Here is a 139,504-nt window from a genome sequence, read left to right on the forward strand (position 1 = left end):
GGGGCGTGCAGGAGGCAGCCGATCAATGACTCTCTCATTATTGATGTTTCTCTCTCTCTCTCCCTCTTCCTTCCTCTCTCTGAAATCAATAAAAACATATTTTAAAAAAGAAAAATAGAAACAGGGTTTGTGGCTGAGAGGAGGGAGCAGGAGGGGTGTCTCGGATGAAGAAGACTCTGAGTGATGGCTTCACACAGGATTGATGTGAGGAGTCCAGGGAGCAGGGAGCAGGGAGCAGGGCCCAGGGAGGCGGCGGGTGGGAGGGGCTGGCAGGGCCCTGAGTGGCTGGGTGGCTGAGGAGTCACCCCCAGGTGCCACAACACAGTTTGATGGTGCAATCCTTCCGGCTCCTTCTCACCCAACCTGATTCCATGTTCCTCCAGCCGAGCCCCTTATCAGCTCTTATCGCAGCACACGCAATAACGTGTGATTACCGGGCAGTTATTACCCACACTCAGACCAAGTGACTCATGACCCAGAAACACTCGAGGCCCAGTTCTCGCTGCCAGGAATTTCTCACTGCCCGGAAGGGAAGTCAGGAATGTCCCGCTCAGGCACGAGAGGCAGGGTCCAGGCATGTTTGCTGACCCTCTCCAGGTCCTGGCCTCTTCTGGGGCTGGGCCCTCTCTGGGGCCCTAACTGCTGCTTACTGTCCCTTCATTGCCTTTAATCCTCCCATCCAAGTCTCCAGAGTCCTCTCCTGGCACCTACAGGCCTCATCAGGAGGTGAGTACAGCACCTCCACACAGCTCCCATCCAGGCCCCAAAGCCCCTCAAATATCACCTTCAATGCCACAGGATTCAGAATAACTAATAACACCAACTACTGCTACTGCTGTCACTGACACGGTCCTCACACTGTGCCAGGCTCTGTGCTTGAGCACAAGCACCTGTAAGTATTCTCACCCCCATGTCGCCGAGGAGGGCAAGATACAGGAAACCTGATTTTCAAAATGCTGAGCCACGAGTATGGCATGGGCACTGACTGCTCAGCCAGGGGGTATAAACGGGCTAGAAACAACCAGCCCCGCAGCACACCCTCCTACCCAGCGAAGGACGAAGCGTGACAGTGTGTGGTGCGGAGAGTTAATTCGGATGTTCAGGGAGTTCCCGTGGAGGGGAGAGGACAAGGCAGCAGGAGAGGGCTGGAGGTGGAGCTGTGCGCAGGACGGGGCGCTCACCTGTGGGCTGATGAGGAGTGTGGCGGTGGCAGACGTTACAAATGAAACAGGGATATATTACAGGAGGCCTCTGGTGACAGACTTATACGCCTCCTGAACTCACTACCTTTTGCACTCTGCAAACTCTCTGATCAATCACCTCTATGTCCACTTGCCCAACCATCCATCCATCCATCCACCCACCTGTCCATGCACCCATCTATCCATAAATCTACCCATCCATCCATCATCCATCCTTCCATCCATCCATCCATCCATCATCCATCCATCCATCCATCCATCATCCATCCTTCCATCCATCAATTTACCTATCCATCCATCTACCCAACCATTGATCCATCCATCTACCCATCCATCCATCATCCATCCATCCATCCATCCATCCATCCATCATCCATCCATCCTTCCATCCATCCAACCATCCATCATCCATCCATCCATCCATCCATCCATCATCCATCCATCCTTCCATCCATCCAACCATCCATCATCCATCCATCCATCCATCCATCCATCCATCATCCATCCATCCTTCCATCCATCCAACCATCCATCATCCATCCATCCATCCATCCATCATCCATCCATCCTTCCATCCATCCAACCATCCATCCAACCATCCATCATCCATCCATCCATCCATCCATCCATCCATCCATCCATCATCCATCCATCCTTCCATCCATCCAACCATCCATCATCCATCCTTCCATCCATCCATCCATCCATCCACCCACCCATTCATGCATCCATCCATCCTTCCATCCTTCCATCCATCCATCATCCGTCCATCCATCATCCATCCATCCTTCCATCCATCCATCCATCTACCCATCCATCCATCCATCATCCGTTTATTCCTTCGGCCATAAAGCCATTTTCCCATAGATCCCCCCCTGCTCCTCTATCCAGTCCCCCACACATGCCTCCCTACAACCACTTCACCAATCCTTTGCTCACCTACTATGCAAAAAAGAAGCAGGGTTCAGACACCAGACTCTTGCATCTCATGCTCCTTTCCTCAGACTGAAAAATAGAGAAAATGCCCCTCCAGCTGCTGACAGGACTTTCTCAGCAGAAAGACTAAAATGCTTGTTTTGGAGGGAAAAAACCCAAAACTTCACAAAGACAGCTGCTGTCGGTCCTACCCTAGGGACAACCTTCTGCCCTGGAACGTGGGCAATGAGTACCTGGAATGGGGGTCGCAGGGGTGGGAAATGACGGGCGGGGGGGCTCTGGGGGTGGGAGACAGGAGGCGAGGGGGCGAGGCCAGCCCCCCCCCCGCGGTCCAGCTCGCCCTCCTTGCAGAGAAAGGGGGGGCGTGCGCCAGGCGGGCGGTGCGCGCTGAGAGGGCCGAGAAAGGAGGTGGCAGCGGCCAGGAGGGTAGGGGAGTGAGAGGCGTGTCCCGGGAGCCCCGCCCCCAGGGAGCCCCGCCCCGGCCCCGCCCCGCCGCCCCGGCGCGCCGGCACCCCCTCCCCGCCGCCACCGGAGCCCGGAGCCGCCGCCGCGATGTGGGCCGCGCTGCCGCTGCTCTGCGCCTGGGCCTGGCTGCTGGGACCCGCGGCCCGCGCCGCCGGCCTGTCCGTGGGCCCCCCAGGTGCGTGGCGGGGGTACTGCGCGGAGGGGGGGGACCGGGGTCCGAAGTCCAGCCTCCGCGCTCTTGGCACCGGGGAGGGGACACCGGGTCGGGAGGAACAGCGGGGCCCAGGGCTCGGAGTCGGCGCCCCGAGGAGTGCCCCGCGTTCTGGGAGGGGGCCCGCATGACCCGAGGAGCGCGGGACAGGTGTCCAGGGCCCCACTGCCCAGCTGGATGCAGAGCCTCGGGTACCAGAGGCGCCCGCAACCCCCCGGTGCCCTCCACCCCGACCTGGGCGCACGGAGCGCGGGGCTTTCCCAGGCTCTTCTGGCAGCTTCTCCTGGACCTGGCACCCGGGGAATCCCGTATGTGCCCTGAGTCAGTCGGTACAATGGGCGGGACTCTCCTGCTTAGAGGAGCAGTGTTTAGCCCCTAAAACCGAGGGTGTTTGTTCCAAGGGCCCGTGGTGCAAGGCTAAGCCCCAGGACTTCCCGTTCGCGCCCCTCTGTCTCCCTACCGCAGCCCCCCCTCAGCCCAGCCCCCACAAGCTCTGAGCTCATAAGACCACCTCCCCCTCATCCTGGGGACAGAAAAACCAGCCTGGAGACAGGACCAAGATCGGGCTAGATGTGGTCTGCTCAGAATCTGGCCTTGCTCTGACCCCCATTTATACAAGAAACACCCCAGTCTTGCAAACCTGGAGAGCACCTGAGCTTCGGGTCAGTCCCAGCCTGAGGAGGACCCAGCTGTCCCCAGGGAGGGTCCTGCCTCACCCTGGTGGTGAGGCCTGCATCAGGGAGGGTGGCAAAGGAAGCCTTCCTACCTCCAGGGCAGGGCTCGGCAAACTTTCTCTGTAAAAGGCCAGGGAGTAAATATTTGGGGCTTTGTGGGCCCTGTGGTCTCTGCGGCGGCTACTTAACTGCCATTGAATCGGAAGAGCAGCCATAGGAGTATGCAAAAGAATGTCCCCATAAGCCACGATTTATGGACACTGACATCTGAATTCAAATGATTTTCAGGTACCGCAAACTGTAATTTCCCCGTCCAACGGTTCAAAAGTGTAAAAACGGCACAAAAACAGGCAGCAGACCAATTTGGTGACTGTGTTGTTCTAGATACTCCTCGCACAGCCCCCCACCCCACGGCTTCCAGGGCCATACTTGTCCCACGAGCCACAGTGTGTTGAAATGGATCTAGTAGGGTTGGCGCCCCACCCCAGGGTCATCTCTGGCTTCTTCCACTAACCAGCCTCCTGTGTGTTGCTTTTGAAACCTCCCAGACAGAGGCAAACGCCAGTCAGTTGTCCCCTGTTCCATCTGCTTCAAACCCTGGTCCTGAGCTTCCCCTGAGACTGGCAGCTGCGGCAGAGTCTGCAGTCCTCGGTGTGGGGGGGACATGCATTTTCCCAAAGGTGTGGGTCTGTGACCCACAAAGAGAGATCTAAATGCTGCACAGCAGAGATCTTCAAACTGGGGGGTGTGGATCCGCAGGGGGGCACAAAGGAATTCCAGGGGATTCTGACACAGGCTGGGAATCAATTTTCAGACTCTTTACTTCCAAAAAAGGACCTGAAGGCGGGGTGGGGGGGTGGGGGGGGTGGACTTCCCTTTCATTTGTCCTAAATCTGAACCCTGGGCTATAAACACATGGAGGGAGCAAACAGGAAGGCTCACGGAGACAGATCCTTCAAGGCCATTGTCAGTTCTTCAAGGAAACTGAAATTAAGGAGGGAGGACCCACGGGTGTCAGCTGACGGGGCCTTAGAAATATGGTTGAGTGATTCGGGCACCATGTGATCCAGGTGTGGTAAGGAGTGCAAGGCACTGAGGAACACTGATCTAAAAATGGCCTTCCTGGTCCTAGGAGCAAATAAACACTAATATTTTTATTGCTTATTGTTATTAATAAGTGAGCAATAAGCTTATTTGAACAGGGTTCCTCGTGCCTTTGACCTATAAAAGAACAAAGACCAGAATTCATGGTGACCCATAAAAAAAAAAAAAAAAAGGTAATATTCACCCATGAATATATAAACCCATGTGAGTTTACTATTTATCGAATTAAGAGATGCATTTCCAATAAATGTTTACTTTCTTTAACAGTTACTTTTCATAATGTATATTTGAAATGTTTTAACCAATCAGGTATTGATAATAATGATGATGATTACTCAATCCGGAATAAATGTGTATAATATTTAGAGACATACGGGTCACAGGGGGTAGAAACAATTCAAGTGTATACTTTTTGTTCTTGTTGCACAAAATAATGTTAGGGGGATCAGGTATAAACATATGCTCCCTTAGGGTAAAATTTTGTGAGGTTTGGGTGGAGGAGATGGGGGTTCAGGAGAAAAAGAAACTATGTAACACGTCCGACTCTTCTAGAAAAGGTGGTTCATGTTACTGATAGTGGGCATTAAATCACGGTACACAGATTCCACTGGATAGCTTGAAAAGAATGATTGATTAAGTCTTATTTCAAAATGTCGATATGTACACTAAGCTGGAACATATCCTTTGCAGCTGTTTCCATTTAAAGTGAATTTTTAGCCTGGCTGGTGTGGCTTAGTGGTTGAGCATCGACTCATGAACCAATAGGTCCCTGGTAATCGGCACATCCCTGGGTTGTGGGCTTGATCCCCAATAGGGCCCCCCCCCTCGATGTTTCTAACTCTATCCCTCTCCCTCTCTCTCTCTAAAAAAATCAATAAAAAGCACATTTTAAAAATGTTTTAAAAAATGAATTTTTAGATAACTTAAAAATGCACAAGGGGGTGGAGATATTAGCAGAGGTCCCCAAACAACTGGCCGGCCTTGTTCTTGTAAATAGAGTTTAATCAGAACACGGCCATGCCCATTTATTTTCCAAATACTAGAGTGGAGTTGAGTGGCTGTGTCGGAGACCATAAGGATTGCAAAGTCTAAGATACTTACTCTGTCCTTTTAACAAAAAATTGCTCACTGTTGGGGTCTATAGATTTTTTAAATTAATTTCTTATTGACATATACTATCGTACAGAAAAGTACACAGGTTATTAAACGTGCATTTCGGTGAATTTCCACAAGCAGCACTCCAGCAGCCCCTTCTGTGTCCCCAAGAGCAGCTGCTCTCCTGGCTTTGACACCAGAGGTCAATGGCACATGGCTTTTTAAAGTCAATTTGAGTACCAGCTTGCTTGCATTCGTTTTTTTGTATTGTGCGTTAGGTGACACCATCCTCAGGGCTTTATGTTTAACCTAGTTTCCTAAAATGCAAAGTGGCTCTTGGGGTGGTGACTCACCGTTGTTACCGCCAGGCGCCAACGCATGATTTTTCTTTTTTTTCTTTTTTGCAGAGACATTTCACTTTAAGTCATGGATGCTGCAGGTCAGTGCCCAACTTCTTCTTTCTGAAGTTTTTCATTCCTCTGAGTTTCCTGTTCTCAAAACAAGCTGTGCCAGATCTGAGACAGTGAAGAGGGGGTTTCCAGCCGTGCTCTCCCAGGTCTTTCCAAATAGCAGGAAAGGGTCAGCTGAGTGACCACCTTCCTGGAGGTCCCCAATAGTGAAGTGGGCAGGCAGCCTTTCAAGCCTTGGGGTTCATTCCATATTTTGTATTCAAATCACATTATGTGCTGGCTGCAAAGTCAATTGGAGAACACTAGTGTGTGTGCTTTTGAAAAACGGTGATTGTTTTTTTGGGGCTGTAAACTTGACCCAGCACCAGCTGTGGTACCCAGGGGTGACCTGCACTTGGCAGGTTTCTTCACCGGAACCTCTGGGGCCGTTGGGGGACGTTCAGGTAGCTTCATGGGCTCCATTCCCGCCACAGGTCCCTGGAGGCAGGGGGTTTGCCTTGTAATTTCCTGATGGGTCTCAACAGCTGAGACCCAGGACAGGGTTGCACCCACTGCCATGGATTTTTGCCTGAGAATCTTTAGCAGCAAAAAAAATAAAAGCTCCATCGGTCATCTTCTTAGAAAAGAAAGCTGTGTCCTTCTGGGAGCCACGTCCAGTTCCTGGGACTTAATGCCACTGTTTTATTTTAGCACCGAAAGACGTACAGCGCAGATCAGTACCAGCACAGGCTACAGACCTTTGCCAGCAACCGGAGGAAGATCAACGCCCACAACGCCAGGAACCACACGTTTAAAAGTACCTTGAGGATGCCTTTGCTGCAGGCTTCTCGCCCTTGGGAGGAGGGGAGCATCTCAGTGCTGGAAGGAAATCAGTTAGTGCCACCCACTCATTAAAGGCCCCGTGAGGGCCCAGAGCAGAGGGGGGAGGCCCAGTGTCTGAAGCTTCATTCGGCTCGCTCAGATCCCACTCTGCGGTTACTCTCCGTGAGATCCAATGGGTTGCAGATTTAGGACCATGCTGGGTAGTGTGACATGTCCAGGAGGCTTTGTTAAAGGTCCCCGCCCGCTCCTGCCATCCGAGGGTGCTGCCCAGATAGATGCTGAGCCCCTGCAGGGCTGTGGGTGCAGGGTCTCCGCAGAGCAACCTCCAGGGACATCTGCCTGCCCTGCAGGTCAGCGTCACTAGAAATCCACGCAACACAGGGTGTCCACCGAGGACACCAAAGGATGGCAGTGTCAGCTAAGTTGGCGATGTGGGTGACAGGCACAAGCTGGAAGGAAGCCTGAATTGGGATCTCATTGCTGTGTGACCTGGGGCAGGGTTAAGGCCTCTGAAATGTAACTCGGCCATAAAGTAAGAGATGAAACTGAATGAAATAGCAGGTGGGGAGGCACCTGGCTGGTGCTGGTACAGAGGTTCCATACCTGGGAGTCCATCAGACTCACCAGTGGGGTCTCTGGAATAGTGGGTGCCCAGGCCCCACCCCAGACCCACTGCACCTGCGTGTCTGGGATGCATGCAGCTCCCCTGGGAATTCTTTCCCACAGCGAGGCTTGACCTTGATGCATTGAACTGACCTGGGGACACTGAATTATGACAATGAAAAATGTAAAGCGGCCAAGATGCCATGGCTGTAAAGGACACAAGTAAACATGGGGTGTCTTTCACTCTTTTCTCTATTTCTTTATTAGTGACTTATTGAGCTCTTTTTTTTTTTTGGTTTTCATTTTCGTTTTTTCTTCTCTTTTCAGTGGGAATAAATCAATTTTCAGACATGACGTTTGCTGAATTTAAACAGAAGTATCTTTGGTCAGAGCCTCAGGTAGGTGTCATTCGTTGTGACCGAACCTGAGTCTCTTCACTCAGACCTTGGGAATAACCTCATGGCCTACTCGGCTTCCAGGCTGATTTGGCTCGGGGCCCAGCCACAGATGGGGTGCCCCAGGTACTTGGGGGGCCAGAGAGGTCAGCTCCCAGCAGCTCCTCAGCCCACGCTCTCCGCCTTAGTGATGCGGACCCTGAAGTTAGGGTTGCCAGATAAATATACAGATACCCAATTGAAATAAAATGTCAGATAAAAAATGGATAATAGCCTCACTGGTGTTGCTCAGTGGTTGAGCATCGGCCCAGGAACCAACAGGTCACTGGTTCAGTTCCCAGCCAGGGCACATGCCCCAGTTCCAGGCTCGATCCCCAGCAGGAGGCAGCTGATCGATGATGTTTCTCACTCATTGATGTTTCTATCTCTATCTCTCTCTCCCTCTCCCTTCTTCTCTCTAAAATCAATAAAAACATATATTTAAAAAAGCTTAATATTTTAGTGTAAGTATATCCTAAACCTTGCATGGGATATACTTATACCACAAAGCTATTCTTGATTTACCTGAAATTCAGATTTAACTGAAGGAACTATGTCTTTACTCACTAAAGACTGGGCTCTCAGAGGGAACATTTAGCATTTGAGCCAATACATGGGGGCCAGGGACATCTGTAATACTTTCAACAATAAAGCAAATTAAAATTAATTAATTTAAAAAATAAATACATGGGGGCCCCATGGTTCCAGCAGCTGCCAATCTTTCTCATTCTCTCTTGGAGATTTCATTTTAATGACACACATTTCTGTGAAAAAGGTTTGGTTTTGTTTTTTCACTGGAAAAAAACTGTATTTGTTGTTGCAGAATTGCTCGGCCACCAAAGGTAACTATCTTCGCGGTACTGGTCCCTACCCATCCTTTGTGGACTGGCGGAAAAAAGGACACTTTGTCTCAGAAGTGAAAAATCAGGTACGTGCCTGCCAACCCCCATCCTGAGCACTAGCACTGCAAGCCCGTGGGGGAACCACTAGCTGGGCGGGCAGGGTCTTATCACCTCTCCAACAGCCCCATGATGCAAGCACCCTCCTTCTGTTCTGCAAATGAAACGGGGCTAGAGGGGGGACACAACTGCCCAGGGCACACAGCCATCGCCAGAAGCAGGTGCCGTGAGTGAGGAGGCCGGGCAGGGGCAGTGACAGGCCAGAGGCAGCCGGGATGGATGGATGGATGGGGCCAGGCAGGTGGAGTCCCCTGTGTGGGCATCTGGGAGACAGGACGGCTGGGCCTTGGAGGAGGTCAGCCCTGAGGCAGGGTTTGGGGGAACTGTTAAGGTTAGGACTATGGGTGAAATGAGATGGGAGGTGGAAAGGTGGGAGAGAAGGTTCTAGAAACAGGACCTTGGTGAGTCCTTCCGCTGAGAAAGGGCGGGAAGAAGAATCAGTATGGGATTCAGAAGCAGGAGAGCAGGAGGGAAGGGCTGGAAGGGGGAGGCCCTTGCGGGACAGAGGGCATTGGTCAATGGGGAACAGCACTGAGGGTGCTTGGGCGCCCGTCCAGCCTCAGCCACCTCCTCTGGGACATGGGGAGAAGGCTGCCGGCCTCACGGAGCTCGTGAGGGTCAGAGTGCACCAAGGCGGGCCGGGAGCCCAGGGCTCTGAGGGGCCGTCTCGTGGGGCCCAGTTATGGAACCCCCTCCCTGCTTTAGGGCAGCTGTGGCAGTTGCTGGACCTTTTCCACCACGGGGGCCCTGGAGTCTGCGATAGCCATCAAAACGGGGAAGATGCTCTCTTTGGTAAGCAGCTGGCCATGGGGGTGGGGTCACCTCCTGCAGAGGCTGCAAGTTGCCCTGAGGCCTGAACAGGAGGCCCGGCCTGGACCTCTAGGGCTTTCTCCAGAAGGCTCTAGGGCTTCAGCTAACGATGCCCAGGCTGCCCAGGTTGTTCACAGAGGAAAGAGCTGGGCATTCAACCCGGCCCCCCAGAGAGAGGGAGAATGTCTGAAGGGAGTGCCCAGCCCCTGCCTCCTGTGGGGACGAGGGCCGGCATGGAGCAGGGGAGCAGGGTCTGTCCCCTTCCTGTGCCATGTGCCATGACGGGACCCATGACCATACGCACGTGCACACCTACAGCCCAGCACCTGGATAAGCAGGGCCACCCACACGCTGTCACCTGCCTGCCTGGCTGCCAGGTGGCACCTCAGCCCCTCCTGACACCTGCCGGCTGCCGGGCTGCGGCTTCAGACACACAGGGAGGGTCCCTGCCCCGGGGGAACTTATCTGTCATCTAGATGGGTCAGCCCAGCCGTCGGCTCACGGGTTTGTGTTTGCTCCTGTAGGCGGAACAGCAGCTGGTAGACTGTGCCCAGGCCTTCAACAACCACGGCTGCCAAGGGTACGTCCCTGACAGGAGGGCCTCTGCCCCTGGCACTCGGCCCAGAAGCGTCTGCGAGCTCCAGCCTGCGGGCCCACCTGTATAGGTGGCCCAGGTGACACCTCTGTGTTTGTTTCTTGCAGGGGCCTCCCCAGCCAGGCCTTTGAGTACATCCACTACAACAAGGGCATCATGGGGGAGGACACCTACCCCTACACGGGCAAGGTAACTCCAGGCACCCTCGCTCCCATCACAGGCCCACCCTGGCCCCAGAACACATCCCTTCCTGCCTCCTGCGGGGGCAGGGCTGCCCCTCCCACCGGAACCTCAGAATTCTCTGCCTCTTCGGGTCCACTCCTCCACCTCTTCTGCCACCTAAGCGGGCAAGCCCAGGGCCTCTTCCACCATCTGTGCCAGCCCACCGCTCCCCCTCACCTCTCCCACACCATATCCACCGCTTTCCCTCCTGCCATCCGTCGGGAGCGTGTCCACGCAGTTAGACTCACTCCTGGGACACTCTCCTGGGCCCGCACCCACTGTGCCCAAGGTGCACCTGCCATCAGCCCAACCCAGCCCAGCCACGGCCCAAGCCTGTGGCTCTGCCTATATCTCCTCAGTGATGAGCAGCACCAGCCTCCCCCAAAACCTGTGGGCCACCAATGGTCTGTTCTGGGGACAGTCTCCCCCCGAGACCCTCACTTCAATCTGCCTTCTGGCCACCGCAGGCCCTCTCATGCCTGCTCCTTCGGTTCCTCCGTGGCCCTGCCACCACTCAGCCTTGGCTTCCTTCATACTCGGTCACTGAGGGCAGCCTCCCCTCGGGCACCATCCACTGGGGCTGCCAGCGTGGCCAGCGTGGCCTCTCAGACCTGGCCAACCACCTGCTGCCTGGCTCAGAGGTCTTCAAAGGCTCCTCAGGGCTACAAGATCAAGTCCAGCCTCTGGCCTGCACTCCGAGGCCTGCCCTACCCCCACCCCCACCAGCCTTCACATTCCCCCTCCCAAACCTCATCTTCCCCACAACCACGCGCTGGTTCCTGCCCTCATCACCCGACCTCCTTTCCCTCCGTGGGACTTTCCTCTGTGCCCTGGACTGAGACTGGCACCTCCCCTCCCCTGCAGGCTCTTCCTGGGCTCCATTTCCCGGTTTCCTTGGGCAGGGTTAGGCCCCTCCCGGGCTCCTGCCTCCGCAGGCCCTGGCTAGTGCAGGACCATCTCCTGCCGCTGGGCTGTGAGCTCCCTGAGAAAACGACACCTCTCACGCAATCTGAAGTGACCCCAGGCCCAGGCACATGTAGCTTTGGTTTTGTAAATGTTATGACTATGTGGGGGAGGCCTGAAGTCTGGGCCTGGAGCTGGGTGGCCCTCACCTGTGCTCCATGCCCTTTGCCACCCTGAACAGGATGGCCACTGCAAGTTCCAGCCCGAGAAGGCCATTGCTTTCGTCAAGGACGTGGCCAACATCACCCTCGTGAGTACCGGCCCCTCCCTCTCCCACGCAGAGGCAGGCAGCCGTTCCCTGCAGCATGTCACTTGGTTAATGGTGACTCAGTCCCCTGAAGGAAGGACCACTGGTGGGACTGGGGAACAGACAGCCACTCTGATCTGGGTCTGCACAGGTCTTCCCGCTCATTTCCTGTTTTCTTGTAAAGAATTAAACAAGGGTGTGAGCATGTGTGATGTCACCGGGTGTGACCTCACTGAGCAGAAGACGCCAGTTAGGAGGAGCTGGGTTACAATGCGGTAACTGTGCCACAGACCTGAATGGCTGAACGCTAAGTTCCAAGGTCTCCTGTAGGACCGGTCCCTCGGTATAGGCAGGGCTGTGCCAGGCAGAGGAGGGCAAGAGGGGTCAATCGTGACTGTCAAGTCTCACAGGCAGGCCTAACCCCAAGTGGGTGGGGAAGTACAGGCTTCCCGTTTCTCCAGGAGAGCTGCAGTAGGCGGGAGCGGCCCTGGTGACCCCGGGGTGTGTGAGGATGTGTGTAAAGGCAAAGAGCGTCTCCAGGGGTGTGGCATGCAGGTGTGATGTGTGTACTCGGGAGCCTGAGGCCGGCTACATGCATGTCCAGAGACGTGTGCAGCTCCTATCTGTGCAGTAGCAGTGGCCACCATTGGATGGAGTCCATGCAGAGCGCTTGCTCAGCAGCAGTGACGAGATGAAGTGCATGGAGCACTTCCAGGTGCCATACCAACCACTTAACACATATAATCTCCTTCAGTCAGACGACATAGCCCTGGGAGATAAGTGTCATGACTACCTTCATCTCAGAGGAAGAAACAGGTTCAGAGTGGTTGGGTCACTTGCCCAAGGTCACAGAGCTCTGCCGGATTTGAGCTGAGATCATATCATCCCAGAACCTGTGTCACATAACAGGGATGTTTGTGCCAGCCCTGAATTTATCTTTAGAAAACAGCCAGTTTCCCTTAGACACACCCACCAAGGCCTGCCTGGCTCGGGGCCACTTATATCCTACCAACCGGCAAATTGAGGCTCGAAGGAATCCCTTTTGTCTGGTTCCCAGGAGAGCCTTGTTAGTGGCCTGCAGGGCCCTGATGAGCCCGCCAGCACTGGCATCCAGGCCTCTCTGGCATGGCCTCGGGAATGTGGGCAGGAATGTGGGCACACGCTCCTGCCAGGCAAGCCTCCTGCCTTCCCTGCCTCCATCTTCCCCGGCCTGTCTGGGCTCATGGCCTTTTCTGACATCAGCTGTTCGCTTTTTGCAGCTGGGTCTTTGCCCAGCCCTCCAGGGAGGCAGGACTGAGGGCAGGCTGGGTGCCCGTTCCCTCAGGCGCCCCTTCCCTTCAGCCGAGCCCTGGTCTCAGCTCACCTAACCTCCACCCTCAAGTCCACTCCCCAAGGTCCGGGGCCAGGGGAATGGCCTCATTGGCTCACCTAAACTGGTGGGTTCCCAGCAGGGACACTTTCAATAAACGCCTGGGACCCACTCAAGACGCCAATGTCACAGTTTGCGCTGCAGCCAGGGCAGCCCCGGGGCCTTTTTAAAACTTCCCCAGGTAGCTTTGGCTGTTGCTCTTACCTGGGCTGTTGCTCTTACCTGGGCCGTGCTGTGCATGGAAGCCTCTGATTTCCCCCCGCCGCCTTCCCAGCTAAAGGGGACGAGTCCTCCCAGGGCACACAGCCTTTCGCTGAGCCTCCTCTCGGTCCCACCAACAGCTAGGTCTTACTTGCTCACGGACTCCTAACCCTGTGTTCCACCATGAAAGCTCCTTAGCCTGGCTTTGGGGGTGGGGGTGGGGGTGGGGGTAGGGGTGGTTCAGGGATGGAGTGGGGGGGGTGTCACCCTTCTCTGGCTCATGAGACCCCAGCGAATGGTTACAAGTGAGTGGGGCGCTATCCCAAAGGGTGCAGAGTTCCCAAGGAACATAGCAGGGAGGAGACGAGAGATGACCCGACAGACCAGGCTAGTCAAGGGAGGGCGGTCATAGGGGGGCTAGGGTTTGGGAGGAGGGACCTGTAAGCCAAAGAGAAAATCCAGAGGGGTTCCTGGCCATTCCGACATAGGAGGGTGGGGGTCCCCATACTACCCCCAACATTTGCTGTGTGGGGCAGCTGCTTTTTGGTCTAAAACCAACAGCCTTCTCTTCCTTCCTCCTGAACATCTGCATTGCTCTGGGCCTGTCCTCGACCTCCGGGCAGAGAGCCACATTTTGAAGGTGGGGTGGGGAGGGGACAGGGGTCACATGTGTCCACCTGTCAGTCTTCCTGTCTGTCCGCAGAACGACGAGAACGCCATGGTGGAAGCGGTGGCCCTGTACAACCCCGTAAGCTTTGCCTTCGAGGTGACCAGCGACTTTATGCTGTACAGGAAGGGCATCTACTCCAGGTGAGACCCTTCCTCCACGCCCGCCCCGTGCCGGCACCGTACTCAGTCCCCACCATCCCCCCGCACCGTGCTGACGCACAGAGCAGGGAGGTCAGGCCAGGCCAGGCGCAGGGACAGAATTTGACCTTTTGTCTCTCTGAGGGAAGATCCAGGCTCAATATTCTAAAGCTGTGAAACGGAAGAGAGAGTAGCTGCTCCGACGGAGCCCTGAGCTAGCAGCTCACAGCAGGCCTCTGCAGACAGAACCTCCCCGAGCTCCTGAGCCCGTCGGACACGCTTCGGCTCCCCCAGCCCCTTCCCGCAGCTGCCCAGCCACCTCCGTCACCCTCTCATTCTCCAGCTGCTCCCAAAGTGCTGGCTTGTCCACCAGGGCTTTGACCTCAGCCCTCTCCCCTCCCCACCGCCACAGCCCGCTGTTTGCTGGGCACTTCCACGTGGGGTCAGACCATGCCGGGCAGCAGACCCACCTGCCGTTTCCCACTAGATGGCCTCGGGTCCTGCGTGTCTCCTCCCCATCTTTGGACACTGCCCGGTTAACGGTGCTCAGAACCGCTGTCACCTCCCCGAGTTGCTGCCCCAGCTCACTATGCCTGTCCTGTAGCTGCCTCCTCGCTGGCCTGTCCCTGTGGCCCGCCGTCCTCCCCTCGGAGCCAAGTCAGCCTTCCCTACTGTCCGCAGCCTTAGCCCGGCTGGTCTGTCTACCTCCAAGCTCATCTTCCACCAAACGGCCCCATCCTGCCCTGGCTGGCGTGCTCAGTGGTTAGAGTCAGCCCGTGCACTTCAGGGTCTCAGGTCTGATTCTGTTCAAGGGCACATACGTGGGTTGCAGGTTCGACCCCCGGCCCAGATTGGGGCATGTGCGGGAGGAACCAATCGATATGTGTGTGTGTCTCTTTCACATCAATGTTTCTCTCTCTTTCCCTCCCTCCCCCTTCCTCTCTCTAAAAATCAATGTAAAAAAACCAACCACCTACCCCATCCTCCCATTCCCCCATGCACCGCTCCGGCTGCACCAAAGTTTTTAGTTCCACGTGTGTCCCCTTCTTGGGGAGCCTCCTGACCCACCCACCCTGTACTCCACGAGTCAGATCCCCTCCTCCGGGCCCCCTCAGCTTCCCACTGTCCCGGCCCTCAGTGCACTGTGTAGAAGTAGCCAAACGAAGGTTCCCCCAGGGCAGGAGCAGGGCTCTGCATGCCGGTGCCTTGTCCCAGGCCCAGCCCATACCAGGAACTCAGTTACATACACAGCAGCTGAATTAACACGTATCCCGGCAGAAGTCTGTCCTCTGAAACCTCTTGAAATTTCTTCATGGAAACTAGTTCACTATTGTCAGTGGAAAACCTGTTATTTGCCTTAAATACAGGTAGTCTTAAAAATAAGTCCCAGGGCAACAAAGCCTTTGCACTTAACAGCTCTCACTGGGAGGGCCCCTCTCTCCTCCCTGGGAGAGACTTCGGCAAGTGTCAGGGTGGGAGCCAGGCTAGTACCTCGATAACCAAGGCTCTTTTGCGTGAGCACAACTAAGAGAACACGTCCCTTGCACCATGAGGGAAGGAGAGCTGATTCACCTTAAAGGCCTCCCTTCTGGAAACACTGCATGAAGCACTCAGAGACACTGGATGTGAACGACTTCACGTTCATCCCTCCCATATTTTCAAACCATTTTTATTTTTGTGTTCCAGTACTTCCTGCCATAAAACTCCAGACAAAGTAAACCACGCCGTACTGGCTGTTGGATACGGAGAAGAAAATGGGAAACCCTACTGGATCGTGAAAAACTCCTGGGGCCCCCAGTGGGGCATGAACGGGTAAGTGGTGCGCAGGACCCTGTGCTGGGCAGAGGCAGGACCGCTCGGGGTCTGGGAGCCCCAGACGGACCACATTTAGCTTCCAAGAATGTGGCTAAGTGGTCAGAGCGGCAGCCCACGTACCAGAGGGTTGCAGGTTTGATTTCTGGTCAAGGGGATGTACCTGGGTTGCAGGTTCCATCCCTGGCCAGAGGCAACCAATCCATGTTTCTCTCTCACAAGAATGTCTCTCTCTCCCTCTCTAGCTCCCCTGCCCCCCCCCCCCCCCCCCCCAGTCTCTCTAAAAAAAAAACAAAACACAAATCAATGGAAAAAATACCCTGGGGCAAGGATTAACCAAAAAAAAAAAAAAAAAAGGGAAAGGAGCTGGTTCAGCTGAGCCCTAGCCCAGGCCAGGGAGTGGGGGGTGGGGTGGGGTGAGAATGTGACCTCCATGCAGAGACGCCTCCAGCAGCCCCCTTCCTTTGCTAGGCCCCAGGCCTCAACAAGTCAGTCAGAACAGGAGTCCGTTTGGCTCCACAGGACCCACGGCCACTGCTACAAAAACAGGCTAATCCACCATCTGGGAGGGTCCATTGGTGGGAAACCAAGGCAGCAAGTCTGTCCCTGATGGTTGAGAGCCCCTCCTTCTGAGGGAAAGGGGCTGAACCCATGTGGCCTGGGCACATATCCTGAGGTGACCCTCTCTGTGTGTGTCCTCCCAGGCTCCATGTCCATCCTTTGGGGGTGGGGAGACACAGTGGTGACTAAATAACTATATGAGGGCCCAGGAAGGGCTCACCAGGGGCCCTCAGGAAATTCCCGGGAGAAATGAGAAATGGATCGAGTTCACAGTCAGCCCTGTGACCTCCTGGAGAGAAACAAGCCCGATGCCACTGCTTTATGAATAATTCAGGGCGCTGACCCCTGGAGTCAGATCTTGGTGAGCAGCCAGACACTGCGGAAAGGTCTGTGGTGAGGAAGCTGCACACCAGGCCTCAGCCCGCTCTCTCCGCCCAGGTACTTCCTCATTGAGCGTGGGAAGAACATGTGTGGGCTGGCCGCCTGCGCCTCCTACCCCATCCCGCTGGTGTGAGCCCCGACGCAGCAGTGACCCGCTGGTGGAGACAAGGAGGGACCCCAGGCAGCCTGGGCCGCTGGCAGGCGGTTTGCTCCAGAGGATGTGGGGGGAGCCACCCAGGGCCCTCGCTCCGGGAGGAGGAATTCCAGCAACAAGCCCACCTCATCTCCTGACCAAACGTGATCACCAGCCATGTGCCTTAGGCCTCGTTTTTAACTGACTCGTACCCACCAAGAATGTTCTTTATTTCCAGAGGGGAGAGCACTCGTGACTCTTTGTGGCCTTGATTGAATAAACATTCTGTGAGCACCTCCCCAGGCCAGGCCAGTGCTGTGTGTGCTGTGTGCTTGGGACTAAAGGCAACCCAGACTGGGCCTGCCCTTGGGGCCCAGGTTTCCCAAGAGGGAGGCATCGTGGAGCTGCCCAGGTGTCTGGCTGGGAGGACAGTGTGGGTGCCAGGTGGGGGACCCAGGGGGGAGAGCATTTTCTGATGGGGTAAGGGGCCTGGGGGTTCACATGTCCTACCTCCCGCCACCTCCCTGCGCCGCTGGGACAATAGCATAGACACTGTGTTGCCCAGCCCACGAGCACCACTACAGCCCACCAGCGAGAACCTCACCTCCACAGTAAACCCTGTCGAGTTTAGTTTATTTCACAAAACCACCAACAGGCCAAAATCCAGTTATTATCTTTCAAATGCTTCTTTCTCTACAGACATGAGTTAACGTGTGCAAATACACCAACTCCCGTGAGTTGGTACATAAATATTTCTCGTACAGAAACTCATTAAACAAATAAGCCACCTTACTCTGAACTTCCTATCACAAAAAAATCCCCTGAGGGTCTCCTGACAACACATCAAATGCAGAAAGGGTGTGAAAGGGAAGGTTTGCCTGATTCCTACCAGCGGTCACTTCATTCAGGAAGTTTTCTGAACTCAAATGAAGTTTAAACTTTTAATGACTGTTTTTCAGCATCCAAAGTGTTGGGAGGGGCAAGCGGACTCCCAATTTCACATGAGTCTCAGCAGGAGGCTGTGTCACTGGGACTGGTTCAGAAGGATCACCAGGCCTCCTGGAAACAGCTGTGCAGAGGGACAGACAGGATCTTTCCAGAGCGCTCTGGCCTGCCAAGTCCAAGGTTCCTGTGCCCGGGGGGAGGGAGAGGTGGTGGTAAGACTGAATCTTCCCTACAGCCCCGGTGGGGCCGAGCCCAGGGACGTGGGAGTCAGTGGCCTCCTTTCGTGGTGGCTGTGCAGTTCACATGGGCTCCTCACCACTGACACTTTCTTACTAGTTTTATTACACATGACTTGTCAGGCACCATCTCGTCACACCCAGTATGTCCGCTCCTCCCACCCCTTTGAGACAGACACTCCATTTTCAGATGAGGAAACTGAAGCACAGAGTGTGATTAAGCAACATACCCAAACCACAGAAATCAGCCAGTGGCAGTTAGGATTCGCTCGAGTTGGCTCTCGGCCCCTCCCCTCTGCTGCCTCCTTTCCAAAGCAATTCAAATATAGGCCCAGGGGTGGCAGCTGACACCATCTGTCCTGTGGTTTCCCTCCCGCCACCATTAAGATGAACTTTTTTTTTTTTTTACAGTTCTTAGTATATATATTTTTGAGTTTTTTAAAGGAAGTGTTCTAACATCAAGTGAGAGAACTGAATCTGGGCTAAAGACAGAAGACGTTCATTATTATGGAGCCACACTTTGACCAGCTTCCCGTGGCCGTGTGAATGGAAGACGAGCTGCTTGTTCCAAGGGGGTAAACGCGATCCTTGGTTGGCTGCGTGTAGTTCAGCAATGTGACCCAAGGTGTGGGGAAGCCAGTGTGCCCAGGAACCCAGGTGAAGGCAGGGACAAGGGACCGCCATGGAGTAAGCAGGCTCATGGCAGGAAAGGCACATAGGGGACTCCCCAAGGGGAAGAGAGAAGATCCGAAGGCTGACCCAAGTCCGGAATCCAAAGGTCCATGGGGACAGGGTCCCACAGAGGGTAGTATGGACTGAAGCCCCTCAGGGCTTAGGGACCTTGGAGGATATCCTGCTCTGAGGAAAAAAGCCGAACACATGATGCCGAGGAGCAGCTTTAGGGTACTGGAGTGCGGGGTGCCATGATGCCCTATGCAGATGCCCCAGGGTGGGCCAGGCCTATAGACTGTAGGGAGACCCTTAAAAGAGCGACACCAGTGGCCACGACGACCACTTACTGTGCACACCTGTCCGGTCTCTCGGTCTGGCTGTAGAAGGACTGGCCCCTCAAATTCTTGGACAGAGGGGTAGTCAAGAATGACGAATGAGACCCCGTGCTTATCAGATACCTGGGAAGTAGCAGTGGAAGAGTGCGTCCCACATTGGTGACACAGATCACATCGGGAACCTCTGAGGTCCCAGACCGGTCCTCCATACTGGCATCTTTGCGTCTCTGCTCTGGGACCAGGAAGGGCAGGATGATTCAGTCCCTGAATAAAGCTTAGAGCCATCACCTATGTCATAAGCATGGTACTCGGGCTGACCGGGGGTGGGGGCAGGGGGTCAGCAATGCCAGTACTATCGCTAGGCCCACAGGGTAGTCTGAGCTCATGCCAGAGAGCACAGGTCAAGGACAGACCAAACATCCCCCTTCTCCTTACACACACACAGCCTCAACAGTGTGTGTGCGCGTGCGTGCCTGTGTCTGTCCTTAATCAGCCCTGGACACAACACCCACGTGCCCCACCCCCACCCAGTAGCAGGAACCATGGCCCCCGCTCTGCTGCCTTCTGTCCCTCTCAAGGCTGAACGCACATCCATCTGTTCTTCTGAAACCACCCCCTTCAGCTCTCTTTCCTTCTTCCTCGTTTTCAATTCCTACTTTTCTAGTATCATTCTCCAGTGTTCTATATGTTGAAATGCAAGCAAGCAACACACATAAAGAAACTTTGTTCTTTCCCCAACCACATTCTCCCCAAAGGGCGCTGCCCAGCCCAGCCCCACAAACCCCACCTGACAGTCGGGCTCATCAGCGCAGGCAGGACAGGTGAACGTTTGTGCCACGGCAGGAGCGGCAACAGTGACCTTCCCCTCAGCCCCAACCCCGGGGAGCGGTCTGGGAGGACCTGCCCTGCGCCGTGAACAGTGCTCGGCCCGGAACGGGTGTGAGGAAGAAGAATCGACACGCTTCTGGGTTATGAGACTTTCTTTCAACAAAGCACACACCCTATTGTTGCTCGTATTCTGGGGCACAGGAGCCGCTGGGATGAAAATAGTGTATTCGCTTTATTGCTGGACCTCACAGTCAAGGGATCCTCACCTCACTGGGGACCCAGGGGACCCAAGGGTCACACCTGCAGACACAGAGGGGCAGGAGTCATGGGGAGAAGGGGGAACTTCACCCCAGCTCAGGCTTGATGGGTGTTTCAGACAGAGCCAAAGCTAGCCCAAGCCATGACCTTCTTGCCATTCAAATCAAATCAAGTCACCTTGTGTCAATAGGAAGTTGGGGAGATACAACTTTCCTCCCCAAAACTGGCCAAGAGAGTTGACCAGCTGGCAGCAGCTGCCCCCGGACTGCTGGAGTTGGGACTTACAAGTCTGGAACCCCTGGGGCAGGCGGGAGGTTGAGGTCAAGAATCTGGACGGATTCCCCATGAGGATGCGGGTTTCTAAGCAACCTGACAGCACCATGTGTGGAAAGGAGAGCAGAGGACCAGGCACTGAAATCCTCAGTCATGGGAAGTGAGGGGTCATGAGGAAAGGTGAGGGGAGGTCTGATGCGTGAGTTTCCAAGGTACTAGGATCAGATTATGCACTTTCCTATGTCATCAGTTTTTACCTGAATAAATCATTTAAATCTTAACAAATCAACTTCTACAAATTTAATTTCTTGTTTTGTCCATAATGATTGGGTAATGTTCCATGATAGGAATGACCCCGTGGCTATTTATTTTTTTATAATCCTTCCCCATCTGGAAAAAATACACAGTTAATAACTACAGGAAAATACCTTTCAATGTGGGCAGTTCTATCCCCAAGAAGTGACCTATATGAGTTACAAGCAGCAAAGAGGCAGAATGAAAGCATGAACTGCTTTTGTGACTGGGCTGGTACCTGAAGGAGCAGGAGTGCCCTCAATCCAGTCCCCAGGAAGGGAAAGAGCCTACGCCCTCTCACCTTCTAGCCTCCCTCTAACGCCACCTACTGGGAGAACTTAACAAGCAGCCAGTCAAGAAAGGAGAAACCAAATTTAGAGCCCCAAGCCCAGCATCTGAAAACCAACAGAGCTGAGACCCAACAGTATCAGAACCAATCAATCCCATCCTCCCCTTGATACTCAGCATCCACACCCCTCACCAGAAACACACGTGACCACGGTACAGTAACAGCCAACACTGCAAGCTTTCCACTTGCAAGATGCCCATGTCCTTCATACCAAGGAAGACACTGGCCCTCTCCACCAGAGGAGGCAGTGAACGAACCAGTCCCTTGCACCCATCACGGTGCCGTGTTAATGACCCCTCTAACTCAAATAGTCCCACCTCAACCTTCCGTAACATAAGAAAATGCACATCGCTGCTGTCCTTGTCCTCACTTCTATAGTTCTCACAAGGCCATAGCTGGTATTTTAAAACTTCTTCCTATTGTTTCCTTTGCTCTCTGCCAGCCTCTCAGCTGCTTTTTTTTTTTTACCAGTCTCAATCCTCAATGGTCTTATCTTTTGTAGTTTTCTGTAGTTTTCTATTTAAGTTTTCCTAAAGGTGTGTAAGTACTCAGCGGTGCCCAGAGACTCCTCTGGGGCCCTGACATGGTCCTCCCTGGCCCCACCTGCTCCTTGAACCAAAGCCAATCACCCAGCCAGTACAGCAGCCCCTCTTGACCTGTGGTTCAGTGGATGAGGAATCCAAATGCTGGCTCACCATCGAGGCCAATGGAACCATCATGTCCCCTGGAGAGAGCATTTCTCCTGGGGAACCAAATCCCCCAAACCAGCAGAACCCAAAGTTGCAGGAATGGGAAGCGAACATTTGGTTTTTGAGGCCACTACTATCCCGACATGAATTCCCAGTCCTGTGTATTCTGAGATCACCAGCACATACCACACCTCCTTAAAGTTAGATCTCGCTCCCAAGTAGCATCACACCGGAGGCTTCAGTATCTCATTCCACCACCCTCAGGCTGACGCAGCCTGTCAGAAGAAACGTCGTACACAATACCATGGGCAGCAAGTAAAGATCTCCGAGTCCACAGATGACATTGGTGAGAGGGTTACAGAGCAGGCAAACCCGTATCTAGACACCTAGAGCACACATCTGTTCCCGTGGGGATAAACTGGTGCACCCTCCATGATGGAAAAGATCCAAAGTAATCGCCCCGTTGCCAGGTGACCGGATGGTAACCCCAGAGGACGCCATCTCACCAGGGGCTGGCAGACACAGCAACCAGTAATGGAGAGTAGCCAGGTGTTCAGGTTACCTACTGTTGCATTACAAATCACACCAAAATTTTGTCACTTGAAACATTAACATTTACTTTGCTCACAAATCTGTGATTTGGGCATCAGGACTTGGGAGGGGGCAGCTCATCTGTTCCATCCAGCATCAGCTGGGAAGGTGGAAGGCAGGGGTTATGGTCATCACAAGGCTCGCTCACTCACATCTGGCAGTGATGAGACCTTAGCTGGGACTGTGGCTAAGACATCTACAAATGCTCTCTACCTGGGATGACACATGGAACCCAGTCCATCATAGATGCCCTGTGGTGAACCCTCAGACACAAGTATCTTCACTCTAGATGTATTCAGAGGCCCATCTATATAACTCTTACCCAGAAATGCTTGCACCAATCTTCCATATTGTATAAAGAGCTGTCAACATTTGGAAAATTTTCTTAACTCAGTGAACCAATATTTTCTAAGTGACCAATGCAGTTATAAAACGATAAATAAGTTTAGCATCCAAAGACTAAAGGATTTCAACATAGAGCAAAAAAAATTCACAGGGTTTCACATTCCCCATTGCAGCTAACCTTTAAGAAACATTAAGAAATGACCAACTGTTTAGCTTTGGTGCAGTCTCAAAGAATATCCCAATTATCTGAAACAACTATTAAAATACCCCTTTTTCTGTGTAAGGCTGCATTTTCTTCAGGTATCTCAGCCAAAACAATGTACTGCAACCAAAACAATGAATGCAGGACAGAGTTGTCTATTATTTGCAAAAACATAGAACAATGCCCTTTCTCTCCTGAATTTCTTTTGGAAAATAATGACAAATATGCTATTTATGGTAGTGTGTATTTCACAAATTTTTTAAATTTCTCACTTTAATTTTTAACATGGTAAATATCAACATATATAACCCACATAAACAAAAGCTTTTTAGAGTCCTTGTTGAGAACTCTTTCTAGGCAGCCTTTTCGGTTCTCCTCAGTAGGTCATCAGAACACTAACACTCAAACATGGTCTGAGAAGCCTCGCAACGCAAAGAGGTCCAGCATGTAAGCCCTGCCTTAGGTGTCATGGTGAGCAGTACAAGCAGCAGCAGGTTGGCTTATCAATCTGGATGGGAACATCCCAACTTGCTCCAGACCACTGCACCCCTAGAAAAATCACCAAAGTGGCAGCAAGCCCATGAATTCTCATGGGTTTATCTCCGATCACCTAGTTCAAAAGTGACCCCACAAAAGCACAACAGAACTGCCCAGCTGAGCCCAGCAAAACCCTAGAATCATGAGAAATAAATCCATTTTAAGTCAACTAAGTGTTAGAGTAACACGAGAGATAACTTTTATACAGTAACATTAAAGTCCCATGTATTTATCATTTTCTCTGAGCTTTACTTCTTTATGCAATTCCCCAACTTTCTATACTATATCCTCTAGTATTATCTTTCCCCAGTTTCGGTTGCTTGTAAATTCTGATCTATTTTTCCAGCTTTGTTTGAAACTTTTTATTTCTTAAACAATGTTTCCTGCGTTTAGAATTTGGGGAATAAAAAAAATTCAGAGGGTTTCTTGAATCTTTAGACTTGACATTGGCAGCAATCTCTATTCTTCCTCTGCCCCTCTCTCTCTGTAACCCTTACCACCTTAGACATGACCAAATCGGTTTATCACATTCTTTGTCCTTTATCACCTTCTTATTTTCCAGCTTTTTGTCTCTGGCCCTCTACACACTTATTTCTTGCTGACCTATCTTCCAGTGTACTTCTTTTCAGCTGCGTCTAGTCTATTAAATCCCTATTTTAGCTATTCTATGTTCCAGTTTTATAACTGCCATTTGGCTCCTTTTTAGTTTTAAGTTATCTGCTGAAATTCTCAACTGTGATACCTCTCTCTGAATATGGTAGGCATCGTTCTTTAAAGTGTCTTATAACTCCAATATGTGAATGACTTTTATTAAAAAAATGACTCAGGGTGTTCGAGGATCATTTGGTATCCTGAGTCTGTTTCTCAGAGACTCTGTTCTTTATTCTTTGTCTCACGTACTTCTTTGTTCTTATGTGAACATTATATTTGCGAATTCTTTGAAGAAATAATGACATCTCACTCACCCATATCCCTAAGGTATAACCTTGTGGGGTCCTAATTCCTTGGCAGGCCCCCGACTTCATGTCCTTTAGCCCAAGTGAGATTGTCAAAAGCACCAGTCAGTCTGTCAGGCGCACAATGACCTTAACACCTGCAAGATAAAGGCAGCACTAAACATGGGCTTCCATCCCTGGGACTGTCTTCCCTCAGATCCTGGCCTATCAAGTCTTCCCCAGCTTCATATGTCTCCAATGTCTTCACGCACATTTCACAATTCTGCACATTTCCTAGAATCCTCAGTGGTAGGTTGGCCTGAATAACCAAGTGTGCCATTACTTTACAATGGTGCCTTTGTGAAGTCCCTCTCATTCCTTTTCTCATGTTTACAATTCTTTTTCTCTTCAATTATTTGAGAGAGGCGTTATATACAATATTCCTGTTATCTAGATTTAGGGTAGACAAACTTTGGGAGTTTGAACTTTTTTAGTCTCTTTTTGTGCCCATCTACATATTTACAAGGAAGTAATATAATTGATCTTGCATTTCTACGCATTCTGTAGTGGGAGTTTTCAAATGACACATTTGCAACTCCTATACTGCTCTGAAACAAGTCTCCAGACCTTTTAAAAAAAAACCACCGTATGTACGTAATCCCTGAAATATGGTATTTTTAATACACTGTAATACTGTTATCTATCCACTTGCTTTTTGCATTGAACAGCATCTGAAAGCAAGCCTAGAGACAAACAAACAAAATAACAAACAACAACCCCACAGTCAAGTGAAGAAAAAGGTGGTATTATTTAAGAGTGAATCTTAACCTAACCCAACTTCACTCCCATAATTCAAACACTATCAAAGAGAAAACAAAGTCTTAAGGAGGGAAGTAGCACAATTGTGTTAAACAATATTGGCAGCAGTAGGAGAACGAATTTGGGGGGGGCAGTAGGAAAATGTAAAGACTAGGAAACTATTAAAAAACACACTCTGATAGACACCGGGGGGGGAGATAGAAAGGAAAATTATTTGAGAATTAATAAGACTCTGAGAATGAACGGATGTCTGTGTGGCTGGAGAATGGGAAGGGTTAGGGGTGACCTAGGCAACCTTGACTCTGCTTGTAATGCGCCCTGCAAAGTGGCGGCTAGTAACAAATGCCTATAAGACCAACGGCAGTTACAGCGCTGCACAAAATCACACTCAGCAAAAGCCAAAAAGAGGAGAGGGAATAGGCAAGAGCAAAGTGTCTCAATTTTGAGGAACTAATTTCAAAACCGTGAAAATATCACAACTGATTAAATAGGACAAAATTTTTTTTAAAATGCCTAACATGTAAACAAGGGACTGGCATGGTAATGATACACACAAATGGATGGGTGTGCCAAAGCTCCACAACTATTTCACATGTGTATATGTTACCCCTAATAATAAACTTAAAGCCTACAACTTCATAAATCTATTTCTCCATACATGTATATATTGAGTGCTACTAAGACCGTACTAAAGCATTACATAAGGTGCCATTTTAGCAACAATGGTTTGGAAACTTAACTTTAAAAAACTGCATATTAGTATAATTATAAAATCAGGGTGAAGCAAAAATAGGTTTACAGCTGTATGTGAAAACAGTTTATTCTTGTATTATTGTTTTGTTTTGTTTTTGTTGTTGTTAGTCCTTACCCAGGGTACTTTTTCCATTGATTTTTTAGAGAAAGAGAGGGAGGGAGAGAGAAACATGGATGTGAGGAAGACGCATCAACTGGTTGCCTCTGACACACACTCCAACCAGGGCGGGGGATTGAACCTGCAACCCAGGTATAAGCCCTTGACCAGGAATCAAACCCATGACTCTTTGGTCCATGGGCTGACGCTCTAACCACTGAGAAAAACTGACCAAGGCTTCTTTTATTATTTATTAATGATTGCATTACTGTCCATACAAACAAGTGTAAACCTACTTTTGCCCCACCCTGTATGGGTTGCAGGCTCGATCCCCAGTAAGGAACATGCAAAAGGCAGCCAGTGGATGCTCTCACATTGATGCATCTTTCTCTCTCCCCGTCTAAAAATCGATTTAAAAAAAAATTACTACTAAATAAAAAATACTAAAAAACACATATTTAATGTCTGGGGATGATAATGCCTTCTTTAGCATCAATGGGGGGCAAATCTTTCATGTTCTCCTTATGTGCTGTATTTAAAGGGGGGAGGGGGTCTTAATAAAGAATTAAAACCCCTGACTTTTAGGCATTGTGAATGTTGATAAACACCCTAACTAAACAATTATTGACAGAAAGTTGTCACAGGTGAAAATTCCCTTAATGCTCAAATTTAATCATAGTTTAGGAAAAATAATCATAGTGTGAACCTCTAACTTCTTAGCCAGAACTTAACAGAACTTGAGAGCAAACTGCCAAAACTGCTGAGATTAGAGGACGGTACTGAAGCCAAACTTCTCATTGCATAAAAGCCAAACAAGAAAATCAAGCCACCACCTCAGAGATCAGTCTAAATACAAGAGGGAATACACAATATACAAAGGTTGTGTAATGCATCCACACAAGCACATTGTTCTTTGAAATTTAAAGAAAAAATTTATTGAAGATCTGAAAAACAATTCCTAAAAGATTGGCTTTTCCAGAAAACTGTAGCTACACAATGCATTGCGTCTATCATGTTAAAACGTGCATTAGACAAAAATACAAAAACCATAAACAAGCCACCACTCTTCAACAATCTGAGCAAAGATAAAATGCCTAAGGAACAATGTGGATGACTTGCAAAGGATAAGCTCTTTACTGTAAGCACCAATAAAAAAAAGAAGTACAAATGGATGAGTGTGATCAGTTATATACACTGAATTGAACCTTTGGCACTAGGAATCAGAGCATTTTGTAATATAGCATTAACACATATTATAAAAGTGCGTAGTGTCAAAGGAGTAGAACCACCAGCATTCAAAAGCAGCTTTGTCAACTAGGCAATAGAACACTCTACAGTATGTCCCTCCGTTGTCCATCAATACACTGGTAGCAACTTTGAAATGAAAAAAAGGGAAAGAAAAAGGAGCTGTAACCCCTTTTATTTTCTGTTTAAAATCAAACAGAAACAAACATCGATTCTGTTATACACTAACATTTTCAAAGTACATCATTTGTACAAGAGAAGGACTAAGAACAGAAACGTGTCACAGATCCAAACGTAAGCTAAGTAAGCGCCTCACACAGCTTTCCGGTGGTACTCGGGGGGAGCCACTTCATAGTCGCTGGCGCTAAACAAAGTCGCAGAATTCTTTGCCAGGTATCTAAAAATAAAATGTCATTCATTACAAATAAAAAAGAAATATACCTCGACAGACAAGCCAAACAAAACATTCTTTATACGAAAATAATCACAACCTTGCAGTAAAATGATGTAATTACAACTCAGATAATAGTGTGATACACCAGATGACAACGCATAAAGGAACGAAGTCCTGAATCACTCCCCGTATTTCAAAACACTGAGAAGAGTTATCTTCAGGATACTGACTTGAGTTGAGACTATTATCTTTTAAGAAAACAGGTGGAGTTACCCTCAAATAACATTTTGGTGTTTTCTTTAGCTCTTTAAAACTATAAAGCTGATTCCCAGGCTCACATTGCAGTTTTAAATATTTTATTATAAAATATGTGGTGTTAGTTTAAGAAAACTCAAATACAGAAATGAGTCAAGAAGAAATGGAAAACTTCAACCTTTCCTCCCAGTACCACACACAAGAAATAACCCATTGCTAAGGATAAACCAGACTTCTCTAGACCTTTTCCAAAGATTAAAAACGTTTCTCTACAAATGAGGGGAATCACACCTACTCTCCATTACAACCTGCTTGGAAATCACTGTGCATTTAAGTGTTTCTACAGGGTAAGTTCCCAGAAGCATAACTGTCCAGTCAGAGTGAACATTTTTTTGTACTTCAATGTCTTTGAATTTCTAATGTCCTACTTATCAGTGCTTTGTTCATCTGTTCCTTACTGCAAACTCTTCTTTGTGTATTAAAGGTACCAGGTCCTTTATCATATATGGAACATCTAGTCCCGTCATTTTTAAGAGCATATTCTTATAACATAGAATTTTAAATATTTGTAGTCAAATTTATCAATCATTTCCTCTATCACTAGGTTTAATTTTTAGAAAGACCATTCTCACTACAAAAGTCATAAAAATATTGCCCTACATTTTCCTTCATTATTTTAATAGTTTACATTTTTGATTCATCTAGAATTTTGATGCATGACAGCAGTGTGGCTCTTTAATTTTGTTTTCTTCCAAAGACTAGTCAGTTGTTCCTATTTCTTGAGTACTCCACCATTCCCCGTATTACTAATGCCACTATGAGTGATATTCCCATACATTTGCACTTAATTTGTTCCATTAACATATCTACTCCTGTACCAATACCATTGTTTTATGCATTGTTTTATATTTAGTATCTATAGTGTCAATCTATCATAAGAGTAATTTTTAGTAGATTATACCAATTCTTGTTTTTAATGTCAAGCAAACCCTCAGACTTACTTTAGGAAATCATGAAGATAATTCAGTAACAAAGCAAGGCTCTTCTCATCCAGAGGTGTATAGGCCAGCATCGCTCCAATTCGAACTATTTAAACAAAATAATTTAATCAAACTTACATCCAAGGTAGCACTATAAGCATATTTTAACTATGTGAGCAAATGCAACCATCACCAATTGCTTTAAAATATGTGATTTTAGAAACTCTTAACTTTTAAAGTTCGATATTTGTCATTTTAAATGGAAGTTCAACTTGAAATGCAATTTTTCAGAATGTTATTTTATGTTACTCCTTGATATCAATAAGGAAAGACAAGAATATTAAGGGCCCAAAGGAAAAAAGTTGAATTGTTTTCTAAATGGCATATTACCGAATAATCTCAGTAGATGTGGCGCTCCATACACATGGGACATGGGTGCGTCAGGGTGGTCTGCGAGGATTTCAGCATACTGCGGTCTCTCAAATTTGTAGAGCAGCTGAGTGCCCAACATTACATTGAAGTATTCCTTTATCCCCGCCACGACTTCATTAACAGCATACTCCCTGATTAATGAGGAAGAGAGAGGGAGAGAGAGGGGAACATCAGTAAGAGAGAAGCATCGACTGGCTGCCTCCTGCACGCCTCCTACTAAGGATCAAGCCTGCAACCTGTGCACGTGCCCTGACTGGCAATCAAACCAGTGACCTCTTGGTTCCTAGGTCGATGCTCAACCACTAAGCCACACTGGCTGGGGAAAAATAATTTACTTCCAAAATAGTCACTGAAAAGAACTGAGATGAGGATTAATCCAACCAACATGAGTATAAGGGATTAAGTTAAAGGTTGAACTGATAATGAGGATGAATCTTTACTGAAGGTTTTTTAAAAAGGGATTTAACAAGAGCAAAAAACCACAACTCTGCAAAAAAAATTAATACTGAGCAAACTACAGCCCTCAGCTAAAAGTGGTTTTTACATTTTACTTTTTTTAAAGGATTTTTTTAAATATATCTTTTTTGATTTCAAAGAGAGGAAGGGAGAGGGAGAGAGAGTTGAAACATCAATGGTCAGAGTGTCGTCATTTATCAGCTGCCTCCTGCATGCCCCTGGCTGGGGATCATGTGCCCTGACCGGGAATCAAACTCTGGATCTCCTGGATCCTAGGTGGACGCTCAACCGCTGAGCCACGCCCAGCAGGCAGTTTTTACATTTTGAAAGGATTGTTTTTTAAATGGCTATATATGTATTTACATACAATAGCTTCAATTTTATCTGAAATGTTACTATATGGCCCTGTAAGAAAAAGTTTGTCAGCTAAACCCGTGTCAAACAATGGTATTCTACTTTGCTAGTGTTTGATAGTATTGTTTTAAGGTAGGTACACATTTCAGATAATTTAAAAATAAGAATATTTAGAAAAAAGGTGTCTTTGAATATACTTCAAACGTGTATATTCCTACTTATTATCCGTGTTTCCTCGCGATTTCTTGTAATTTGCATAATCCTCCAGAATGGAATCCACATTCTTCTTGGCAGGAAGATAGAAGAGCTATAAAAACAAAAACACACTTGAATACTAGTATTCTGTTTTAAAAGAAAAATCACACTGATGAAGCTTTAATGCTTTAATGTAATTTTTCTAAAGCTTTAATGATTAAAAATCACCCAATAGTATTATGAAATAGGAAAAAGCACTGTTCAGCACTTGAAACATGGCTAATGTGGCCAAGGAACTAAAAATTTAATTTTACTTACATGGCCAAACATGGCTAACGACCGCTATATTGAATAGCACAGCTCCAAAGACTGGTGACCTACTGAACACACATAAACCACCACTATCTGTGGAACACGCCACATAACTTTACCTCCACCTTATCAATCATTTACTGTTGTGTGTATTATGTGCCAGACTGTCTGAAGCATGAACAATTTCTTTTCATCCTCATATCAACTCTGAGGTAGGTGTCATTACCCCACTAAATGTGGAAACTAAAATACACCTAACTTGTGCTAACTCAGATTGTAAACGGTAGAGCCAAGGTTTCAATTCTTGCAGTTTAGCCAGACCCAAATCAAGGATCAAATGAAGTCCACATATTGTACATGACCATTCTCTTAAGTCTCATAATACTCAAGCAGGCCCTACTCTTCCCCGCCCTGCCCATGTCATTTGTTTTAAGACAACGGTTCATTTGTCTCAGAGTTTATCATTCTGGAGTACCCTTGTGGTGTTACACAGGCACCTCACAATGCCCCCATTTCCTGCACACGAATAATTAGACCTAGGAACTCGACTGGTTCTTTGGGAGGCCGAGAATACCTTGCAGATGGCATTGTGTGCTTCCTATTACATTCCAGTAGCCGGGACACATGTGAGGATGCCCCCTTTCTGATGATAGTAAAACAGGAAACACACGCTTCTTTGTCTTTACCAATTTTCAGAATGATGATTCCTGCTCTAACAGCTTCCAAAAATGAATTATCCCTTCCTGTTTTTAATCATTTATAAACTCAAGGACTTTTATATCTGTCCTTTGTTTCATTCCTCTCCAAGTTACTCTACCTGATGATAACACTGGTCAATCTCTGAATTAAAACTCATCAGTCATCTCTTTAATATTCTAGTCTATACAACTTTCCCCTTTAAAAGTTTTTTTTCAAACTAGAAAGAACACATACAGATAATAATCAGTGCAGCTTTCAAGTTACCTGTTTCTGGCGGGTAATTAAGTCCCAGTCATCAACCAGCCATGGTTTTAGTTCTTCAGGAATCTTTACTTTAACTTCAACTCTGTTCATGAATGTTTCCTCCTAATTGGAAAACGGGAAAGTATTTTAAAATGTCTTTTCTTGCTAATTGCTAGTTTCAAAGGGCTTTTTTCAACCTTGAGGAACTAGGTATAAATTCTTTAGTTACTCCAACAGGCTGCCTCATTATCATTTCAAAACTGTGACAAGACCATAAAGCTGGCTATGGGAAATGGGAACATCTTATAGAAAATTGATCTATTCAGTGCCTTTTCATGTAAAGGCAAAGATTCTTTAACAAATCTTTAAATGACCACTCTTTTAGTGTTCATTTGTTGTGCTTTTATTAGTGTTTCCATATTTGTTGATACTCAATGACTATGCCAAACACAACTATCTTAAAGTTACGACTTTAAAGTTTTCAATAACTACTCAAAGGTGCCTGATTTTCAGAACATACCACTTTATAAGTATGCCACTGCTTTATAACCTCAGCTTCAGAAATATAAAATGTCAGTTAAAGATAATAACCCTGCTTTCAAAGTTACAATTCATAATTTTGGAAGTTACAATAAATAAGAAATAAGGCTATCAGTAAGAACTCAAAGCTATTACACACACACGGAATAGTTTTCCATGGAATTTTTTATGATTTATTAAGTTACCTTGGGACACACTAAGCCATTGAAAGCGACCTGATAAGTCTATACAGCAAGTTCTCAATGGCATCAATATGTTCTCTGATTTCAAAGCAAAACTACGTATAATAAAACCAATTGGACCACAGGCTAATTGATATAAACAAAAGTTAAGTTCCTACGGCATCTCTACAATGTCTTAACAAAACTACATTATTCAAGGAACTGATGCCCAGTTCAACACCACAGGAACACTTAGTCTTGTCTTGTACATGAACACAGAGCTCATAAACAAATATCTGATGATAAGCTGGGGGGTGGGGAGATATCTAACAAGGACATACCTAGTGTTACAAGTAGAAAAATATATTTGTATGTATGTGTATATATATCCTGTAGCCAAACAAAAGGAATATTTTCATTTCAGTAGCTAACCATGTTAGCAGTGCTTTTGAGACTCAAAGCTCTGAGTATTTATTGTGTTGTAACATGAGTGAGACTAAAAATTCTAACATGCTATTCATAAAGTTAAGGAAAATCTCACGTTTTCAACAGTAGGATCTACTCGAGCTCTTTTCTTGCGAGGAGGCTGAGGTGTCTCACTGGTGCTGCCACCATCTCCATTTCCAGGTGCTATAAAATTTGAAAGTGAGGAAGAGATTTTTAACGTATTAAATGAGAAATTTTTAAGAAAAATAGTGTCTCATAGCACACCCTACCTTTCATTTTTCCATTACATAGGTGTTACTTGAATCTATGTTAAAGAATCCTATTCCTACCAAAAACAACTTTCATGCACAGCTCTAATACAGCCACCTTACATCTCTTTTAAAAAGTTATCTCCAGGGTTAGTCATTAAGAATTAAGAACATGAAAATAATAAATGCTTAGAGGTTTCTCCATGGTGAAAAGAGTATCGCCCTGGCCAACGCTGCACAGGGGTTAGAGCATCGACCCTCGCACCGAAGGGTCTCGGGTTCAATTCCCAGTCAAGGGCTCGTGCAGGAGACAACCAAATCGATATGTCTCTCACGTCGATGTTTCTCTCTCTCCCTTCTGCTGTCTCTCTGAAAAGCAGTGGAAAAAATGTCCTTGGGTGAGGATTAACAAAAACAAAACAAAACACACAAAAAAAATCAGTTAGGTTTGCACTACTATATAACTATCATAATGCTGTGATTCATATTTGAGACCACCGATAAACATAAGCTTACTCTAAACTTTATAACTTAATTTTAAGTCAATTTAAAATTCAGTATTGTAAAGATAAAATATTTTTAACAATTAATATGCTTACTTTTCTGTTTGTTCTTTTTTGTTTTCCTGAAAAGAAAAAAGAAAAATAAATAATTATTGCTAGTAAAACTGCCTGTTTCTAATTCCCTTTTATCAGGGATAAATTCCTAGAGAAATACTGCCTTGAACAATAAAATCAGGCAACAAATAGTTTCCTGATCAGACAGAGGATTTTCATTGATAGCTGGTTAAAATCACATCTCCCTCCACGCTGATGTTTGTCTGTCTCTCTCCCCCTCCTCTACCCTCCCTGCCTTCCACTCTCTTAAAAAAAAAAAAAAGGAAAAAAATCCTCCAGTGACGATTAACAAAAACAAAACAAAACAAAAAAAAGTTACAATATTCCAGTTTCTATTTTCAATAAATCCTGATATAGTATTTGAATTTCACTTAGAAACAGTGGGCAAAATCAAAACAAAAGATAGAGTTTCTTACACTTCAACATTTTTCTGCTGCAGACCAGATGTCTTCTTTCCTGGGGCAGCCCCTCTCATCTTGCCCTCTGCATACTGCTCCCTTCAAAAATAATTGCAATAGTCATCACAAAATGAGTACTCACACAGAATAAATAAATTGTGGCAGCATGATTCCATTTTGAAATTTATATTCCAATTAAGGTCCCAAGCCTATACATATATATTCTGAGACATGGTTTTTAACAAGTTAGATATATTTACAAAAATGAAACAATTCAAGAAGAGTAAAAGACGGAAGATTTGGCTCTGTTTATCTAGCAAAATTAAAATAAACGTAGGCCAGCTGGCCATGGTCCAGCCTTGGAGCATCAACCTAGGATCCAGGAGATCGAGGTTCGATTCCTGGTCAGGGCACATGCCGGGGCTGCGGGCTGGAACCCCAGCCAGGGGGCATGCAGGAGGCAGCCAATCAATGACTCTCATCATTGATGTTTCAACTCTCTCCCCCACTCTCCCTTCCTCTTTGAAATCAATAAAGATATATTTTTTAAAATTTTTACATAAATAAATAAATGTAGTAAAAAATGATTATAATAGATAGTGTCTCACATAACTAAAAACTTCATTTGTGTTTTGGAATTCACAAATCCCAACATTTTATTTGACCTCTTCTGTCATTTCAATTTTGACATACATTTCAGCTTTGAAATTAAAAGAAAACAATTACCCTACAGACCACCCAGTCTTTCTAGGTTCCTTTCCTCAATGTGCTTCCAAAAATGAGGGACAATTATGGGGATGCCTCTTGTCCTTGTTCTGCCCCCTCTCACAACTATACCTTCTACAGAGCCCAGGAGAGAAGATGGCAATGAGTTTGCCAATTACTGAACTTTCAACTAACATTGTTTTCTACCTACCTCTTAGGACAGATTCAAGAAATAACAGGTGTGCTACATGTTTTCCTAGGAAAGGCTTCTCTGATTACTTGAAGTCAAGGTCATAACACAGCAACTGACAAGTGCCAGGAATCATTTTATAGCCAGGCAGCCAACATGATTTCCATTGTTAACCCCATTTAAAAAAAATAATTTACAGGCATTTTTCCTTGTATTCATGTTGCAAGACAAACTTACTGATTGGCTTTTTGAAGTTCTCGCTGTTTCTGCAGATTGGTGTCCACGTATTTGAGCACTCTGCTTTCTGGAACCCATTCATCCCAACTGAAAGAGAGAAAAGTTAAAACATCATTCAAAAATATTTTCATTTTTACTCAGACTGTTGTCCTCTAATTATTTTTAGAGATCCACGAGACAAGACTTTGGATAAACTGGAGCTACAAATTCACTATCAACTAAAATAAAAATCTCTCTTCTATAAAGGAAATAAACTTCATATTCTCAAAAGCAACAGTCCAAATCTAAACTGCCAGAGTCCAAAAGCAAATTATTCAAATCATTTTTCAAAAGTGCGTAAGAGTATGGCATTTAACAGAAGAGTCCCTAAAAAATTATCTTTACAGAATAAATATACCTTAAAGAATTTTAATTTCAAAAAAAGACGCACAGGAGACAATAAACTGACTTTTTGAAAAACTGAAACTAACTGGCTACTTAGCTGTGTGTAACAGCAAAGTTACAGAACTCTGTGCCTTAGTTTCATCACCTGTAAAATGGGAATAATAGTACCAATGCCACAGGACTGTTATAAGCATTATGTGATACACGTAAAACACTTCAGAGTTTGACACAAAAATAAACATAAACACTCAAGGTATGCCAGAAACGTATTAGGAGATATACAACACTCTCCCATCTAGAGGGACTCGGCTAGGACTCTAAGTCATTACACACAACGGCTTATCAGAGAACACCATCTTTAACCTTCACTCACTTGCAAATGGTACACTGTCTTCCAAGCATAACAGAAAAGATGGCTTTCTAAACATCAAAGGTAGGAACCACCCACTCTGTTAAAATATCAACCTGCTAAGGCATTCCAGCAGTTAGATAAAAGCTCCTTCAAAACAGGATTTCAGCCCTGGTCTGTGTGGATCAGTGGTTAAGAGTGCCGTCCCATGCACCAAAGAGTCTCGGGTTCAATTCCCGGTCAGGGCACACAGCCGGGTAGCGGCGGTGATCCCCAGTCTGGGTTGGAGAGTATGCAGGAGGCAACCAATCAGTTTGTTTGTTTCTCATCAATGAGAAAACATATCCTCAAGTGAGGATTAAAAAAGCGAAAAAAAAAACATTACTTCTGGTGTCTGTTTTCCCAAAGGGGAAAACAAAACAAGGTTATTTCTTAGGGAATGCTTAATTTCTCACACAAAGCAACTCTTTCCTCCTGCTGATGGAGCTCCTTTAGTGACACAACTAGATGTATCCTCAAAGTCTTTTATTTAATGATTTCCCACCTCTGACCTCTTATGTAAGATAGTCAAAAGAAGAATAAATAAGAAGCAATCCTCAATATGATTTCCTAGAAAAAACTTTAAAACATGCATTTACCTAGAGGTCAGGAGGGGGTGGTGTACTGAGGGAGCTCCTTCAGGAACAGGAAAAAGGGCTACAATATCCTCACGTGTCTTCAAAGTTTTTTCAGAGCGCCTGGGCCTCACAGCACTTCTGATACAGACAGCACAGTACAAAGTAATCTCAGTAAACTAGGTGCAGAATTTAGCTTAAGCTTTAAGATTTATTTACAAATGGATTACTTAAATGTCTGTGTCAACAAATTGCAATAAGGTTTTTGAAAATTTAGACATCTCTTACCTACTGTACTTTTAAAAACCATATATAAATTTACTGAAGTTTAAGAAAACTCCAATTTGGAGACTGAGCTTTTGTTGTATAATTTTCTAAAAGATATCCTACAAACCATTTTCATAATGAGGATTTTATTTATGTATCTACTTATATTTATTCCAACTCTCTCTCAATTAAAGGGAGAGAGTAATTGACTATGTAATGTCAATTTTTACTTATTACAAAGTTCATTTTAGAAACTACCCCCCCTGACATAGAATGCATCTAAATAAGCACTTTGGGCCCTGGCTGGGTAACTCAGTTGGTTAAGAGGACCATCCTGATATGCCAAGGTTGGGGGTTTGATCCCCAGTCAGGGCACATACAAGAATCAACCAATGAATGCATAGATGAGTCGAAGAACTAACTGATGTTTCTCTTCCCAACCTAAAAATTAAAAAAAAAAAATTTAATGAAAAAAGTACCTTGATCTAAAACCCAAATCAATTCTAGAGTTTCTTTATGCCAGGAGCTGAAAACTCTTACTAAACCACAGGGAAATTAAGTGACATCTTTTGCTCTGAGGACCATCACTACTAGGGCAGTAAAGGCCAAACATTCAGAAATTTTTATGTATAGATTAAGCATAAAAGAATCACAGAATTTTTTAAAGGTAGCTTGGCCCCAGCTGGTGTGGCTCAATGGTTAGGGCATGGGCCCATCTCACCAAAGGGTTGTGGGGTTTGATCACCAGCCCTGCTCAGGCATGTGCAGAAGGCAACCAATCGATGTGCCTCTCTCACATCTATGTTTCTCTCCCTCACCCCCCTGAAAAGCGATGGAAAAAATATCCTCAGGTGAGGATTGTAAAAATTAATTAGCTAGCTAGCTAACTAGATAGAGGTAGCCTGTAAGGAATTCCCAAAGCCACGATTCACTGTACTGCTTACACAGCACTAAATAAAAACCTGACACACATGCTAGGCATTGGAATGACTTCCCCCGCTTGCTAAATGGGTTTATTTAAAGGGTTCCCTAAATACTAAAATGAAAATTTTCAAAATTACATATATTTGTCTACATACCAAATCAATGACAAAACATACACCTCAGTATATTAATATTCCTCAATATATCTACAGAGATATTAATAAAGATCTCTAATATTTAGTGCCATTTCTTCTTTTTCCGAGGGCCAATTATTATTTAATATAAAATTAGTTGGAAACAAAATAAAACAAAATCTATGCAGCCTATCATTTACTGGTGTTAGTGAACTATGATATTACAAAGGAAAAAAATGTTATGTTTATTTTGAAGCAGTGAAATGAGAAACTACAAGAATTTGATATTTTCACAATTTCTTACAAACTGTAAATGCCACTTAAAACCCAGTCTTTAAGTTATACACATATCTACACGTAGTTTTACGCAAAATATCTATTACACATGAAAGAGTTAAGCCCAAAAGCTATGTCCATATCTAACAGTATTGAGTTACTAGTATTACCTACCTATCAAAGTTAGAAATATTTCAATTATCATTAACGGGGGGGGGGGGATCGGTAAGTTGTAAGAATGTGCTCTTACAGGTTTAAATTTCCACCTTTCTACAATTATACTAATGAAAAGTTAAGAGTTTGATTTTTTTTTTTTTATTATTTTGCTAAAAGCATTTGTGAAAATTTTTTCTAACAGATATAACCAGCTGGGTTGGTCACATGGGTAGGGAACTGCATGAAACAAGACCAAAGTCAGGCAGGGTGGAGGGGTCAATGGGGGAAAAAAGGGGACATCTGTAATACTCCCAACAATAAAGATAAATTTTAAAAAAAAGAAAAAAGACCAAAGTCAGTAACCATTTTTGAGAAAACCTCCTTTCACAGCAAAAGTACTAGACAAATCAGATGGCACTGCTCACATGGAGAACCAGGTACCAAAAGCACAGCTCAGGTAACACAAAGCATTAAAAGTTGCTAGAAAATAACTCCGAAACAACTATACTTTCTGGCAAAGCTATCTTTGATGGATAAAACACCATTAATAAAAGTAATTTAAAATCTCTCATAGTAAAAATCACAGGCTGTTCAATTATAAGCACCAAAAGTAAGTTATTAGATGTGGTATTTGTGGACCCCAAGAAGAAATACCCATCACTGAAAAAGAGCTCCACTAGCTGGATATTCTGGAATGTGTCCATTCTGTACATTGTCCACTCCCAGTAACAAATCAATACACCACTACTTAAAAAAATAAAATAAAATACTCTAGTCTGGCAAGGGTGGCTCAGTGGTTGAGCATCAACCTATGAATCAGGAGGTCCCATTCAGGGCACATGCCCCGGTTGCGACCTCAATGGGGGGGGGTGGGACGGACACACGGACACACACACACACACACACGAGTGCAGGAAGCAGCCAATTGATGACTCTCATCATTGATGTTTCTCTCTCTCTCTCTCTCTCTCTCTCTCTCTGCCCCCCCCCCTGAAGTCAATAAAAAAAACATTTAAAAAAAAAACACTCTAAACTCTTCAGGGTAGAAAATTAAGTCCTGCAATTAAATTCCTGTATCAGTATTAAATCATATGGTAAATACTGAAACATATGCCCTAGCCAGTTTGGCTGAGTAGTTAGAGCACTGGCCCAAGGACTGAAGGGTCCTGGGTTCGATTGTGGCCAAGGGCACGTACCTTGGTTGCAGGCTCGATCCTCGGCAGGAGGCAACCAATCAATGTCTCTCACTCTCTTTCTCTGTCCCTCCCTCCCTCTCTCTCTGAAAAGCAATGGAAAAAACATCGTTGGATGAGGATTTAAAAAAACACACCAACAAACAAAAAAACCTGAAACCAATGAAATCACATTCTGTCAGCAATAATTATGTTCCCAAAGCTCAGAACAGTCCGGTGTGGCTCAGTGCTTATGCGTCAACCCATGAACAAGGAGGTCCCAGTTTGATTCCTGGTCAGGGCACATGTCCAGATTTCAGGCTTGATCCCCAGTAGGGGGCACGAAGGAGGCAGCCCAGTGATGTCTCTCTCTCCTCACTGATGTTTCTCTGCCCCGCCTTGCCCCCGGCCTCTGAAATCAATAAAAACATATTTAAAAAGAATTTTTTTAAAGTTCAGAACATAAGTTGGTTAGAACATAAGTTTGGAACACACTTCCACATCAGATAACCTTCATCCTTCCCTTTCTAGGCAGAAAAATCCAACTCGCTTTGAGTATAACGGCTTGATAGAACATACATAGTTACTGAGTTTGTGCTAAGGCAAAAATAAAAAATTAAAAACATCAAGCTGTCCTAAAATGTACCAAAACCGGGAGGTGTTGGGGGAGTGGGGTGGAGGGATTGAGCAAAAAAGAAAGTCAAGGACATGGACAACAGTGTGGTGATCCTGGGAGTGGTGGGAATGGGCATAGAGGGAGTAAATGGTGATGGAAAAATTAAAATAAAATACACCAAAACCAATAAAAGAAAGCAGTTGGTTGACTAATGATTATCAGGCATTAAACTAGAACACAAGAAATACTCCAAAGACTTTAAAATAAAATGGCTGCACGCCCTAATTTCTATTGCATTTCCATCATACTCAAATGAAATGGTTCACCCTTGCTGCAAAATGTATGTTAAAACTGTACAAGAATTAAGAAGCATATGCTTGTGCCAGTCTATGACATAAGTTACTTTGTGGATTATAAATAAAAGACTGCTTTCAAAGATCTAATACTTACTTTTTATTCCAACCACTGTAATGTATAAAGTATTTCACTTGTTTGTCCTTTATGGCCACCTTTACACACTGAAATAAAGAAGAAAAAATTTTACTTAGAAATATTAAAGAAGAGAGACTACCTGGATGATTTTTAAAATATCCAATCTTTCAAAGACACTCTTGAAACTTAAACTCTTTGGTGGTCAAAATGAACCCCCCAAAATGTGACTCTCTAAAAGAACATTATTTAAACTTGTGTAAGTATTAAGAGTCATAAAATTGCCAAATTGTCAGTCAATTCAACAAAGCAAAGCACCATAAGCATAAGGTAATTGGTTCAATTCCCAGTCAGGGCACGTGCCCAAGTTGCAGGTTCCATCCCCAACGGGGCATGCAGGAGGCAACTAATCAATGTTTCTCTCATGGATGTTTCTAACTCTCTCCCTTTCCCTTCCTCTCTCTCTAAAAATCAATAAAAAGAGTCAAGTCCTAATATTTGTCCTAAAAAAGTTAACAGAAAGAAAACACTAGAAATATTTTTTACATTGGGATGCATTATCCCATTCACCTATGGTTAAATGTAAAATCAGTTTTTTATAATCTGAGCACACACCAATGGAAGAAAGGGAGCCCCTCAGGACTCAAACTTTGCCACACAAACCAACAAATGAAAGCTAAATATACTCATTTTTAATGTTAGCCTTTACCTTTAACGTAATTTAATCAGCTCAGAGCTTACTCAGTATACTGCAATTGCATATAAAATTGGCATTGGTAGTGTTTTCTCACAAGTCATTAACTACACAATGCTACTGCTCCCATCAATAATCAATCTTCTGTCTTTCCCCTCAAATATCATTTCCAACTACCGGGTGAATGGGGCAAGACAGCATGCTTTATTTGATACACTAAGCAAGCAGAAGCAAGCAGTAGAACACCCAGTAATAGAAGGTGAGGAATTCCACAAACCTATGGAAAAGGTAACTTGTAAAGTCAGATCTAACCAGCAGTTCCACGTAACTTCCTAAAGGAAAACAGGTTTCATACCTTTGCTTCATAAAGAAGAGGCCCATGGAAGCACAGCACTCGCTCACCTGTAAGAGTAAGAGTAATGGGTTAACTGCAGTTTCCCTTCACATAGAAAATTCACACCTGAGAGCTACCACACGTGAACTATGGTATTTCCTCACAAAATCAGGAAAGTGGGAAAGGCTATGTATGGACTGACACTTCAGATCAAACTTCAACAGTAAGTACCCTACAACAAAAACACCCTAGTATCTGATGTAAATAACAAAAACAGTGTACTGGAATGTCAATCTATTTAAATCATCAAACCATCTGTTACCCACTAAGCAAATAAAACCTACTGTAACTACCTATTGGCAGGTTTTGTTTTGTTTTTCAATGTATATCTGCAAAAACAACTTTAAAGATGTATCCCAAGTTTAAAACCATATGCTCAATCTGTATCTCCACTTCCAACCCTTTTATTAATTAAAAAAAAATAATCTATACATTAAAATTTCAATGTGCATGAGAAACGGCTGGGTGCCTTTTGTTTTTAAAGAGGTTCGTATTCATGACTTCAGTGTGTTCAACGACGTTTTGGGCACAAGGCTGCTTCAGTGAACGAAGAATTACACAATAATTCTAATCTGTGGAACTTACACTCTCTGTTGAACCTACCATTAAGACTTCCAAGACTAAATAATATGTAAGAGACCAAATTAATATCTGGAAGCCAACCTGCTAGCCAGACCAATCAAGCAGGCAATTCTTTGCAGTACTTCAACATTAAACATTACATTTTATTGTAGTAGAAACATTTCTCCACTTGGTTTCAACAGACCCACAAGGCAACAAAAGCAGTCCAATACAGTCAGCTCTTTTACCTCTAAAATTAAATTAAAACAGCCTACCCAGCTCAATTCTGAAGACTATAGAAGTTTCACTGTTTTAAAAAATTACTGCTGCCTTTACTGCATAGGTCCATTCTGAAGAACCACCGCCTGGGGTCGCTAAGCCTATGCAGAGCTTAAAGTGGTCTCGAGACTGGAAAAAGGGAAAGCAGTCAACCAGGGGTAAGCTAAATGGGCCTGAACCCAAAGTAGTCAGAAGTAAAAGGACAGCTAAGCAAATGTACAGAGTTTAGAATGACTTCCAGGCTGCTGGGAGCATTAACCAGAACAGGAAACGGAGGGAGGGGGTTTCAGATCAATCCTGGAATATGTCAGTGGTTACAGCACATCCAAAAAGGAGCCGTCTAGTAAGCAGTTGAGTACACGTCTGGACCTGAGGAGATCTGGGCTAGAGCCATTGTTGAGTACCGTGGGCAAGGAGACCATGGGGATACAGATAAGGTACAGAGTTAATAGCACCAAAGATCAGATCTGTGTCTCTTAATTTCTCTGCAGGCAACTTTAAAGGCACCCTAAAAATGGCCTTACTCCCCCATCCTTTTGGCTATTGCTGCCAAAGACAACTGCACTGAGGCTAAAGGCCTTAGACCTCCATTCTGGGTACATGGCCCTAATATTCTGTCGAAAAAAATATAAGGCTGGCTGAGAGGAGTATGATCCAGGATAACAAATGCCTGATTTTCATGAAGTGGAGAAAAAGTCCGGTAATTGGGGAAAGAACAAACCACTGTATTAGATATGTTTTTTAAAAAACCTTCTCCACTCTTAATCCTTTCTAATATCTAAGAACAAAGGTAACTGCCCAATGCTCTCAAGTTCAAGGTTAGTAAAATTCCAATTCACCATCCTCCCTTACCAGGATTATCACTCAAAGCCAGCTTCAGCCAGTCTCTTAATTCCTGACAAGGCAACAGGCCCTCCCTCTGACAATGGGCTAGATGCCCAACAGTTTTCTTTACACTATGGTTTGACGGAATTTCAAGTGGAAGACCAAGTCCAGTGCAAAACAGTCACTGTGCTTAAAAATTACTTATATAACATGTTATACCTTTATTAAATGAGAAAAACTTTCGAATTAAAGGAATTATGAAAAAAATACTATTTCTGGTAATTCATATTTCCACCATTACATAAGCTCAATTCTGCTGCAGTGTTTCATTACAATTCTGTCAGGCTATTCCTTTTTCCTTACAAGGCATCCTCTGAACTTGTCATATAAATAATTATTATTTAATAATGGTTAAGCAACTCAGCTTTGACACAAGAGTAGAAAACATCTGGAAAGTGATGGTAAGGCCAGACGATTTTCCTCCTACGGGGGGATATTAACTTTTTGTGTCACACCCTTGACAGTATGGTGAAGCCTACAGGCCTTTCCCTAGAATGTTCTTATAAATACACCAAAAAAAAGTATTACAAAGGGAACTAACTATACGGAAACTGTTAGTAAAGCATTTTAAATATTATGTTTTATGACATTACGTGAACTCAGTTGATAAGAGTAATTTGAAGTCATGGGGAGCATGTATATTCCACAACTGCAAAGCCGGAATACCAACACATACTGCTACTACTACTGGGGTTTTTTGTTGTTTTTTTTGGGGGGAGCACTTCACCCCTAACTGAAATATTCAATGTTAGATAATAAATTATTTTTCCCGCCCCAAGTTCTCGAATCTTCTGAATTACACCCACTGACTAAAGATTAAGAACCCCTGGTCTGAAACACCTAGTAAGAAAAACAAATCCATAGGAGGCAGGCAGCTTCTCAAGGTGGAAGAAAGGTATTAAGAGTCCATCGTTCCCGAGCCGCTCGCTCAGGGGTTAGAGCCGCGGCTTTCGGCCTGAAGAGCCCCGGTGGGGGGGCACGGGGGAGGCAGCCAATCTACGCGAGACACATCCATGTTTGTTTCCCTCCTCCTCTCCCTCCCTTGCTCTCCCCTCCCTTCCACTCTCTCTGAAAAACAATGGAAAAAAATACCCTCGGGTGAGAAGTTAAAAAAAAAAACAAAAGGGTCAATCGTTATTTTTAAAAAAAGCCCTCAAAAAATTCTTAAATACTCCATAGAGTCATAATATACTTGGCTTTGGGATATATTACTCTCTAAGTAATTCTAAAGCACATTCAAGTTTGAAAATTCTACTACAAAAAAATTTTCGCAGGCGTCTGAATACTTACGGTAACTAGCACATACCTCCACCATAGCAACGAAGGGACTTTTAAAGCCTTTTACTTCCATTTTGGTCTACGACGAGGCCTCCCCTTTAATACACACTAACGGAGGCGGTAACTGTGAAATTAAAGAGCTCCCTCCCCCCGGGGGGGGCGGCAGCCTCTTCTACCGTCAGCCAAAAGCCTCGTCGATCAAAAGCCAATTAATAAAAACTGACTGGGCTTTCAAAAAAATCACTGTTCATCAAACGTTATTGCAATTAGCCAATCAACCGGGGTATTTAACAGAGAGGCAGGAAGGCAACGGGACTTGTAAACCGAGGCCTCGTAACAGTGCGTTTAAGTGGCTCTCCTCATCTTTTTACGAGCAGCAGCCTCGCGAGCGCGCCCTCGGCGGTCCCGAGCGCAGAGCGTCGCCCGCAGACAGCACAAAGCCCGGGCCGCCGCCCGCCCGCCGAGGTGGCCGCGGGGAGACGCCGGCGGCCATCTTGCGGCGGCCATTTCACGGCGCGGCTCTCCCGCCCGCCCGCGCCCCCCCGCCCCGCCCGGGCCCCGCGCCTCCCCGTCGCTGCCGCCGCCCCGGGCTCGCGGCCGCCCACGGCGCCAGCCGTTGTCTGCCCGCGGCGGGCCCGCGCCCCTCCCCGCGGCCACGCCGCCTCAGCCGCCATGGCGCCCGGCCCTCCCACCGCCGCTCCCTCGGCCGCGCCGCCGCCTCACAACAGACGCCGAGGGAGGCCCGGCGCGCCCGCGCCTCCTCGGCTCCGCCAGCGCCGCTACCGCCCTGAGCTCACAAAGCGCTCTGCCCGGCCGCGCCCAGACCCGCCCGCGCCGCAATGCGCTTCTGCACAAAGCGCCGCCAGCCCCGCGCCGCCCGCCCGCCGCCCAGCCGCCCCGCCGCCGTTAGCTGCCTCGCCCAAGGCCCAGACTCACCCTCTTGGAATTTAGGCTTCGGGTCCTGCTTCGGCGCCATTTATAGGGATTCGCCGCCGCCTCCTCCTTCTCCCACCACCCCGACTACCGCCCCCCACTCGCTACCCCACCCAGCTCCGCGTCAGACGCCGTGGGCAGCACCAGCTCTACATCCCGGGCGCGATTTGCCGGCGCCCAAACACCTCACAGCGCCGCGAGTGCGCAGCCGCGTTGCCAACCGCTCCCAGCCGCGCATGCGCCTCTGCGCCGCGCCGCCCAGGGCATGCCGGGAGCGGTAGTTCCCAGCCGCGCGTGCTGGGAGGAGTCCCCCTTTCATCCGCTCCCATCCCCCATCCTTTTGGGGTGGGTGAAGCCCGGATGGGTTCTAGGCGGTGTCGGAGCGCGGGAGGGAGGCGGCGCGGGAGGCGATGCAGAGCGGGAAAGGCGCCTTGTGCAGTCCGGCGGACAACGCGGGCAACCATGATGGGGCGGGAGGCGGCCTGCGAGGAAAAGTCCGCATGGGGAGGCGCTGTGGCTCCGCGGCCCGGCCGCGATCCGCCGGCCCCTGCTGGTCCTCCCGGCCTGCGGACCCCAGGGGTCAGATCGGACCCCACAGGGTGCAGGCGCGAGCTCGGCCTTGGAGACCATGGAGCGCTGCCTGCCACCGAGCACAGCACCCAAGTGGGGCGCCGCTGCGCCCGCTCCTGCAGCCCCGGGCACCCAGTGCTGTGAATCGTTACCGGGCGTACACTCAGCGGCACACCGGTGTACAGGGAGAACTGCACGGAAAGGCTGCGTGCCTGACCAACGGACAGGAGAATAAAAGCCTGTGGAGGATAAAAGGAGGGGGCGCGCTGCCCCGGCGTGGCCCAGGGGTTGCGCGGTGACCCACCAAGCGGGAGGTGACGCTGGGATTCTGGTCCTGCCACGTGCCGGGGCTTCCAGCTCCATCCCCGGTCGGGGGCGTGCAGGCGGCAGCTGACCTCTCATCGCTGATGTTCCTCTCCCTCCCTGTCCTTCCCTCTCTCTGAAATCAATAAAAACATTAAAAAGTAATCATAATAAATAAAATAAAAAGGGGCCCCTTACTAAAGCTGGCAAGCTTGGGGAGGCCTGCAAGGTGGTGGCCTCAAACTCTGAAAGGAACCACATAGGATGGTGCGAAATTAAAACTTTGTTGCTAAAAGCCAGTCATGGCTAGTAGTCCCGCCCTAGGCTGGTATCTTCCCAGACAAGGCAATCTTTACCATAATTGAACCTATTGTTCTTTTGCACCTGAGATAACATATCTTTGTAATGTGGTGTAATTTCCTTTTTTTCCAGACCCCCTCAGGGCACAATTACTGCACCATCCAAGAGACCACAAAACCCTTCATTGTTGTTATTGTGTTAATTATCCTATACCCACCAATATGAAAGAAGTTTGTGTTTTATTTGATTTTTACCTTTTATCTAATCCGAGAGATTTTCCTGCTTTGCTTTCTCCTGCCTCCCTAATCTGTCATCAAAGGATTTCCTCTAACCCCCTTGCGCCTCAGGCCTCCCTTGATTGTAATGCATAAAATAAATTGCAAAACAGCCGTTCCCCAGAGCATTTTCTCAATCCAAAATTGAGATTTTGCTTCCCAGCAACTGTCCTCAGTTTGGCTCAAATAAACTTATAAAAAATTCTCTGCAGGTTTGAATGCTTCTCATATTAACGTGCCCCAAAGTGCTTCCACAAGTGGTCCCAACCTCCTCTAGGCCTTACTCTTGTTTCCATGGCTTTCTTAAACCCTCCTCTCAACTGCTCTGCACCCCCACCACTTCCAGACCCCTCTGGATTTCTCTGGCTCCAATTCGTCCTTCAATCTTCCGTTTAACACAAGCCCTTCGTTGAACACAGACGCCCAAGAACACTCATTCCATCTGTCTATACACCGTCTTGTCTGTCCCAGTCCTCAGAATATCCAAAAAGGGGCCGGAGCCTCTTTGTGACCCCAGTAAACTCTTTAAAACTTTCTTGAACACAAATACTTCAAAATAATTCAATAATCAATCACTTTCTTAAGGGCAGAAACAGAATAGTGGAGACTAGCTGTAGTTGTAAAGAAATATTAATCATGCCCTGTTAACCAGGATTGTTCTGTTCTGATTAGAGAAAGCACATTCGGACCTGGCTGGGAGTTGTACGCCCCGGACATGGAAGTTAACCTTGGGGTGCAGTCCATTCTCCTTCTCTGAGAACTGCCTATCGTCTTGGAAAGATTAACAACCTTGTTCCCAAGACAATGGGGTTCTGGAGGCGCCCACCCTTTGCAACCCCCCCAGCCCGAATTGCCTGTAACCTGTTAGCATTATATTTTGCCTACTCCCCCATGCCTGTAATTCCTACTTTCCCATGTAATCTTTGTCCGTCTACCCAATATAAGCGGCTGGCTTATGTGGGGGTGAGAAGAGCAGGTTTTACGCGGATGATCCTCCTGCTCTCCTATAGTGCCGGCATTATTATAATAAACGCTCATATACAATTCAACCCTGTCTCTGCTTAATCGGCTTAAGTAGTGACAGGCAGCCTGGACCAATTCATTGTCCGGTTTCAATTCAAATTTTAAAAAATATATAAAAATGAAGATAGTGAGCACCTGGCCAGCATGGCTAATGGGTTGAGCATTGGCCTCTATGATCCAGGAGATTGTGGTCGATTCCTGGTCAGGGCACATGCCGGGTTGCGGGCTGGACCCCCAGTTGGGGGAGTGCAGGAGGTAGCCGGTCAATGACTCTCTCATCATTGATGTTTCTTTCTCTTTCCCTCTCCCTTCCTCTCTCTGAAATCAATAAAGAAATATTTAAAAAATAAATAAAATGCCTTTCCTCCTGTTTTCCAACTGGCAAAAAAATCTGTTTAAACAAAACAAAAAAATGAAGACAGTGAAAAGTCCCTTTCCCACCTCAGTCCCTTATCTGCCCATTCCCCACTGCTTTGCCTAAGACTTTTGATAACGATTACTTAATATGAGGTATAAAAACATTCAAATCGAAATTGCCTCCCAGTAGAACACTGATTGTATCAGTTTCCTAGTGATACCATAACAGAGCACCACAAACTGGCTTACACAACAAAATCATTGTCTTGAGGGCCATGAGGAAGAATCTGTTTCATGCCTCTCCCCCAGCTTCTGGTAGTTTGCTGGCATGGCAACCCCTGACGTTTCTTGGCTTGTAAAAGCATCACCCAGATTTCTGCCTTCATCCTCACATGGCCTTCTCCTGTGTGTCTGTTTCCAAATTTCCCCAGATACCAGTCATACTGGATTAAGAGCCAATTCTACTCTGGTATGACCACATCTTAACGAATTACATCTACAACAACCTTATTTCCGAATAAGGTCACATTCTGAGGCACTAGAGGTTAGGACTTTTACATATGAACTTGAGGGGGACACATTTCAACCCATAACATCAATCTTTAATTTGAGACGGAGGTATGATATCTTAATTGACTTCTCATCAACTTAGAGATCTCCTCTAAGTTCTACTCTGTAGTAAATGGAGTATTTAGGGGCCTTCATTTCTGATGCTGAAAATTTCCATGTGTTTCTTTCAAAGTCTGAAACTGCATCTTGAACTGATAATAACAATATATGGTAATTGTGGAGAATGTTTGAGAATTGCTGGGAAGGATGGAAAATATTAAGGACAAGGAAAGAATTTGCAGATGTTAACATAAAAGCAAAGTTTTGTCCTGAGAAATTGAGTTATTTTAGGAAATATATAATTATTTGCTTTGAGATATGTTTTGAGACTAAAATAGCCAAAGGAAAACATCCCTAATTTAGGGAAAACAAAGAATAAAAAAGTCACCAGAGCTACCTGATTAGTCATTAAACCAATCTTACCATGGTTTGAACAGCCCACAATGATCACTATCCCTTCCCACAGGCAGAAAGTACATGAACTCAAAGAAATTTACAGATGTGAAATTAATATGCATAGTTAAACAATGCGAAGCAGAGCTGATCTCCAAACCTTCAATATCCCATAGCATGAAGTTAAAAACACACATTTCAAAGGTTTGGACAGAGATCGCCTCAGCAATATTTATGAACTCCACAATTTCATAAATGCTTATGTCTTCTTACTCCATGGCTTTTGACTCTAACACTGCCTCTCCGAAACAAATATTTTTCTGCACCAGTTAACCTTTGTGTGTTTATAAGATGAAGTTGCCCTCTCCTTTCGTGGTTCCCTCTTTTAACCAGTTCAGTCTTTTATTTATTTATTTATTTATTTATTTATTTATTTATTTATTTATTTTAATTTATTTTAAATTTATTTTTATTTTTTATTTATTTTATTTTACTTTATTTTATTTTATTTATTTATTTTTTTAACCAGTTCAGTCTTAATAGTTTTTTGTTTTGTTTTTTTATGTCTCGACTTGTTTGAAAAGAAGAAACTCCAGATGAGGCCTGAGATCGAACCGGTGAAAAAAAAGGAAAGGGGAAAAAATTTAAAAAATTTAAAAAAAGCAAGGGAGGAGCCGCCCAACGTGGGGCTCGAACCCACGACCCTGGGATTAAGAGTCCCATGCTCTACCGACTGAGCTAGCCGGGCGGGCAGGCGGTGACACCCCTTTTCCTCTAGGTCCCTTCAAAGGCTAGAGGTTATTTTAACCTGCTCCGAGGCTGACATGTTTGCATCAGATTTTTTGTTGTTTTCACAGTTTTTTGGAGCCCAGTTTCTCACTGCTCTGGAATGTGGGTTTCAAGTCCCGTTCTGCGCGCACGAACGTCCCGTTTTGTAAAACGCGAGCGGGCGGCCCCTAGCGGTGAGCAGGGGAAGGGGCGGGTGCGCCTGGCCCCGCCCCCGGCCGAGACCGGGCGCGAGCCCCGAGGGGGCGGGAGGGGGGGTCCCCTGTTCACGCCGCGATCCCGGGCGTCGTGCCCGCGACAGCAGCAGGAAAGCCCGGGCTCCCTGCCGAAAAGACGCGAATCCAGAGCGTGGCTGCCGAGCTGGCCTCTCCAGCCCCCTGTGGCTTTGAGGTTCCCGGGATTTTAATTTTTTTTTCCCGGGTGGTTCAACTCGCCGTGGCCCCACTCGCCCCACAGAAGGGGCCCGCAAAGCTCTGCAATCAGCGGGAAACACCCCACAGCTCACGCGCAAAACCGAAGGAGGTGCATGCCCCAGACTGGTAGCACCCCGGTGTGGGAGGGGACATTATTTCAAAGGGTCCCCACTTAAAATGAAAAGCTGCAGCTGTGCTCTGCTTTTCCAGAAGGAACTTCAGCTCTGGATCACCAAAGAGTCCCATTTGATAAGGGAGCGCTCTGCTTTGTAGCGGAGGAAAAAAAATGAAAACGAAAACATGGAGGATTAGAAAGCCTAATTTTTTTTTTTTTTTTAAGATTTTTTGTTGTTGATTTTTTTAGAGAGAGAGGGTGAAACATCTCTTTGAGAGGGCTCACATCCAGAGGTTGCCTCCTGCACGCCCCCTGCCCAGGCGTGTACCCCTGAGGGGAATCTAAGACCAACCCTTCAGGGCACAGGACACTCAACCGAGCCACACCCACCAGGGCGAAAAAATAAAAATTAAAAAAGCATAATTTGTCATACCCTTAATAAGTGAGGACTATCAAGTTGTTAAACCATTACAGTAATAGTTGGTGAGGAACTGGATTGCTAGTGGTTTCCTAATGTTCAGCAAGAGGGTGTGTCTTCAGGAGTGTTATATGAAGTAACAAGATCAGTGGTAATTATTTATTCTAGTAAAAAAAAATATTTCACAGAAAATTAAGAGGGCTGAGGGATCAGAGGAGTGACGCCACAAGGAAGCAATAACAGGACATCAGAAGGTGGAATGTTCTGCAGGACAGCTGGCCTAGGGTCTTAAACAAGAATTATCTTTTTTTTTTTCTTACATGTATTATCTTTTTAGGAATGACTTTTGCTAGATTAAAAAAAAACAGAGGGCCACGATAAGCAGACACAATACATGATCCTGGATTGGACGCCGTTCTGAGTAAACCAGTTATAAAAATGGTTTTGGGGTCAACCAGGGAGACTTGAATATAGTTTGAATATTAGATGAGATGAAAACTTACTGTAATGAAAAAGTACAGATGACTGAAAAAGCAGATTGCAGATAATCTATCACTTAGTAAAAAGAAGGCCACATAGTAAGGTATTAATATTTGATTCTTGGGTGGTAGGAATGCTGTTTTTACTTTAAAATTTTTTTGCTTGTCTTTATTTTCTAACTTCCTAAAATGCATGTGTTATCACAAAAAAGGGTTATTTAAAAAAACACACAAATCATGAGAAAGAAAAAATAAAGTAAAACAAGAGTAGGACTTCAAAATGGGACCATATACATTTACATATTACTTCACAGGCTCACAGAGATGGGACAGATTGAGTGACAGGCCGGAGGCTCAAGGAAGGGGGCCGGGTTCAAGGTGCGAGGGTTTCCAGGGAAGGAGAAGGCTGTAGTCCCCTTTATGTCACTCCCAGCTGTGTGTCCGGTCCCCTTGCCCGTATGTAAGGGACGGTAATGTCACCTGGTGATAACAGTCCTGGGAGACATCACCAAAGTAACTTGGGAAAGCCCTCAGCCCCACCTGCTGTGGCACCTTCCCCCTCCTTCAGAGGCCACATTGTCCCCAATGCGCAGAAGGCCTCCCTGCGGTGAACGAGAGGTTTTCTCAGTTTTCTCACCTGGGAAAGGGCCTGAAAGGCCCATAGTCCTCACGCTCTCTGAGCGTGTCCCATCTTCATTCATTCGTGTGTGACTTTCAGTGCTTCAGCCCGGGATCTCTTCTCCGCTCAGCAGCCAGAAGGTGGATCACATCAGAGTGTGTCTCCCGCATGAACCCTCCATGACAGCTTACTCCACTTAGAATAAAACCCTCACCCCTTACCTGACCAGGAGGCCTTGCCCGATCATCCAGTCTCCCTATAAGCCCCCCCACATGGGCCTCTCCTGTCCCTCCACCGTGCCCAGCTTTGTCCAGCCTCGGGGACTTTGCGCGTGACAGGCCGTGTGCTTGGAGTGCTTTCCCCAGTGTGTGCCTAGCTAGACTGACTCTTACCCACAGGTCTCAGATGAAATTTTACTTCCTCTGAGAAGTCCTCCCTGATCTTTCTACCTATAGCATCAAGCCATCCCCGTCTCCGTCTCATCACCTTAGTGTTTAAAAAACAATTTGAAATGGAATATCCACATACACATGCCCACATATCATAAGGACACATCCACATAACCAGCACCCACATCAAGAAACAGACCGTGAGCAGCCTCCCCAGAAGTCCCTGTCCCTTTACTCCCCCCCTCCTCCCAGGGTAACCAGTATCCTCACTTCTAACAGCACAGATAGCACAGATTAGTTTGGCCTTTTTTGTAATTACATATAAATAGAAATGTGCAGTGTGTGCGCGTTAGTGGCTGGCAGCGTGGCATGTGTCTGTCTGGGGTGGGAACCAGAGGGGCCACCTGTCCATGGAGGGGTATTGTCAGTGTCTCTAACAGGAGGGAGACCAGGATGGTTTCAGACTGAGGGCCAGGATCCAGTGGAGACCAAGGAAAGAGGGGGACACCTGGAGCAGGATTTTTGGGGATGCAAGAGGGGGAGACACAGAGCCCTGATGGAAGCATTTGTCTCTGATGCTGGAAGGTGAGTGCCTGCTCCAGTGTATCCAGAGGGAGGGATAATCTGTGGCTGCCACTTAGGGATGCTGGGTGCAGGAGTGGAGGTGTGTGTGCCAGGCTGTGGTGGTCTGAATTGTCCCCATCCCTGGGCAGCAAGCTCAGCTGATGTCAGGGGCTGGGAGGAAATGGAAGGTGGCTGGGTAGGGGCCAGGGATGCAGAAGTGAATGCAGCTCGGAAGGGAGGTCGGTGAAGCCAGGAGGGGCCAGTAGGTGGGGAGAGGAGGAAGGTGACAAGGGACTGGAGGAAGAGATCTTTAGGGACAGCAGGAAAGACAGCAGGGTCCAGTCTGGGAGAGGGGCATCTGATTTTCAGGTTTCAGAGGTGGGCCAGTTGCATGTGGCAGAGCTGTGGCCCTAAGAGTTGGTGGCTGAGATGACGTGAAAGGCCACCGTAGAGGTCAAGGAACTGAATGGCCATGTGCTCCCCGGGTCCCCCAACAGAGCAGAAGGGCTTGGGGTGGAGCTTCCAGGAATGAGGCGGAGCTTCCAGGAATGGGGGAAAATGCACGGCGAAAGGTTAAGGTGGGTGGTGCGTGGGCAGGCTCAATAGCCATCTCACACAGCGGATAAAGAAAAATTGAATTTATTTAGGGCAAAGGGGATGGGGGGTGGGGATATCCGAAGGGAAGGGCTACACAGCAATGGGTGTTGGATCCATGACGGCAGCTGAGATGTACTTAGGACGGTGAAACAAGGATGGGCATGGAAGTAACAGGTGGGCCCAGGCTGGGCTGCTCCGGCCACTGAGAAGCCAGAGAGAGAAGGGGCCTTGGAGACAGGCTCCGGGGGTAAGCCCGGGATGAGCTGCTGCTGCCCATTGCTCCCCTGGTTGCAAGTCTCGCGGGGTCCCCTCGGAGGGAAGAAGGGGGAAGGAGATGACGCTGGCTCGCTGGGTCCTTTGTCCTGAGCGTATTTACCTTTTTCTTGCAGGTGGGAAATCTTAGGGGAGTCTCAGGGGAGTGTCTTAATAGAATATTCATGAGCTTTCCAGGGGTGCATTTTCAGAGTCAGCCTCCACTGATCGGTTGGTGCCGGGGCAGGGGGTCATTAGTCAATGTAGTTGGTTCTGAGGTGCCACTTGTCTGGTTTTGCTGCTTTTCTGGGCCTGGAGGTGAAATTCAGCTGAGGCCTAGATGTTATCTTTAGGGTGGAAAAGTCAGGGGGTCTTAATGGCATGAGGAACATATGCTAGGGGGGGCTAGGTTACCCAGGGGACAAGGTCCTTGTTTTCCCAGTTTTCCCCCTTGTTAGGCATCCGGGGCTTTCTGCCCTGGCGAGTTTCTGTACCTGGCCCACCCTCCTTGCTCTGCTGGTCTGTCTAACACATGGGAGGTTAGACAGTCAGGAAGTCTGCGGGCCTCAGTGGGCAGAAGCTACACAGAGGCTGGCCAAGGGTCAGGGCAGCCCACTGGGCCACAAGGGTCCTGGTCCTGAGGATCAGGGTGGACCAGTGGACCACAAGGGTCCTGGTCCCCAGGAATAAGAGCAGGAGGTCCTCCCGGTAGGGCAGGAGGTGGTGGGTGAGTGCTCCTAGGAGCATAGGGGGAGGGAGCAGGGAGCCAGAGGCAGGGCTTGGGCAGCAGCGGGACAGATGGCAGAGGGTTTGAGGCAGAGGCTCCTCAGGGATGTGAGGTTGGGCTTGGCCCGACTCCAGGCTCCCTGGGGGGCCCTGCTAAGAGTCTGTGGGTGCTGGCCTAGTTCCACGCAGACAGACACTTGGAGGCCACTTGGAGATGAGGAATTGGGGACACCCTGCCCCCTTGGGGAGTGCCAGGCCTCTGTCCTGAGCTGGCCTTGGAGTAGAATCACCTTGGGACCCCAGGCCCCTGCTGCCCCGCTGCGAGACCCTCGGACCCTTGGGAGGCCTCCATGTCCCGTTCCTAGGAGGGGCAGGCCTGCCGGGCCTGGGCGCACACCAAGGGGCGCCTCCTGGGGCCCAGCTTGGGGACAAGGCTGGAATTCCGGAAATTCCAGATGCTTTGGGGGGTCTCGGAGCGCCCAGGCCGGGAGAGCGGGCTCCGCTCCACCGCCAGAGGGCGCCCTGGCCCGGCGGGCTTCGGACGGAGCGGCGGGCTCAGCCAGAGCGCAACCCCGGGAGCAGAGGGGAGGCGGAGAGGCCGGCGGGGAGGGGCGCGGGGCGGGGGCGGGGGCAGGAGCCCGGGGCGGGGCGGGGGCCGGCGGCCGCCCCTCCCACCTCCTTTCTTTCTCTCCTTTTTTTCTGTCTTTCTTTCTTCTATTCTTCCTTTCTTTCCTTCTTTCTCTCTTTCTGCCTCTCGCCCCGTCTCGGTCCCTGGTGTCCCGGTCTTGTCCTCGCCTCCGCGGCGGCCGGGGGGCGGTCCCTGCAGCCTTTGTTGAGCGCGGGCCGAGCCCGACCGGACCGGGAGCTGCACGCGCGCGGCCGGGCTCGTCCCGAGCCGGACCCGGCACCGGGCAGGAGCGAGCGCACGGGCCGAGCGCGGTGTGGCCGGCATGCCCGGCCCGGGCCCCCGCCGCCCCGGCCGCCCCGCGCCGCTGCGCCCCCTCCTCCTGCTGCTGTGCGCGCTGGCGCCCGGCGCCCCCGGACCCTCACCACCAGGTGGGTGTGCGCCCCCACCCCCCGCCTCTCCTCCGCCCCTCTCTCCTCCGCAGCCCCCGCGTGCGAGGGACCGGGGTGGGGTCGGGGGCCCTCCAGACTCCGACCCCGCCATCGGCCCCTGCCTGTGGCCGGGAAGAAGCCCCCCTGCTCTTCGGGCTCCAGGGTCCCCACCTCGGGCGCAGCCGCGCGCGCCCCTCCCGGGGGGTCTCGCGTCCCAGGGGCTGCACGGAGCGCGGTCTGCGCTCGAAGGGGTCGGTCTCTCACCCCCCTCCGCGCTCCTGCGTGGAAAGCGGGCTGCGGGACGCCGCGGTCGCCGCGGGCCCCCCGACGCGGCACTGCCCGCCGGCTCCGCGCGGGGTCGCTCCTCGCGCCTCCCGCGCTTCCTGCCTCCCCCTCGGCCCGAGTGCGAGCGCCCCCGGCCGGCCTCGGGGCTCCCGGCTCCTCCGGAGCAGCCGGCCTGCGGGGAATCGAGGAGTCAGGGACGTGGGGGCTCCCCGGCTGCGCGCTCGGGGACCTCCTGGTCTGATGCGGCCGGAGGGACAGTAGGGGGAGCCCTGCTGGAGTCAGTCGGGGAGGCTCTGTAAGGGGGGGCTGGGAAGGTGGGCAGGGGTGGGGGCTGGGTGAGGCCTTCGCCCCGTGGGTAGGGAGACTTGCTCCCGAGGAGGTGGACTGTGGTTTGGGGAGCAGCGGATGAGAGCAGCGCCGTAGGGAATTTCCTGAGCAGCAGTGTGTTGGGCGTGCAGAAGGAACAAACTTTTAATGGGCACTTACTATGCTCCAGCCCGCCTGGTTCTGATTTTTCATCATCTGGACAACTACCCGGCCAAGCAGGTGGTGGTGGGAAGTTCTTGACGCATGAGGGGACAGGCTCAAGGAGAGTGACCTGCTAGGTCACCCCTGGGCTGCCCAGAGCTGGGTGAGAATGAGCCAGGTGTGGGGATGCAGGAAGAGCAGCAGCTTGGTGTCCCCCCTCCCCACAGGTCTGCCCCTGAACCTGAACTTGGGTCCAGGTCCCCTGGCAGCTGTGTGAAGAATGGGGGAGGGTCCCTTGTGCTTGGCCCCCTCTCCACTTCCACTGCAGGCCGGACCCATGTATGAGTGTGGCCACCCTCCTGCCCTCCAGTCCGCCCATTTGTCAAATGGGAATAATGGCATCTACCTCCTAGGGCTCTTGTGAGGATTAAGTGACCTGCTGAATGACCTCCCTGTAGTGGCTGTTATTTTTATTAACCTGCCAGGCCAACCCAGTGAGATTAGGGAGTCCTTGGTGAGTCCTGCCACAGGGATCTGCCATTTGAGGGTGGAGGCAGAGCAGGCACCCTCCCCACATCTCATCTGCCCCCCTCCCCAGAGTAGGGTAGAAGTATCTGGAACCCCCATAGATATGTAGCAGGGGGTCCTCCACATTCTGCGCACGCTTGCTCAGTTTCCCTTGAGGTGCTGAGCTCTCTGCCATTTTCTTTGGAGTTGCCCTGGGAGACCTGCCCCAGGGCCTCTGCCCACTGAATGCTACCTTCTTTGGGACCAAAGAGCACATTTTGGGCTCACTTTTAGGAAAATGTGACAAACAAACGGACTTGGGGTTGCTGGGACTGGGGTCCAGCAATGTCTCCCCTAAAATGTTGAATTGCACATATGAGCCCTGTGTGTGTCTCACACACATCCACACACATCCAGACATCCACCCTGGTTATTTTTTCTCTTTGGCACGAGCTGCGGGTCCTTTTGTTACTGGAAAGGGAACCTGGCCCTTGGTGTGGGTCTGCCTAGGGCCAGCCGGTAGTGTGTGGGTTCTTGGGTTCTTGACTTCACGCATAAAAAATTTCACAAGTCCAGGTGACTATGAGGGAACGTTAATTAAAGCCGGGGACAGTAAACCAAGAGAGGCCTTAGCATAGAAGAAGCACCAGGAGAGCCTAGGCTGGGCTGCCTGGGAAGTCAGAGAAAAGGGGGCCTTGGGAACAGGTTCAGGGACTAGCCAGGGATGAGCTGCCGCTGCCCATTGCTCCCCTGGTTGCAAATCTCATGGGGTCCCTTAGAATTTAGGAGATGCATGCCATGGGGGGAGAAGTGGGGGGAGAAAAGGGGAAAGGGAATGGCTGCTCCCCAGACGGGGAGCTCAGGCTGGGTCCTTTGTCTTGAGGCTTTATCTCTCCCTCATGGGCGGGAATCTTAGGAGAGGTCTCAGGGGAGGGTTTCCGCAGAATTCTAGGTGTGTGCGCTCCTTCAGGGTCGTGGCCTCCGCTGATTGGTCGGTGACAGGGCAGAGGGTCATTAGCCATTGCAGCTGGTCCTGATGTTGCCCACCTGGTTTTGCTGCTTTTCTGGGCCTGGAATTGAAATACACCTGAGGCCTAAATGTTATCTCTAGGGACGTGACCTTCTGTATCTGCTATAAAATGCTAAGTAGTTTGTTCAGCTATCTGTCTCAGTTTCCCTCTTCCACTTGTCCTGGCCTGTCTCAGTTTGAAGGGCTGGATCCTAAGTCAGGTTCTTGATAAGGGAGTTCAGGGTACACACCATGTTGGTATTTCGTCTGGTAGAAGCTCCAAAGAGACAGTTCTGTCACCTGAGGGTGATAGTCAAAATATTTAACACCCACCAATCAGAGCAGATGGGGCCATGAACCACTGGCATCAGCTCTGCCAGTTCCATAGCTGCACCGCGTCCCATCCTAGATTGCAACCTGCAGTACTCCTTGCTGGCACTGAGAGGTGCTGGTTTCAGTCGCCAAGGTCCCCACCAGGGATCATAGGAAGCACTGGGTGGTTTACTTTTAAACTCACTCTACACCCCCCCTTTAAAAATATTTTAATGGCAAAACAATACAGGTTGATTATATTTTTAAAATCAATGCAGAACAAAACAAGAAAATAAAAATTATTGCCGTAAAAGTGGTAACATTTGCCCTAGCTGGTTTGGCTCAGTGGTTAGAGTGTCAGCTCTTGGACTGAAGGGTCTTGGGTTCAATTCTGGTCAAGGGCACATCCCCCAGTTGCAGGCTTGATCCCCAGCCCCAGGCTGGGGCACGTGTGGGAGGCAACCAACCAATGTGTCTCTTTCACATTGATGTCCCCCCCCCCACTCTCTCCTTGTGAGCCATGGGTTGATGCTCTAACCACTGAACCACACCAGCCAGGGCCAGGCCATATGCTATTAAGTGGCTGAGCTGGGACCATACCCGGGTCTTCTCTGCTCAACGCCCACACCTTTGAAAACGTGTTATCACTCCATTGCCTCTCATTTCAGAGAAGGTGCATCTGGGCCAGGCTCACCTTCCTGCTGTTTACCCCCTTTTCCTCCTTCCCTGGGGGGTCTTCCATCAAGATACCCCCCTCTTCTTCACGGTTAAATGTGTAGCTTATGTCTGGAGACATCATCTCACAGGTGCCCCCTGTGACAAGGTTTTCCTTCAGCCCATCTGCCCCTCACTTGCACCTACTCAGCACTGTGCCAGGCGTGAGAATCATGGGGGCCCCGCGCCCATTTCTCTGTTTTGAGGGCAAGGACAGTGTCTTATACATTTTCCTGGACTTTGGGGCACCTCACAGTCCCTCGCAACATCAAATGCCATGGACCAGGCAGGTAACCTGAATGGACAAAAACAAGGCTGGTGGGGAGACATTCTTCTTGAAACATGGGGCTTCTTGGTCCACCTTGTTTCCCCATTTTTTGTTAGGGGCTCTGTTCTTTCCTAAATGGAATGCAAGTGTAAAGCCAGAGAGCAACCTCTACTTAGCTGCGGTGTTGGGACATCATAGGGACTGGTGAAGACTGAGGCAAGTGGGGGGAGCATGAGACCTCTACAGGGCTGCTTCTGACAAGTGGCCATTTAGGCCAGACATAGATAGATGATAAGAATTTTCAAGGAAAGCTGACAATTGAGATTTTTTTTTTGGTACAAGATCATGTGATTTTTAAATATTGATGACTGATGAAATATTTTTCAATATTTATGTCCGCCAAAATAAACACCCTCCCCCCCAAAATCAAATTGACAGACAAAAAACAAGTCCCCAGGCTGTGGTTGTGGGTTGCAATCCCAAATGCCCTTATTAGGATGTTAGTATAAGAAGTCTCCTTAAATTATCCAGCCCAGTGGCTTCTAAATGCCATCCCTGACGTGGTTACATCAGGATCCCCTGAAGGTTTATGCCCTGGCCGGGTAGCTCAGTCAAAGCATCTTCCCGTCCACCAAACGGTTGCAGGTTTGATTCCAAGTCAGGACACATGCCTAGGTTTTGGGTTCATCCCCAGTTAGGGCCTGTTTCTCACATCACGTTCCTATGTCTCTCTCCCTTTCTCTCTCTGAACATATCCTCGGGTGAGGGTTTGGAAAAAAAAAAAAAGAATCCCCCAAAGGTTTAGAAAAACACTGGAAATGCTGATTCTGTGGCCCCAGGGCCTTGGACCTGCAGGATCAGCCCTCTGGGCTAGTGCTGACACCTTTCCGAGCCCTCCAGGTGCTGCCGAAGTTTATCCAGATGTGGAATTTCCCAACTTCCCTGAGGCTTTATGTCAAAACACCGACTTCCTGGTCGAGTTTCCTGGAGGTGCTGATTCAGTGCCTCGGGGGGCAGGGAACGGGAATTTGTTTTTAAGGAATTCTTATCTAAGAAATCTGGAAAACCCTTGCCCTGCGCCCTCCTGAAAATCAGAGATGGAGAGAGATTTGCTCAGGGCCACACAGCAAGTCACCCCAGCCTGCTGACCTCTTGTGTTCTCTTGGAGGAATGTACCTGAAGGCAGGCCTTGGGCGGTGGTGGGTAATGGGCCAAGGGGGGCCCAGGTTCGAAATGCGGGGGTGGTGGTGGTGTTCTCAGCAGGGGGCACCCCACTGGTGTGTCCAGGGTGCTCCCCAGGAGGTCTGGCAGGAGGCTGGCTGGAGGTGGGCCTGGCCAGATGGAGCTTCAGGCCGGGCTGGGAGGGAGATGAGGGCGCGGGGGTGGAGGGGGAGGGGAGGGGGGGTTTGGGGGGTTCTGAGCAGAGGAAGGCCAGGAGCCGATGGGTTTGAGGGGCGCAGAGCCCAGCTGGGCAGTAGTGGAAGCAGGGAGGCCTGTGAAGAGGTTATTGCGATAGAGGGACCTGCAGATGCAGGAACAGAGGCATGTGAATCCCCGCCCTCGGGTCCCCGGCGACAGGACGGTTTTCTCCCCGCAGGGGCCGGCGCCGAGGGCCGGGAGGCGCTGGACATCGTGCACCCGGTGCGCGTGGACGCGGGGGGCGCCTTCCTGTCCTACGAGCTGTGGCCGCGCGCGCTCCGCAAGCGCTCGGTGGGCGCGCCGCGGGCCGTCCACGCCTTCTACGAGCTGCGGTTCCGCGGGCGCGCGCTGCGCTTCCACCTGGAGGCCAACCCGCACCTGCTGGCGCCCGGCTTCGTGAGCGAGACCCGGCGGCGCGGCGGCCTGGGGAGCGCGCACGTCCACGCGGGCGCGCCTGCCTGCCACCTGCTGGGCGAGGTGCAGAGCCCCGAGCTCGAGGGGGGCACGGCAGCCTTCAGCGTCTGCGACGGCCTGGTGAGTGCTCCCTGGGCGCTGTGGCCAACTCCCTTCCCCTCCCTGGGGCCTCAGTGGCCACGCCTGTAAAATGGGAGTGAGAACACAGGTTCCCAAACTTCAGTTGGAGCTAGGGTCACCTGCGGGCCATGTTAAAACAGAGTGTCTCATAGGTTAGGTGGGGGTGGGGCCCCAGACTTGCATTTGTGACAGTGTCCCAAGCGATGTTGGAGATGTAGGTCCACAGACTCGCTTTGAAAGCCAGTTTGTGGTCTGTGCAGACTAAGCCGCTCAGAAAGCAGCCGAGCCCCTCTTCCTTTGGGGTGTGAGTTTCCCTTCTCTGGCAGCCCTGGGACCAGGGAGTAGGATGTCCTGCTGGCGGTGAGTGTCTCCAGAGGAGGCCAGGGCCCTGGCTGCTGGGTCAGCATGGCCGTCTGGGTCTCCATCGAAGACACCTGTCGTCTTAGATTTGGACGCACACCCGTTACTCCCACCTAATGGGGTGAGGGGTGGGGTGAGTGCGTGGAGCAGCTTCAACCCCAGGGCCTTTGGCTGTGCGAAATGGCAGGGAAGGGCCTTCCAGGCAGAGGGCACAGTGTGAACAAAGGCCCAGTGCATCCAGGGTCAGCTGGGGTGGTGGGACAGGGGATGAGCAGCCAGCGTTGGTGCTCCCCGTGTGACATGGAGCTCCTTTCCAGAAAGGTATGTTCCAGCTCTCCAACGAGAACTACTTCATAGAGCCCCTGGAAGGTGCCCAGGCCCAGCCCGGCCGCGCCCAGCCCCATGTGGTATATAAGCGTCAAGCCAGCGACAGGCGGGCGGAGCAGGGCAACTCCACGACTCCAGGCACCTGCGGGGTGCAAGGTATGGTTCTCTGCCTCCAGCTGCAGGGCAGGGGCTGGGCACAGGGCACGGAGGTCCTTTGTAGGAGCCTCCCTCACCATCCCTATGCCTAGCTCCCCTTGGACCAAAGGGGCAGGGACGGACCAACAGACACATAATAGCCTGTGCCCTGCAAGTGTGCCCTGGCCTGAGGCCTCTGTCACGCCTGCCCCAGTTCATCCCTTGGATCGACCCCTTTCTCAGCCACTCCACTTGCCTCCCCCACCTCAGGGCTCAGTCTCCCTGTGCCCTCCCCACTCACAGCCTGTGATGCCTCCAGCTCTGCCAACCATATTTTTTGAGCCTCTAGGCAAGGCTGAGCCATAGGCACCCCCGCAGGGCAGCTAGCCAGGAGCCTCCCTCCCCTGCCCACTCGGGTCCCACCCCAGAATAACTGACCTCGGTATTGGGGACCTAGTGCATCCGCCAGTGCAGTACGGAGGGAGCCGTCCATCAATGGCTCCTGGGGCTTGGCGACTGCTTGCTGGCACTCCAGCCTCCTAAACTGCCACAGCTGAGGGACTCTGCTGGAACAGATAAACGCTTCTTGGCCTCAGTTTCCCCTGCTGCATAGATGTGATTCCTCCCTGATTCTCAGCCTGGGGCAGGGGGGCAGGCCTCCAGGGGTGTCAGGCCTAGTCTGCATGTGCTGGGAGGCACTAATGCCTCGTGGGGGAGCCAAATGGGGGAGATGGGCCAGAAGGTCCCTTCACGTAGGCACAGTGCTTTATTGTGTCTTGTCCACCATGTCATTGGCCCCCTGATACCACCCTCTGAGGCTGATTGGAGTATTCCTATATATAGTCGGGGATATCCTGGGTCACAGACCAGAAGTGACACAGTCTGGGTCACATCGCACAGGCCAGAGGCAGAGCCAGTGTGCCCCGGGCCTAACAGCTCACCCTACTCTGTCCTGGCCCCATAGCATCCCTGGAGCAGGAGTTCCAGCGGCGGGACCTTTGGGACCAGCAGCGGCGTGTCCATCGGCGCTCAGTCACCACAGAGAAGTGGGTGGAGACCCTGGTGGTAGCTGATTCCACCATGGTGAAGCACCACGGCCAGCAGCACATCGAGCGCTACGTGCTGACCATCATGAACATGGTGAGGCTGCCAGGGGGTGGCTGTGGTGAGGGCTTCCAGGGGGTGGCACTGGCAAACTGCACAAATGGGCAGAAAGGCTGGCAGGCTGGCCCCAAGGCCCAGGCCCCAAGCAGGAGGAAAAGTCTCTAAGCTCTTGAGTCCAGGAAGTCCCTTGGAGGGAGCTGGGCACGGGTGGGGCCTTGGGGGCTGCTGTGAGGACACCACTGGGCGTCACCCAGCTCATTGGCTCTGCTGGTGCTTGGGGGTCAGCCTCTACCTGCTGCCAGGACCCGAGCTGAGGGTGTCATTTATCCAGTGGAAACACCCATACTGACCTTAAGCCATTAACAGACACCCCCTGGTTGAGTTTGTCAACCAGGCGTGACTGTGCCTCCTGCCAGTTATCTCCCAACACCTGTTTTGCTCCCATACTTCTTGGGAGACAGTATGGGGGTGCTCAGCCCCAACTCAGGGTGTAGGGTGGGCCAGTTGTCTGGCAGGTCTTAGCAGACCCTTTGCTGGGGCTGCTGCCAAGGTCACCTGTTTGTACTGTAGGAAAGACTTGTTCTTTTCACCTCACTTTCTCTGGGGTACTTTTCTCATTTCCCACTGTTGCTTGAAAATGAGAGCATGCCTGGTAACCCTTAGCAAGCACCCGAGATCATTCATTCATTCAACAAATATTTCTTGAGTCCCCACCATCCGACTTTGGGGGTGGCCTTCTCTCCCGGGCAGAGTGGGGAGCCCCTTGCATAAGTTGGGGAGGCGTGTGGGCAGCCTGCATGCACTGCGGAGCTCCCCTGTGTGTGAACGTGGGTGCGGGTCAGGGGTGGGCAGCGGCTGCCCATATCCTAGGTCTGGGGTGACAGCCTGACCCCCTCTCTTGGGCAGGTGGCCAGCATCTACCTTGACCCCAACATCGGGAACCCCGTCTACATCACTGTCGTGCGCCTGATCCTGCTGGAAGAGGAGGAGGTGAGAGGCCGCGTGACCACACTGCCTGGGTGTGGAAGACACAGTGAGGGCCTCCGTGGCCCAGGCAGTGTCACCTGTCACCCCCAGTCCCTGCTGTTGGGTCATCTCTCAGGTCCCCCCAGGAGATGCCTGCAGGAGGAAGGGGGTGGTCAGGCTGGCTGCTGTCCTCCCGCTGCCCCCTCTGGGCATCTGCGTCCTAATTCTATGAGGAGACTGGGCCTGAGCCTTTGGAGCTCAGGGGACCGGCATGAGTGGTCACACGCTCTGCTCGCAGGAGGAGATGAATGTCACACACCACGCGGACAGGACCCTGAGCACCTTCTGCAAGTGGCAGGAGAAACTCAACATGAACTGGGACTCCCACCCACTGCACCACGACACCGCTGTATTGCTCACCAGGTGCCACCAGCTGGGGGGAAGGGGCCAACCCTCAGGGAGCCCAGCCCGGCTCTCAGGACCCACATTCTGCGGGGGGTCCATGTCAGCACTCAGATTCCTGTTTGGAAACAATGGTGGATTGTCATGCAGTTGTCAGAAATAGTACAGACAGCCCGGCTGGGCGTGGCTCAGCGGTTGAGCGTTGACCTAGGATCCAGGCGATCGGGGTTCAATTCCCGGTCAGGGCATATGCTCATGTTGTGGGCTGCAGCAGATCAATGACTCTCTCATCATTGATGTTTCTATCTACCTCTCTCCCTCTCCTTTCCTCTCTCTGAAATCAATAAAGATATATTTAAAAAAAAAAAAAAAAAAGAAAGAAATAGGACAGACACTACCCTCACCCTGGGGAATATCTGGCATCACCCTAGTGCCATCACCTAACCAGCAAGGGGCACAGATCCAGGCACGGCCCCACTCAGACTTCACTTTGTCACAGGCACTTGTGTGTGTGTGTGTGTTTAGTTCTGTGCAGTTTTTATTTTTTATATGTTTTTATTGATTTCAGAAAGAGGAAGGAAGAGGGAGAGATAGAAGCATCAATGATGAGAGTCATAGGTCAGCCGCCTCCTGCATGCTCCCTACTTGGGATCAAGCCCACAACCCGGGCCTGTGCCCTGACCAGGAATCGAACCATGACCTCCTGGTTCATGGGTCAATGCTCAACTGCTGAGCCACACCGGCTGAGCTAGTTCCGTGCAGTTTCATCGTGTTCAGCTGCCAGTCTGTTCAGAGGCAGTGTTTTTGAATTCTGCGTGGAGTTCTTTCCCCTCATTTGGGCTCTGGCAGATCTGAGCAGGGTCCACTCCCTGGGCCCAATAGTGTCCGGTGGGGCCTGTGTGAGTGAGGGCACCTCTGTCCCCTTGGCTGCTGCATGGGCCCGATGTCTCGGGAGCAACGGGCAGGCCTCCTTGCTCCCTCCCTGGGATCCCTGGCTCAGGTGGGCCTGGCACGGGGCCGGGCGAGCCTGAGGGCCATGTCTCTCTGTCTGTGCAGGACGGACCTGTGTGTGGCCATGAATCAGCCCTGTGAGACCCTGGGCCTGTCCCACGTAGGGGGCATGTGCCAGCCCCAGCGCAGCTGCAGCGTCAGTGAGGACACGGGCCTGCCCCTGGCCTTCACCGTGGCCCACGAGATTGGGCACAGGTACCTCACAGCCCCCACTGCCACCTTCCAAACTAGGGGCACCGGGCAGCCAGGCCCACAGGCCTCAAAATCCCAGGGAAGGGTGCCCCTGGCCATACACTGTCCCTGCATGTCCCATCCACAACCAGACTGCTTCCCTGTTAAACAAGAGAGAGGCCCTTGGGGGATCTTGGGCTGGCCTGGAGCAGGTATTGTTTGATGGGCTGGGACAGGCCAGACGGGTTGGGACAGGCCAGACGTCCCCAGCGGGCATTCGTCTCAGTGCTTGCATTTTTGACTCTTGGTCTCTACTAACTGCTCTGTGGCCCTAGGCAAGTGTCCTGCCCCCCTGAGCCTCTTTGTGCTCCCTGGGTGATTGGAGTTAGTGATATCCAAGGCTCCTTCATGGGACATGTCTGCTTGAGGGTCACGTCTAACCGTGGCCTGTGCCCTCAGCGCCCTGTACCGGGGGCTGCTTAGCTGGTGAATGTGGCAGCGTTTTTAGACTCTTCGGAGCCCATGATGGCAGGCGCCCAGATCGTGCTGTTGGGGTCGTTGTGTGGATTCCCCGGGTTCCCTGGCTGACGGCCATCTATGCAGGGCCTTGGAAAGCTGCCTGTGGCTGTAGAAAGAACACACTGCTCCAAATTAGCCATTTCCAGGCTGTGTTACACCGGCTACTTCTTAGCCTCTCTGAGCCCCTCCAGGAGAAACAATGCCCTCCTTGGGTACTTCTGAGAACTAAAAGACGAAGCATTTCTGAAAGGGCTCAGTAGGGGGCCTGGCACATAGTAGGTGCCTAGGAAACACAGTTTTTCTCATGTCCTTCCTAAGGATGGTCTCGAGGCCTTTACTGGGATACAGCAGCTCAGACTCCTTTAAGGTGATGCAAAGCCTTGGGACAAGGACCTGGGCCAAGTGGGAGGACCTCTGTCAGACTGTTCTTGGTGGCAGTGAAGCTGCAGGGGCCACGGTGGGCCGCCATCTGTGCCCCCTGGCTTTCCACCGTTGCCAGCCTGGGGGCAGGAGCTGCTTGCTCTAGGTCCCTGGCACCCATTCAGGCTCTGGCTAGTGCAGCTGAAGGAGGCCCTGCTAGATACTAGCCTCATGGCACCCACTTTCCAGAGTAAGGAAACTGAGACTCAGAGAGGAGAAGTAACTTTCCTAAGGCCACACAGCTGTCTGGTGGCCGAGCCAGGATCGGGCACGTCCCGGGCCGCAGGGGCGGGGCAGGCTGGCCCCTTCCCCCAGCTCACCCTGCCCCGGGGCCTGCGCTCTCCCGCAGTCTTGGCATCCAGCACGACGGAACCGGCAACGACTGTGACACGGAGGGGAGACGGCCTTGCATCATGTCCCCACAGCTGCTGTATGACACCTCCGCGCCCCTCACCTGGTCCCGCTGCAGCCGCCAGTACATCACCAGGTTCCTCGAGTAAGCCCCTTCTTCCCTGGGGCCCTGCCCGCGGCCCCGAGGTCAGGGTCTGAGGACAGTGGCACCGAGGTGCCAGGCAGAGGGACGTGCAGGGGCAACGGCTTCGGACAGGGGCCTCCGTGCCCTGCTATTGCGCTTTCACCTCGGCGCACGAGGTTGCACGAATTGTCCCCCCCTGCTCCCTGCTAAGTGTCTGTTTCCTTTGATTTATGACTTAAGATATTTCTTTGCTGTGCCAGGTTTTTCTTAAAATGGCTCAGCTGTATTTCCTGTCCTGGGGTGGCAACTGGCGGGGGGGGGGTCTGTGGACCTACAGGACTCCTCTGAGTCACCGCCAAGGGCCTGGTTGCCATAGGCACGGTCCTTTGGGGCATCTCCAGGTGTCGCCGTCGGAGGTCCTTTTCCTGAGTGACTCAGCCCCCAGAGAGGAGATCTCTAGTCTTTTCCTGGGAGGGGGGAAGTGTGGCATCTGCACGTCCTGGCAGCCACCAGGGAAGGGGCATGGCTGGCGTCTCAGAGTCCCCGTGTAGACGTTTGCATGTCCCCTTTCCTCTGCCTCGGGCTTCCAGCTGGTGGTCTTGGGCCAGGTCTCCGGGTCCACGGTCTGCCGGGCGGGACATGGCCATCGGGACACAGGGTTGGGGAGGGATCTAGGGTCCAATGGGGTCTTTCCAGACCTTGAGCCAGACGTCCCGGGTGCTGCTTTGGGGTGGCCCCCGCTCTCAGCTCTGGCCGCACCACCTCCTCAGCGGCTGCTTGGCCACCGGCTTTCCAGAATCTCCCCGGCATCTCTCGCCTGCCATCGTTGCCTCTGTCTTGTGGCCTGTGCCTTGTTGATCCCTTCGCTGTCGTAGTGGGGCTCTGGAAGCTGGTGGAGATAATTTCCTATGTGCTACGTTTTTCTTGACGTCCGCTCCCTGTGGGGTTTGGGCAGGTACGTCACCACATCCATGCTGGACGTGAGAGCAAGGCCTCCGGCCTCTGATATCGAGGGGTGGCCGGGGCCAGAGTAGGGCTGGAAGCAGAGGAGAGTCGAGTTGGATGGGTAAGAACCTGGACTCTGGCCCAGGCTTCTGCCCCCCGTGGGCAGACAAGTTATATTCTTCCTTAAGCCTGATAAGGAGGGGCCTGGTGGCTCTTGGATTAATATCAGGAATCAGTGAGCAAGCATTTGACGTATTGAGGTGCCACATGCTTAGCATTCAAGGCTGGGTCACTGTTATCACAGCTGAAGGTCACAGGTGATAAGGAGCTGAACTAGGGAATGGGCCCCTGGGTTGAAAACCCCCCAGGGGATGTCTCTTCCCCCAGATGGGGCCAGAGAAAGGGCTGGAGAATCAGAACAGATGCCTCGGGGCTAGTCCCCAGCTGCCCCGCCCAGGGTGCTACTGAGCACCCTGGCTCATATGCGAGGGACTTGACTCGAGGCCTGGGGGACAGTGGGGGGAGAGGGTGACAGCCTGAGCCACCTGGCCTCCCACGACCTCGAGATAGAGTCAGGTTCGGCCAGTGGAGGGGTGCTTGGGAGGGGGAACCTCACCTCCCCCAGGTCGGCCTGGCCCACCTCACCATCCGGAGGGCCAGGCAGGTGGGGCGTCACAAAGGCCCAGGACAGATGAAAGGAGAGGGGCGTCTCTCCCCCAGCCTCTGTGCCCCCCATCTTTTTGCTGGGGATGGGATGGGAGACAGAAGACACACCCCCCCCCCGATAAGGTGGGGACAGAATGAGCGAGATTCACGGGAGGTGCCAAGTGGGGTCAGGCAGTGCCCCTGGTCTTGGGGAGGCTCAGAGGCGCTGGGACCACCTGGCTGTCCCCGCTGGCACTGGACTCTCCTTGGCCATGCAGACCCAGGCGTGAGTGACACCCGCTCTGATCTCAGAGTCACATTCCTGCTGTAGCAATAAACCCCAAACATGCCCTGTGCTCAGAGAACAGCTGTAAAGGACACAGATGGGGCACCTGTCCTCGGGCCCACCCCACCTGGGGGACAGGCATGTAACAGTTCGGGAGGTCAGTGCTGTGGCAGATGGCCCTTTGGGTGTGTAGGAATCTGGAGGGGGCACTGGTCCCTCCTGGGGTCGGGGATGTCATCTCAGGAGCCTCGAAGCTGCCCTCTAAGGACTCACGGGGCATCCGGAGGAAGGGGGCGCTCTGGGTGCGGTGCGAGGTGTGGTCAAGGGTGGGGGCGGGGAGGAGACGCCCCCTCCCCCGTGCCCTCAAAGCCGGGGTTCCTGCAGGAGAGCGGCTGTCCCCAGCGCGTGTCCTGTCCTTCACTGCACCCCACGCCCCCACCGACTGTGACTTTGTGACCAGGCCCCGGGGGCGGCGAGGGGAGGCCTCTCAGGTTGCGGGCAGGGGCTTTGGACTGGAGCCAAGCACTGTCTGCTGTGTCTCCACGTGGGGCCACCAGCCCTGCTAGGCTGATGGGCTTGGGGCTCCGGGTGTGTCTGCTGCGTGAGGAGCCAGCCTGGCAGTGAGCCGACCAGAGGAAGGAAGGGCTGGCTGTGGCCGCCTGTGTGACTGTCCCCAAGTAGATGCTGCTATTTATATCTCTGTAGTGTGAGGTCACACCAGCAGCCTCGACCTCTTGCAGATGAGGACATGAAGGCCCAGAGAGGGTGAGGGATGACCCAAGGCCACACAGTATCCATAGCCAGGTCGAGAGCAGAACTTGCGTCTCTGACTCTCCAGTTCACACCTGGGCCTGGATGTGGCCCTGATTCTAGCGGTGGGTCCCGTGAGGGGCTCCTTGGGGCCCCCTCCTTCTCACCCTCCTACAGGATGGACCTGACATGTTTTTATTGCTCTGGCAGCCCTGAGGCAGGTCAGCGCTGGGACCCAGCCAGAAAACAGGCTGCATGTGGCCTGGGAGCTGCCGGTGTGGGGGCTGAGGGAGCACCCAGCCCACATCTTGATGGAAAGGAAGAGACCCCAGGCCGGGGTGACCCGCCCACCCCCTAGCCGACATTCTGCCCCAGGGTGCAGGCCCAGAGAGCCCCCAGAACCCTCTTTCTCCCCACCAGGCCGTGGTTCTGAACTTATATTTTGGGTGAAGTGTTGGAGGCCAGGCTCGTGGTGGGATGGGAGGAGCCCTGCACTGGGGACAGCTCCACGAGTGGACACGCAGGGGTGCCAGCAGCCTGGGCCTGGCATCATATCCTGATCATTACTGCCCTCCCACATCACCACTGCCCTGAGCCCTGTGTCACCCGTGTCGGAAGAGGCAGGGCTGCCCCTGGCTCTCCCAAGCCTAGGTCCTCGCACAGATGACTGGGTCTCAGCCCCAGTGGGGCCGTCAGAGGTCTCCGGGGGTATCGGCTGTGACGTGATGCTCTCCAGGTCCCTGTGGGCCATCAAGGCCCCAGGCTGAGGGGTGGAGGCCGCAGGGACTCGGGGCAGGGCCGCATGAGGCCTTAGCTGCGCAGAGTTTTCTGGGGAAGGGCCTTTGGGCTGGATCTGGAGGAGAGAAGCCTCCCGTAGAGGAGTGAGAAGAGCATTGTTGGGGAACAGCTGGGCAGAGCCTGGCACTGGAGTGCGGGCGTGAGTCGTTTGGCCCAGAGATGAGGTGGGTTAGGCCTGCAGGGCCTGGGTGCTGGGCTGGGGTCCCAGGACAGGTTGGGGTGGTGGGTTCCTGCAAGCTTAGGGTTCTTTCCCTTTCCAGTCTACCCTGCCCTCCGGCCCCGCCGAGGCCTCCCCTGGATGGGTCTCTCAGGCTGTTTCCCTCACCCCACCCCACTGTCCCATCTCTGCAGCCAAGGGTGGGCCACGTGCCTGGATGATCCTCCCAGCAAGGACATCATCAACAACCTCCCCTCCGTGCTGCCCGGTGTCCTCTATGATGCGGACCACCAGTGTCGCCTCCAGTATGGGCCTGGCTCTGTGTCCTGCAGGGATTTGGACGTAAGTGTAAGTGTGGGGTCAGGGGTAGGACTCCTCAGCCTGTGGACGCCTGCCCTGGGCCTGCATGTGACACTCGCCGGGAGAAGCCTCAGGTTAGGTGGCCACAGGCCCAGGGCTGAATTCTGGGTGGACTGTCACCAACTGTGGGACTGTGGGCAAAGCCCCCCCCCCCCCCGAACGGATCCTAAGAGGTTAAACAAAACCTATGCTTCTGGGTCCTGGGGAAGGTTGCCTGACGTGATGGCCACGGGCATGTTACCCAGATCCCGTGGCTTCTGGCCTGGGCTGGAGTCTGCTCCTACCAGCAGAGCTGAACCTCGGGGTCCCCACAGCACCACATGGTCCAGAGAAGACAAAAGGGGCCTTTGAAGGTCCCACCTGCTTAGCCCTACTGTGTGCCAGCCCTGTGGAGGGGCCCCGGGGACTAGTGGGATATCGAGGGGGCACTGGAAGGGGGTGAGAGTGTGGCCCTTGCCTTTTTCCTGCAGAACGTCTGCCACACACTTTGGTGCTCTGTGGGGACCACCTGTCACTCCAAGCTGGATGCGGCCGTGGATGGTACCAAGTGTGGGGATAGCAAGGTAGGGGTGCCCCAGCCCAGCTGTGCAGGTGGGAGGGAGAGGCTAGACTTTGTGCTGTGTCCGTGGGGGGTTGGAGGTGTCAGCCCAGACCCACAGGCTGGCGTAGTGCTCTTAGCAGACCCCTGGCCCTCTCCTCCCAGCCCCCCTCTGCAGAATGGAGGTGTGGGGGCTCGATTCAGTGACTCTCCCAGGCATCTTCAGCTCAGAGTCAGCCCCTGGGCTGATTCATTCTCTGCTCTGCTCCCCTGTGGGGCCTGGGTCTTGGGTGACTGGAAGGGGACCTCTCCTACCCCTTCGATACTTCCCCTTTGTGCCTTTCCAGGCCTTCCACCCGCCTGTTTCTCACTAGGGTGAACATGACTGATAGGCTTGGGGTGGCTGCCCTACCTCCATGTGTCTCCGCAGTGGTGTCTGAAGAGGGAGTGCGTTCCTGTGGACCACCAGCCTGTGACAATGGACGGTGGCTGGTCCGGCTGGAGCGCCTGGTCCGCCTGCTCGCGGAGCTGCGGCGTGGGCGTGCAGAGCTCCGAGCGGCAGTGCACGCAGCCTGCGTGAGTGTGGCACCTGGCGCCGGTGGGGTCGAGGGCACTGAGCAGAGTGTCAACTGAAGGAACCTGGCTCTGTCCAAGCCTCCTTCTATCAGAAGCGTCCCCAGAGAGGCCGAGTCTGGAGTGTCCGGCCACCTTGGGTCACTTGTAGGAGTGTCCCAGAAGCTGACAGAGCCCCCCACTGCTGATCCATTGCAGAGAGGGGGACACCAAAGCCCAGAGGCTGGAGGGACTCATCAGAGGCCACATGACAAAGCAGCCTGGCTGAGAGGAGGGGACAGTGGTCAGGAGCTTAGACCCTGGCCTGAGATGGGTTCAGGGTTCAAGTCTCCCCTCCACTCCTGTGTGAGGGCCTGCTCACCCCTTGTCTGGGCCTCAGTTTCTAGAGAAGCTGCGTGATGGGGTCCCAGCAGTGCCCCTGGTGGGGCTGTGGCCAGGGGTACATGCAGCTAGTTCACGTGGGACTCAGGAAATAGGAGCCACTTGGTGGCATCAGAGTGGGTCTGAGAAGAGACCAGGAACAGCTGGGAGAAGTGGTCAGCTGGGGGGGGGGGGTGCTCTGTGACCTGGGCCGAGTGACTTCCCCTCTTGGGGTCTCAGTTTCCCCATCTGAGAGTGATGTGAAGATTTGGGGACATGCGGAGGCCCCTTCACTAGGCTTCCCTGGGGGCGTGGGATTCAGAGCCAGCCCCATCCAGGACTGTGGCCCTACCCCTGCCTCATCCTGACCCGCAGTCTGAGCTGGGATGCGGGTTTCAGGAGGGGCTTCCTCCTGACCTGGGTGGGTATGGTTGGTCTGCCCACGCGTGGGCTCATCAGGACACTGGGTGCCACGGGCTGGAGACTCAGAGCAGCCAGTGCTGGTCAAGTCCGCAGCTTGTCCCAGCCTGTCCACAGTCCCCTGCAGAGAAAGCTCCAGCCCCATTTTCTAGAGGAAGAAGCCCCAGGGTCACACAGGGCAGGTTGGGGGCAGTGCGAGCAGAGGCGGGCGGCAGGTGCCAGCTCTGAGCCCTGCCCGGCTCTGCCCACAGGCCCCAGCACAAGGGCAGATACTGCGTGGGCGAAAGGAAGCGCGACCGTCTCTGCAGCCTGCAGAACTGTCCCCCAGGCCACCCCACCTTCCGCGAGGTCCAGTGCAGCCACTTCAACACTGTGCCGTACAAGGGCCAGCTGCACAAGTGGGTGCCCGTGGTCAAGGATGGTGAGTCCTGAAGGTTCCCCGGGGCTCAGCCCTGGGCTGCTCCTCCCTGGCCCCCGGGGGCCCCCCCCTTGCTCCCGGGGTGCCCCCCCCTTGCTCCGCCTGCTGCTCGGCGCCTGGCCTGGCTGCCTTCTCTGCATGTCCTGGACGTGGTCTTCCTGGTGGCCCCCATGACCCCTGCCCTGTTGTCCCTCATGGCTCCTGCACTTGTGCCCCTAGAGGTCCCCTGTGAGCTGTACTGCAAGCCCACGAATGAGTCTTTTGCTGCGAAAATGCGAGATGCCGTGGTGGACGGCACACCCTGCTACCACGGCCGGGCCAGCCGAGACCTCTGCATCAACGGCATCTGCAAGGTGTGTCCCACAGGAGGGTCTCCGCCACTGGCCCTGCCCACGGCAGCCTCCTCCGAGGCCCTCCCCAGGCCCACCATTGGCTCCCCTGCTCTGCCGGTGCCACTGTTCAATGCGCCCCCTGCCCGCTCAGCAGTCCTGATACCCTCATGGCCCCCTTGACTCCCTCGCCCCCACTGGCTACCCCCCACTTCGCCCGCATGCATCTCGTTGAGGCACAGCCCTGGTCAGGAAACTGGAGCCCACGCAGTGGCTCGACCTCCTCCTGGCTGGGTGACCCCCCCCAGGAAGTGGTTTCCTGTGCGATAGAAAGGGGACCGAAACCACAGCACCAGGTTAAGTGAGGTCATTTAGTAGGTCTCAGGACCTGGCAGAGGGAGCGAGTGTCACCCTTTGCTCGCAATACTTTGTCTCACTTCCAGCAAGACCAGCAGCCTCACCTCTGTGCTTGTGTCCCAGCCACTGTCTTTCTGCTGCTCCTGGGAGGTGAAGCCACTGAGCTAGAGGCCTGGGCTCCAAGGCGGGGCCAGGGGGTGCTAACCCCGGGACCTGTGAGGCTGATTCCTGTCCACACTGGTCACCCATGGAGCGCTGGCCCCCCTGGCCACTGCCCCTTGCACAGAATCTGCCCCATGTCTCATCTCCTGCAATCTCACAACCTGCCTTTACGGCTCGGATTCACCTCCCCATTGCCCATGTGAGAAAACCGAGGCCGCATCTGAGAAAACCGGGGCTCAGAGAGGCAAAGGGGTTTACCTGGGGCCTCCTCCTGAGCCCCACACCCTAGCCCCGGGGGCCTCCCCTCTGTGTGTTTCAGAAGGTGGGCTGCGACTTTGAGATTGACTCGGGTGCCGTCGAGGACCGCTGTGGCGTGTGTCACGGTGATGGCTCCACCTGCCACACTGTGCGCAATACCTTCCAGGAGGAGGCTGCGGGCCGGGGTATGGGCAGGACCACCGGTGGGGGGACCACTGGCCCTTCCTTGTCTCCCCTTGCCCCCCATTGTCTCCACTGGGCAGAGAAGCCGAAGTGCTTGGTCCAGGATCCAAGCACACAGGACACTTGGCCCAGATGCACTGACCTGTCCCCACAGGGCATCCTCCTGCCCCACGGAGCCCAGGCTGGGCCGATCAGGCTTGTGGGGAGCTCTCAGCCCTTTCAGAGGGTTATTGCCTTGTTATGAAGCTTCAGAGACTCCCCACTCCCTCAGCTCAGGGTGTTCTGCATACATTGTTTAAGTGTCCACTGTATACCAAGTGAGGGGGACGTGGAAGTGACGCGCTTACAGTCTGACAGGGTGACAGAACCTTTTAGCCTCACAGACACAGCAGAGGGAGGCCCAGAGGGCTGTGAGAGCGCAGAGGGAGGTCAGGGAAGACTTCCTGTAGGAGGTGGCAGTTGAGCTGAATCATAAAAGACTCAGACAGCAGAGGCACGACCCATGGACCAAAGAGCTTGTGCGAAACAAAGCCTGGGGGCAAGAAGGCGCCTGCCCGGTGGGTCTGGGGCCTGTAAGGAAGGCAGAGTTGCCTTGGGGCCTTGAGTGCTCACCCAAGAAGCTTAGATTTTATCCCAGAGAAGCTGCCCAGCACAGTGGTTGAAGCTCAAACCCTGCAGCCTGGTGCACAGCCGAGCAGAACCCTTGGGCCCCATTCTGTGCCTCAGCATCCCCACCTGCAACATGTACCTATGGCACAGGGTTGTTACCTGGGTGAAGCACTTAGAGCAGCCCCAGGCATGGGACAGACACTGTGAAATAAGAGGACAAACAGCCTGTGTGGAGGGAGGAGGGTGTTACAGGGGCTCTCATGGTTGGAATGGTGACGCTGACCCTGAGTGTAGGGCATGGGCCAGCTGTGCGACAAAGACCAGCTCAGGTGTCTGGGACAGGGCGATGGGACAGGATCAGAGGACCCCTTTGGAGGTGTTGGTGACCTAGGACAGATGTAACCATCTGCCCCCAGGGAAGCTCAGAATCTTAAGCCAAAGGGGGGGTCCTTGGCGTCAGCAGGGTGGGGGGTGGGCGTCGGGGAGGGAGGGGAGGGAGCAGGTGGAGGCGGCCTACCTGCTCATCTCTGCACAACCCCGGCCACCAGAGTACGTGACTGTGGGGCTGATCCCAGCCGGCGCCCGGGACATCCGAATCCAGGAGCTGGCCGAGTCGGAAAACTTCCTGGCCCTGCGGAAAATGCACTCGAATCAGTATTTCCTCAATGGCTGCCGCACCATCCACTGGAAGGGGGACTACGAGGTGGCAGGCACCATCTTCACGTATGAGCGCATAGGCAACTGGGAGAACCTCACATCCCCTGGGCCCACGGACCAGCCCATCGTGATCGAGGTGCCCGCCTCCCAAGGCCCCGGGTGGGGGCTAGGGGCAGAGTCCAAGGGCCCCGGGCCCCCTGGCAGGAGAAGGCCCGGCGCAGTCACGGAGCCCGGCTCTGGCCTGGCTGTGCTGCTGGGGCCTCTGCCTCCGTTTCCCCATCTCTGAACCAGCCCTGGGTCCCAGGGGTGGCGGGGTGGGCTCCTTTCCTTTAGGATGGTCACTCTGGCTGGGTGGAGAGGCTGCCTTGTGCTCATGGGCCCCCCTGCCTCCCAGCTACTGTTCCAGGATAGCAACTCCGGGGTGCGCTACGAGTACACCATCCAGCGGGATGCGCTGCCTGAGTTCTCCTGGGACTATGGGTCCTGGAGCAAGTGCACGGTCACCTGTGGCACAGGTGAGGATGGGGCCTTAGTCTCTGGGCAGGGATGCCGGCTTCAGCCTCCAGGTCACTGCTCATTGAGCCTGGGGTTTTGCTTCTCCGAGCCTCAGTTTCCCCATCTGTAAAATGGGGCTATCGATAGCCCGTCCCAGGTCTCCCTTGGACCTGCAGGCTAGCAGCAGCGGGCACGTGTGGATCTCTGGCCGTGGGCCAGGCACAGGCTTAGCCAGCACATGTGTGACCACATGTCATCCACACACCCAGGCTTGCTTCCAGACAGCTGTTACTGTTACTCTCATGTACAGATGAAGACTCTGAGGTTCAGAGTGGCCAAGTGAGCTGCCCAAGGCCTCCCAGCTAGGAAGCCCCAACCTACCGAACCTCCACATTCTGTTCCTCCTGGGGTGGGGGCAGTGGGGGCCTGCTCTGGGTGTGGCCATGTCTCTGGGTGCCACTGAACCCCACGGCCACCCCCAGGCATGCAGAGGCAGAGCGTGTTTTGCACCGAGCGGCAGATGGGGCCTGTGGATGACAGATACTGTGACCAGGAGGACCGGCCGGATGACCGCCAGAGGAAGTGCAGCGAGGAGCCCTGCCCTGCCCGGTAAGCCCACCCTGCCCACTGCCCCCTCCCAGGCTTCTAACCCCCAGGAACAGGCCCCACATCAGGGGAGCAGAGGGAATGGGCTCTTACCCCCTCTTTTTTTTCTTTGTTAATCCCCACCTGAGGATATTTTTCCATTGATTTTTTAGAGAGAGTGGAAGGGAGGGAGAGAGACAGAGAGAGAGAAACATCGATGTGAGAGACACACATCAATTGGTTGCCTCCTGCACGCATCCCAGCTGGGGCCAGGGATCGAGCCTGCAACTGAGGTACGTGGCCTTGGCTGGTATCGAACTCAAGACCTCAAGACCCTTCAGTCCACGGGCTGACGCTCCAACCACTGAGCCAAACTGGCCAGGGCATCTTAGCCTCTCTTCCCAGGGCTGAAGCCGCAGCCCCAGGCTGCCCCCACCCCAGCCTGGGACGTCCCTGCTCACTTGTATTTGGGTCCCCGTGTGGGCACAGGTCCCCTGGGGTTAGGTTAGGGCTGTGCCCTGTCACTGGGCTTTTGGGGGAGGCAACCTAGACTTGGAGCGCCGGGGACACGTCCCCTGGGTTTAGGCCTGACCCTGCCTGGACCCTGAGTGCCTGGGAGTGCAGCCAGCTCCAGGCTGATGCCACTGTGCCCCACAGGTGGTGGGCAGGCGAGTGGCAGCCGTGCTCCCGATCCTGCGGGCCTGGGGGCCTCTCCCGCCGGGCAGTGCTCTGCATCCGAAGCGTGGGGCTGGACGAGCAGAGCGTCCTGCAGGCGCCCTACTGTGACCACCTGCCCCAGCCTCCTGCCGAAACCCCGTGCAACGTCCATGTGCCCTGTCCAGCCACCTGGGCTGTGGGGAGCTGGTCTCAGGTGAGCGTCAGGATGGGAGGGGCCTGCCCCCAGCTCCACTCTAGGTCTCAGGCTGCAGGGAGGCAGAGCCCCTACTGCTGGGCAGTCGGGGGGGACCTGGGGCCTTCCAGGTCCAGCCCATCCCCATACCTTGGGGACTGGGATGCCCTGGTGAGCCACAGCCACCAGCCACAGTCTGGAGCTGGGCGGTGCCAGAGAGGGCTGGTGATGGGACCTGAGCTCTTGGCTGGAGGGCCTCACCCTGGGTGTCCCCTGCAGTGCTCTGTGACTTGCGGGCTGGGCATGCAGCTTCGAGCTGTCGTCTGCACCTACGACACCGGCATTCCCTGTGACGAGGCCCAGCGGCCAGTGAGCCAGGCGGCCTGTCCCTTGCAGCCCTGCCTGAGGGCCCTGGACACCCTGGACCCTGAAGGCTCTGGCAGCGGCTCCTCTAGCCAAGAGCTCTACAACGAGGTGGACTTCCTCCCCCCCCGCCGGGCCCCCCGCCCTTCGCCCCCGGCGCCCCCCGAGCCGGCCAGCAGCAGCAACGCCATCACAGAGGAGGGCCCCGAGCTGGGCCCGCCGGGCCCCGCGTTCGTCGATGACTTTTACTACGACTACAACTTCATCAGGTTCCACGAGAACCTGTCAGATGAGGACGAGCCCTCCGAGGAGCCCGGCCCAGAGCCGGCGGGCACCGGGGACTGCACCACCCCATCCCTGAGCAGCTCTGCCCAGCCCCCCACAGAGCCTCCTGGGGACAAAGAAGAGGGGCTGCCGGGACATTGGTCCCCTGCCCCTTGGCCCAGCCAGGCCGGCCACACCACGCCCCCACCGTCGGAGCAAACCCCCTGGAACCTCCTGTTCAACTTCTTGTCTGAGGAAGACGCCCCCACGGGGGCCCCAGACCTGGGGCTCCCCAGCTTACCCTGGTCCCCCGCTTCTGTCACTGAGACACCTGGGAGCCAAGATGAGTTCCCGGTGGGGGAGCACAGCCCAAGCCAGCCGCCCCCTCCGCGGTGGGAGACCACCAATGAGGTTTCTGAGGACGAAGAGGAGACCTTGGGTGGCCCAGCGCCCCACCTGCCCCAGGCTCCCGAATCACCACCGTTGTCCCCCACCAGCATCACCCACTCCTCTCCAAGTACTGACTCCGTGGAGCTGGGGACCTTCCTTCTGACAACTGCCACTGGCCTAGGGCACAAGCCTTGGGTGAGCACCCCGAGTGCGGATTCCTCTGGCCAGCCCGAGGTGCCCCCAACCTCAGTGCTGTGGTCCACACCAGCTGGGGACAGGCCAGCCGACAGCAGCAGGGCCCCTGAGGCCTGGACTCTGCACCCCTTGGACCAGCCACTGACCAGGAATGCCAGCTGGGAAGTAGGAAACTGGAGCGAGGCAAGTACTGGTGGTGGGGGTGGGGCGGGACAGGACCTGGATGCCTCAGTTTCCCTTTTGAGTGGTGGGGGGTGGGGCGAGGGGTCCCACCTCTCTGTGTCTCTGGAGTCCCTGAGGCCCTTCCCTGACCAGCACAGGAAGAGTGGGCACCCATGAGGGACGGCTCATGCTTGAATGCCCCCAAGGACAGGGAGCTCACCCCAGACAGCTGTGTGGGTGGAGCAGCCTCCTAGCACTGCCCCAGGCCCCTTGCTGCCTGGCCGGGCCCAGCAGGGTTCCCAGGGTGCGGCTGTGGCCCTCCCACCTGGCTGTCGCCTCTGGGCTGCACCCTGTTCTCTCGGGGCCTGCAGGGGTCTGAGCAACGGAGCCCAACTGCCCTCCGCCCGAGGATCCCAGATTGTCCCTGCAGCAGAAGAGAGCTCCAGTTCAGGTCCCTAATATTGGTGGGGGGGGGCAGACGGAGGCCCAGCGAGGACCCCAGACTTCCTTACCAGGCAGGACAGCTGGGTGCCCTCACCCGCGTCCCCTGCCAGCAGGCACAGTGGTGCGGAGGGGATGTGACTTGTCCTCACCGGCTCCTCGGGGAGGTGGGGGGGAGCCCGTTTTGCTGAGGAGCGTGCACCCCTCTCCCCGACGGCTTGGCGGGCTGCGGGCGGGGGGAGGGGGTCTGCGGCGCCCTCACGCCCCCGCCCGCCCCCAGTGCTCCACCAGCTGCGGCCTGGGCGCCTCCTGGAGGTCCGTGCGCTGCAGCTCCGGTCAGGAGGCCGACTGCGTCCCCGAGGGCCGCCCGCAGCCCGCCCGCCGCTGCCACCTGCGTCCCTGCGCCACCTGGCACGCGGGCAACTGGAGTAAGGTGCGTGAGGAGGGCGTGGGGGGTGGTGGGTCCGAGCTGCGGCCTCTGTCCTGGCTTTGCACCTCTGCGGGGTGACCCTCCCCAGGCCGCCCCTTGTGCACCTTCACCTTTCTCTCTGTGCGCCCCACTCCCCTCGGGGACCTCACTCACCCACTCGCCTTTCTCCCCTCTGGCCCATCCTGGGTCCAGCCCCAGCCTGGCCTTGGGACTTGGGGGGTGGTCCCAGGCGGGGTGTGACCCCCCGTTGCTGGGTCAGGGCCCCGCATGCACGTGCGCTGTGTCCACACGCCTGTCCCTGGGCCCGCAGTGCTCCCGCAACTGTGGCGGAGGGTCGTCGGTGCGGGACGTGCAGTGCGTGGACACACGGAGCCTCCGGCCCCTGCGGCCCTTCCACTGCCAGCCCGGGCCCGCCCCGCCGCCAGCCCGCCAGGCCTGCGGGGCCCAGCCCTGCCTCAGCTGGTACACCTCTTCCTGGAGGGAGGTGAGGCCTGGAGGTCTGGGTGGGGTGGGGTGGGGTGGGGAGTGGGTGGGGGGTCAGCCGGCCCAGCCCTGCCTGACCCCTCCCCGGCCTGTCCCCAGTGCTCCGAGGCCTGCGGCGGTGGGGAGCAGCAGCGCCTGGTGACCTGCCCGGAGCCCGGCCTGTGCGAGGAGGCGCTGAGACCCAACTCCACTCGGCCCTGCAACACCCACCCCTGCACGAAGTGGGTGGTGGGACCCTGGAACGAGGTGCGTACTAGGTGCCGGGCACCCTGTGGTCACTGCAGATACAGTGGTGGCCCCAGGAGCTCCTGACCTGCCCGAGCTGCATCCTGCCGGGGAGAAGTGGCGATGCCCGGGAAGGCCTCCGGGGAGGGGAGCTCAGAGTCCAGACCTGGGGGAGGCCGTGATGTGAAGGGGCGTCCGCAATGCAAAGTCCTGAGCAGCAGTGACAGGCCTGGGGATGGTCAGGGAAGGGGGGGCCGGACACCCTCCGCTGAGCCTGTTTGGAGCTCAGAGGGTCAGCACTCTCGGCCCTTTTTTCTCTGGCTGCTGAGTGACTCTAGGCTCTGTCTCCTCATTTGCAAAAGGGGGTCGTGAGGATCCCGTGAAGCAACCTGGGCACAAGGTTGGCACACATTAAACGTGTTTGAGGGCTTTGTAAAAGCAGCAGACCCCAGCTGGGAAGAACTGAGCCTGACTCAGGAGGGTGGCCGCCTCCCTCCCTCCCTCCCTCCCTCCCTCCCTGCCTCCCTGCCTCCCTGCCTCCCTGCCTCCCTGCCTCCCTGCCTCCCTGCCTCCCTGCCCGAGACTGCAACTGGGCTGGTCCCATCCCCAGGGAGGTGCTGCAGGCCCCCCTTGTCAACCCCTCCGAGGGTGCAGCAGTGATGCCCAGGAGGCAGTGGGCCTGGGGAAGAGGGGGCCAGACCCTCCTAGGAGGCAGCAGGGGTGGGGCTGGGAGCAAGGAGAGGCTGTCAGGCCTCGGTTGCCCAGCCCCCACCATGAGGCTGGAGATGGGAGCCCACCCCCTCCTTCCCACAGTGCTCGGCCCCCTGCGGGGGTGGTGTCCAGCGGCGTCTGGTCAGATGTGTCAACACCCAGATGGGGCTGCCCGAGGAAGACAACGACCAGTGTAGCCACGAGCCCTGGCCTGAGAGCTCCCGGCCGTGCGGCACCCAGGACTGCGAGGCTGCTGAGCACCCACGTGAGTGTCCACACCCCACATAGGAGAACCGGGGAAATGGGAAACCATCAAACTGTACCCCCTACAGCAATACTGAGCGTGGGGTGCCACGTGGAAGCCTGGGCTGTGCTGGGACTGGATGGGGGTGTGTGTCCAGCTTTCTCAAGTTCGGTAGGCATCCGGCAGCAGCCTCGACCCCAAGTTGCTGTGTGATCTCAGGTGATCTTCTCCCTCTGGGTCCCAGAGTGAGGCCAGGGGTGTCCCTGAGACTAGAGACCAGACCCAGGTAAGCCCCTGTCCCCAGCTATGGCCGGAGTGAACGATGCCTCCCTCCCAGGGTCCCGCTCACTCCCTGCTTCTGGGCCAGCTGTGTCCTCCTGGAGGAAGGGCCCGAGCCCCAGAGGTGGTTCTGGACACACACACACACACACACACACACACTTCCTGCAGCTTAGACACCTGCGGTGCTGAGCACAGGAATCTGGCCTGGCATCCACCGGGGCTCCCCTCCCAGCTGTGCGGCCTTGGGCTCCACTTCCCTCTCTGGCCTCCACTTCCCTGACCATAAAGAGCTGACAGCCCCCATCCTTGGTGGGTGGGGGGAGCATCTCTGAGGACTCAGGGGTGAAGGGCTCAGGAGGTCCTCAGGGAATGTGGGCATCTTCCCTAGAAGCTGCTATCACCCCATCACAATGTCAGGAAGCGGGTGTAGGGCTATCTGTCCGTTGAGGGAACCCAGCAGCTCATGAGTCTGTCCGCTTTTTGTCCCTGGCTCCTAGGACAGTCGGTAGCCCTCAGGGCCTTGGGATCTGCCCCAATCTGCCTGAAATCCCAGCAGAAATGCCACCCACCCGGCCCCTGCCCTCACCCTGCCCTCGGCATTCATGTAACCAGCCTCAGTGCCTCTGCACTTGGCCCGAGCTTGCTGCTGACGCCACAGCACTTGCCTCCAGGGCACCATTGGGTCCCTGCCCCTCTCAGCCCCTCACGCTGGTCTCAGGGCCTCTGGGGAGCTGGGCAGCTATGGTTCCAGGCGGCGAGGGTCAGCAGGGGCGAGCACTGAGGCCTCTGGGGCTGGAACCAAGGACAAGGCCTGGCCCGGGAGGTTTCTGGGTGGCTTTTAGGGTGGTCAGGTGGCTGAGCCACCAGCTGCCCCAACGGAGGAGTTTCCAGGCTGGAGCCAGGCGGGAGGCATCTTGGACGCTGACACCCCGGAGTCCCCAGGATATTCTGATGGTTTGTGGGGTTGTGTGGCCGGATATCAGGAAAGGCCAGGAACTCCGGGGTGTGAGGTGACCCCAGCGAGGCAGCTGACGCCATGGAGGTGGGGCACTGACAGAGGGAACCGCCACTCCCCCGACCCCAGAGGTTAAGGGGCCTGCCCTGTGTCACGCAGCAGGAACGGGACACGCGTCTGCAGACGTGCTACTGGGGAGCTGCTGCCCGAGGCCGGGGTGGCGGAGCCCGGCCCCCCGCCAGCAGCAGCTGAGGGCCGTCAGCAGCGCCGGGGGCAAGGTCAGGGGGCTGGAAGCGAGCTGCTTCCCAGAATAGCTCCAGCGAGCACAGGCCTGGGCCCCAGACAAACCAGCCCCCGCCCGCCCCTGTGCTGCCCGCAGGCTGCGAGCAGGACCGGCTGCCCTTCGGCCTCTGCGACAGCCTGAGCCTCCTGGGGCGCTGCCAGCTGCCCAGCATCCGCGCCCAGTGCTGCCACACCTGCCTCGCCCGCGGCCACCCCACGGCCACTCCCCGCTGACCGCGCCCTGGCCGGCGCCCCGCAGACAGATGGACCACTGACAGCCGCACAGACCTCAGTGCCCGCCGCCCCTCCCTTCGCGCCCTCCTGGTGCTACCCTGGCCCCCCCGCAGCGGGCTGGGGAACCCCCTCAGAAAGGTATTTTTTTATTCTAACGGTTTGTGTAACAATTATTATTATTATTATTATTATTTTATAATTATTATATAAACGAGCATCTACCGAGTCAGAGCGTGGCCTGGTTTCCGCCTGGATGGGGGAGTTTGACGTCTGAAACTCTGCCCCCACCCTCCATTCTCCGCCTGAAACGCCGCTTGTCCTGGGGAGAGGAGACGACAAGCGAGCAGGGAACTGGCCCACGTGGGCGGGAGGCTGGGCGAGGCTGAGGCTGCTGCCTGGAGGAGGCGTCTCTGCCCCCTGCTCAGGCCCCCAGCCCCCCCCATGTTCCCCGTGTGGTCCTCAGATCCGAGTTTCTCAGGGATGGGGCCGCCCCCCATCAGCAAGGCCTGTGTGTCACCTGCAGGGACTGCCCCCCCCAGGCAATGGGGGGCTCTGTGAGCCCCTTGGGCTCATCTGCACCAATGGGTAGAGGGAGGCATTCCTTGGGCTTTGTCAGCTCTGGGCCAGTTGACCTTAGCCCCCTGGGGGGAGGGGTCAGAAGGAGGGAAAGACTGGCCAGTCACAGCCTTCTTGCCCCACTTGTCCATCTCCTTCACCTCGGTGCTCGGGGGAGAGGGGCTAGGCCGGTCCCTGGGGTCCCTGGTATCACTCCAGGTGGCCCCAGGTGCAGCCCCTCCGCCCCCCAGGTGACACTGACCTGTGGGCCAGCCACCTGGTACCTGCCCCCCACAGCCCCTTCCTGCCACACTCACTTCCCTGGAGCCGGCCTGGTGCACACCCCAGGGGAGGCTTCGAAGGATCCTGGGCCCTGGTGGGGGCGGGGAGGCGGGGGAGGGGCTACAAAACATCCTCGGGGCCCAACCCCTCCTCCAGGAAGCGGCCTGTGCAGGCCCAGGCTCCCCTGTGCCCAGGAGCCTGCTCACAAGTCACCCCCCTTCTCTCTCCATTTGGGAACACTGAGGGTCAGAGGGGTCCAGGCCCCCCTGCACCCCCCTGCCATGCGTACCTATCTTCAGGGGACACCACTCACACCCGTTCTACGTAATGTGTATGTGGTGGCCTGAGGGTGCTCACTCTGGGCCCTGTGGACACTCGTGGCTGGGTGTGTGTTGGGGACAAAGGGGATGTTGAAAATCACTCACTGGGGACTGAGACCAGAGGCTGAAGCATCAACTGTGTCTGTCCCAGAACTAGAGGAGTGGAGGGCAGTGGCTGTCCCCAGTAGGAACAGGGTGCTGTTGGGCCCAGACGCTCTTAGATCTCACATCGCCCCATTTCAGACCAGAAGCCGAAGGCTCTGAGGGAGGCGACCGGCTGAGGCCACGCACCCTGGCCACACGGGCCGCCAGCCCTACCTCCCGCTGAGCTCGGGGGCGTCCCAGGCCAGGCAGGAAGATGACCCTGGGCAGGCCCCACAGCAGCTGGGACAGAGGTCGCACAGGAAAGTGCATCCCTGGGGGCTTGTGTGAGTCTCATAATCACCACACCATGGAGGTTGGAGGGGCCACAGCCTTGCTTCCTGTCTGCCTGCAGACACCCGGCTGGCCCACGGAGGCCCTGGGGACCTGCTCTGAGTAATGGCTTCCACACTGTCCACTTGCTGTCCACGGCCCCTCATGAGAGGCAGGCGTCAGAGCCTCTGCTTGGGGGCTCCCAACCCACACGAGCCTGGGGGGGTCCCAGCCCCGGCGCTGCGGTTGTGCTGGGTGACCTCAGGAACCCCCATTCTCACTGCATCCTGTCCCGGGAGGAGACTGGCTCACCAGGTCCTTGCCTGCTCGGACTGTCTGGGAGCCCCCCTCCCCCACATTAGGGAAGGACATTTGGTCTTAATCATTATGTGTTTTTCCCATGATGAAGGTGGGGTGGGGGATGGTGTCCCCAGTGGCAGCTGGGCCTGAGCTGTCACCCCAGGCGGGAGGCAAACAACCCATGACTCAGGCAGGGCATGTCACAGACGGTGGGAGGAGGGGTGCCGACCATGTGCCGCTGGGGGCTGCTCCAGCTCCTGGGGCCCGGCTGAGGCCCAGGCCCCTGCGCCTGGCACTAGCTCAGTGGGCATGCCTGAGTTCTTGGCACCAGCGGCAGGACTGGCTCATGACTGGCTCAGGACGGCCCGGAGGGGTCAGAGTATGCCTCAGACCCTTCACCAGGGTGGCAAGTATTGACAGTCTATGGAGAATGTGCACTTCACGGGTGTCACACTATCCCCAGGTAAAAGGCACCCATCCACAAGAGACATTTTTAAATGACAGGAACTTGCCCCTCACCACTGGCAGCGGTTTCATGGAAACAGATGAGCCCCCAGGCTGGGCTGTGTGTTTTCGGCCGTCGGGGGTGGGGTGTCACAACAGAAACTGGTTCCTCCAACAGTTAGGGGGCTCCCTCACCTCCTGCCCCCATTCTGCAGGGACTGAAGGCCCCGATACGTATACAAACCCCAGGAAAGGCTGCGACAGAACAGAAATGTCCCCAGGACCTCCAGGCCACTGGGCCCTGCTCTTCCATTTGCTCGGGCTCCTGGAATGCGAGGTGCACACAAGTCAGCACACACACCCCTTCAGCGTTTCTCCCTTTTAGATTTAAACTCCCTGCTCCTTAGATATGCCTCACTCCCGGAGGATCAGCCTCCTGCAAGGAGGGAAAAGGTCAGCAAGGCCCTGTAAATGCTGAGTTCCCAGAGTAGTTTCTAGTGCCATGACACGGGAGGAACAGAGAGGCCTGGACGACACCCTCCTTTGGGGCTGATCAGGCTCTGCCTCCTGCTCTGCTCAGCTGACGGGGCTGGGGACAGGGGACCTGGGCCACATGACCAGCACCTCTTCTCCTGCAGCTGTTAGTCACACATGAAACCTCCGTGCCCAGCCCCATCTTTGCTACAGAAAGCACGAAATCCCATTCCCATTTCTCACTGATGCCTTCAGTTGCCGACTGAGGCACAGCAGGAAGGCGAACACCTACGCCTGGGTCCGGAGGGTACCCGAGTAGAGATGAGAAAGTGCCCTGGGCCTGCTCAGTTAGAAGACAATGCTGGGAAGTCCTGACTCAGAGATGGGTTGATCTGGTTTAACCCAACATCCCCTGGCGCCCCTGGCTCAGAATTCCCACCCTCCAGCTTGCAGAACCGAACCACGTGCTGCAGAATCTGTGTCCTTGGAGAGTAACGCACTGGGGCCCAGAGGTGGGCTGAGGGCACCCACAGTACTCGCCACCCCCGGGAGATCCTCTGCAGCTGGCCTGGAGCGTTGATGCCCTTGGGAACCCGTGGTCCAGGGACCTTGACTTCCTGAAGCCAAACGCAGGGAGAGCTGCACCCGAGTCCCTGGTAACTTGCTGCTGTCAGAGGACCTGGCACTGAAGCTGGTTCAGGGACGGCCGACCGTAGGTTCTGGCAAATCTGGGAGGAAAGTGACCTGCTAACCTGAGAAACACACACTGTCCCTTGTTTCTGTTGTGCCTGCAATTCCACTCGTGTCCACAGGGCCACAGCATATACTTTCTTTTTTTAAAAATATTTTCTTTTTTAAAATATATCTTTATTGATTTCAGAGAGGGGAAAGGAGAGGGAGAGAGAGAGGCAGAAAGATCAATGAGGAGAGAGTCATTGATCAAGCCCGCAACTGGGCCTGTGCCCTGACCAGGAATCGAACCCCGATCGCCTGGATCCTAGGCCCACGCTTAACCGCTGAGCCATGCCCGGCTGGGCTACTTTCTTTTTAAAAAAAAAAAAAAAAAAAAGCCTTGGAGGCCGCAAAAGGACCAGCGAATGTTCTGTGTTGCTAGCAACCTTGACTGGTTCCCAGGCATTTGCCCAAGTAGCCTGTTGCTTTTTTAGGGGGTGTCTAAAAAATAGTGTGCCTTCCTCTCAGGGCCTTTGTGCTTGCAGTGTCATTTCCCTGAACTCTCTTTTACGCCTTTTTAAAAAATCCCGGCTGTGGCCTTGCTTATTGCCGGAGGGCCTGGCAATGCAGCTGTCTCAGGGAAGACCAGTTTCAGTTAGTTTTATAGATTTTGACAGGTTTTGGAGGAAAGCTTGACACAATTACTTCTTTTTTTTTTTTTTAAATCCTCACTTGAGTGTATTTTTTCCCATTGCTTTTCAGAGAAAGTGGGGGTGGGGGAGAGAGAGAGAGAGAAAGAAACATCCATGTCAGAGAGACACATGGATTGCTTGCCTCCCACACGTGCACTGACCAGGGCTGGGGATGAACCTGCAACCGAGATACATGCCTCTTGGCTGCAATCAAACCCAGGACCCTTCAGTCCACGGGTTGACGCTCTAACCACTGAGCCAAGCCAGCTAGGGGGACACGACTACTTAATCTGGGATACAACCAACTGTCCCTGTTGTTTCTGGTCTGCTGACCACACCACCATTCAATGTCCACAAGGTGGCACCATTTACCAACTTTTAGAAAATACCAGGCATGGGACACCTGAGTTTGTGGACTTTGCTAAGAGCCTTTATGGATTTCCAGTGTCTAGGATGGTCGTAGGTAATTTATGGGGGCGGGGGAAGGTCTGGATAAACACCCTACCTATTCCAGCTCAGGGTCTTAGTACTTGATGTTTTCCCCCAGAATGCTCTTACACGACTGTTTACTTAATAGTGGCTCTGGAGTGGCATTTGTTTCAAGGACCAGGCAATGCAGCCGGCTCAGGGGAGCCCCACTTCTGTTTCTTCTGTAGGCCCTGGAGTTCTGGGAGAGAAAGACTAACTTGCTCCTAATCAGAGAATGTATATATTTGTCCCCATTCTGCCATCTGCAACACCGCGGGGGTGCAGGCTTGCTTCCAATGTGTTTGCAGAGGCCTCGCTGGCCCACGGAGGCCCTGCGGACCTGCTCTGAGTAAAGGCTTCCACACTGTCCACTTGCTGTCCACAGCCCCTCACGAGAGGCAGGGAGCAGGGCCTCTGCTTGGGGCTCCCAACCCAAAGGAGCCTGGGAGTCCCAGCCCCAGCTCCGGCGCTGCGGTTGTGCTGGGTGACCTCAGGAACTCCCAGTCTCGCTGCATCCTGTCATGGGAGGAGATGGGCTCACCAGGTCCTTGCCTGCTTGAGCTATCGGAATCTTCCCTGAAGCTCCCCCTCCCCCACACCATGGAAAAAATTGGGTCTTAATCATTCTCGGGGTTTTTTCGATAATGGGAGGTGGGGATGATGTCCCCCAGTGGCAGCTGGGCCTGAGCTGTCACCCCAGGCAGGAAGCAAACAACCCGTGACTCAGGCAGGGCATGTCACAGACAGTGGGAAGAGGGGTGCCTACCACTCACGGCCGGGGGCTGCTCCAGCTTCTGGCTCCCCGCTGAAGCTCAGGCCTCCGCAGACCCTGCCCCCTGCATGACCCCAGCCCTCATCTGCAGCTTGGGGATGACTCTTGGGGCCTCCCGGGGCTCCTACTGCTGACCAAGGCATCCCGTCTTACCTGCCTTAGAGCGAACTCAGGGCAGGAACCCCGAAACACCCACCTGGCAGGTCCGAGAGGCCCCCATGGCCCTGCCCTGCTTCCCGCCCGTGGGGCTGAGCGCCTTACAAGTGACTGTAACTGTAGGTCATGTCAGAATGTTATACAAATTAGTTTATTTTACCTTTTAATATGACAATTCCAAAGTTGAACTCGAAGGTAACCATGGAAGCTGCTGTACATCAAAGGCAAGAGTCAGTTGGCAGCACCTTCGAGGGCTCCAGCGCCAGCATCCAGCCTCCCGCCTGCAGGGACACCCCCCGCAGGCCCAGATGCCCACACTCGAGGGGCAGGGAATTGTGCAATACAAACATTTTGTTAAAAAGAAAACAGAATGGCTATTTGCCTAGGACACTTCCTATATTGATGTAATGCAGTTGAAACCGGAATCCTCCCCAGCGAGACCAGGGTCTCGGCCGCTGTTGGGCAGCTGTCAGCATGACTCCAAGGAGTGCCAGACGCTACCTGGGGTGGGCAGTGGGCCGTGCAAGAGCGGAGGTCCAGGATGGTCCAGGCTGGAGGTCAAAGGTGGCCCAGCGGGGAGAGCAGCTGAGCAGGTTCAGGTTTACATAAATACACACAGGGGAGTCGTGCACACAGAAGAACTTGTTATACAAAATAGATATACGTGATCTCACAAAATCTTGATACAAATAGGTTATAAAAATATAAACTGTAGTGAAATATACAAAAGTATTAACAGATGCTCAAAACAGATGCCCCGTAAAAAACAAAAGCTCACCCACGTGAAGCTGGCAGTTCCCGACTGTATGATGCAGGAGGCGCCCCTTGGCCGTGGCAGGTGCACCCCGGCAGGCCAGCCAGCGGCAGCCCAGCCTGGGTGTCGAGCAAGTCTTTCCGGGCGGCACGGGAAGGAAGCGTTGGCTCAAAACAGTGGGACTGGACCCTACGGTTCTGGAGGAAAGAGTCGGGGCCATCAGGTCCCCAGCTTGGAATCAGGCCAGCATCTGGCTGTGCCCCTGGATGCCCGCACCACAGGGGAGACTCTCTAAGAAGCTCCCAGCCCTTTCCTCCACCAGCTCTGCTCTCACGCCTACTGCCTGGACACTGATGATGACACCCCGGTGCTGCCTGGGGAAGGGCCGGCACCTTGGGCTCCAGACCCACGCAGGCACCAGTCTCAATTCAGGTGCTTTCACGATGCGTCTTTTTGGGATAAAATAGACAAAACAAGCCTATTCTTGAAGGTGGTGTTCTTCCCCCAGGTTTTGGAAACTGAAGTCTGAGGGAAGCTGGAGTGACTGATCCGTGGAGCCCGACCCAATTCCCACTGTACCCCAGGCCACCAGCCTCGGACGTGGGAGTGGGGGAGAGAGAGGGCCTTCAAAGAGCAGTGAGGCTGCTGGGGCCTCCTCATAGGACCCGACTCACAAGGCAACTTCCTGAAGAAGCTGGACCTCAAACACCTGCTCCCAGGGTCCAAAAGGATGAAAAACATGTTTCTGATCCCTGACAAGAGACAGAGGCTTTTGGCTGAACGTAGAGACCAGCTCCCTCTATACGGTGAAAAGCCTGGTATGCTGAGCTGGCTGCTGGGGGGCCGTCACACCAACGAAGAAATCACGTCTTCAAAGGACACCGATCGAACTCTCAGTCTGAGTGTGCTCAAGGTTTGTCAACTCGCGTTTATTTCCATTGTCTTCTGGGTAAAAACTCCATTTGGGCCCTCGCCAGTTTTCTCAGCGGTTAGAGCGTCGGCCTGAGGACTGAAGGGTCCCGGGTTCGATTCCAGCCAAAGCGTGAAAAGTAATGGAAAAAATATCCTTGGGTGAGGATTGAAAATAAAAAAGCTCCATCTGATATGGCGTCCTTCCCACTGGAATAATAACATGCTGGAAAGCATCCTCTCCCGTCTGCACAGAGGGTGGGTGGTCCACGGAGCCTCAACAGAGCCACTTTCTTCCTGCAAAGCCTCTTTCCAGGGCTTTAAAAGGCAGTGCTCGGGGTCCTCAGACCCACCAGGCCAGCCTGACACGCTGGAGGCCGTGAGACCCCCACGCTGAGCCTGGCCCGCAAGAGGATGAGCCAGTTTCCCTGGAGTCCCGTCCCACCCGAGTCACCTCTGAGATGCACGGAGAGCTTCCTGCGGGACCCGCGGCGCCGACCTGCCAACACCGGCCAGCAGGAGGAGTGCGTGCGGTGTCTGGGGAGCCAGGCCCTCCCTGAGCAGCAGGAGCCGCGCCTAAGGCTGGAAGGGCACAGCCGGTCCAGAAACAAGGCCCGGCGGGCAGTGTGGAGCCACCCGCCGGTGGGGCGATTTCTACAGGCTCTTCCTGAATAAGGGATGGGCCTGCTTTTCTAAGGAACTCGCTTTTTTCACACTGACTTAAGCCACGCTCTGGCCTAGGAGTCTGTGAGCACACGGGCGTCTTCCACGCTGCCCACTGTGTAGAGGAGACGACACGGGAGGTGGCCCAAGTAGGGCACAGACCGCAACATGCCTGACCGACGCTGTAAACAGGCTCTTGAGAGTAGCCGACGGGTAGGCCCGGCCGTGCACGGTTCTGTCGGAATGTGACGGGATCCATGGGACCAAGCACGCGGCAGGAAGATGGCTGTAAACAGACGCGACCCCGGCCGAGTGGAAGTGAGAAGTGCGGTGTGGCCCTGGACAGCTGCCAGCAGGTTTCCAGAGGCCACGGGGTTACATTCCCGGTCTGAACGACAGACGCCTCTGCAGCTCACCTCTTGGCACGCTGTGGTGGTGGGCTGGGGGCCACTCAGGTGTCCTCCTCCTCGTCGCTGACCAGCTCGCCTTTGTCGGGACTGGTGTCCCGTTCACGCAGGAAGTCCTCCCGGAATGCCTCCAGCTCCGTCAGCTCCAGCCGCACCTTCTCCAGGTGGTAGGCGCGCCGGTTGCGGATCTGGCGCAGGGGGAAGGGGTTCAGGTCCCCGAAGGAGATACTGATCAGCTTCCTGGTGGGACACGGGGCAGAGCGTCAGCGGGGCTTGGGTCATGTGCACACAGGAGGCCTGGGGGTCCAGGGCGCGGACCCAGACACCATGGGGCCTGACATTAGTGTGTCACCTGGAGGCCAGTCCTCCGTGTGCAGATGCTGCAGGGCTGTAAGAACCCCACTCTGCGCCGGCCCCACCTCAATCCCCGTCACTCAGACACCAGCCCGGCCAAAGATGTCCTGGTTCCCCACACTCTGTCCCACATCTCTGGCCAGCTCCTGAGCTGCCCCTTCCCAGCCTGGGTCACCCTGCGAGGGCCTGGCCCCAGCCTGGGTGTCTCTGAGCTCCCCCATCCCCACAAGTTCTGCAAGGACGAGACGGTCCTCATGTGTCACCCTTGATGCTGGGCAGGGGCCCCACCCCATCGTCAACACCCCGTTCAAGCCTGTCACACCAATCCACCTGCTGCCGTGCTGGCTGGGACTTGGGTTTGTTGGACAGAGAATGGATAAAACCACCTTTCCCGCCCGACCAGCGTTACTCAGTGATCGAGCGTCGACCCATGAACCCAGAGGCCACGGTTCGATTCCCGCTCAGGGCACGTGCCTGGGTTTCAGGTTCAATCCCCAGTAGGGGGCGTGCAGCCGATGGATGAATCTCTCATCACTGATGTTTCTATCTCCCTCCCCCTCTCCCTTCCTCTCTCTGAAGTAAACAACAACCAACATCTTTCCCTGCACCCCTGGGGGGGCCTGAGCCTGACACCACAAGCACAGGCCGCTCTCAGGGGAGCAGAGGTCGGGAGGCCCACTGTCCCGGACGTGCCCCCCGGACTCACCGAGCGTCGACGATGGTGCGAGTGAAGCGCCGGAGGTACTTGAATATGGACATTGAATCCTGCAGCTTCAGCATCTCCTCCTCTTTGAATTTGAAAAGCGCCAGAGCAAAACGGAAGATGACCTGTGGGCAGGACAGGGAGTCTGTACACAGAGAAGCACCCAGCTTCTGGGGGCCAGGCCTCCCGGGCCCTGGGGCAGCCTCGGGACTAAGGTGTGCTCCACCGGCAGGGCCAGGGTCCTTTCTAAAAAACTCCTCAGCCGAGGACATCTTCATTGGCTTTTAGAGAGAGGGGAAGGGAAGGAGAGAGGGAAACACCAATTGGTTGCCTCCCGCGCACACCCTGACCAGGGCAGGGGATCGAACCCGCAACCTTTCGGTGTATGGGAGGGACGTCGCTCCTCACTGAGCCGCACCGGCCAGGGCCAGGGCCCCGTTTACAGAAAGATGGGTGCTAGTGACTGACGACAACACCCCAGCCAGAACCTGATGTCCTTGTGGAGCCGAACCTGTGTGGACTCCTCCCCATTCAGCTAACACTTCCAAGGAAAGGAGGTATACAGAACCGGGAATCACTGTTACTTTTTATTTTGTTATTATTGTTTTGATTATGAACTTTATTATTATTATTTTTTTGCTAATCCGCACCTAAGGATATATATATTTTTAATGTTTTTATTGATTTTTAGAGCGAGAGGAAGGGAGAGGGACTCATGATCGGCTGCCTCCTGCACGCCCGCTACTGGGGATGCAGCTGGAAACCTGGGAATCGAACCCTGACCTCTTGCTTCCTAGGTTGAAGCTCAACCACTGAGCCATACCGGCCCGGCTGGAAATCAGTTTTAAATACAATGAAAACCAGGGTTGACTCTGAGACTCCCTGAAAACTCCACACCTCCATGCGGTTTTTACTGCCACTTGTGACACTAGGGTCTGAATCACTGACTCCTGAATATAGAGAAACTGTGTCTGAGGCCAGAGGGACAGGACTCCTGGTGGTCTTGCAAGTCCAACCAGCTCTGGAAGAAACCGCCCACGCCCGAGGCCCTGGCTGGCCTGTCCGACCAGCACTTTCTCTTATCTAGACAGCAGCATTTATAGCACTTGAATAGTTATCTCTCTTTTGACATTCCTACCTATGGCCCAACAGCAAACACTGAAAATCCTGGTTGAGAATTCTTTTGTTTTTTTGTTAGTCTCACCTGAGGATATTTTTTCCCCACTGCTTTTCAGAGAGAGTGGAAGGGAGGAAGGGAGGGGGAAAGAGAGAGAAACATTGATGTGAGAGAGACACATCCAACGGCTGCATCCTGCACTTGCCCCGGCCAGGGGTTGGAGAATGAACCCACGACCCGGGTATGTGCCCTTGACCAGAATCAGATCCACAGTCCTTCAGTGCATGGGCCAACGCTCTAACAACTTAGCTACACTGTCCAGGGCGAGAACTCTTTTTAGTAATGACAGAAGTCCTGTGTTTGAGGCCAGAGAGATCAGACTAAAGTCCCACGTTGGACAGAGTGTGGGGGATCTACACACTCACACTCTGCTGGGGGGAGGAGGCTGTAAAATGGTTAGGCCCTACGAAGGGTGATTTGGCACCAGCCACGAACACCGCAGATGGGTGTACCCTTGACCCAGCACGTCCCCTTCTAGGACTAAGCCCACAGACGCAGTGGCACACGTGCATCAGGGGCTGTTAGGTACATTTCTGGTTCATCTGTACAAGGAGATACTATGTGGTTTTAAAAAAAAAAGCCAGATCTATATGCCCTGATATGGAACTATCTCCAAGATACATTAAATGTAAAACCCTTATATTTCAGATATACATAAAGTACCTTGAGAAGGATACATAATAAATCAAGAAGAGAGACTAGGAGACTGGGGCCACAGGGACCTCCTCCCTGCCACCTACCCTTAGTTATATGACCTCTTCTTCACCACATTCCTTTAGTTATGAGATCTCCTGTCTATTACATACTCTCAGTTATGTAATCTGAGTTTATCATGTACCAACTTAAAAACTGATTTTTATAAACATACAACAGACTGGGTGGGAGGCTTGTGGGCATAAGGCTCTGAAGTTGACCCTGAGTTTGTCCCTGATCTTCTGCATACTGACCTCTGGGCCTCGACCTTCTCATCCACACAATAGGGACAACGCCACCGCTTGTGTGACATGGTGAGGCTCAGCCTGAAAACCATCAAAGCTCCGTGCACAGGACTAGGGTGCTAAATGTTTCTGACGAACGAGCAAATGATGTGCCTGTGACCCCAGTGCCCCTCCAGTGGCACACAGTGCAGGGCTGGCTCTGGCCCAGGGCACCCCTCCCATGTCCCCGGTGAGCGGGCCACTCTGCCACCACGGATGCTGCCCACAGTCGCCCAGCAAGCGGACCCACCTTTGGCCCCTCGTACAGGAAGGAGTCCCATATTTTGAAGAGGATGTCACTGACGACGCTGTCCACGAACACCACCAGGAACCAGTTGAACGTGATGAGGGTGTAGTCCACCTTGTATTGTTCAAAGTGGGTGTGCAGCCGCGGCAGCTTCTCGCTCATGAGGTCTCTGAACACCCGCTGGTCCACCTGGGGAGGGGCAGGGGGCAGAGGCATGGAGTCGGCCACAGCACTGGGCAGGCGACCTGAGTCAGCTGGGGCAGGCCCACCACATGGACACGGCAGGTGCCGTCAGGTCCCACAGCTGTCGCCCTTTCCACAGGCCATGGGGGTGTCTATGGCCTGAAGCCCACGCCTGTACTCAATGTGCCCTGTGAAAGCAGACGCTGTGAGGAGCCAGCGGAACAGTCGGCCTTGCCAACTGTGTGTGAATACTGGGGGTGCTGCTTCGAAGGGCCACAGCCCCACTCTGCCTGAGAGCAAGTGGGACATCAGCATGTCCACTGGACAGATGTTACTGGGCTGTGTGGGGCTGTGCGGGGGCAGTGAGGGCTCCAGAACCAGGTGGACCCGAGTCTGAATCTCAGCTGCTCCACTCGCTAGCTGGGTGGCCAGTCTCCCTCCAAGCCTGCGGTTCCACGGGGCAGGGGTGGGATCAGCCACTGGGCGCTGCCTCTTTCCTGCTGGTGTTAATCTGTCTCTCAGCATTCAGTGACAACTACATGTCTGCACAGGCTTCGTGCCTGGCACTGGCCAGCACAGGGGATGACAGCTGACAGGGCCCAGGGGCTGTCTTTAAGGAGCTGTACGCTGGCAAAGCACAGGGACAGCTGACCGCAGGACCAAGGGATGGCCATGTGATTCGTTCTGCCTGCAAGGTCCGGGCTGAGGACGCCTCAGAGGAAGGGACGTGCAAGCTGGCCCCGAAGTGGGAGAGGACCATGCACTCCTCCCAGCCAGGTGGCAGGTGAGCCTCACTGCTGAGGCTGCCCAGTGCTCAGCACAGGGCTGGGCCTGCAGCAGATGGCCAGGGCCCACTTGCTCAGGCCTCTGCTCATCCCTCTCCCGACCTGGGCTGGGGAGGACCTCAGCTCCTGGCAGGGTCCCTGGTCACAGCGTGCACGCAGCAAGCAGAACGGATGGGACACGTCTGAACCACAGCAGCAGGGGCGGGCTGGGCACCTGGTCCGGGCAGGAGGCGTCTGACAGGGACCTGCAAGCACAGCACTGGGGGCTGAGCACACAGGAGGCTGCCCCCAGGTAGGCGTGGCCTGGTGCACTGTCCATCACAGGACGACAGTCAAACATGTCAGACAGCCAGCTGACGGAGATCAGAGCCACCGAGCAGGATGGGGACAGACTACGTGGTGATCAGGGAATGCTGGGGCCAGGCTGGGAACAGCCATGGTACACTGAGCTCTCAGTATGGACACTGGTTAAGAAAGAAAAGAGGAAAAGGGGAAATATATAAAAATGCTAACTACGGCCCGCGCAGCGTGGCTCAGCAGTTGAGCATCAACCTGTGACACAGGAGATTGCGGTCAGTTCCTGGTCAGGGCACAGGCCTGGATTTTGGGCTCGATCCCCAGCAGGGGACGAGCAGGAGGCAGCCGATCAATAACTCTCATCATTGATGTTTCTCCCCCCCCTTCCTTGCTTTGAAATCAATAAAGACATATTTTTTAAAAAAATGCTAACTACAGTGCTCTAGCTGGTAGGCTAACAGGTGACTTTCACTTTCTTCTTAATATCTTTCTACATTAAGTAACTTCTCTTTGCTGAGACCTATTACTTTTGTAGTCAAGGGAACCCGCCTCCTTAGTTTCCATGTGTGTTTATAAGATGCTGTGATACAGATTTTATTTTAAATTCACACTTGAAATAGGCCTCCCCTTTGCCTGCGAGAACAATAGTTCTGACAATGTTCTCAGCATTACATGAAACTCTTAATGCATCATCAGAGTTCAACCTCAAATACTTTTATGAGGGGAGTACAGCGCTCATCTTACAGATGGGGAAACTGAGGCACGGGGATGGTCAGTGAGGCGGCCGAGCTCCACAGCTCACAGGAGGGAGGGCTTGGCTTCTGACTGACCGTGTGACCCTCAGCCCAGCTCCTCACCCATGGCAGATGTGCAACTAGAAAGTAAAACTCAGGCCGCTCCAGACGTTGACAACAGACGGACTTTACCCAGGGAGATGGTCACCCTGGGGACCACAGCTGAGAAGCCAAGCAGCTGATGGGGAGGTGGCCCAGAGGCAAGGATAGGAAGGACCTGTCCTGTCCTGGCCCACCTGAGTGGGCACACAGGGCTCCTGAGCAGCCTGGACCGTGGCTCAGCCTGCCAGGCAGGCCTTGCCCAGAGTGCAGGGTGCTGAGCTGTGACCATGAAGAGCTGGGCTGCTCAGTCCTCACTGGGCTCTCATGATCTGCTGGACCAGGTGCTGAGTGAGCCTGGCCCACGCCCACTTGCTCAGGGACAGTGGCCCGGTCTCCAGGTGGCCCTGCTTTGTGCGCCTCCCTCAGGGCACAGTCAGGGCTGAAACAGGCCCAGGAAGCCTTCCCCTCCCCAACCCAAAGCTGAGTTCAGGTCACCTTTCAGCTCTAATCTACCAGCTGCTGACAGAAGCATGATATTTTTAGAAGTACCTGGGATCCTAAGAGAGTCTTTGTGTAATAGTCGCGAGGCATGAAGACCTCCACGATGGTGACCAGGCACCAGAAAGCGTCTTCTTGCTCCAGGTACAGAAGGGCCACTGCCACCAACCTGCAAGCACACAGAGAATAGGTGAGAGCCGGCACCGGTGGCTGTCTGTCCCTCACGGCCGTGGCTCCGTCTAGCTCTCCAATCAGCAGCAGGAAGTGTGTGTTCCTTGGCCAGCAAGGCAGTTCCTAAAGTTTGAGAAGCAAAACTACACTTCCTCTCCCTTCATTTAAAAAAATATATATTTCTTTTTTTGTTCTTTGTTGTTTTTTTGTTACTCTTCACCTGAGGATATTTTTTCCATTGCTTTTCAGAGAGAGTGGAAGGGAGGGAGGGAGATGGAGAGAGAGAGAAACATGGATATGAGAGAGACAATCTGTCTGGCTGCCTCTGGCATGGGCCCCAACCAGGGCCGGGGATCAAACCTGCAACCCAGGTACGTACCCTTGACCGGGAATTGAACCCACCATACTTTGGTGCACAGGCCGCTCTAACCACTTAGCTCACTGGCCAGGCTATTTCTTTTTTAAAAAAATGTTTCTATTGATTTTTTTTTAGAGAGGAGGAGAGAGAGAGAAAAAAACACTGATGTGAGAAAGAAACACTGACTGGTTGCCTCCGGATGAGCCTGACTGGGTGGGGAGAGATTAACCAAAGAGCTTATATGTTCATAAGCATAACCCATGGACACTGGTCTGGGGGAAGGCCTGGGGGTGGGGTGGATGCGGGGTGGAGGGGAGCAATGGGGGTAAAAAGGGGACATCTGCAATATTCTCAAAAATAAAGAAACTTAAAAATAATAAAAATAAAAACAGCTTTCCTGATGCCATCCTGCTATCCAGGGGGCTTCGGACAAATGGACCCTCTGAGGGTCAGCACGGGGGTGGGGAACGGCCGAACTGTTATAGAGCCACAGCGGGAACCCGGGTCTGGCCGCTTACACTGTCAGGAGTCAAGAGGTGACTTATCCAGTCATCCCCGGTGTGGCTCCGGGTCGGCGGCATCCAGGGCGGCAGGAGGAGAGTGAAGCCGAGGAAACCCCTCTCCACAGCTGATAACCAGACGCGAGGCTTCGCGCATCCCTCCTGGGAAAGCCCTGGAAGCCACTTCTCAGAATATCGTACACACATGTGTGTTTGAACAGTATCATTTTAAAAGGTGAAAATACTTCCTGAAAGCATGTTTGTTTCCCTCAATTACTCTAGACCTGGGGAGGCTGCATCATTAAATCTGGTTGACTGCAGGCTGCTTCTTTCCATTAAAATACTGGCTTTTCCTGGCTGAGCAGGAGGGGAGGGAGGGAGCCGCCGGGAAGAGCCTGCTCCTACAGGTTGTCTCGGGGCACAGGGGCAGCCGCGGGCCAGCACCCACCTGTTCAGGCCCTGGCAGTAGCCGATGTCCGGGTTCCGCCAGGAGAAGGCCAGCAGCACGTTGCGTAACTTCTGTATGCCCTCCGAGGTGGGGCAGGAGTAATGCTTGTTGTTGGGCAGCGTCCGCAGCAGGTCCAGCTCGATCTGCTTGGAGGCCGGGTTCTGCTTCTCCAGCGCCCTGTGCAGCAGGCTCTGGAAGTACCCGGGCTCGATGCCGTCCTTGAACTTGCGGGTGTGGAGGTCCACGCACCACTTCCACACCTTGGAGCGGTGCTCGTGCGGGATGCCCGCCCGGATCAGGCTCTTCAGTTCCGGGGAGCAGGCCATCTCCCGGTTCATCGTGCTGGCGAAGTAGTTCTCCCACTTGACCCCGGTGGACACCTCCTGGTTCTCCGCGAGGTAGAGGCTCTTCAGGTCCAGCGCCCGGACTTTGGCCACCAGCTTCTCTTCTTCATCATCCTCTGGGACAGTCCTAAAGCCGTAAATATCGTACTCGCTGTGAAGAAAACCAAAAGGGAAAGTGGAATGATGTGACCTCGGCAAAACAGACCAAAAAGAGAACCTAGAAGTTAGCTCAGGGGTAACGGGCACTGATACAGAGCCAGGCGTTTCAACTCAGTGAGGAGCCAACCTCTCCGTAAACAGGGTGTGGACAGCTGGTGATCTGCGTGGAAGACACAGAAAATAAAGTAATTCTAGATGGTTTAAAGCCCTAAAAGTGAAAAGCACAGAAGATACAAGCAACACCACAAAGACAAGGCCGATACATTTGGCTACAAGAATGTACGCGCGTGTTTATATATCATACATATGTGTGCGTAGCCTTTTTATGTTTGAAAAGTATCATTTTAAAAGGTGAAAAGGGAGAAAAACGTTTATAAGGTATCAGGGGTGAAGCTCTGGCTGGTGTGGCCCCGTGGTTAGAATGTCGGTCCGCGCGCCGTAGGGTTGCGGGTCTGATTCCCTGTCGAGGGCACGTACCGGGGTTGCGGGTTCACTCCCTGCCCCCGGTCGGGGCGTGTGTGGGAGGCACCCAATGGATGTGTCTCTCACATTGATGTTTCTCTCCCCCCCCCCTTTCTCCCTCTCTCTGTAAAGCAATGGAAAAATATCCTCAGGTGAAGATTAACAAAAAACAAAACCAAGATATTAGAGAGGGAGAGGAACTGAGGCCGTGGCGGGTGGCCAGCAGCATCACAGCCCGCAGACGTCCGTGCCCCACCTGTGCAGCCTGTGAACACGCGACGTTACGTGGCAAAGGGAACGTGGCAGATGGAATTAGTTAGAGAGCCTAAGACAGGGAGGTTATCCTGGGTTATCTGGGGGGCCCAGAGTCACGAAGGAGCCCTCAGAAGTAGAAGAGGAAGGCAGGAGTCGGCCAGAGAGACCCGGCGATGGAAGAGGCAGCAGAGATGTGAAGAGAGGTTGCTGTCACCCCCCCCAGCCACTGGTCCCATACCTGACAAGGTGAGGTTTCACGAACGCTTGCTCTGGCTGCTCCGGGCCCTCGACCTGCAGTGCGTCCTCCAGCAGCTGGGCTATGACGTCCCGGGCAGGCCCCTGTTCTTCGGAGCAGACTGGCGTCTTCATCTCTTGGAGCAAGATCAAGTACTTACTTTCTATCTGGCAGAGCTTGGCTTCCAGGCTCGAATACTGCGGAGAGAGCGGCAGTTACCTCACCCACCCAGAGACGCAGGGAAACCAAGCCTTAGGCAGCGCGGCCACCAATGAATGAGGAGCCCCAAACTACGGGGACGTGAGAGCCAGAGACACTAAATCAGACGAGACTAAGTTACTCCACAGGCCATCTGTCATGTTTGAAATGGCCTGCCCTGGGGCCCCCTTCCTTCTGCGAGGTGTGGCACAGAGGAGGTGCTGATAATAAGACGTCTGGCCCGGCCAGTGTGGCTCAGTGGTTGAGCGTTGACCCATGAACCTGGAGGTCATGGTTCGATTCCCGGTCAGGGCACATGCCCAGGCTGCGGGCTCGATAACCAGTAGGGGGCGTGCAGGAGGCAGCCCGTCGATGACGCTCTCTCATCACTGATGTTTCTCTCTCTCCCTCTCCCTTTCTCTCTCTGAAATCAATAAAAACATATTTAAAAAAAAAAAAGTCTGGATGCCAACACAAGCATCGGTTCTGGACATGGGTGAGATGAGTCGCAGAAACCGGGCCACACGCCCATTATGGAGTCACACTGAGTGATACCTGGCACACGGGCCATGAGCAGCCTCCCTGTGGGACACCGACACCTTAGGACAATGACCCAGGACTAGCTCCCAACTGCCACCTTATCAGGCAAATCAAATACACCCCTGGAAATCATGGGACCAAGGTCTGGGAAGCTGCTTTGAGACCAGTTCTGGAGCCAGGCAGGTGCTGACACACCGTCACCGACCTGCACTGGGCTGTAACTGAATGTCTGTGATGTCTCCACACTTTGCAAAGCCCTAAGCAGCCACCATCATTTCTGACCCTCACACCAACCCTGCGGGGCTCACCATGGAGGCATTGTCCTCACCACTCCCATTTATAGAGAAAATAGAGATTCGCCTAGCGCAATAGCATGAGTCGGAAACGCAAATAACCTTAATTTGGAGACTTGGGGCTGCAGTTAATATTTTTTTGTAAACTCCACTACACGTGTGGATGGAAGCCACACTGCAGGCCCTGCTACCTGTCTTCATTCCCCCACATAGGGAGACAGCATGCAGTGCTACGCACTGTTTCTATTTTAAGTATATTTTGGTGTCGGCGACCACATCCTTCCAGCCTGTGCGCTGAACTGTTTCTCAAGCACATCCATTTCTAGGCGGCTCTGGGCCACACCTCCTGCCAGGTAATGGGGTACACCCGCCCTGACCCACCTTGGCCATCAGATCCCTTTCTCTCCTTTCTGCATTTCTCCGAAGCACCGAGAGTTCCAAAATTTCCTTATTTAGAAATTTATTTTGGGTTTTGTACCCCTGCAGATTATCCTGTTGAAAAAAACACACCACAAAAACCATCAGTTCACACTGGCTGAACACAATTAACATTTTGCTGCCTCACCAAGCAGCCCTGCTAAGTCGGAGCGAGTTATGAGGAACTGAAAACTGATTATCGGGCACCTTCTGATTAATCTCTGGGGCCACTTGCGGCAGCAGAAGGCAGGCAGGGACCACCGCTGTGACGAAGAAGACGGGGAGTGAAGCTACGTAATGGTGGTGACGTTCCTGAACCGGCCTCAGAGGGGGGCAAGACGCAGCCTCCGGAGGTTATGTGGGATGGTGACGCTCTAAAGGTGTATAATGTCTCAGCTGCTGGAAGTCAGAGTGGGGAGAGAGCTGAAAGTGCTGGAGCAACGGCAGCACTGCTGGGCTGACTTCCATTTCCAAGGAAGCTCCGTAGGAGACTAGGAATTATTTGACTGCAGCTCACTGAGGCTGGTAGCCCTAGAGGGACGTCAACGCACAGAGACTGTGAAGGGGCTTTGGGGTTTCTTGTCCCAGTAGTCAGCCCACGCCTGCTCTCACCTTCAACCTGTCCAGCTCCAGCTGGTCCCTGCTGGCCGTGCCGGCGGTGGGCGAGCTGGGGGCCCAGGTGGGAGAGGCCACGGTGCCCTCACACTCGCTGAGCTGCCGAGACAGCTTGATGATGACCTCGTCCTTGGCCTGGATGGTCTCCATCAGCATCCCCAGCTGCTCGTTGAGCTCGCCCACTTTGCTCTTCAGGGTCCTCACCTCCTGCTGAAGGCTCTCTTTCTCCAGGTTGAACCTGTCCAGCTGGCCGGCGAGGCCCAGGATCTGGTCATCCTTCTGGTGCAGGAGCTCGAGCGTGTCATGGGGGACCCCGTCACAGAGCCGGCTGCTCGTGAAATACTTGTCATACTGGGATGACCGCACCGTCTGCTGCAGCAGCCGCACGAGCTCCTGGCGCCACAGGGGGTGGAGGGGAGGGGGAGGGGAAGCAGGCTTGTGACGAGTCTACACAGTGACCACTGGGATTTGAGGAAATGCAGAAACTTTACTGGAAAGATTTTAATACCCAACTTCCTCTAGAAGGATCTCAAAAATAAAGAGGAAAAAAAAAAACTTCTTACTCCATAAAGACCGTGTGTAGAGATCATAGGAAACAGGAAATAATGGGCACACACACTGTAATTAGCAATGGTTCCGGGTAAACGCTCGTCCGCATTAAAGTGTGAGCTCTAGCCCTGGCCGGTGTGGCTCAGCTGGCTGGGCCCCATCCCCTGCAGCGAAAGGTACTGGTGTGATTCCAGGTCAGGGCACATGCCCGGGTTGCGGGTTCGATCCCCAGTAGGGGGTGTGCAGGAGGCAGCCAATCGATGTTTCTCATCAGTGTTTTTATCTCTCTCTCCGTCTCCCTTCCTCCCTTTCTAAAAAATCAGTAGAAAATATTAAAAACAAAACAACAAAACAAAACAAAACAAAACCCCCTGTGAGCTCTAACCCTGATCCACTGGCCTGCTGAGCAATTAAGGGGAGCTGGGTCTGGTTAGCTCGGAAGGAAAGTGTCGTTTAACAGGATGTGGAAAGTCTTTTAACAACCAGTCACGGGCTCTGGGCTGAAGCTCAGAGAGCCGGTGTCAGGGTGGGAGTGAGCGAGAAGCAGACAACTCCCTCCTCTGACCACTCGAGGGGTCTTCACTCTCTTTGGAAATTCAATTGTGTCTGAACAACAATCAGGCACCGTGGCAGCGCCTAGGACAGCGGCCGTGGCAACACAGAACTTTCAGGGTCCCGGCCTGCCGATGTGGAACGAGAGAGACGTGAGGAAGAAAAGTTACCTTCTGGCTGGACAGGTCCTTCTTCAAGCGTGCCAGCTCCTCCTGCTGGCTCTGCATCTGCAGCTGCACGTCGGAGGCCAGCTTGCCGGTGCCCCCACTGCCCGACGTCCCCTCGGTGGTGGCAGGGTCACTGCTACTGTGACGGCTTCTGTATGATCCAATCATGTCTTTCAAAGGGCGCTTTCCTTTGTAGGGAACACGTCCCAAATCAAAGGAAAATCCTGAGCTGGTTACCCCTACAGAGAAAAAAAATTTGTTTTTTAAGAGCAGCCAAATCTTCCTTTTGCAAACGCCAGTAAAACACGCCAGGCTCTTGGCGGTCCCCCTCCAAGGACTCTGCACTCACCCCCTGGCGGGGCCTCTGCCCCTTCCATTCCCGATCGCAGTCACACCCCTAGTCAGACATGCCCCCCCCACTGGATGCTTCCTTACAAGACTCTGCCATGTGACCACTTTAAAGATTACACTCTCGTTTGATTGCTCAATCTTTGCCTTAAGACAGATGAAAAAAGGCACTAACGGGAAATTAATGACAAAACAGCACTGTGGCTCTCCCAACATTCTTCGGTGATGTCAAGTTTATTTTCCAAAATCTATTTTCAAAAGCTCAGTGCTAAACCTCTATGTTCACATCACCTCTTTCCCATTTCAGGTACTCTGAGGACCAGAGAGAACCAGAGACACAGGCCAGGGAAGGACGTGGGTTCTCCTGCACCCACGGCATCCTGGGAACACGGGTGTCTCTTCCCCAGGACCCCCTATGAAATTGGATGCCAGGTTCCAAGGGCAGGACTTAGACGTACTAGGGACCTTTGGCTTCTATCTTTGCTCTTTGTAAAAAAAGAAACCACCTCCCCCCCAAATGTATGTAAAAATTATAAACACACATTTTAAAGCCTGACTATACATTCTCTTCCTTGAAAACTGGTATTTAAGAATACAGAGGGATCCAAATAAATTTTAGTATAGATGAATCCAAATACATATTTGAAATATAAAGGGGAGACACATGAGAGTACACGCTCTACAGATTCCATTTATATGAGGTTGGAAAACAGGCAAAATGAACCTATGCTGGGGACTGCGGGCCCGTGGGCTCCTGATCTGAACAGGCCGCCGGTAGGCAGACATTGAAGGAACAATTGGGGGCTGAGGTAACAGTCAGGGTTCACTGTAACTGTTTTTAGGTATATTAATGAAGCTGTGGTTATACTTTTGTAGTCATTACCTCTCAGAGATAAATACTAATACAATGTTTAGAGGCAACGGATTGGTATCTAGACTTAACTTTAAAATCCTCAGCTGATGGTGGTGCAGGGAGAGGTAGGAGCTGAGAGGAAATGAGAGCGGCCACAAGTTCAAGGCTGTGGAGGCTGGATGGTGGGGATTCCAGAACCCAGGACAGGTTTTTTTTGTGTGTTTTTTTAAATCAGTATTTCTGTAAAGAGCACATGGATGTTCTATCTCCTGAAAAAGTTTAAGAACCATGGGACTGGACAGTTGCTCATTTCTTGTAACGTGATTTTTTTCAGGCCTTTATGTTTTATCTCCCTCAAAGAGAATGCGAACTCCCCAGCATGCGAGCTCCCTGCTCCTGAAGGGCCTCCCGCACCGCTGGCTGTTGGCAGATGGCAGCGGGGATAATGACAGACGAGAGCCACGTCTGTACCTTTGTTTCCTTCGGGCAGCTGCTTCTTCCTCTCTTCCTGGGCTGTGGACTCCTCCAGGTCCTTAGGGCTTGGGTCTAGAAGCTCCCACTCTTCATTGGTATAAAACACACTCTTCCGACTATCATGCCCTCTTCCCGGGCGGAAAGAGGACATTGAATTTCTATCGGGGAAAATTAAATGTGTTATTTAAACAAAAAACTGTAAAAGAAAAACATAAGTTCACATGTATGGGGCTGGAAAAGATGAAAAAGATCTGATATCAAATGCTGATGATACACGCGGCCTGCTGGTGAGAGCATGAACCGGTGCTGTTACCACCAAGAAGAATTCGGCAGCACACGGTTAAGACAAAGGTGTCTGCCCTAGGACCCCGCGTTTCCTAAGTGGATTCTCACACATGTGCACAAGGAGCCACAAGCAAGAGCATGCATTGCGGCACTATTCACATCGGCAAAAACATACAACTTAAACGTCCATCAAGAGGAAAACCGATAAACTGAAGCACATGCGTACGAAGGCTATACATGATTTAAAATGAATTCGTTCATTTGACAAATATTTATTGCGTGCCTACTGTGTGGCAGGCACTATTCTAGGTGTTTAGGCTAAGCCAGGGAACAAAACAAAGATTCCTGCCCTTGTGGAATGTACTTTCTAGCTAAAGCTACCTGTAACATGCACATAAATATTTTTTAAATGCCGAAAGAAAAGTAACTAAAGAATGACATATACAACAGGATGTTGTTTTAAATCTTTAAGATAATGCTATTAATATATATTTACAGATAGATACATATGTAGTAAAACTATTTAAAAAATCCACACATGAATGATAGCTATCAAATACAGATACGGTCCCCTGCCAGTGTGGCCCAGTTGGTTGAGCACCAGCCCAGGCACTTAGAGGTCTCTGGTTTGATTCCCAGTCAGGGCACATGCCTGGGCTGCGGGCTTGATCCCCAGTAGGGGCGGGCAGGAGGCAGCCAATCAATGTTTCTCTTATCAGTGTTTCTATCTCTCTCTCTCCCCCTTCCTCTCTCTCTCTCAAATCAATAAAAACATATTTAAACTACATTCCAAAACAAAGTTCAGGAATATTTATAGAAGACAAAGAAATCCAGCATCTGGAAAGGTAAAAACTCACAATATTGGTCACCCAAGAAAAAAATTACCGGGCATGCAGAGAAGGATGAAAATACTACTCATTAGGAGGGGAAAAAATCAGTAAATAGAAACAGACCCAGAAATGACAGGTGATAACATTCATATATGAAATCATAACGTATATTGTCAGAAGTCGTCCGTGTTCAGTGTCACATGCGACAGGCTTTCCTGAGACTCACCTGAGCTCAGCGCCCCACTGCTTCAAAGAGAAATTGATGGAGTTCGGGTGCCCCGGGGCTGGCTGACTTGCAGCCTGCTCTCCCACCAGCTCTCCAGGCGCAGTTTCCACAGCTAGGACATTTCTGGCTTTTTCTGCAGAAGCATTTGGTTGTGGGTAAACGAAATCTGAAAGAGAGGCAGACAAAGGTCAGTGACTCAGAGCCTCCCCAACATCCTCTGTGAAACACTAACCAAAATACTATATAAAAACCTGTACTACACGTGTGCTGACATAGTTTTAACGTAGACTGCATAAAAATATCTGCGGTGGCTTCAGCGTTCTGCAACCATTTTGATCTAAAGTATCCGACCCTCCTTTCTCAAAGGAAGGTTGTGATATCTTCAAACCGCCAGCTGTCAACAGCCTCGGCCAGGGAACCAGGAGGCTGGGCTCTCCTCTGCTGTCTTGTAGATCAGTGAGCCTGGCATTGGCTGTGGCCAGGCTCCACTCACCTGTACTGACAAGGAACAAGCTTCCAAGTCAAACGGTTCGGCCCAAAAAGCAAAGTGCAGATCAGATCATACTACACTTTGTCTAAGAAAATGGGGCAAATACAAATATATACATATTTGCTATTATCTGCAAAAAGCGACACTAATAAGTTTGCATGTCGCAGAAGAGCAGTTCAGGACATTCACAGGCAAATGCATTAATGCAAAAGCATGATCAGACCTCACACTGCAACACTCTAGTGTCAGTGTCAGCTTTTGAAAATCTGAAGGTTGGCCCGGCCGGTGTGGCTCAGCGGTTGAGCATCGACCTAGGATTCAGGCGATCGCGGTTCGATTCCTGGTTGGGGCACAGGCCCGGGTTGCGGGCTCGATCCTCAGTGACTCTCTCATCATTGATGTTTCTGTCTGTCTCTCTCCCTCCTTTCCTCTCTCTGAAATCAATAAAGATATATTTTTTTTAAAAAAAGAAAATTTGAAGGTTGAAATTATATACTACCCAAGACCTGCTTCAAAACGACATTTTATTATTGAACAAATAAATAATAATTGCTTTAAATGACATGTTACTTACTTCCAAAATCACAAAATTAAGTGGGCAGGGGTATCAATGAAACAAGGTGGGTTATGAAACAATAACTGTTGAAACTACCTAATGAGCATGGGGGTAACACTATGTCATTCTCTCTTTGCCTATGTTTAAAATTTCCCACAAAAAAACCTTACTTTTTTACTGTTTAGACAACAATGTATCCAACTACAAGTACTTTGTATTCTTCCCAATGACCTGATCCGGGAGAAGAGGCGTTTGTGGCAGAATGTAACACTGTTTCACAACAATCGTCTACACTTCCTCCCACTAACGCATCTCTCTCCAGAGAGGCAACACCAACCACCGCTTTCTGTGAAAAGAGAATCCGGAGGAAGTGCTGAACACCAGATCCAAGGAAAAAACGACTTTCTAACCAGAGGACACACAACCTGTCGCTTAGGGCAGGTGTCTGTGAAGGTGGCAGGTGTTAGAAGGAGGAGCTCAGGGGAACCTGCGCTGCTGGGGACCCTGGAAATCCATGTCCCAGGCACCTCACGATGGGCTCAGGCTCTGCAGGCAGGTTGCTCACCTGACAGTGGCCAGAGTGGGAAGAAACACTGGGGAAAGTGTCCGGGGTGTGACGTGAAGAAGGGACTGATGGTTCTATTGGGGGAACTTGGCTCTGGCCAGGAGAGTCAATGCCGGCTGAGGGTGGGGTTCTCAGGAGAAAAGGGAGAGGGTGTTGGGGATGGAAGGACTGCGGGCTGGGGAGTAGAGCCCAGATGTCAGCCCAGAGGACCAGGAGTTATAAACCACCACAGGTTCCCAGTTCTTGGTTCAAATTACTCTCATGTGTCAAGTTCTAGGTACTGAGGGTGCAATAAAGAGTGAGACAGCCCGGCCAGGCGTGGCTCAGCGGCTGAGCATCGGCCTAGGATCTAGGAAATCGGGGTTCGATTGCCGGTCGGGGCACAGGCCCGGGTTGTGGGCTAAGCAGCCGATCAATGACTCTCTCATCATTGATGTTTCTGTCTCTCTCTCTCCCCCTCCTTTCCTCTCTCTGAAATCAATAAAGATACATTAAAAAAAAAAAAAAAAGAGTGAGACAGAGCAGTGGCCCTAAAGGAGGGAGTGTCTAGGGCAGAGAGACACAAAATCAAATGTCAAGCTAAAGTCACATGCATGGGTGACTGGCATCAAGACCCCTCCTCTGAGCTGAGGGGCTCCAGGAGATGCCACGGGGACTGTTAGAGGGAGAAGAGGGAGGGCACCACCCTCGGCATCAGCCACAGGGCTTCCTCTTTTCACTCTTTTGATAGATTGGCGCTCCCCTTATGACTTCATTTGGAGAAGGAATTCCAACAAATAAACAAAAACCAAAATTTCAAACACCTCTCTACCTACTTCTCTTGTTAGAACATGAAAGCCCAGAGCCAGGGCGTGAACGCGGTGACCTGCCCTGCGGTGGGCCAACCGCCGCAGGTGCCGTGACTATTAGAGGTGGGCACCCAGCGCTGGGGGGGGGGGTGCGCCAGCCAGTGGGTGCAGATGAGGCAGGAAGGTAAAACTGACACCCGGCTTCCCAAAGGCTGGTCTTTCCCAGACCCCTCCTGGGCAAAGCATTATAATTCCTTTTATTTGTATTTATTGATTTTGAGAGAGAGAGAGAGAGAGAGAGAGATCAATTTGTTATTCCAGATTTATGCATTCAGAGGTTGATTCTTATATGTACCCTGACCGGGGATCAAACCCTCAACCGTGGTGCATCGGGACAACGCTTGAAACAACTGAGCCACCTGGCCGGGGTGAAGCACCACAATTCTAAGCGAAGCCAGGAAATAAACAGGAGTCCAGCCCCTTCTTCCTGTGTGGCCTGGCAGCAAGGTGAGGACGGCCCCTCTGCGGGGTCACATTGTCAAGAGAAAACCCCATGATTACCAAGAAAACCCCCGACCTTGCAGCAACTCTCGCCCACACTGGAAATGCTTCCTGGGGAAGTAGAGCCCCTGGGGGTGGGGTGGAGAAAAGGGACTGGAGGTCACGGAGGATGTTGGCGAAACAGGCCATTTCTAAATACAATGATCTGATGTGTAAAAGAGGCAATTTCCCAGTTTTTGCTGTCCTTGTTTTCTCTTTCCTGGTTTTCGGGTTTTTAAGAGCACGTGAGATTTACTCAAATGAAAGCGGAGCTGCTGGCTTCTCCTCAACACATGTGCTAAGGTTAGCGGTCAGGGGACTGCCTGAGGACACAGCGGGACACAGCGGGGCTCCCCGGGCGTCCTTACGAGGACTGGCTGGGTTCAGCGGTGCTTGGCGAGCTTTATCTGACGGCGGCAGCAGGACAGAAAATCTGCGCTTGAGGGGTTTGCTGTGAGACCGTCTCTGTTCTTTTTAAGCACTTTCAAATGCCTAAATGACGCCTTTGAGTGAGCTTTGGACCACCGTGTTTACATTTCCTAGGTTCTGATACCAGCACAGCTTCTTTTTTTTTAACCCCCACCCAAGGATATTTTTTCCTTTGCTTTTCAGAGAGAGCGGAAGGAAGAGAGAGAAAGAGAGAAACATCGATGTGAGAGAGACACATTGATTGGTTGCCTTCTGAATGGGCCCCAACCTGGGCGGGTATCGAGCCCGCAACTGAGGTACCCTCCCTTGACAGGAATCGAACCCAAGACCCTTCAGTCTGCAGGCTGACGTTCTAACCACTGAGCAACCTGGCCAGGGCCCAGCACAACCTCTTAATTCCAGTGTGACCCGGACAGTCCCAGTTTCCCAGATCTGCACGAGCCCCTCCCACAGGAGGTCACTCTGACAGGGGGGACCCGTGCTCACACCGGGGCTTGCCTCGGTGGGTCTCCCTCCTCTCCTGCTCCAGCCTGCTGCCTCCCTGGGGCCGAGCCTCCTGCCAGCAGCCTCAGCAGAGAGCAGAGCCGAGTGCTCCAGGAGAATTCCCGTAAAGCCAAACCCAGGATGCACTGTCGTCCAAGAAAGGCGCAAAGAGCATGGGGAGGTGCCGGTCTCACGTGTCAAAGAAGATGGCAAAGGGGGCCTGGATGTCACCACTGTGAGGTGCAGAAGGACAGAGCAGGGTTAACCTGAAAATGCTATTTTTTTCTTTATCAAAAGTGAGTTAAATGCAGACTCTGAAGGAGTAGTCAGTAGAGACAGCTTCCAAGTGTGATCTGAGCACCAAAAAGGAGAGGGGACCCTGGCCAGTTTTGCTCAGTGGTTAGAGCCTCGGCCTGTGGAATGAAGGGTTCCAGGTTCGATTCCGGCCAAGGGCACGTCCCTCGGTTGCAGGCTTGATCCCTGGCCCTGGTTGGAGGCAACCAATCAATGTGTTTCTTTCATGTCTCTCTCTCTCTTTCTCTTTCTTTCTCTCTCCCTCGCTCTCTCTCTCTCTCTCCCTTCCACTCTCTCTGAAAAAGCAATGGAAAAATATCCTCTGGTGCAGATTAAAAAAAAAGAACAGAAAGGCTGAGAGCTCCCAGTGGGCCAGTCCACATGTCTCTTCTCCACTTCCTCCTCGAGCCTTCTGGCTTCCTGAATAATTTTAGTCTCCCAAATTGCCCAGCGGTCGAAAGTTTTATTATTTGCTCTTAGAAGCTATCTAAAAGTTGGTGGCAGTCTAAAACTAGTCATTTCTACACATAAACCTTCAGACACTCCGCTGCTCTTAGGATAAAGTCCAAAGTCCCAAACCCAGATGTCAAGGCTCCCTCAACCCCAGCCTGGGTGTGTCTCCAGGCTCGGCTCACCCCACTGCCCTCCACCTAGGACAGTCCTCTCACCTGAACCTCCTCCCCCGTCCCTGGCTGTCCTGCTCCTCTTTCGGGTCTCAGCGTAGCTGCCACCTCCTCAGAGAGGCCTCTGACCACCCACAGCGGCGCTCAGCCACTCATGGGTCTCTGTACCCTCGGGCCCCTCATACCCGCTCACTGGAAATTCCATGAGAAGAGGGGTGAAGCCACTCGTGGGTGCCTCCTAGCTGAATGGATGCGTAAATGTCAGTGGCACAGATTCTAAACTCCCACTTACAGTCCCCAAACCAAGGGAGAGACCCAAATGTGGGCTCCCGATGTCTTCTTCTGCTCCCAGGCCACAGCATTGTTGGTTTAAAAGAAGGAAGGACATGCTGTACGGACCACAGGGCCGGGAGCCACCTCTCTGCCCCCCATTCAGGGTGATACCTCGGAGCCTCTGTTAGAGAAGCAGCGTCCTCAGAGTAAAAGAATCGAGGCAAACCAGGACCTCTGTGCCCATCCTACCCATTTCTCTGAGGTTTCCACACGGTCTAAGTGGCTTCAGTACTGAGTTATTGAACTTCTTTTGATCAAAAGTACTATAGCAGGCCCGGCCAGTGTGGCTCAGCGGTTGAGCATTGACCTAGGATCCAGGCGATCACGGTTCGATTCCCGGTCGGGGCACATGCTGGGGTTTTGGGCTTGATCCCTAGTAGGGGGTGTGCAGGAGGGAGGTGATCGATGACTCCCCCATCATTGATGTTTCTATCTCTCTCTCTCCCTCCCTTCCTCTCTCTGAAATCAATAATAATAAAAAAAGGAATGAAGGTGTAGGTGTGGGTACTGTGCCTCCAGGTAGGCAGGAAGCAACTGGAGTCCCATGGGAATTTCACCAGCATGCACATTACCTGCTGACCTCAGCTGTGTCCTCTGCAGGATGCTGGGCACTGGCCTTGCCCGACTCCCAAGGTCATTCCTAGGCCTGAATACCACTCTGGACACGGAAGCACTCGGTCAGTATGGAAAGCTGCCCGCGCACAAGGGATCATCCCTGTGACCCCTACTCTGAGTTTCCCTGCTGTGCTGACTTGCTGTGTCAAATGGCAATACACAAAGAACCGACACAGGTCCCTCTATTTCTTTCTCTCTTTTAAAAAATATATCTTTATTGATTTCAGAGAGAGGAAGGGAGAGGGAAAGAGAGATAGAAACATCAATGATGAGAGTCATTGATCAGCTGCCTCCTGCTCGCCCCCTGCTGGGGATCGAGGAGCCCGCAACCTGGGCCTGGGCCCTGACCAGGAATCGAACCCCAATCTCCTGGATCCTAGGATGATGCTCACCGGCTGAGCCATGCCCGGCCGGGCAGGTCCTTCTATTTCTGACTCACCTGTGGTGTTTCTGGCTACAAGGCCCTTAGAAAAGTCCCCGGGGGTCGGGGAGGTCCTGCTGTCCCACTTGACCGTGTCGAGGCCATTGCAATATTCCCATCGCTTCTGCTGCAGCTCCTGTAACCAGTAAGTCATGAGCTGACGATTAGGAGCCTAGAAAGAGAGAGGGAAAAGAGTGTTATGGCCACCAAGACAACGAAGGGCTTAAAAAAAATGGCATCTCGTGAGGACTGAACACCTTTGCCACCTGGAAGGGACAGTTAAGAACAGGTCCAAGAAATTTCAATTTTAAGACCTATACCATGGAATACTATTTTTTCCTATCCTCTCCTAAGGAAATTTTTTTCGCATTGATTTTAGAGATAGTGGAAGGGAGGGAGGGAAGGGAGAGAGAGAAACATCAATGTGAGAGAGACACATCGATTGGTTGCCTCCTGCACGTGCCCTGACTTGAGCTGGGGATTGAACCTGCAACCCAGGTATGTGCCCTTGACTGGGAATTGAACCCGGGACTCTTCAGTCTTTGGGCCGATGCTCTAACCACTGAGCCAAACCGGCCAGGCTGGAATACTATTTCGCAATAAAAAAAGAATAAACCATTGATTCACCCAACACAGATGAACAGCAAATGCATGTGTGAAAGAAGCCAGGTCCAAAAAGCTGCGTACTGTATGATTCCATGTATGTGACATTTTAAAATGCAAAATTATAAGCACAGAAAACAAATCTGTGGTTGCCAGGGCTTGGGGTGAAGGGACTGGAAGGGACAGCACAGGAGGATTAGGGGTGAAAGAGCTGTCTGCATCCAGTCGGTGGTGGTAGACACACGAGTCTATGCTCATAGACCATACAGGGCAAAGTGTGAATTTCATTACGTGTACATTAAAAAAAAAAAATTCAACCAAGATTAGGAGGGAAACCAAAAAATGAAGGAGCTGTGAACAGACTAGAAGGCAGGTGTGGGCCCCACAAAGGAGCCTCGAGAAGGAACCTCAGCAACACTGGCATCCAGGGAGGTGAACAGGCATCAGGCACAGTGGTTCCAGGGTCAGAGGCATGTGGGAAACTGCTCCCTTCTGCAAGCACAGGACAGCCTCTGGTGCTACAACCTGGGGGCCTTTCTAGTGACACTTGCTCATACAGTCCAGGTATCCTCATACAGGATCTCTGGGTATCTTACAGAAAGTTCTTCCACCTGTCAGACAAGCCATCATGTCATCCGACCATCAGCCAACATTACTACTGACATTTACTATCAGGAATGACAGGTGCCTGGACTCAGGGCTTGGCCTCACGAGAGATATAGGAAAACCAACCAGTGGTTTTGAGAGTGTGTCAGGTGCTATAACAGAGGTCAGAGGAGTGAGGCGGCTGCTGGGACTGGAAAGCACCGAGCAGACACCTAACCAAGCAGAGGAGGTGGGGCAAGGGGACGGTACTCCAAGTTCAGGAAACCTGCCACCTGCAGAATCGAACGGTCCACAGTTTGGGCTTAACGTCTATCCTCTCCAATAAACATCAACTCCCAGATGCCTCCATTTTTCAGGCATCTAGCTCAGTGCCAGACACACAGGAGAGATCAATATCTGTTGAATAAGAAATGAACAGATACTCATGAAGGGACACAGGCGCTTGATGTGAAAGGGGAAGCAGGCAGTGGCCAGAAGGACAAGGCCGAGAGGAGTGTGTGCAAAGGCCCCGGGGCAGGCGAGCTGGGGAAGGGAGGCTGGGACACCCAGGGACAGGCCCAAGAGTTTCTAGCGGGGCAATGACATGATTAGACAATGTCACTGCTGTTGAAAAGGGGGGGGATAGGGTTCAGGTCTGGGAGATTAGCCCATCTGTGAGACCCGTGAAGCGCAGGGTGAGTGCTGGTGGGGGCTCAGCCTGGCCCTAGGCAGGGAAAAGAGAACCCGGCGTTCCCAGGGGAGAGAGGAGAGCAGCTGGGAGACACAACCGCAGCCAACATCAGGGCCCAAAGCCCACCTCATCCCTCCTCCTTTCACAGGGCCCATATGGACCCCCAGTCTCCCAGCATGGAGGAAACTGGGCGGAGTGTGTATGTGCGTGTGTGTGTGTGTGCGCGCGCGCACGTGCATGTGTGTCCTGGTCCTCCCACCAGCTCCCTTCCCTGGCTCCCATGCCCACCCCAGGAAGAAGACCACCAGCGACTGTCCGAACACCCGCCTCCCCGCCCGGCCTGTACATGCTCTTCCATTTGTACTCAGAAAGCACTCACAGGCGCACACTCCCTGGGTCAGGTCCCTCCTGAAACTCTCCAGGTGTCTCCTGCAATACAGGCACCATGAAAAATCTGCTTTTTACATGAAAACCTCCCCCCTTCACATCTCTGCATAAGAAATCTAACTAGGGGACAATTAGTAACCTCTTAATCATCTCTCACTAAATTCCTGGGACAAAAACCCTTTTGGATCACATGCTTTCAACATCTGACACATTATTCATGTTACAGAAACGTGGCCAATAAGGCGGCAAACACCTCGAGACAGTGATTAACGGGTTCCTTTCCTTTAAAAAAAAAAAATCTAGAAACCACTGTAAGCATCTGACTTCCATCCCCAGGAGCTCAGGAAAGGCCGGTGCTATGAGCACGTGGCCAGGGTGTGTGCTGGCATCGGGGAGGCAGGAAGGCCCTGCTCTCAGGAAGCTGAAGCCCTAACCCAGAAACACACAGGAGGGAGAGGGCAGGGCAGGGCCAAAAGCAAGAAATGCAAAATCCGCAGAAACCCAGAAGCCTCTGGGTTTTCCATTGGGTATCTTTTACTGACACAGAGACTGACTGAGTCCTAGCAGATGTAGTGTCCGAAACTAGTCTCTTCGCTGCCCAAGTCTTGCTCCAACATGTACAGCTTGTCTAGATCCGCCCCATCCAGCAGCTGCACGTGGCTACTGAGCACGTGAGGTGCAGCTGGTACCACAGGGTGAAATGTTTTGGATACACTGGGTTTAAATAAAATGCATTTATGAAAATCAGTTTCTTCTGTTCAATGTGGGTACCTGAAAACTTAAAAGTATGTACCATGGCCCACATTCTGTTTGTATTGAACAGTGCTGGTCTAGATCGTGATGAGAAATAAGTTTCATTTTGAGAGCCGAGGTAGGTGGGAAACCCAGAGGGTGGGAAACGGCCTAGGGGTTCAAACGCAGGCCAAGAGCACAGGGTTCGCGGGGTGTGGGGCAGCCAACACTGCTCCCTCCCACCAACCTTTATGACTCAGACTTCCTTCTTTAACCAGGCACCTCCACATCCCCAACTACCCCATGCAGAGAACCAGGACCTGCCCTCCCCCCAAACAACCATTTGAAAATGCTTGAACCCTGAATTCTGGAGAGCCAGACAGATACTGCATTTCTGCTGGAAGGGCAGAGACAAGGCCAAGCTCCACAGCCCCGCAGAGCAAAAGCTGATGCCAGGTAAGCAGCCAACAGGAGTCAGTATCTCTGCCTGAAGGCTCCCAGGACCATGTTCCGAGTCTCCCACAACTCCTACTCATCCTTCAAAGCCCAAGGCAAATGCCACCTTTGGAGGAGGTTCCCTGACCCAAGCCTGCAAGTCCTCTCCACCCTCTGAGTGGGGAGGTGACAGTGCCATGTGGCCCAGGGCAGCTTCCCATGGGGGTGGGGACACTCCCTGTGTGTTGGTCACTAGTCTACATTCCTGATGGCAGAGGCCAGACCTGCTGGCCTCACTGTGGTCCACGGTGTCTAGCACAGTGCCTTGGATTCAGCTAAGCACTCAAAGACCCAACTCATCCTCTCCTCACATTCAGCGGCTGGTACTGCCTCAAGAGGGCTCAAACCGCAGTTCAAACTGGCACCAACCCCACATGACAGACCACATGGAAAGCCATTTGGGTCCTACACAGCCGCAAGAATGTCCTGGGGGGATGAGGGGCAGACGAGGGCTAGGTGGGCACAGCCCTGCTGTCACAGACATCTGTGCATTTAGGGGCCATTACACGAGGTGCCCGTTCAGAGAAGAAAGCCAGGCCACCCTCACGTGGCTGGAGGTGGAATTCAGTCCCTGACAGCTGGCTGAGAACCATGTGACGCCCCAGCTGCTCCCACAGCTTTTGTCCCCAACACCCAGAAACCCACTCTTGGGAAGACAGGCCCCAGCCACCTGTTTCTTCTCTTGGACCCCAGGACTTCCTTCCCTGCAAGCCCAGCTCTCTCCTTTTCTCGGAAAAGTCCCCTGGTAAAGTCATTTTATCACAAGTTCAGTCATTTCAACACACACTATCAAGGGCACATTTGGCAGGCAAGTGCATTACTGGGGGGTGGGGGGCTGGTGCACACAGGAGCAAGGCCTTGTGCCCTAACTTTACCTTTATTGCACAACTGACTCAAGTTCTCTTAGTCCCTGGGTCCCAGGCCCTTTGGTAAAGGATCATCTATCAAAACAGCACCTTTAGGAGCTGTAACAATGCTCATCTCCTTTGACCCACAACTCCACTCCTGGGAATCTCTCTAAAGTAATCCAAAAGAAGGGAAAGGGAAAAACACCATGTATGTAAAAACAGTGTTTACTTGGCAAATATTAAGAGCGTAAGTTAGGCCAATGTGGCAGCAACAATAGGGACATGGAGCTGGGTGAGACCTGGCCAGTCATCGCCTCTGAGATGTTCCCAGTGAGACTGTTAGAAACATGTTCACTATTACAATCAAAATATAAATGGCCAGGCATATGTTTAAGAAAGTCTCATGCATTATAGAAACTTTTAAAACATCCAGTCAAAAGTCTAAAAGTTGTTCTTCTAAGGATGGCAAAGAGATTATGAAATTCATCTAAAGTTCAACCTTTGAGAATTCTGAAAAAATAAGGCATGAGGCTTTGCCTTACCAAATAGGTAAGCATATTATAAAAAACAAACAATAATTAAACCAGCACTGTATGGCCAGAGAATCAAAATATAAGGCTAAGATATATAAAGTTTTTAAGTAGTATTTCAAATTAAATCAATGGGAAAAGTACTAATTATTGAACAATGGCAATAGTAAAACTGGCTAAAAATTTGGAGAAAAAAAATGAAGGTATTATGAATTAGGACCTACGTAATATTATAAAGGAAAATAAATTCAAATTTGATTCATGACAATCTTGCACGATAATATGATGTACCTCAGCTCTGCCATGAGTTAGGTAGTGTGTCCGGGCTTCGGATCCCTTGTTACTAGAATGTGAACAACAGGAAAACCTACTGCATCTCACTGTTATGAGACTAAATGAGTCATTTTGTGTTAAGCTCAGAACAGTGCCCAGTGCACAGCAGCAACCATGGTTGGGCACCAGCCCTCCACATGCTCACCATGGCTGAGATCTTGCAGGCACAATCCAAATTCAAAGCTGGGTCCTGTGCTCCTTGCTATCAGGGTTAGGAGGAGAAGTGGGCATCCAGGACAAAAATCCATCCTTTTAGCATTTCAGCAGGCATCAGAAGTTCCTCTATGGTTTTTCTCAAATAGTGAAATCTCAATGACCCCAGCCAGACAAGGTCAACTGAAAGCCCTGTAAGGGTGGTGGTTTTCGTGGGCAAGGACAAGTCCCACACCACAGACTGGTCATCTGCACATCAAAGGGCGTCGGCACAGCCTGGCCACCAGCTCTGCTCTAAGGACATTCTTAGCAACAGACTGCAGTGTGCAGGAAGAAGCCCAAAGACGGAGGAGAGAGATCGTGTCCAACATCAGAGGATCACCAGGTCTCAAGTCCAAAGAGCCCCATTGTCAGTCTCTCCCATTCATGCTCCCCAACATTCCCCTGTTCATCTACTCGGGTCTCTGCAGCAGCACCCTAACTGGTGTCCAAGTGTCCCATGCTTAGCACTCTCTGATGGCTTACAGGGCTGAGCCATCTGGCATGGTGCTCTGGCCCACACTGCCTCACACCCCACAAGACTAGAACCTTTTCCGCATGACCCCTACTCCTACTGCACTAACACCCACCTGTAAACTCCTACTTGCTCCTTGAGACCCAGTCCAAAGATCCCATCTATGAGGCCACCGATGTCCCTTACAGAACCACTCACTCAGCCCTCCAAATGCTACATGTAATGTCGCAGCAGCTCAGTCACCACTTAGGATGTGAAATCTGGGCTCCTCCCCAAAGGGCCAGGGCCTACCATGTTTATAAGCCAGAAGGATGGCATAACCGATGGCCATGAAGGAGCCACAGAAAGTCAAATACACATCCAGGTGGGGGGAAGTCTGACAGCCCATGGGAAGCAGATTACCCACAGGCTGCTCAGAGTGAAGGGAGTTTTGTTTCTTACATCTAAGGAAGGCTACCTGGATTTCTGAGCCCTGTCTAAGGCAATTCTTCCATGAGCAATAAAAAGCACAAGAATATTGGAAGCAGCTTGATGATACAAAACAAAACTCAGATGAAAAATAGACTGCAATCCCGAAATGAAAACTAACTCTAGGTTCCAGATTTTCTTTTCAGTGTTTCAAAATCACGAGCCTGGAAACAACCTCAAGGGATCTGGCCCAGTACCAATGAAAAAAAAAAGTAAATTTTTCCTGGACGGTTTTGATATCCTGTGTTTCAGCCCAGCAACCGAGGCTGAGGAGGGAAATAACACTGGATCTCCTGGCTCCTTGGAGAGTGGAATGTGACTAGCATGAACCTCCATTCTTCCAGTGAACACGATAAATTCTTGTTCTTTAAAAAAAAAAAAGAAAAAGTTTTTATTGATTTCAGAGAGAGGAAGGGAGAGGGAGAGAGAGAGAGAAACATCAATGATGAGAGAGTCATTGATCAGCTACCTCTCACACATCCCCTACTGGAGATTGAACCTGCAACCTGGGCTTGTGCCCTGACCAGGAATCGAACTGATAACCTCTTGGTTCATGGGTCGATGCTCAACCGCTGAGCCACACTGGCTGGGCTCATTTTCTATCTTTTTAAACTGTGGTCTTAACATCAGCATACACATGCATCTTATTAAAATAATTACATGAATTCTAATCTAAATCCCTTCAAAGACTGAGCATGAACCTAGACCCCACCATCACTTTCCAGAACTATCTGAGTCGGAGGGGGCGGCCTTTCTCCAGGGATGGTACCTACTCCTCATAGGCTCTGGGAGGTAGGTAGTGGTCTGAGAAGTTCTGCCATCTCTAATTTGTCAGCATTCACTTTTAAAAAGCAAACAACTTGGGATAAAAGCCATTTCTTGGACCCACCTTCAGCTAATACCTTTTCTTAGCTTTAACAATTTAATAGAGGTTAGCAATTCAGGGTAACAGACTATGAGAAGAGAGCCTACAGACAGAACAGAGACAAGCCACAACCCAGGAAAGGGGCAACAAGGGAACAGGGCTTGGGAGGGGCCTGGCCTCGGTGAAGCCACCTGGGTGACAGATTTCACCCAGACAGGGTCAAGGACAAAGCCACCCTCTGGGCCTGCTCTTGGAGGAAATGTGGAAGCCTGTCCCACATGCTTTCTGCTTTAGAAGAGAGGGAGCACGTGGCCTCCAAGTGACCACAGGCCACATTGCTATGGCTCTGTATCAGCTGTGACCTTGCACAATAAGAGAGAGTCAGGGTGTATGAGCTCAGGACAATAAAATTCCCATAGCCACAGCCACAGCCACAACCAGCAGCCTGTGGGACCGCCTCCGCCTGCAACGGTTTCCACACCCCACACAGCACTGCACTGCTCTGGTGTTTTTTACTTAAAATTAGGACATATGGCCCAGCTGGTGTGGCTCAGTAGTTGAGTGTTATCCCAGGAACCAAGAGATCACCAGTTTGATTCCCGATCAAGGCACATGTCCAGGCTGTGGACTTGATTCCCAGTGGGGGGCATGCAGGAGGCAGCTGATTGATGATGTTTCTCTCTCATCAGTGTTTCTATCTCTCCCTTCCTTCTCCCTTCCGCTCTAAAAATCAATTAAAAATATGTGAAAAAACAAAACAAAAATAGAAACACTGATATGAGACCCATCGACTGGTTGCCTCCTGCACAAGGCTGGGTATCAAATCTGCAAACAAGGTCCATGCCCTTGACCAGGAATCGAATCTGTGACCCTTTGGTCTGCAGGCTGATGCTCTAACTCAGGGGCTGGGAACCTTTTTTCTGCCCAGGGCTATGTGGATATTTATAACATCATTCACAAGCCATACAAAATTATCAACTTAAACATTAGCTATGAAAAAAGCTCCTAGATTTACTGAATTTCCCCCCTGCGGTTGCCTTGGCAGGGCCAGACCAAATGACTTCCACATTCCCCACCCCCTGTTCTAACCACTGAGAAAACTGCCCAGGAGATGCCCTTTAAATGACAGAAATGAAAGAAGCCTTATCAGCATGTTACTCTGGGAGAGAGCCGTGCAAACCGTAAAGCTTAAAACACCACTGGTTCAATTCCGAGGCTCGAGGGAGTGGCTCACAGAGCAGTAAGAGAAAACACACTCACAGGCCAGGTGAACAGCTCAGAGAAGGCCTCGGAACAGGGACCAGCAGGCCTTGTCTCCACCACCAGCGTATTACCAAGTCCACCCCCTGGAAATTTATCACCTATACTGTTCATCTCCAACCTTCAGATGACTGCGTTAAATCTATGCCACTACACAAAATAGGTAAATGTACAATTTAAGTATCTGGATGCAACAATTAAGAACAGAATACGCCTAATGTCCTACTAATGGTTTACGATGGAAATACGAAGCAGATATCATCAAACTGCTACATTTAAAATGGTAAAATACTGTTCATGTGCCTGGGAAAGGTTTTGGTGCTGGAGATGCCACTCCTAGCTGTGGGACTCAATTTCCTCCCTGTGTCAGGTGGGGACAGGGAAGGCTGATTCCGGAGGGCCCCTTCAGTTCTGACTCAGGGATCATGTCCCTTGGAGCAAAACCAAGGGACTTATTCCAGCTCACAGAGCCACTTAAACACAATGTCCTCATCACAGCCCAGAATAGAGCAGGACAAGCTCCCTGAGGCCACAGGCAATGATGGATTCCTGCTGCATGCCCTATGCCCCCAGGGCCTTGCTCAACAAATCTTTTAGGTGAATGGCTGGCTGGCTGACTGGATTACATTTGTCTGCAAGACCAGCCTCTCTCCTGGACAACCAAGGGCTGGAAAGGGAAGTGAAGATTGGAGTTGCTGCCAAGAAATAATTCTTATATTCCAAGATCAACATCTCTGATAACACTGGCCTGCCCACATCCCACTGAAGGCCAGGCCTTCCTCCCCCATGCTGACAGGTTCTCACCAGAGGCCGAGCTCAGGGAAAGCCTGCTCTTTCTGGTAGGGCTGGCTCTACAAATGGCCAGAGGAGGAGATGGGCCCAAGCTCTTGGCTCCTGACTGTACCCCTCTCCACCAGGATCCAGTTCTCCCCAACAATCAATTTGAAAACGCAAACGGCCGAGCGTGCAAAGATGCCGATTCCATCTGGTGGAGAACACAGCTTGCTGACCCAAGAAGAACCAAACCTCTTTTTTTTAAAAAAAAAAAAAAAAAAAGTTTTTATTGATTTTATTTTTTTTAAATATATCTTTATTGATTTCAGAGGGAGGAAAGGAGAGGGAGAGAGAGACAGAAACATCAATGATAAGAGAGTCATTGATCGAGCCAGCAACCCGGGCATGTGCCCTGACCAGGAATCGAACCCCGATCGCCTGGATCCTAGGTCGACGCTCAACTGCTGAGGCACGCCTGGCCGGGCTGTTTTTATTGATTTTAGAGGGAGAGAGAGATAGAAACATCGATGAGAGAGAAACATGGATAGGCTGCCTCCTGTATGCCCCCTACTGGGGATCAAGCTGGCAACCCAGGAATTGGTCTGGTGACCCCTTGGTTCATGGTCGACGCTCAACCACTGAGCCACACAGGATGTTGAGCAGCTACACAATTATACCAAAACCTAACTCCCTAGCCCACCTTCTCCAGGGCGCGCCTCTTGATAATCAGTAAATACAGAGCTCTCTAAGGCTGCAATGCCCACAGAAATTATTACACAAAGCACAGACTTCTGGCTCTGGGCCATGTCCACATCAGGATTCCCCCTCTTTATTTACTATGGAAAGATGCCAGTCCTGCCTCAGAATTGAAAAACTGGCAAACGTCTGATATTTACTCCCAACGCTGAATACTACAGACAAATGTGGTCTGTAGACACGAAGACCCGAGGGCCGGAAGCATTCATCTAACACCTGCCAGACACCCTTCTAGGGATCAGGGATGCAGTGGTGAGCCCCAGACAGGCCTCTGCCCACGGGGAGCTTATGCTCAAGTAGGACTATAGCATCAGATGCTCGAATACCAGAACAGGACTAGACTCACTTCTGGGAGCAACCCCATCCTGAACCTCTAGCTGATTCGGGGCTTCCAGTACTGCTTGCTTGATAAGCTACTACTTCTGGGGCGACCATGAAACCTGCAGCCTCCCCCACAGATCATCTCAGCCTCGTGCCCCTCACAGAGCCTGGCACATACAAGTGCCCAGCATGTTGCCGTCACTGAGTTCTCCAGGTGGACTATGTAGCAGATGCGACTTAGAAGCATCCTTGCTGACTGACTCACCATTTCTATGTTGCATTTGCTCTGTGAAAGCAAATGAAACCTAGCTGAGGCCTGGGCCTGAGAGCATGTAGGCAAACACTCACTCCCAGTGTCTTTGAGGCCCTACTACATAAATCTCTAAGAGAACGGAAAATTCCTAATCAACACCACTTCACCTCCCCTAACCTGAGAGTCATGTCTTCAATGAAAAGCTTCTTCTCTCTGGGAGAAGGTACTATATGTATTTTGATCTGACCGGAAGGCTGTCACCCATTGTGGCTCATGTGTAAAGGCACCTGACCACAGAGAACTGTCCGCCCCACAGAAGGCCCAGCAAGGATGTCTTGTGCACTGTCTTTTTTTATACACTGATAACCCAAGAATGGTTTTTACATTTTTAAATGTCTGGGGGGAAAATCAAAAGAACAATAGTTTGGTACATGTGAAACTTGCCTGAAATTTCAGAGTCCGTAAGTAAAATCTATGGGAACACAGCTACCCTGATTCTATGGTTGTTTCTGTAACTACAACAGCATAGAGTAGTCAGAGATGGAATGGCTGTAAGACCTACACTATATATATATTTTAAATCCTCACCTGAGGATATTTTCCCATTGCTTTTCAGAGGGGGGGGGCAGAGAGAGAAAGAGAGAAACATTGATGTGGGAGAGGCACATCAATTGGTTGCCTCCTGCATGTACCCCAAGAGGGCCAGGGATCGAGCCTACAACCCAGGTAAGTGCCCTTGACTAGAACTGAACCAGAGACCCTTCAGGCCATGGGCCGATGCTCCAACCATTGAGCAAAACCGACTAGGGCAAGATCTACACTATGTACTATGTGGCCCTTTACATAAAACATCTGTGCACTGGTGTAAGTGTCCTCCGACTCCAGACTGTGGGCATAAAATACAAGAGACCTGAAAATACAGGACTGACAGTAATCTGGGTGAAGTTGTCCCTCTTGGATCCTTGATGCCATTACATTAGATTGGCATTCACTGAATGGTGGCCACCTCCAGGACATGAGGTGAGAATGTCATCTAATAGATCTGAGAATTCTGGCTGATAGCTTCTCAAGGGCTGCAGCTCACACGAGAACCAATGCTTACTGGATGACCAACTTCTGTTCATTTGTTCAACAAACGCCCACCTGGGTACCTACTTTGTGCCAGGCACTATTCTGGGAGGTGATACAAAAGTGGTCCTCAGGGGACAGGAAATGGATGGAGACTATATACTACAATGAGAATTAAGACAGGCAGTGGCAGATGAAAAGCCATTGTGGCCCCAGCCAGTTTCCCTCAGTGGTTAGGCTGTTAGTCCGTAGACTGAAGTGCGGTCCTGGGTTCGATTCCGACAAAGGGCATGGACCTACGTTGCACGCTGGATCCTGGGCCCCAGTTGGGACACGTGCACGAGGCCACCAATTGATGTCTCTCTGTCATGTTGATGTTCCTGTTTTTTTCCTCTCTCTCCCCCTTCTTCCCCCCCTTCCCTTCGACTCTCTTTAAAAATCAATGGGAAAATCCTCAAGTAAGGATTAACAAACAAACACAAAAAGGCAGATGTGTCAGAAGAGATAATACAATTACATATTCTACATTTTGGACACTTACTGCTCCCAGAGTCTGCTTTCAAAGAGGGTCTGGGTCTGGATTCATGATCACAGGCAAATCACACCCCCTCTCTGGCCTCCATTCCCTCATCTGTAACATAAGGCGCTGGACCAGAGCCCTGAGTTCAGGAACAGAGAAGCTTACCAAGAAATTCCAGTATCAGCTTACATCAAGACTCAAGTAGTAAAACAGCCCAACAAAACCACAGCTTCTCCAGAGAAGGCGGAAAATACGCTTTAAAATGAGAAACATATGCTAATACAATAAGCACACTGCTGATTTTTCCTTTTCTTCTCTTTTTAACCCATCTGTCAAAGGAAATGGTATCTGTAAAATTATATACAACTAGCTGAAGTGTGAGCAGGGTTTATCCCCTCTAACCTACAATGCTCCTCGGAAATCAGGGTGTCTCTCCTTGTGGGCCAACGAACCCCAAAGTGAAGCATTAAAACTTATGTGAATCACTCTTTGGATCTGAAAGGCGAAAAGGAAGATACATTAATTTCCAAGTTTACCACCACAAAAGTTTTATTCCCATGGCTCAAAAGGAACCATAGGCCCTCGTCAGTTTGTTTAGGCTCAGTGGTTAGAGCATTGGCCCGAGGACTGAAGGGTCTCGGGTTCAATTCTGGTCAAGGGCATATACCTTGGTTGAGGGCTTGATTTCCAGCTGTGGTTGGGGTGTGTGCAGGAGGCAACCAATTGTGTCTCTCTCACATCGATGTTTCTCTCTCTCTTCCCGTCTCTGAAAAGCAATGGAAAAAATATCCTCAGGTGAGGATTAGAAAAAAGGAACCAGGATACGCTAAGATTCGTTCCTAAAATAAACCCCCTATTCTGAACCCCTATATCTGGATGCTCCTTTCCTTTGGAGAGCCTTCCTGTGCTTCCATTTCCATTGTTTTTATAAAGCAGACCTCTGGCCTTGGGCATTCTGTCTTACTCTGTGACTCCTTCAACTTTACATATCAAAATAGTCCTGCACAGTCAGTAACCCACCTGGAAATCAGTTTCTTTTTTAAAAAAAGAAATATTCTGAACATACAAAGATGAACAGAGTAATATAACAAACATTGTTGTACCTACCACCCAGTCCTACAAATAAAGACGCTGGAAGCCCCTGGGCACCCATTCCCACTCACACTGCCCTCTCTTCCCAAGCGATAACCACCATCCTGAATCCATGGCTCCACTTCCCCACCCCCATGCAGTTCTCCCACCTACTACATGGCAGAGACATTTACATGATCTCCTTAATCTTTACAGAAACGGTGTCATTCTGTAAATTTGTTTTTCTCGTCAATTTCACGTTGATGAGTCATTCATATTGTCACCTACAGTGCTCAGTCCTTTATGTTCACTGCTGCATAATATTCCATTATAGGAATATGCAGCATATTTGACCACGACATTACTGTTGTTTCCCATGGTTGCCATGCAGTGTCTACTCTGTGCCAGACATTTCCCGTAACATTTTTCAGAACCCTCACAACCACCTACAGAAGAAGGTAAGATCTCCACTAGAGCAGAGGAAACTGGGACAAACTTGACCAACACATCTGAGAGGCAGACCCAGGCTGCGGGGTGAAGTTCAAACAAGATGCTGTTTTCTTTCTTTCTTTTTTAACAATTCTACGTGTAGTGAAGACAGGCCTTTCTTTGGCAGAAGTCCCTGTGTACTCACTGGGGTCATGCCCAAGTTTATACAAATGCTTTCTAAGTAAGCCGGTGGGGGGAGGGGGCGGGGGCGCTGAACCAACCACCTCACTTGGCTTCTTTTGGGGAAACAGGCTGCCTGCACCCACTTATAGACCCGGGATGGGGGAGTCTGCAGGAACACCTCGAGGGAGCAGCTCCAGCTGCTGTGGCTCCGGCACCAGTCCTGCGTGAGCTCACAAGGCCAAGGGAGCCAGGCACAGCCCACCCTGCGCTGCACTTGGCCTGCTTTCCAGAAAGTTGTCATATGTCCCAGCTCAGCTCTGCTACTCTGGAGAAAGCCCTGCTTACAACACGGAAGAGAGGAGAGAGGGGTGAGGAGGGAGGCATCCAGCCAGCAGGCAGGCGGGCGCGCAGCAAGGGGGGAGGCCAGGGCCCAGACCCCGGTGCTCCGAGCAGGGGGGCCCCCAGGAGATGAGGGGACCCCCAGGGCTGCTGACCGCAGCCCCAGCTTCTGCACTCTATCGCCCACACTGCGTCCCCCTGCTAGAATCAGGAAGGCGGAGCTGGTGGAGGCAACAGCCCCGTCCCACCTTCCCACCCAAAACGAGGCGCAGGAAAACAGGCTCAGCCGCGCCCTGCCTGCGCGCCCCCGGCTGGGGAATCCCTGCCGCCCGGCCTGCGGCGCTCCGGGCGGGAGGTCGCCCTGCGGGGCGCACAGCGCGGCCGCCCCGCCACACGGCCGCGGCGCAGGAGCGGAGCCGCTCGGCCAAGGTCAACGGGCCCGCGGCCCCGAGCGCGGGGCGGCCAGCAGGCGGGGGGCACGGAGAGGGCCCCCAAGAGAAGGGGTGCCCGGGACAGAGTCTGGGGAAGGGGCAGGGAGAGGAAAGGAGGGAGGAGGAGGGCGCCCGCGGGCGGAGCGACGCGGAGCCGCAGCCGCGGGAGGCGCGGCGGGTCCCACCTTGAGCACCGTGACCGCGCCCGCGCTGTGCACCTGGAAGTGCGCGGGCGGCTCGGCGCCGGGCTCGGCCGCCTCGTCGGGGCCCTGGTAGCTGAAGCAGGCGTCGGCGATGTCCAGGTGTCCGAGCGGCAGCGCGTCCTGCGGGCTCTTGAAGTAGTAGAGGTAGCAGCGGCGCGCGTCGAACACGAACCAGCGGCTGCGGTAGCCGCGCAGCGGGCCCTTGCCCGACAGCTTCTGCAGGTAGCCGCACAGCCGCGCCGGCTCCCGCCCCAGTCCCGCGCCCTCGCCGCCGCCCTCGTCAGCGCGGGCCTCGGGCCCCGGCATCGCCGCCCGCCGCGCGCCCACTGCCGCCCGGCCGGGCCCGACCCGGCGCCCGCCCGCCCGCGCCGCCGCCTCACCCGCCCCGCCGCCCCGCCCCCGCGGGCAAGGCAGCCTGGGATTTGTAGTCCCGCCCCCGCCACGCCCACGGCCCGCGCGCGCAAAGCCTCCTGGGACTTGTAGTCCGCCCACGCCAAGCCCGCAGCTCCATCCCCGCAGGCTACCTCGGGGGGCGGCCCCCCGCGTCCTCGCTGACCTCTTGCGCGTCTGTCTAGCAGTGTAGATACACAGGAGCGCGCAGGGCTCGAAACCCGCCGGAGCGTCCCCTCCACACCGTGCGTGCAAAACTGCGTGTTTCAGTGCGCGCCCCGCCACGTGCACAGACTCGTTGCACAAACGAGAGCGCCCGTGGCCCGGCGCCGAGTGGGTGGGTGCTCGGTAAATATTTATATGGAAAGCATGAATGAAAGCCAGCGCACGGCCCTCCTCTCCAGACCTCGGTTATGCACTGACTTCAGCCAGCCTTGGCTGGGCGCCTTCTGTGCGCCACGGGCAGGTGCAGACACTGGGGGACGCAGGCGTGTCCCCTGCCCGCACGGACGCTGCATTCCAGGAGGGGACAGAGAATGCACCCACAGAGCGGGAAACATGCTGTGTTGCATAAATGCTGGGATGGCCTTTGAGTTAGGATGACCACTTAAATAGCATTCAGTGCTTCCCAGTGCTTTGTATGTTAACTCCTGTGCACTTGCGCAGCAGCAAGAGGCAGTTAGGTTGGCTTCGCAATAAAATAAAAGCAAGGGGGGCCTCGAGTCTCTGCCCACTGCTGGAACCAAGTAGAGTGGCCAAGCCTCCTGAGGCCCCATAGGGCCTCTTTGAACAACTCTAAGGGCCTTTCTGCCCCCAGACCAACCTCAGGCCCCCAGCCCTGCCAACTCTCTCAGGGCCACTCGGGGATGCTGGTGACTTCATGAGCAAACCCTGTGCTGTCTCACCCCTCATTCCTGGGGCCACGAGCCAGAACAGGGCTCCACAAGGAGGCTTAGCTCCTCTCCTTAGGGCTGCCCCCTTGCCCCCCCCTTATCAGTTTGGACAATTTTTATGGTTTATGTAAAATTCCAAACAAATTCTGCTTCAGTTCCCTGCCTCTTCCAACCAGATTACCCCCCCCCCCCCGTGGCCTTAAGGCCCTCCTATACGGAAATTTAGGGGCTGCCTCTAGTGGCTCTGAATTCCTTGGAACCCTTTTTAAATGGCTAGTTGACATTTTACAGTTCCCCTGGTCACTTAGGTTAAATGTCAGCATCCCTGTGGTCAGGGACCAGCTTTACACAGCCCACCAGTGTCCCTCCCTTGCCCAATTTGGGTGTGCCTGGTGCCAGAGGGTCCGCCCTGTGTGTCCATGTGAGTCCCTGTCCCCTCGAGCCTCTAGAAAACCTAGTGACCAGAAGGAAATGGCCAACCCAGGAGGAAGTGGCTGCTGTTTACTGAAAAGGGGAAATTTGAGCAGCGAACTTGCTTTCCACGCTTCCTGTCCTTATGGGGGGGAGGGGTGCGGGATGGCCTGGACTCTGGAGGCCAGGGGAGGGTTCCAAAATAAGGGAGGGGCTGCATGATCACCTGGCCTTCCTGTGCATCAGTTTCCCTATGTGTGCATTGGCATAATAATAGCATTTACCTCCTAGAGCTGTTGTGAGGTTTAAACAGATAAGTACAGAGTACTTGCAGGGTCCCTGGTGTGCGGTGAGTCCTCAGTCTGGTAGCTAATTCATTCAACAAATAGCCTCAGTCCTGCTCTTTGCCTCTGCCTACTGTTGGTGATGCTGAAACTCAGAAAAGAACTGACCCTGGTTCCTGCTGCAAGAAGCTCCCAGCTTAGGCAAGTGATAGAGCTTCAGAGAGGAGTCCCACCAGGGGACCAAGCTGTCAGCCTCCCCGGGGCCAGGGGACCAGGGCTGGGACAGGTAGAGGCCTGGGTGCCCCTGGGAGCTGGAGGGTGGAGGGTTGGCAGGGCAATTTTCCTGTGCACTTGTGGGGTTTTTGTGGGTTAAGGACGATCTAACCTGCAAACCACTTTCAGATATGATGAAACTTTTTTTTTATTATTATTTTTTTAATATATCTTTATTGATTTCAGAGAGAGGAAAGGAGAGGGGGAGAGAGAGATAGAAACATCAATGATGAGAGTCATTGATTGGCTGCAGCCCACAACCCGGGCCTGTGCCCTGACCGGGAATCGAACCCTGATCGCCTGGATCCTAGGTCAACGCTCAACCCCTGAGCCATGCCCTGCTGGGCTTGATGAAACTTTTATGAATACCAAATGAAGCTGATGTAGTATTATGTTGTGTGGACAGTTACATATTCATTTATTCATTTTTATTTTGTACTTTTCTTGTTTTAGCTTTTGCAGCCAATACTAGTATGAGTTCTTGTTTTTTGGTTTGTTCTCAGGTCTCAGACATGTTTATAGCCCCTTGTCAAGGTCCCACTACCTGTCCATTGTCCTGTGAATGAACCAGAACAGGCTGTGTTTTGGGGGAAGGTGGCTGGAAGGGGCATCTCTGGGTATTGCTCTCTCATGCCAACAGCCATGCTCTACAGAGGACAGGACAAGCTGGTTCAGTCCCAGTAGAATTGCTGATTCTCTGGACCAGCATCAGCCCCCCTGCCCCTGTTTTTCTTGCAAAAATCACAGAGCTTCAAACTGTTATCCACTTGGGGTACAAAAATGTATTGTTCATAAATAAAAAAAAAACACACGACTAAAACTTACTGAAAAGTCCACTTTGGCCTTCTGCCTGGAGAGGTACTGGTTGCCTTCAAATCGATCCCTTACTAACTCTGTGACTTTGCTAGGGCTCTCCCACTTGCTGAGGATGAACTTGAGATAAGTGAGACTAGAAGGAGTTTTTTAGAGGTTGTTGACCTGGACTTGGGTGGATACAGTGGGCCTGGAGAGACTGGCCACAGCAGAAAAGATGTCCTAAAGCAGGTAGGCCATCCTACTCAGTTCAGGTGACGCTGTCGTTATAGGACAGCCCTGCAAAATGCATATTGTCATTCCTTGTTTGATTTAGCTAGACTGTGAATTCTCTGCAATATTTTGTCTTTATCTGTCTCTAGGACGCTGGAGATGCTCAGGGAATGACTATTCTCGAAATAACTGAATCTCAGTGACGTGGTATTTTTGATACCAGTGGTTATCTGGATGACTTTTCAGGCCACCTTTGTTAGGGACGTTCAATATCGGTTGTGGAGTCAAGATCTAGAACTATCATCAGGCCCCACGTTAAGGTGTGAACACTACTAGGGGGTCCCTGCCTGTTGAAATGCCCAGGCTGGTTTTTCTTGACTCAGCTCTCTTCTGCCGTCTGCTGGGACAAGCCTGTCAAAGCAAGATAACCAAAGACAAGCCTCAGCTTTAGTGGACATAAGTACCCTGCACGATTTACAACTTGAGTGGAGAACCAAGTGTTACATCCATACTACCTATCATTTTCAGCTTAGCTTCACTATTTCCCAAAGACAAAATATCCTCCTATTTTTTTTCTTCTTCATGCACAGATATCTTAAATATCTGTGTTCCCGCTGAGATTTTGCAACCCTATTATAACAATATTATTACTAGTTTTCACACGAGGAAACAGAAGCACAGAGATTTATTTATTTGTTTTTTAATGTTTTTTTTTATTATTATTATTGATTTCAGAGAGACGAAGGGAGAGAGACAGAGAGACAGAAACATCAATGAGAGAGAAACACCATCCCTCGGTTGCCTCCTGCACACCCCCTAACTGGGGATCGAGCCCAAAACCCGGGCATGTGCCCTGACCGGGAGTCAAACCGTATGTGACCTCCTGGTTCATGGGCTGACATTCAACCACTGAGCCACACTGGCCGGGCAAGCACAGATATTTAAATAAAATGCCAACTTCAAACATAAGTAAGGACCGAGTCAGGACTGAAACCTCCTTTACTGCCAGTTCCACACTTTTCTCAGTAAACATGTTAAAATAAAAAGTTCAAGAGGGGCTCATCTGTAGCACTGACAGGGCAGGTCTACCAGAGGTGGAGAAGGCTGGGGGCTCCTCAAGGGTCAGCACTTAAAATTCAGTGTTGGGCTGGGGGCGAGGGTGTGGATAGCAGCAGCAGCAATCCTCCCAACATTATATGTTCCCAAGGACACATCAAGGTGATGTCCCTGAGGGGGAACATTTTTGTAAGTCAATAAAAACAAATAGAACTTGAACCAAGATAGAACCTAAAACCTTTGCTGGATGTTGTCAAGCAATATAGATGCTGTTAGTTTTGGTTAACGTACATGGGTATATAAATATATGCTTATATAAATACACAAAAAGCTGAAATTCTCCTTTACTTTCCATAAAGACAACCACAGTCGGTGGGATGCTTCCAGATCTTTTTATGTGGGTTTACACAAACATATGTGTTCCCACGGAAACCAGGAGTATTGTTTCGTGTTTTGCCCACCTGCATGAATGACCTCTTGCTGTGCTGAACAGCCCTGTGTCTCCAACTGAGGGGCCCACACTCCTGTTCCATAGGGTGTGCACTTTGCTTTGCACGAGGCCCCATGTTGTTCACGCAAACAAGCAAACGAAAGGGTTATAACCCACCCCTCTCACCTTGGCACCAATCTCCAGAAGGAGGCAATGGTTTCAGCGTTTTGTTCTCTAAAAGGTTAATGAGTGTTAACTTGCTCCTGCAAATAATAAACTGGTACTCCTGCACCATCCATCCCGTAGAGTATTATCTATTGCTTTCTGCTTTGGTAGGATTTACCACCCACTTTTCCTGCCCCCACTGGTGCCAATTTTGAGATTTCTTTGCATTGAGTTATGTTGGGCTGCTGGTGAAGATGATATCGGTCTTCCTCACCTCCCATTTCCCTGCTCTCTTTACTCTTTCTTCCTTTGTTCCCTCATTTTTATTTGCAACCTCTGTGTTCTCTGTTCTGCCTTTTTTTTTTTTGCTTTCCCCACTTCACGTGTTCTTCCATTTTCCTCTCTATTCTCTCCATTTTCTCTTAGGTGTGAGCAGCCACTTTACCTACCACATCTCGGCAGGTGCCAGCTGGGCAAGTTCCTTAACTTTTCTGACCTTTCGGTTTCCTCGAATAATGACAATAAGGGACATGATATAGGCAAAGTGGATCCTAGAGGCTGCCTAATGCAAGGTACCGGCCTTCGTGATCGTTCCCGTAAACCGCCAGCCTGAGATACACATTCATTTTTAAAAAAATATATATTTTTATTCATTTCAGAGAGAGGAAAGGAGAGATAGAAACATCAATGATGAGAGAGCCATGGATCGGCTGCCTCCTGCACGCCCCCGACTGGGGATCGAGCCCGCAACCTGGGCCTGGGCCCTGACTGGGAATCGAACCCTGATCGGATCCTAGGCCGACCCTCAACCGCTGAGCCACACCGGCCGGGCACACATTCATTTACTATTTAACCTGCCATTCCACTACCCCATGGCACTTTTAGTGAGAATGTAGTTTTTCTTTTCCTGTTACCCACTCCCCTGTGATAACAAGGGCCCTTCTCCCACCAGGGGGACTCCATGGTTCCTACACACTGTCCCCTCCTGCAGAAAAAGCTGGGAAATCGTGATGTCCGGGATTTATGACTGTGGTTGCTCGTCCTGCCACACAGTGTCGCTGTTGAATCAGGCACTCAGGCCTGTCCATCCTTCTGGGCCAATGCCCAGTGATCTTAGAGGACAAGACAGGTTCCTCGGTGGAATGCAGCTCCTGTACCCCATTCTCATCTTCTGGGGACATCATCTCTATTTAAATACTTCTTGTGAGGGGAACAAAGCTCTGAGTATACCACAGGTCCACCCATGACTCAAATAAATGATTTTGGGTTCTATAAACATTCAATGTGTAATCTCATCAAAGCCACTTTCTAACTAGCAGTGAATTGCAGAAAGACAGAGGTCGTTTGGAGTTAACTGTAGAAGGTCAAACTCAGATCAGACATGCTGGAGCTTCCTACTTGAACTTCACCAAACTGTTGATTGAGAGACATGATATCTCCTTGGCAGAGTGGTCAGATGGTACACAGACCCGTAGCTACTTGTTGTCCAATTCTTTTGAAGGGAAAAAAAATCCTCATGCATTGTAAAGAACATCAAGTGTGATATATGTCCCCAAATGTTATTAGTATAATTAAACACTCTGGTGTAAGATGTAGCTGCATCTCTAAAACACTGCTGTTGGAATTTTTAATTGGTTCTGCCATTTGGAGAACAAATTGGCATCATAAAGTCGAAGATACAGGCATCTACGACACAGTAATCCCATCAGTACCGCCTATAAGGATCTGTTTCCCAGTCAGCAACCCCAGAAAACCAGAGTGCAAACAACCACGTATATAAATGACTCCTAGTGGTTTCATTTTTTCAACAAGATGACAGCTGAAGAGCAGGAAGAAAAAAAAATTGACAAAGTTCTTACGAGAGAGAAATCAATGCTTTTTGAATGCTGCTATCACTAGCTGAAAATGCACATTGGCAGTGAGTTTCTCAGCGCTGAGCCCATCACGCTGTTTGCCTCAGACATTTTCAGAGTAGGCCTGAGAGTCAGAATTTGAACAGGTAAAGATAGCTGTGCAAAGAAGCATCGGTGGAATATTATTATCTCAGGTAGCTCTTACAGGTAGATGGGAAAAGACATGAGCAGGAATAAAGCTTTGCAGTAATATTTTAATATTTTAACTAGTTTTTTTTTTTTTTTAATTAACAGAAGTAATGATACAGGAAGAATAGAAGCATTGCAGAATTTGTCTGTTGTAGGTAAGTGGGGATTTACAGATAATAATTTGCTTTACAAATGAACTATTCCAGTAACATCTTTATTGATTTCAGAGAGAGGAAGAGAGAGAGAGAGAGAAACATCAATGATGAGAGTCATTGATGGGCTGCACCCCTCACACCCCCAACTGGGGATCAAGCCTGCAACCCGGGCCTGTGCCCTGACCGGGAATCGAACCCGTATCTCCTGGATCCTAGGTCGATGCTCAACCGCTGAGTCATGCGGGCCAGGCTGCGCAGTAAGTTTTTGACATAGCCTTTTTTGATTTTATGAGTGCAGTGCAATTCCATTATAAATGCATTCAACTTAAGCAAATTCAACTGTATGCATCTGATTCTAGTGCTTACTTTTCATACGGCATGGACTTTAAATACCAGTTGATTTCCTCATCTGGTGCTTAGTTGTAGAAACATTGATTTGTTCTAATACCACAGAAATTACTGCTTGGATTGATCAATGTATGTCTGAGTAGTGTATTTATTTATTTATTTATTTTTAAGGATAAAAACATTTTTGTATTTGATTATATTACTCTCCATGTTCTGGACAATGTTGATGTTTTAAGCACTAACTAGAGTGTTTTTAACAAGTGTTTGGCAGTATTACATTTTTTTCTATTTTTTCAATAAATATCATTACCTGCCAATAGAATGTTAATTCTTTATAAGTCATTTCATTCCAAGCCTTTGGAAATCTTTTATTCTTTAAATCAACTTTATTGGGGTATAACTTCCAAACAATGAACTGCATCCATATGAACTATACAATTTGTTGAGATTTTTTTTTTTGGTACTATGGATAGATATGTCTCTTTAATGGCTGTGCAGTAATCAGTATTCAACAATTCCTTTTTTAAATTGAGTTGATTGGGATTAGTACCGCATTTAAGAGACAATTAAAGAAATTCAATTTGGATTATATATGACTTTTCACATCACAGGCTGCCATTGATAGCTAATACACAAAATACATTTCTATTTTAATACATGTTAATTGCAGAAAATTTGAAAAAATATAGCAGCATTAGAAGCTAAAACTCATCTCTAATCCCTCTACATGGAGATAACAATTGTAATGATTGTTAAGGGCATACAGATAGCTCTCCAGCATTATTCTATGCATATCTTCATGTGGTAGGATACACATTGGAGATATTATTCTAGGCACTTTCCGCCGCTGCATTTCTTTGTCTTCTATGGTGGGGTCATTTGTCACCCCCCCTTCACTTCATCACTTCTTAAAGATTCAGCATTGGCTTGTGAAACATATATCAGTATGAAGAGCCTTGCATGTCAAGCTCTGGGATGTGCATATTTTGAAAGTTCATGTTCCAATGAGTTCAGTGCATAAAATTGCATAGGAGGAAAGAGGAACCAGGAGATGAGGCCTCCCCAGCCTCGGGGAGGGTACTGGGGGGATACAGAGCACTTGCTGGGAGAGAGATGGATGGGGTCAAGAGGGACTCTGTGGCCTGGAGGGCACCCAGCAATGAGCTGCTCCCCAGCCTCTGTCTGAGCAAGCACTATCTGTTGCTGGCCATGGAGAACCTTGAGGGAGCTGCATTAGGCCCCACTGGTCACTGTGTCCCACATGAGTAAGCATGTGTATTACCAGTGCCAAGCAACTAAGCTGGTGTTCCTTCCCTGCCATTGCACTAGGAACGCCCACGGAGATCAGCTAGTGGGTTTCTGGCTCATTGATCGACTGGCATGAGTGCTGTCCATCTGTTTCCTCAGACGCTGCTAGCCTCCATCTGAATTACCTTGCGTGGCCTGGCCTGCTTCGTTGGTCACTAACACTTGTGAGCCCAGCTGGAGCCTGGGCTCTGGACACCTGGAGTGGGAGTGGTGAGGTCATACAGAAAGACCCAGTTACGCTTTTTTGGTACAATTGCATGAAATCAGCTCTCTGGGGCACCCACCCCACCTCTTAGATGTCTAAAATCAGGCTCAAACTGTATGGTCTGCACTCTCAGGCCATAATCTAACCAAGCACTCTCCTCCCAGGGTGATTTTAATGGTTTCAGAGGATGTGCAAGTACTACCATTATTTACTTAAAAATCCTTTCTCGTTGGATGTTAAGGTGATTCCCAGTGTTTTGCTGCTACGAAGAATGTAACAATGACTTTCCTTGTGAAATCTTTGTGAATGTCTCCAAAATGAAAACAGGTTCTCAAATAATGGTGAGCAATCACAAGATAAGTACTGTGAATATTATTGTCTGGGTTTTGGCCTAACTTTCCAGGATTATTAGCCGCCCATAAAGCAGCTGAGGCCTCAGCTGCATTGCAGATGGACAAAGCCCACAGAGGCTCGATACGGACTTAACACACTGGATGGAGGAAGAAAGGCAGACACAGGAATATAAGATTGCCATGGAAACATGTTCCCTGGCTAAACACGCATCTTGGTGTCAAACCCATGTCTCAGAGCCTATGATGACCTGTGTACATGAAATGAGATCCCACTTTGCGTCTCTAATAGTCTTTGCCATCTCCCTGTGACTCAGGAAGTCCAGTCTGAGCTGTCCTTACACATGAACAGGAAAGCCATGAAATATTAATGCTTTGTTACTGACTCTGCTGTGAACACTCAGAGAGCATCAGTCCCTTCAAAATCAATAAGCTTTGCATTATGCATAAGAGAGCCACGGAGTCACACTTATGGTTGCCCTTTGGGTTATAGGGTGGGAAGACTAGGAGCACAGACCAGAGCTGGATGCCAGTACTGGAGGGTTACAATCCCCTTTTTCAATGTTTTTAATGCAGAACAAGTTCAATCAGTGCCACAGAACAGGAGTGTGTCACTATAAAAACCTCAAGACTCGTAAGCCTAATGTTTGAAAAAGGCCAATGGTCAGTTTGATTTTTCCCCTCTTTGATGGTAGAAAAAAGAGAATGGTAGAATTTCAATATTATATATATAAAAATATATCTTTAATGATTTCAGAGAGAGGAAGGGAGAGGGAGACAGAGAGAGAAACATCATTGATGAGAGAGTCATTGATCGGCTGCTTCCTGCAGGCCTCCTACCGAAGATCGAGACCAAAACCCGGGCATGTGCCCTAACCGGGGATCGAATCGAGATCTCATGTATCCTAGGTCAATGCTCAACCACTGAGCCACGCTCGCCAGGCAAATTTCAACATATTTGACCTCTCTTTACCTATGAGGAACACATACTCATCATAGTAAAGTTGGAGAATGCAGAGCTATTAAAACTAAAAAATTTTCCCATTTAAATGGACTTTGCTTTCAGAATCACTTTAGGTTCACAGCAAAACTGAGCCCAGAAAGTTCACAAAGTTCCCGTGTATCCCCTAACCTCACATGTGCATAGCCCCCCCATTATCAATACATTTCTTACAATAAATGAACCTATTCTGGTGCATCGTCATCACCCACTCTATCAATGTCTCTCTTTTAACTGATCTATTTACACCATTGACATTAAAGTGATTATTGATATAGTCGGACTAATACCATATTTGCGCCTATTTTCTATTCACTATCCTTGTTCTTTGTTTCTATTTTTGTCTCTCACTCTTTTTCTGGTATTTGTGGTTTTAATTGAGCATTTTATATGATTACATTTTCTCTTTCTTAGCATATCAATTACATATATATTATTTCCTTTTTTTAGTGGTTTAGTTAGAGTTTACAACGTATATTTATAGCTAATCCAAGTCCACTTTCAAATGACACTGTAATACTTCACAGATAATGCAAATATAGTCACAAAATATCCCTAATTCCTTCCTCCTGTACCTTGCTTGTACCTTGCATCACTGCTGTTATCTCACTTGTACAGACATAAATATATGTGCTTATATATGCTACTGCTTATGTGTTAAGTATATACTCATGCATTATATACAATAAGTAAGCATACACAATCAACTACATTGTTGCTGTTATTTTTAACAAGCTCTTATCCGTAAGATCAATCAAGACTAAGGAAACTAAAAGTCTTTGTTCACCTTCATGCCTTCCTTCTCTAATGCCCTTGACCTTTCGTTACCTAGGTCGGAATCTCTGATCTGTATCCATTTGCTCCTGTTCACCCAGAGGAGGTGACTGCCGTGGGCCCCCCGCCCCCCAGCTGGAGCTGGATAATCGAG

The 139,504-nt window shown here is 51.7% G+C and overlaps 4 protein-coding genes and 1 long non-coding RNA gene across 11 annotated transcripts; 2 read left to right on the forward strand and 3 right to left on the reverse strand.

Annotated features, from left to right (window-relative positions):
* Positions 1-2,638: 2,638 nt before the first annotated feature.
* CTSH (cathepsin H) lies at positions 2,639-17,315 on the forward strand. The gene is made up of 12 exons (XM_081124724.1): positions 2,639-2,778; positions 6,095-6,126; positions 6,788-6,893; positions 7,850-7,920; positions 8,780-8,884; positions 9,621-9,707; positions 10,250-10,305; positions 10,428-10,509; positions 11,687-11,755; positions 14,026-14,132; positions 15,816-15,941; positions 16,941-17,315. The coding sequence occupies exons 1-12, from the start codon at positions 2,691-2,693 to the stop codon at positions 17,014-17,016; spliced, it is 1,005 nt and encodes a 334-aa protein (XP_080980850.1). The 5' UTR covers positions 2,639-2,690; the 3' UTR covers positions 17,017-17,315.
* A 10,263-nt stretch (positions 17,316-27,578) lies between these two features.
* MORF4L1 (mortality factor 4 like 1) lies at positions 27,579-45,880 on the reverse strand. 2 transcript variants are annotated; one of them, XM_081124786.1, is made up of 13 exons: positions 45,631-45,861; positions 41,653-41,699; positions 40,625-40,692; positions 36,654-36,770; positions 35,283-35,369; positions 34,169-34,249; positions 33,735-33,760; positions 32,982-33,070; positions 31,761-31,862; positions 30,509-30,597; positions 29,439-29,611; positions 29,070-29,154; positions 27,579-27,816 (listed from the first exon to the last, which is right to left on the reverse strand). In XM_081124786.1, exons 1-13 carry the CDS (start codon positions 45,668-45,670, stop codon positions 27,732-27,734), a joined length of 1,089 nt encoding a protein of 362 aa, XP_080980912.1. In that variant the 5' UTR covers positions 45,671-45,861; the 3' UTR covers positions 27,579-27,731. The 2 variants fall into 2 exon arrangements, with proteins under 2 accessions (XP_080980912.1, XP_080980913.1); XM_081124787.1 differs by lacking the exon at positions 36,654-36,770 and having other exon boundaries at positions 45,631-45,880.
* A 7,983-nt stretch (positions 45,881-53,863) lies between these two features.
* On the reverse strand, positions 53,864-56,248 carry LOC308550535. The gene is made up of 2 exons (XR_013997917.1): positions 56,043-56,248; positions 53,864-54,436 (listed from the first exon to the last, which is right to left on the reverse strand). It is a non-coding gene; the product is annotated as an uncharacterized lncRNA (long non-coding RNA).
* On the forward strand, positions 55,678-83,899 carry ADAMTS7 (ADAM metallopeptidase with thrombospondin type 1 motif 7). 3 transcript variants are annotated; one of them, XM_081124453.1, is made up of 24 exons: positions 55,678-55,871; positions 61,032-61,387; positions 62,065-62,230; positions 63,174-63,349; positions 64,220-64,303; positions 64,578-64,702; positions 65,738-65,887; positions 67,152-67,298; positions 71,053-71,206; positions 71,689-71,781; positions 72,187-72,332; positions 73,361-73,530; positions 73,747-73,880; positions 74,695-74,818; positions 75,974-76,218; positions 76,477-76,597; positions 77,060-77,186; positions 77,820-78,033; positions 78,292-79,407; positions 80,108-80,260; positions 80,568-80,741; positions 80,840-80,986; positions 81,779-81,941; positions 83,537-83,899. In XM_081124453.1, the coding sequence occupies exons 1-24, from the start codon at positions 55,766-55,768 to the stop codon at positions 83,671-83,673; spliced, it is 4,728 nt and encodes a 1,575-aa protein (XP_080980579.1). In that variant the 5' UTR covers positions 55,678-55,765; the 3' UTR covers positions 83,674-83,899. The 3 variants fall into 3 exon arrangements, with proteins under 3 accessions (XP_080980579.1, XP_080980580.1, XP_080980581.1); XM_081124454.1 differs by having other exon boundaries at positions 71,053-71,200; XM_081124455.1 differs by lacking the exon at positions 83,537-83,899 and adding an exon at positions 82,140-82,225.
* A 5,448-nt stretch (positions 83,900-89,347) lies between these two features.
* On the reverse strand, positions 89,348-128,571 carry TBC1D2B (TBC1 domain family member 2B). Of its 4 annotated transcripts, none has more exons than XM_081124777.1 (13): positions 128,223-128,571; positions 113,447-113,600; positions 107,292-107,457; positions 105,948-106,108; positions 104,279-104,514; positions 103,005-103,400; positions 102,357-102,467; positions 100,948-101,141; positions 99,490-99,984; positions 98,064-98,181; positions 95,417-95,602; positions 93,016-93,137; positions 89,348-92,195 (listed from the first exon to the last, which is right to left on the reverse strand). In XM_081124777.1, exons 1-13 carry the CDS (start codon positions 128,544-128,546, stop codon positions 92,000-92,002), a joined length of 2,859 nt encoding a protein of 952 aa, XP_080980903.1. In that variant the 5' UTR covers positions 128,547-128,571; the 3' UTR covers positions 89,348-91,999. The 4 variants fall into 4 exon arrangements, with proteins under 4 accessions (XP_080980903.1, XP_080980905.1, XP_080980904.1 ...); XM_081124779.1 differs by lacking the exon at positions 128,223-128,571 and adding an exon at positions 119,757-119,780; XM_081124778.1 differs by lacking the exon at positions 128,223-128,571 and adding an exon at positions 118,778-118,864.
* Positions 128,572-139,504: the final 10,933 nt, after the last annotated feature.

Source organism: Miniopterus schreibersii (assembly GCF_964146895.1).
Source record: "Miniopterus schreibersii genome assembly, chromosome: 22".
NCBI classification, from domain to species: domain Eukaryota; kingdom Metazoa; phylum Chordata; class Mammalia; order Chiroptera; family Miniopteridae; genus Miniopterus; species Miniopterus schreibersii.

What these genes read in the sequence shown, in the direction of transcription:
- CTSH (XM_081124724.1), top strand. Translation starts at nt 2,691, where the DNA reads ATGTGGGCCGCGCTGCCGCTGCTCTGCGCCTGGGCCTGGCTGCTGGGA. An exon ending in ATCTTTGGTCAGAGCCTCAG is followed by an intron (nt 7,921 to 8,779) that starts GTAGGTGTCATT and finishes TTGTTGTTGCAG; the next exon opens with AATTGCTCGGCCACCAAAGG. An exon ending in CGGGGAAGATGCTCTCTTTG is followed by an intron (nt 9,708 to 10,249) that starts GTAAGCAGCTGG and finishes TTGCTCCTGTAG; the next exon opens with GCGGAACAGCAGCTGGTAGA.
- MORF4L1 (XM_081124786.1), bottom strand. Translation starts at nt 45,670, where the DNA reads ATGGCGCCGAAGCAGGACCCGAAGCCTAAATTCCAAGAGG. An exon ending in AAAAAAGAACAAACAGAAAA is followed by an intron (nt 33,071 to 33,734) that starts GTAAGCATATTA and finishes CAAATTTTATAG; the next exon opens with CACCTGGAAATGGAGATGGT. An exon ending in CGAGGAAACACGGATAATAA is followed by an intron (nt 29,612 to 30,508) that starts GTAGGAATATAC and finishes CTCATTAATCAG; the next exon opens with GGAGTATGCTGTTAATGAAG.
- ADAMTS7 (XM_081124453.1), top strand. Translation starts at nt 55,766, where the DNA reads ATGCCCGGCCCGGGCCCCCGCCGCCCCGGCCGCCCCGCGCCGCTGCGC. An exon ending in CACGGTCACCTGTGGCACAG is followed by an intron (nt 76,598 to 77,059) that starts GTGAGGATGGGG and finishes GGCCACCCCCAG; the next exon opens with GCATGCAGAGGCAGAGCGTG. An exon ending in ACGCGGGCAACTGGAGTAAG is followed by an intron (nt 80,261 to 80,567) that starts GTGCGTGAGGAG and finishes CTGGGCCCGCAG; the next exon opens with TGCTCCCGCAACTGTGGCGG.
- TBC1D2B (XM_081124777.1), bottom strand. Translation starts at nt 128,546, where the DNA reads ATGCCGGGGCCCGAGGCCCGCGCTGACGAGGGCGGCGGCGAGGGCGCG. An exon ending in TACTGCCAGGGCCTGAACAG is followed by an intron (nt 98,182 to 99,489) that starts GTGGGTGCTGGC and finishes GTGTGCTTGCAG; the next exon opens with GTTGGTGGCAGTGGCCCTTC. An exon ending in TCCTGTACGAGGGGCCAAAG is followed by an intron (nt 93,138 to 95,416) that starts GTGGGTCCGCTT and finishes TCCTGCCCACAG; the next exon opens with GTCATCTTCCGTTTTGCTCT.